Source organism: Lacerta agilis, chromosome 2 (assembly GCF_009819535.1).
Source record: "Lacerta agilis isolate rLacAgi1 chromosome 2, rLacAgi1.pri, whole genome shotgun sequence".
In the NCBI taxonomy this organism is placed as follows: Eukaryota; Metazoa; Chordata; class Lepidosauria; order Squamata; family Lacertidae; genus Lacerta; species Lacerta agilis.
Genome location: NC_046313.1, coordinates 59,909,832 through 60,039,766, shown reverse-complemented (window position 1 = coordinate 60,039,766; position 129,935 = coordinate 59,909,832). Strand labels below are relative to the sequence as shown.

At 44.8% G+C, this 129,935-nt stretch overlaps 4 protein-coding genes across 5 annotated transcripts; 2 read left to right on the top strand and 2 right to left on the bottom strand.

Moving 5' to 3' along the window:
* The first annotated feature begins 12,356 nt into the window (after positions 1-12,356).
* Positions 12,357-48,238, top strand: CCDC69 (coiled-coil domain containing 69). The gene is made up of 9 exons (XM_033140315.1): positions 12,357-12,576; positions 27,950-28,019; positions 31,324-31,487; positions 40,022-40,109; positions 41,720-41,793; positions 42,076-42,177; positions 44,114-44,233; positions 45,533-45,630; positions 46,663-48,238. The coding sequence occupies exons 1-9, from the start codon at positions 12,529-12,531 to the stop codon at positions 46,826-46,828; spliced, it is 930 nt and encodes a 309-aa protein (XP_032996206.1). The 5' UTR covers positions 12,357-12,528; the 3' UTR covers positions 46,829-48,238.
* A 4,478-nt stretch (positions 48,239-52,716) lies between these two features.
* Positions 52,717-57,815, bottom strand: LOC117041469 (platelet-derived growth factor receptor-like protein). The gene is given in 8 exon segments (XM_033140314.1): positions 52,717-53,048; positions 53,478-53,617; positions 54,852-55,017; positions 55,019-55,068; positions 55,071-55,145; positions 55,647-55,798; positions 55,942-56,278; positions 57,759-57,815. Coding segments are annotated over 8 exon segments (1,197 nt in total). The 5' UTR covers positions 57,814-57,815; the 3' UTR covers positions 52,717-52,826.
* Positions 57,816-60,978: 3,163 nt separating this feature from the next.
* LOC117042303 (cationic amino acid transporter 2-like) lies at positions 60,979-79,439 on the bottom strand. The gene is made up of 12 exons (XM_033141850.1): positions 79,382-79,439; positions 72,579-72,954; positions 70,809-70,964; positions 69,723-69,891; positions 69,325-69,455; positions 68,768-68,990; positions 67,745-67,881; positions 65,771-65,873; positions 64,454-64,596; positions 63,668-63,864; positions 63,098-63,206; positions 60,979-62,250 (listed from the first exon to the last, which is right to left on the bottom strand). Exons 2-12 carry the CDS (start codon positions 72,952-72,954, stop codon positions 62,123-62,125), a joined length of 1,872 nt encoding a protein of 623 aa, XP_032997741.1. The 5' UTR covers positions 79,382-79,439; the 3' UTR covers positions 60,979-62,122.
* Positions 79,440-79,602: 163 nt separating this feature from the next.
* ANXA6 (annexin A6) lies at positions 79,603-122,897 on the top strand. 2 transcript variants are annotated; one of them, XM_033140311.1, is made up of 26 exons: positions 79,603-79,765; positions 86,859-86,914; positions 93,774-93,864; positions 94,097-94,191; positions 98,485-98,598; positions 98,812-98,902; positions 99,673-99,752; positions 99,834-99,890; positions 101,609-101,702; positions 103,995-104,090; positions 104,680-104,738; positions 106,398-106,520; positions 107,546-107,604; positions 108,749-108,827; positions 110,014-110,095; positions 111,248-111,342; positions 112,435-112,548; positions 113,652-113,742; positions 114,059-114,138; positions 115,167-115,220; positions 116,684-116,701; positions 118,505-118,598; positions 119,104-119,199; positions 120,937-120,995; positions 121,629-121,751; positions 122,508-122,897. In XM_033140311.1, the coding sequence occupies exons 2-26, from the start codon at positions 86,897-86,899 to the stop codon at positions 122,565-122,567; spliced, it is 2,022 nt and encodes a 673-aa protein (XP_032996202.1). In that variant the 5' UTR covers positions 79,603-79,765; positions 86,859-86,896; the 3' UTR covers positions 122,568-122,897. The 2 variants fall into 2 exon arrangements, with proteins under 2 accessions (XP_032996202.1, XP_032996203.1); XM_033140312.1 differs by lacking the exon at positions 116,684-116,701.
* Positions 122,898-129,935: the final 7,038 nt, after the last annotated feature.

Below are 129,935 nucleotides of genomic sequence, written 5' to 3'. Positions count from 1 at the left end.
CAACACCTGCCCTTTCCCTCCAAAGCTTCACTAACCAGGGCCATAAGGCAGTGGCTTCCGGCAAGTTCTCGCAAGATTTTGCGGGAGTTTGACGAGATCTCACGAGAGTTGCACATGATCTTGCCAGAAGCTGCTGCCATAGCCTTCAAGGCAGGATTCCACCACCAAAAGCGTCTGCTTTAGCCTACCGCATGGGCAGGCTGGCCCTGGCCTTGGGCAGCTGTAAACAATAAACAGCCGAGTTATTAGAATAAATGTTCTATGTGTTGCTGTTCTCACATATTCAACAGAGGGGAGGGCTCTGTACCGATGCCTGAATTGCAGGTGTGGAGGGCGGCTCAGCCCCCTCACCTTTTGCTTCATTCTCCTTTGCTCCTATTTTAGAAGGCTACAGGAGCAGGCATTATTTGGCTAAAACCACAGGCGGCAGGAAGTGGGTGTGCATGGATTTAATTTAGCCCCCAGACAAACACGCATACTTTTTCTCCCACAGCGGCCACCTCAGTCTCATGGGTGGCCCGGCAGGCAAGGATCTCCCATCCCTACCTGCATGCAACTTCTGCGTGCAAAGCAGATGCTGTACCACTGAACTTAATTCACTTTTCTCCTCCCCGCTTTTATCTTCAGCTGGAGAGCCTAGGAAACTGTAGAGGAGACTATGTTGACTTCTCCACTTTCTAGTTATGCTGAATATTCCAATGGAAATGCACCATAGATGTGGGGAACCTTTGGTGCTCCAGATGCAGAACCTCAGTTAAGTATTTCTATTGATTTACTTGATGGGGGGCAGCTGCTCCCCCTGCCCCCCCCTTAGCTATGCCCATGCTGATGGAAGTTGTAGTTCAGCAATATCCGGAGGGTTTCACATGTGCCATAGAGATTATAGAAGCAGAATGGGGGAGAACCAGGTTCAAATCCCAGATCAGTGATGCATTTCAATAGGTGACTTGGACCAAACTGTCACCTCTCACCATATATAGCTGTTGAGAGGATAAATCGAGAGTGGGGCATCATGTACTTGACCTTGAGCTCCTTGGAGGAAAGGTAGAATATAAATTTCACACATTGTTGTTGTTGTTCAGTCGTTCAGTCGTTCAGTCGTGTCCGACTCTTCGTGACCCCATGGACCAGAGCACGCCTCCACCCAAAAAATCCTAAAGAAACCCTCAAAATCTATTTACTGTGCACAAGCCTGGCCCATTACTTTCTCTACTGGGCTGGATGAAATTGCCTACAAGAGTTTCTCCAATGTTGTTGTTATATTCCAGGCACGTCCAACAGGTAGATCGTGATCTACCAGTAGATCACTGAACGTCTGTGGTAGATCACCGGTAGATCACCGGCTCCCCCCAAAGAAGCTCAACAACTGTGGCTCCCCTAAAAATGCTCAGCATTTTTGCCCTGAAACCCAAAAGGCGGGGTTTTCCTCCTCCCTAAAAATAGCTCAACAACACTGACCTGAACCCCCCAAAACAGGGATTTCCTTCCTAAAAGAAGCTCAACAACTTTGACCTGAACCCCCCAAAAGGGGGTAGATCACTGCCAGTTTTTAACTCTGTGAGTAGATCACAGTCTCTTGGGAGTTGGCCACCCCTTCCATACCCACCAGGTCAAAGTCACGGGTCGTTACGGCCCAGTATATAAAGAATGAACAAACGTTAAAAAAAAATATTTAAATCTGTGTCCTGATTTCTCCCACCCCCAAAAGAAAAACTAAAAGTGGCTTGTGTTGTTGTTGTTGTCGTTTAGTCGTGTCCGACTCTTCGTGACCCGATGGACCAGAGCACGCCAGGCACTCCTGTCTTCCACTGCCTCCTGCAGTTTGGTCAGACTCATGATGGTAGTCAAGAACACTGTCCAACCATCTCATCCTCTGTCATCCCCTTCTCCTTGTGCCCTCAATCTTTCCCAACATCAGGGTCTTTTCCAGGGAGTCTTCTCTTCTCATGAGGTGGCCAAAGTATTGGAGCCTCAGCTTCAGGATCTGTCCTTCCAGTGAGCACTCAGGGCTGATTTCCTTCAGAATGGATAGGTTTGATCTCCTTGCAGTCCATGGGACTCTCAAGAGTCTCCTCCAGCATCACGACTCAAAAGCACCAATTCTTCGGGGATCAGAAAAGTGGCTTATAGCAAACCATAAAACCAAATCCACAAAAAGCATTAAACATCAACTATCAGAAAATATTATCTTTCATAAATGAGAGGTGAGCTAGACCAGTGTTTTTCAACCACTGTTCTGCGGCACACTAGTGTGCCGCGAGATGTTGCCTGGTGTGCCGTGGGAAAAATTGTGTTTATTTGATTCCTATTCAAGAGAATTACTTTATATATAGTCAATATAGGCACAGAGTTAAATTTTTTAACCTTTTCTAATGGTGGCGTGCCTCGTGATTTTTTTTCATAAAACAAGTGTGCCCTTGCCCAAAAAAGGTTGTAAAACACTGAGCTAGACCAACGCATCTTCTGAGAAAATGGGAAGCCATTATGCAACTGTGTGGAGCACATGAATCAGGTGTGGAACTTACACATAGCTTTTTTTCCCTCAGGGCACATACATATAACCAAAACATTGGTTGCACTATCTGTACAAGATGTGTTAAGGTTTTATTATGTGTGGAAGTCTCTGGGAAACCAGTGTGAGCTATGGCTTTTGGGTGTGCAGAACACATGACACTGAAGCAATCTTTTGAAGATGTACTTAAAGGAGGGAGGGGGTGGAGATATGATATTTACATGGAAAAGTTCCTGTTTAACCCACACTCTAGGTGTAACTTATTGCTGTTACACCCACTCCACTTACTCAGCCAGCCTCTTATCTAATCTTTGCATTGCCACCGCCACTCTACTCTTATGCTCATCTCACATATTCAACCTCTCAACCATGTTGGGGATCCGGTTTTATTTATTTTCTTTCTGCTTCAGTTTATTTAGTCTAAAGACCATAAACATCAAATGCAGCATACAGTTTTGGAGACAGCCATAGCAGAGAGAGAGAGAGAGAAAAAATATTATATACATGCACACAAATTGTGCCTTTTAGAATATGTGTATTGCAAAATCCATGAGCAATCAGAAGGGAGATACACCAAGGGGATCCACATTCTGTCTCTCAGGCCCAGCACCAAAAAATCAGTCAAAGGGTTGTCCAGATTCCTAGCAAAAATGGTGGAACTCTTATGAATGACAGTGACTCCCCACACCACTGCCCTCCTCACATTCCTACCCATCCTCACCTTAGGATTGCTGCCTTAAAACTTACAATGCACTAAACATTTGCAGCTAAAATTCCACTGTTAGCTTTGTGTATTCGCAGCTAAAATTCCACTGTTAGCTTTGTGTATTAAACTTAAAAGTGTAAGTCTACAGTACTACCCACTTTCCTGAGATTAAGCCCTATTAAGCTTGAGACTTCTGAGAAGTTATGTATGTACCGCCGTACCTTGGTTCTCGAATGCCTTGGTACTCGAATGCCTTGGCTCCCAAACGCCAAAAACATGGAAGTAAGTGTTCTGGTTTTTGAACGTTTTCTGGATGCCAAACGTCCGATGCGGCTTCCGCTTGAGTGCAGGAAGCTTCTGCAGCCAATCAGAAGCCGCGCCTTGGTTTTTGAATGTTTTGGAAGTTGAATGGACTTCCAGAACGGATTACGTTCAAGAACCAAGGTACAACTGTGTATTGGTTGCTTTAGGTTTATTTGTCAATAACATCTGGCGTGCTCCTGCATTAGATAAATCTGGGGTGGCTAACCTGTGGCCCTTCAGATGCTACTGAACAGCAGCTCCCATCATCCCCAACCATTAGCCATGCACTGGCTGGGGCTGATGGGAACTGGAGTCCAACGACAACTGGAGGGCTCCAAAGGTTTCCCCACTCCGAGATGAAGGACAGTCTTGTTGACACCTAATCATGCAGTGCATGAGTTGAAGAGATGTTAGCTTTCCATAGCTTGTTGTCTCTACCAGACGAGTACTAAATCTTGCAACTGTGCTTGAAAGGAGAACGGAGGGAGGGAGCACGTCTCTCCAGGACCTTGGAGGTGCAAAAGTCGCCTGAAGAGCTATTACTCTCCTTCTTTAAACCACATTTGCTGGCTGCACGAGAGAGGGAGCATCTGGAAGGTCAAGGAGGTCGCGAGAACGCTTGGCTATTTTTAGCAGGCCTGGGTTTGCAACAGCCTTATTTAGCAATCGGGCTTAACAAGAGTCGGAGTGTCCATATATCACTGTGTGTGAGAGAAAGTTTGCAGAGGACTGAGACAACGAGATGTATTCACGGAACATATTGCTTCGTTTCACACCAACCAGGCAATGACAACTGCTTCTTCCCTTATCCTCTACAAAGGCTACTGGCCCTTCTCTCCCTCCCTTCTGGGGAGGCACAATCTTTTCATTTTCTTGGTATCAGCAGAGGAGAGAATTCCCCTGCCGTGGGTTGGTCTGCACTGCCAAGCTCTGGTCCCTGCTGGGCCTGAGAAATACCAGGGAAGCAGCGGGCCGGCCAAGCCTAATCCTCAAAGTTATCATAACAGTGTACATACGCCCAGCATCAGCCAATACATTTGCTGACAAATGCCACAGCTGGCTGCCAGATGGAGCCACTGCAGGCTGCCTAGATTGAGCTCCTGGTTACACTGACTCAATAGACAGAAGACTGGGCAGGAAGCCGTGCATCCAAAGCTAGGCTAAAACACAGGGTTGTATTAAGCAAATTGGAATTAATAGGTACAGGTAGGTTGCTGTGTTGGTCTGCCATAGTCGAAACAAAATTTAAAAAAATTCCTTCCAGTAGCACCTTAGAGACCAACTAAGTTTGTTATTGGTATGAGCTTTCGTGTGCATGCACACTTATTCAGATACACTGAAACAGAAGTCACCAGACCCTTATATATAGTGAGAGGGTGGGGAGGGGTATTACTCAGAAGGGTGGTGGGAATGGGTGATTGGCTGATAGGTGTGGTAAACCTGTTGACGACTATTAACGACTGCAATTGGTCTTACAGGAAAAAGCAAGGGGTGAGATGGCTAAAAATAGCTTTGTCATGTATAATGACATAAGAATCCAATGTCTCTATTCAGACCAGGTCTCTCCATGGTTTTAAGTTTGGAATTAATAGGCATGGCTAACTTGAGTGTCAGTGGGTCTGCTCTGAGCAAAAGTGAGTGGGAGAGGGAAACCCATACAGATCTCGTACTATAATAGAAAGCCTTCCTGTTCTATATGATTATCAGAGAGGACTTCTCTTCTACTAGAGAAAATTGCACCAGCTGCTCCAGCCTTCTGCAACCTAGTGCCCTGATGTTTTTGACTAGAACTCCCATCAGCCCTGTGGGTCTACAGATATGGATTTCCCAACTCCCATCTGCCCGACACTGTAACTACTACTGGTCCATATATCTGACATTGCCACGCATTCCTGTATTTGCAGCAGCATCTGCTTGCAAGCTATTTGGGACAGACTCTCTGGGGGAGAGAGTGATGATCTGTTTAACACAGGCATAAGGAGTATGTTATGTACCTCTTTGAGAGTTATACAAATAAGTGGTAAATTTGACTTGCAGCCCTATCAATTGCCCTTTGAGTACTTTCTAGAGATGTGTGACTTGTTTGCATGCTTATTTATACATTTCAGAATTTTATGTTGGCATTAAAAGATAACATGTATGGTCATTAAAAGATAACATATACCTGGAATAATAGTTATCTTCACCTGTATCTTGATTTATTTATTTTTAAAGGAGATCTAAAGGGCACAAACAAAACTGGTGGATAGTATTGTTAAAGAGAAAATAACCAAGCACATAGAAGAACAAATCTGGCTGAAGCAGAGTCATCATGACTTTGACACACACACACACACACACACACACACACACACACACACACACACACATATATATATATATATATATATATATATATATATATATATATATATATATAAATTTGTTATTTTGTATACTTTCTTATACCCATAGATCTCAGGGCAGTTCACAACATAAAGTCAGAATACTGTATTAAAAAACACAAAATACATAAGAAAAACAAACAAACACAACCCCCTGTTTCGTGAACCTATTACATTTCTAAGAGTGTATCAGCAAGCATGGAGATAGTGGTCAGATTGACACAATGTACTTGGACTACAGTTCCCAGAGTGTTTCAACAATCAAGCCCTCTTCCCAGGGAACTCTGGGAAATGTAGCTCTCTGAAGGGAATAAGGGTCTCCTAACAACTCTTAACAACCTTAAAGAACTACGGTCCCCAGGATTCTTTGGCAGAAGGCATGACTGCATAAAGTGGAATGATACTGCTTTAAACATTGAGCACAGATGGGGGCTGAATTCAAGGGTACTTCAGCCTTCAAAGGCAAAGAGAAAAAGGTGAGAACATGTCAGTGGTGGACCTTGGCATCTCAAATTTCAGTGGTGCCCTGTGCGGTGCCAAAATCCGGCACCCTCCCCCACCTCTTGCCTTCCATTGGATGTCATAGTTGTGGCGCCCCAGAAGCTCCGTGCTGGGTGCGACTAGTCGCACTCCCCTGGATCCCACTTTGAACAAGTAGCTGTCTAGAATGCAATTATATATAGCCCCAAAAGAAAACATGAATACTGGACTGTGTCAAGGACATGGAAAGTCAGCTAGAGGAACAAGTAACTAGAAGCTTTTTATATGAGTGATAAGGTTCTCGCGGCAGCAGACCAGTTGCCTAAAGATAAGATTGCGAGAACTGCCCTTTAGTGGAGCCCACGGACATTGGACAAGGACAAAACGCCTTTTGGTATTATCCCTCGCAGTAGTCCAATTCTGCTCAGGTTAAATTGTTGACTAGGATAAGAGCCACTGCATACATTACAGAAAAGCAAGGTTCCGTTTTGTACATTTTCCAGTGAACACTAGTGTGTGGACGACAGGGCCGTGCCTGAAAATAACGAAAATAATAAAGTTGTGGGTTTGAGGGATCAGTCTAGATGATGCCCTTAGTCCCAGTGCTTTTTTCTGGGGGGGGGGTACACAGGGGTACGCATACCCCCTAAACATTTTGTGAATCTAAGTTTGGCCTCATTGAGGGGCAGTATTTCAATATGAGTAGGAAAATGAGAGTACGCCTAAAAAAAATTTTTTTAGGGGGAAAAAAGCACTACTTGGTCCCTTCCAATTCTTGGTGTCCTGTGTACCCAGTGAGCATAAGACTGTAATAGAGGACTCAATTCATTGTCAAGTAAAACTACCTGTTAATGCAGGTGTCTCCCTTTTTAAAAGAAGATTGCAGCTGCTCACTCCGTTTCTACCGCATTCAGTCTCCAACAAAGTCTCCAACAAAGTTGCTTATTGTTTTCCCTACTGTGGACAAAGTGCTACATTTGTTATTGCAGTCCAGTTCAGTTTTACTTGCTGCTGACACTAACAAAACATCCCAGCCTTGACGCTTATTGCATAGGAAGCATGCTTAGGGCTGCAGTTTTCAATGAGCGGCGATGTCCCCATTTGGTGTGGCTGAAAGTGGCTTCCAGTTCTCCTGACCACTCTGCCCCTGAACCTGGCTGTTTGCTTTGTTTTTGTTTTTGTTTTATAAGAATTTATTGGTATTTCCACATAAAGAACAACAGATAAAAACATTCATTCTACATAGAAAAAACAAACAAACACAGCAAACAATACAAGTAAAAATCAAGTAAAAACTAATACATACCTCACACGCTTCAAAAACACAGGAACACACCAATCTATTAATTATAATCTTATTTCAAATCTTATTTGGGGGGACTTCCCCCATTCTCTCTTCTGCATTCAATTCTAATTTACTTTGGTAACTTTGTAACTAGTTTAACAATCATTCACCATTATTCTTAATCTTCAAATAAACATCTTATATCATTCAACTTATTGTTATCAAATAAAACATCATATTCCAAATCTTAACTTCTTATATCCTTTTTTCTCTTAACTCAGTAAAACTATTGCTCTTATTACTTCTAATTCCTACCTTAAAAAAATTATAATCAACACCTTATCATAAAAACCCTAAATATTTCTTCCCTTCTCCAAATCGCTTATTACCCTCTGACGTCGGAGTACCATGGTTAGCCTTCCTAATAAATCTCATAAATCCCTTTAACCCACCCCCCTCCTCACCATCTTCCCTCTTCCCATCTCAATCTCCCACCAGTCTTTCCCCCAACATTTTTCCAGTCCAGATCTTCCTTCTCCCACACCAATACAATTCCCTTCTTCTTTCAGAATGTCACATTTTCCTTGATACCTAGAAGCCAAAACATTATCACCAAGTATCTTTGCTCCAATCTTCAAACCCAATTGTACATTGTCACCAAGTATCTTGATTTGAGGAGTGGAGCAAATATACTGGCTGTTTGCTTTGAATCATTTCCGGGTGGTAAGCAATGGAGAAAGAGCATCACCAAACACATCACACCGCCTGTGTCAGCATGGCCCGCTCGTCCTGTCAAATGCGTCAGCGATGCTTCGTCAGTCCGCGGGGAGCAGTATGACATTGCAATTGCATCCTAAGTCAGAAAAACAACTGCTGCAAGTCACCACTTCTGGAGAAAACACCACACAGCAGGTACAGGAATGCAGCAGCTTGGGAGTGACAGGTGTGTGATTCCAATTCTAGAGGAAACAGCTTCGAAGGAACTTTTCCCAGCCCATATAGAAATGCACTTCCATTTTCTATCCAGCAGGTGGGGCCCCAAATTCCAGAGTGCTCAGGCAGCTGGTTTAACAGCTTCAGGCTGCTCATGCTGTACACATTGCTGAGTAGTTTGATTGACGGATAAGAATCAGGTCCCATGAAGGTTTGCAGTGTCACTACCTGCTCCACCAATGCCTGGCAGCCACATCTGGGTGACTGCAGCACAACTAAATTGCTTGGGGCTGCCAGAGGACTCCTATTTTGAAGGGCATCTATGCTACTTAAAAGTAAAAAGGTAAATGACCCCTGGACAGCTAAGTCCAGTCAAAGGCGACTCTGCTTTAAGCAGTAGCACTCGAAGGCTCGAAGGCTGGTTGTGCAGTTTATATAACAAGTGTCATGCTAGAAGCTGCAGCGGCTTTTCCAGGTCAGGATACTTGCTGTGTGTTTGCTTCCTGCAAATTCAGGGTTGGCACACCAAGGCCAGGCTGAAATTGTGGGGCACTGCTAACAAGACATGCCCTAAGTTTAAATATCTGCTTGTTAAGCTGGGGGGAGTTCAAGAGGCATGCCAATGCCCCTCAGATGCAGGATCCAAGATGGGGTGGAGAGGAAAGGAAAGGAGGAGGCAGCAGCAGCAGCAGCAGGAAGTATCTGTTTCCTCTGTCGGCCACTTACCTTGAGTCTGAAAGAGGCTTCCTCCTTCCGCCTTCCCACAAATCATATATATAAATAATGAAGTCAGATGCTGCAATTTGGTCAATGTGGTGGGACTGATCATTGGCCATTGTTGTTGTTGGCATTTATATACCACCTTTGTCTTCAAGGCTCTCAAGGTGGTGGATATGGTCCTCCTCCCCGTTTCTCCTCCTCCCCTACCCCCCATCCTGAGATAGGTCAGGGTAAGAGATGTTGACTGGCCCAAGGTCGTCCAGTGAACTTCGTGGCTCAGTGGGGATTAGAACTCTGCTCTCCCAGGTCCTAGTCCAACACTCTAACCATTGCACCACACGAAAAGGAATCACACCATGCAATAAGAGTGTCAGGGAAGGTGAATGGAATGGGATATCCTCAAAGAGCGATGCTAACCGGAGCGCTGCAACATTTTGTTGGGAGTCGCACTGCTACTAAGAGCCTGTTATCAAGCCAGGTGAACTTTGCAGGCAAAGGCATGTGTGAAGAGGTAGAATAAAGTGGAGGTCTGTTGCTCTCCCTGGCCCAGACGGGATTTGCACCAGAAGTCTTGGAGAACCTAAGAACTAAGAAAAGCTTGCAGGATCAGGCCAATGGCCCATCTAATCCAGCATCCTGTTCTGACAGTGGCCAGCCAGATGCCTCTTGTGGGAGGAGAAGGAACAGGCTCAGAATATCCCTGAAAAGCAGTGCACTTGCCTCAAGAGCCATATTATGGATGGACACCAAAGCCCCCCCCCCCTTTCCATGTCTTTGGATACAGCCAGCCAGCCAAATGAACAAGCTCTCTGCAGCAAAGACCCTTTGCTGCACACTAGGATATATCCCAGTCACCAGGCACCATGCAAATGTGGATGCCTCTGTAGTTATTTACAGCCAGCTATAGTAGTTTAACAGATTTTTTGGAGGAGGCAACAAACTTGTCCATTTAGCTGGATTCCTCCCAGCCAGGCATTTGCCATTCTTCTTACTGAGGGAAGGGTCTTAAGGGATGTAACCGAATCTCGCCCAGCCCCAGCCCCCCCCATTTAAATGGCAACATTTTAAAAACAAACATGTGCTGTAACTGAAGTCTGTAACCACAACACTCCCTGCCATGCTGCTGCTCAGAAAGCAGGAAGCCCGCCCTATCAACATATCCGAAAAGGTTATCGTATTACAGCTAATACTGGGGCTGCTCTGAGGGAAAGGAGACGGCAGGGCTGAGGAACAGCCAAAACCACAACATGCCACAAAACCCGCTGCAGCGCTGCCCTTAAATCCAGATGGAAAACACCACACAAGTGGGAAAGAGGAATGTATGTACCTTGCAATGTTGCTGGGTTTGAGCAAGGCGGCCAGCCATTATTTGTGTGTGTTTGGGCTGCAGATGCTTGGGATTCTGTAGCTGTAATCCTATAGCTCTTTACCTGGGATTAAGCTCTGTTAAATTCAACAGGACTTCCTTCTGAGCAGACACATGCATAGTATATAGCGTTGTAACTGTACATGCTTTGCAGCTGAGGGCCCAGTTTTTAAAAAGATGCCAGGCATATATTCCACCAACCCACTCATATCTTGTTTAAAATAGGGCCGAAAGCAGAAAGTGCGACATCACCGCCTTGGGCTTTTAAGGAAAGGCAGGATACAGATCTAAGAAGAAGAAACTCCAGTTAGCTCACTCAGTTAGAATGTGGTGCTGATCATGCCAAGGCTGCAGGTGTGATCCCCATATGGGCTACCTGCATATTCCTGCACTGCAGAGAGTTGGACTAGATGACTCTTGGATTGACCATTCCAACTCTGTGAAATCACAGCTAGTGTGGTGTAATGGTTCGAATGTCACAGTAGGTGTGGGGAGACCTGCATCCTAGCCCCTGCCCAGCCACAAAACACATAGGCCTAGTTTACATGCATACATATGGCTTATATTATCTGTGGCTTTTTATGAGTGGGATGTTTTAATTTAGTTTAATTTAATTTCATTTCAAATTGTCTTTTTAGATTGTTCTTTTTATGCTGGTTTTAATGTATCTATGTTTGTGTTTGTATTTTCCTTAAAATATTGTAAGTCTGTTAGAGTTGCCATGACAAAAAAACAACAAATAAAATTAATTAATTAATATCAACTATTTGCCTTTTTGAAGTGGGCAGGGGTGTAGGAAGGGGGGTGCAGGGAGTGCATCCGCCCTGGGTGTCATCCCTGAAGGGGTGACAAAATGGCTCACTGCAGGGGAGGTGGCACTTAATGTGGGGCCTGTCCTGCAGCCCGCCCGAGTCACGCGTCTCTCCTGGGAGTGACGCGGTGGCTCGGGGCCCCGCACTGCCCGAAACGGCAGCGTGGGGCTTGCGTCTGGGTGCCGGAGCAGCTAGCTATGCCCCTGGAAGTGGGTGGGTTTTAATATATCTATGCTGGGGTTGTTGTTGTCTGCCTGTCTGCCTGTTTGGCTGTAAGTTGCTTTGGGTTGCCCCAGGCAAGATAAAGCGACTGGCAAATGTAATTGATATGATATGATATTATATGATATGATTTTAGAGCGTGGTGCTGATAAGGCATGGTTGCAGGTTCCTGCATTGCAGTGGGTTGGACTATAACAGGCACAGGCAAACACGGCCCTCCAGATGTTTTGGGACTACAATTCCCATCATCCTCGACCACTGGTTCTGTTAGCTAGGGATGATGGGAGTTGTAGTCCCAAAACATCTGGAGGGCCGAGTTTGCCTATGCCTGGACTAGAATGATCCTCAGGATCCCTTCTAACTCTGCAATTTTATGATTTTATGATTCGATGATTTAATGATAATTCTTCTTCTTTGGCGATGGAGAAGTGCCTGGGAGGACGAGTAGCCCCCTGCATCTCGGGCTCCCTCTTGCAGCCGCGTATCATCAACAACCGCGATGCATCTCTTAACTCTCCCGCAGCTGGAGTTTTATCTAGTTTCTCTTTCTTTCTTTTTTCTTTTCTTTTTTCTTTTTTTTGGAAGGGAACCATTCAAAGGGGCATCTCTTCGGAGACTTACGGCGCGCGACGGGCTCCGCATGAAGTTCAAGCAGGCTGTTGTCAGGTTCACTTTCGGGGTCTTGTCGTCCGAGGAGGCAGCGCGCGGGATGAGGGAGACCTCCCCGTCCCGCGGCGGCGGCGGCGGCGGCTCTTAACCCCTGGGATTCCGCGGAGAGCTTTCCCCGCGCCGCGCTCCGGGAGGGATGGGCTGCAAAGGGAGCAAACTGGGCTGCTGCGAATCGGGAAGAAAGGTAACGCCGCGGGGGACGGAGACGCGAAGTTTTTTAAGGGGAGGCGAAGTTTTGTCTTTGACAGGCACCCGGAGGGGAACGAAAGGGCAGCGGGTCTGGCGCGCTAGACACCCCGCATCTAATCGGTGAGCGGGTTAGAGCGGGGAGAGAGACTTTTAGCCTGCAACGTCCGGGCGCGAGTGAGAGACAGAGAGGAAGGAGCAGTTAGCAACCGAGCCACTGTGCTCGACGGCCCCGGAGACAAGACTCCTTGCGTGGGAGGAAAAGTTAGAGACACTACCCCCCCCCTCCCCCGCGCGCCAGTCCGCAAAAAAGAAGCAAGTCGAGGAGCAGCCAAGCTGGAGCCCAGCAACGGTCACTAAAGTCCTTCCTTTGGGAAGCGGGGCGGCTGGGGAGGCGCGTTGCCCTCCAGCCGCTTCCAAACAAAGAGATTTCTTCCGAAGTATAATCTGAAAGGGAGGGGAGCGCGGGGCAACTTTGGGGACGCGCGATTGGCTGGAAGGAGTGTGGGGGGATTTTCGTACCTGGGGAGGGGAAGGGGGCTGTGAAATGTCTGTAGACCCGGGTTGCCGCTCTTCGACTGGCGTGTACGCGTGGGGCATGCTCAAACTCGCGTCACGTGTGAACGATCTCGTTCTCTGGCCTTTCCCTGTGGGGTGGAAGGGTGGAGGTTGGGTGTGCAAAGCTGCCACAGAGGAGAGAGGATTTCCCCGGGTGGTGGTCAGTTTTGGTTCTTGTTTTTATTATGAATTTTGTGGTTTTTTATCTTGTATTTCTATGTTGTGATCCCCCTGAGAAGCGCGGTAAATAATAATAATAATAATAATAATAATAATACAACAAAAACAATCAAACAAACAAATAAATAAATAGGTGATGACGCAGGGAAAGTAGTCTGCACGTATTTATGCAGGAATGAATGATCCTGCAGGTTGGCTGACACTAGACCCTGGGGTGGGGTGGGGGTAGTAATTCTGGATCAAGTGATCCGGGGTTAAAACATGGGTCGTGTATCCTAAATCGCTTCTGGTTGCCGAGGTCATATGCTGAGTTTCTGAAAACACGGCAAAAAGTTATGTGTGGTCTTCCCAAAGCATCTGCCTGTAATTCACAAGGGTCGCTCCTGGCAAGTGCTAGATCCCACGTCTTTAAAAGGGAGTGCATTCCATGAAAGGCAGCGGAAATCTCCACTCATATTCTCCTTTGCTATTTTGTTTTTAAGAAAATAAAAGCACTTTCCCAAATATTGTCCTAGAAAGAAGAAAGATGTTTTGGCAATCTTCAGGTTAAGTCAAAGCAAATGTGATGCTTATTTGGGAGATAGGATGGGAGTGTGCAGATTCAGGATGCTGTCTCTGGGTTAGAGATGAAGTTCTATCCAGCATTGTATAAATACAGGTTTCGGGTACCTTTTTCCGTTTCCAGTTATGTGCTGTTAAACTCAAGTGAGAGATCAGGCAGCTACCCTGAAGCTCTGGTGTGCATTTCAAGCTTCTCAAAATCCGAAATCAGGACAATGTCTTCATTCTTGTAAATATCCTCTTGTTCTCATGCTTGTGTGTGTGTGTGTGTGTGTGTGATGGCGAAATGTATGATAAAATGTTGATATTGGCAATTTCCTGTTCAAAAAAAAAAACACCGCCACAAAATAACCCACAGCTTTGCTGGCAGATTCTGATTAATGTTTACATCCTAGTCCTCTGAATTTTAATATATTCTCTGATGTTTGGGGACCTTTTTTTTCTTCCAAGAGCTGCCTTGAGGATAAATTTGGGGGTGCATGCTGGCAGTAAGTGGGCACCCAGCTCAAAGTAGACAGTGCCACCTGCCTTTATATCTGCCACTCCTTACCCCATGGGAATAGCCAGGCTTAATGTTGGGGAGGGGGCAGGCTTCATGTTAGTGGGGGCAGAACCTCAGTTAGTTAAGTATTTTTATTGATTTACTTGCTGGGGGGTGGACAGCTGCCCCTCTGCCCTCCCTTGGCTTTGCTCATGCCTTACCTCTATCCCCACCCCCCACCCCCGGCTATCCACATGAAATTAGGCTGAGGGCCACATACGGCCCTTGCACTACAGGTTCCCAACCCTGGAATAGACCATTAAAGCTGCATAATATACAACAGCATACAGAACACACTTACCTTGGGAGTAAGCCCCATTGAACATACCCCCATGTGCAGGATTGCACAGTTTGTCTATAAAGGTTGCAGAGTAGCTTGAATGAAAAAAGCCGCGCTGCCTTTTCTTTCAGTAGTCAGTTATCTACCACAAAATACAGCATTTCATTTTACATGACCAAGATGAATTCCCTTTTGAATCATGTTGTTTGATTAAGCCTGTCACCGATTGCCACGGTCAGGTGTCACTGTTTCTGCTTCCTGATTCGGACAGATCGCTATAACAACAGATTTCACAATGTGCCGTTGTTAATTTCTAAGAGTAATGTAGGTTCTCAAGCTGCTGATCACAAAACTCTGCCTTCTGTTCCGCAAAAGGCACGGGCCATTGTTACACATTGGCAAAAAACACGCTTTGCCCATGCTCAGAAGTGCCCTTGCTTTCAATATGGCACGATGAGCACATTTTTCTAGGGCTGAAGCCTGGTGAGCTTGGCTCAAATGAAGCCTTGCCAAAATGATGGGGCAAACCCCAGCATATAACTTAATATTTCTGCAAGTAAATATTCATAAGCTTTCACTGTCCATAAGCATTCCTTTCTTGACACACATTTTTGCTCATTTCTCAGGGAAAAAGAGATCTCAGAAGGCAAACATGTTATTCTATATGTTTGAATTCTGTGGGAAGGTTTACTAAAGAACATCTGTGACTGTTGCTCTTTTTTTCCTTTCCTTTTTTTCTTTTTTGTTGTTGTTGCAGCGTGCACCTGTCTCTGCTCAATAAATATGCTTAACTGTATTGCAAAGTACATTAATCCCCTTATGAGCAAAGTCAAACAATTTCCTATCAGACCAGTCAGAGCTCTGACAGCAACTTTTCTCCAGTTTGCATCACATTTTAAAATTGCAGTGAGCAGGAGGGACAGAGTTTGGGAGATTACTTTCAGAGATATGGAAAGAACTAGAATGGGAATTTACCATGCACTTGAATTACTACTATCCATACTTAGGAGAACTTACACCAAGCAAATCTGAGTGACAGCTTCTCACAAATTTCACACCATGAATATCATCTTAAAGTATTCCGTCTCTACGCTAAGCTAGACAAATCTCAGTTTCCCAATTTTTCAATCTTAAAACCAGCTTTCCACATTGGTTTGTGTGTGTTCTTTTAAAAAGTCAGCATGAAAGCCAACACACATTTGTATGTGCATTTTTCCTAATCTACACATTTTTGCTAGGAATTTCCCCCAATTTTTGTATATTATTTTCACAAATATATGCCCACTTCCCCCTAATAGATGTTGTTTGGTTGGAGAACTACATGCCAAAATTTGGAGAAGTCTGAATTGTGCATGCACACGAAAGCTTATACCCAGAACAAACTTAGTTGGTCTCTACTGGACAATTTTTAAATTTATTTCAGCTGCATTTGGGTTTGTGTATTGGTTTGGGAAATATGAATTCACTTACCGGTAAACGGCTCCTTTGAACATAAGCAAGCAACATTCGATACCTATCTGAGGTTTCTTCAGGATAGTATTTTATTTATTTCAAAAATTATAAACCGCGCCGCGTCCAATAATAGATTTCACGGTGGCATGCAAATAAATTGAAAACTACATTATATTATAATACAAACCAAAAATATGATAAAATTAAGAGAGGTGAAACATGAAACCAGCTAAAACTATCACAATCTAAATTGCCTAGTAGCACAAAGAATACAGTGTCCACGCTAAATGTCTCGGGTTCAACAATCCCCAGCATATCCAGGTAGGATTTAGAAAGATGCCTGTCTGTATACAATACTGAGCTCTGTTGACCAATGGTTTGGCTCTGTAGAAGGCAGCTTCCCCGCACATCACAGAAAGAGCTATTCAAAACCTTTGTCTCTGACCATGCAGTAACCTAAATCCTGTGCTTCTTGCACATGTGCAAGAATTGAGGTTGGAAACTTACACCACCACCCCTTGGCACTTACTCAAAAGAAGAGACAAATACCCTCCGAGTGGAGAAGCTTTTGACTGTGGGATCCTAGCCAGCGTTAATCTGCTCAGGTGGAGCTGTTCAGCTGCTGCTTTGCCATTTCAGGCCTGTGAGTTCTGGTAGGCCTCAGCCTTTCCTGTCATTTATTTCTGTTTCTCCCAAGAGTGAGAAGATAAGGAAGCGATTGTCTTGGTGCAGCACACCAGAATCCTGTGGGGATGTGTTCAATAAGAATGTTGCTGTGCGCTGCCAGGACATTGCAGAGACACATTATATCAGGGTGTGGAATTCCTCTGCCTGGCACAGGACGACACACACTCTGTTCTTGCAGTCTGATCTCCGATGGAGAGGAGGGCTGGGAGATACCTTGCCGTCTTGGAAGATCAGGGCTGAGTCCTGGCTTCCCCACCCCAGACCCGGATTGAACGTATTGCACTGTTCGGAGAACAACACTACAACCATCGGGTGACCACATATTCAACTTGAAAGAGGCCATTTCCTCTGCTTGAAGGAGTCCTCTCTTTTAAGGGATGTCTGGTCCAAGTCCGGTTGTCAAGATGAAGAGTCACAGAGTTTAGACCTATGAAACGGACGGGCATGACTTAACTTGGGTCATAAGTCATGTCCATCAGTTTCATGGGTCTACTCTGTGACTCTTCATCTTAATACCAGACCAGGTCACCTTAACCTGAGGGGATACAACCCAAAGGCAGGAGAGCAGGTTACTGGAATGTGGCCAGCAACAGTTGGTGTGGGGACAGGAGACTAAGCAGGCACACAAGCACCATGCTGAGATATACTGTACTTCTATTTACATTATAGTAATGGCTCCTCAGTTTGAATCCTCTTGGGTTTTGTGGTGGAGCATTAAGTGGCCACCCTATGTGACAAGTTATATAAAAAGTAAGGAAGCAGAACCTGATCAGCAGGCTAGAACAATGTACAAGGAAGAGGAAACACTGGACATAATTGTGTGGGAATAAGAGGGCGTTCAGTAGGGGCTTTTCATGCATTCTTGGGTTGCAGTTAACCATCTCTTTGTGCTGTGACCTGTGTGGGTTGGTCATACTTTAAAGTGATGGTACCCTTGATCATCAACTTTACATAGGAAGTCAGACCATTGGTTTGTCTTTCTAGCTCAGCATTGGTGACAGAGCAGTGGCTGTCCAGGGTTTCAGGCAGGAGTCCCCTCTGGCATGACCTGGAGATGCTGGGGATTGAACCTGTGACCTTTTGCAAGCAAATCAGGTGCTTAACCACTGAGCTACAGCCCATCCCCAACAACTTCCCCCATGGAATGATCACCTGTGATCTTCCCAGGCATATATTAAGCAGCAGAAGAAGACAGTCCACAAATTGTCAACAGAAGGTTTTTTTTTCAACAACTGCTGCATGGAAAGCACTTCCAACCAGTTTTCAGAATGGGAAGATGGCTATTGACTTCTTATTTCTTCTTTCCATGTTTTGATTGCTGTGCTCTCTCTCCTTCTGTATTAGTATGGTGGTGTGCCTGAGTGAGAAGTGAATGTCATGAGGCAGGAGTGAGCCTGTGGCGTTTCAGATCTTGCTGAACTACAACTCCCATCATCCCTGATCATTGGCTATGCTGCCTGAGGCTGATGGGAGCTGGAGTTCCATCTGGAGGACGACTCATCAGATGGAAAAGAAGAACCCACAGTCTTTTCCTTAACAGGAAATGCCTCGAATGGGCTGCTTTTGGGGTTGGATTGGTGTGTCCTAGTAAACTGTCCAAGTCCAAGTAATACTTGTATCACACCTGCAGTTAATTTGTACATAAAACCTGTTATATATTACAGTGGTACCTCGGTTTACAAACAGCCCTGTTCACAAACTATTCGGTTTATGAACTCTGCAAAACCGGAAGTCGTTTTCCGGTTTGCGAACTTTACCTCGGTCTACGAATGGAAGCCGAACGGTGGAAGGGCACTGGTGGCAGGAGGCCTCATTAGGGAAAGCGCGCCTTGGTTTAAGAACGGATTTGGTTTAAGAATGGACTTCAGGAATGGATTAAGTTTGTAAACCAAGGTACCATTTGTACAATATTTTATATGCCAGTGGCCATAACAAAACAGTCCAGAGAGCTTTATATATTGGAGAAAGGTCTGAAGGGAAACTACCCTTTAAACCATTTAAATGAGCTGATGCTCATGTAAGATTCATCCTCCAAGTATCCACTGAAGAATATGCATTAACAGGGTTGCATCATAGAAGCAGCAGCAGCACCGGGTAATTTATTTATACCCCACCCGTCTGGCTGGGTTGCCCCAGCAACTTTGGGCAGCTTCCAAAGCATATAAAAACATAACAAAACATCAAACATTAATAACAACGATCTGATCCAATATAAAAAGTCGCAATAACAACGAATCTAATGTTCACCTTTTTTGGCCAAATTATGTTGCAAAAATTAAGGTGCGCATTAGATTCGATGGCACATTTACATTCGCCAGCAAATACTTTTTTTGTTTTGTTTCAAGGTTCTGAAAATTGAGGTGCGCATTAGATTTGATGGTGCATACATAGATTTTCCAGGGAACCTTCAGGGATACATATCATGGAGGAAAAGTATATGAAGCCTACTTTGCAAGCAGCCAGAAATTCAGACAAAGGAATACTTCTTCTACTGTTGTCCCTCCCTTTGGGTCATCTTTCCATCTGCAACTGCGGTTAGGAACACACCCTGTGTCAAAACTAGACACCTGCCCTAAAAGAGGAAATAGTCACTAACAATGCACTATTATGCATCTCTATTCAGAAGTAAGTCCCATTTAGTTCCATGGGGCATGCTCCCAGGGACTGGAGCCCCAGAGGCACGAACAGAGGCCAGGAAATGGAGAATGATTGTTAGCACATGTGGCAGGGTCCGGATGCTCTTCTAAATCTCCATTACCTTCTTGTGTTCTGCAAGAATATTGTAACATTCTCTCAATACAGCTGCATTGCAAAAGCAGTGACTCATTTAAAAAATGCAGCAAACGGGCACAGAGACTCAAGCTGCAAGCGTTGTACTAGAAGCCTTGACTGGACCATTATGGGGTGTGCATGCATGTACAGCAGGTGATTCCCAATTCCTCTAGAGATGTGTGTGTAGGTCACATGCATTGCTCAGGAATTATAAGAAAACCCCCAATCAGTACAGTTTTGAAAAGTTAAGTTACACCATCATGTTTCAAAATGGTTAGGGGTGCCACATGTCCAGATTTCCCCAGACATTACCAGGATTTCAAAGGCGGAATTGGCGGAATTTCTGAAAGGTGGTGTTTTGTCAATCGAAAAAATTGTGGGGTTTTCTGGCGTTTTGTAAAGAAAAGCTTAACAACTTCCAGGGTGGCCTGGTTTTATACTTTTTGAAATATGGCAACCCTAAAAATGGTGTCCAGATGTATCCAAACTTGGACAAAAAACTGCTCATTGATCAGGCACCATCATGCAAAATTTAGTTGCGATGTCTTATGCAGTGTCCAAATGCACAGGGAAGAGACGAAACAACAACTTTTCAAAATATATATGCTATAGGCATGCGCACGCGCACACAGAACCCTATAACGGCAAGCACGCATTTTACACAAAGCCTAAGTTCTCATTCTCAGAAGCAGCACATGAGGACAACTATAATAATGGGTAGTATGGAATTAAACATTTTCTGTAATTATTATGAGTTGGTGCTCCACCCTTTAGCTTGTTATGTGGTTACTTTCATTTTCCCGTCAAGTTGCGTTAACCTGTTAATCCAGAGGTTTTCAACCTTGTTGAGTCCATGGCTCCCTTGACCAACTACCTTCTTTCCGGGGCACCCCTGTAGGGCTCAGGAGCCCAGTTACATCACCCCTTGCTTGCAGAGCATGCCACACCCTTTTTGAAACACCCTCCCTTGTGGAGTGTTCCCTCAGCCTCCTCTCCTCTCCCCTCTCTGTGGAAGTCCTCTGGGCAGCTACCACTACTGCCCCTGGTCCTTGAGCTCCCCACCCCACCCCAAAGAGAGGTGCCTCCTCAAGCTGCCCCACAGGGGCCTAGGAAGAGGATTCCCCCCATTTGCCTGGGGAATTTGTAGCCAGGGCTGCTGCAACAAACAGCCACACAAGCCTTTGGGAGGCAGAGATGCAAGAGGGCATCAGAGGAGGGAGGGAAGAAAAGATGGACAGGGGCCAGGTTTGCCCGTAACACCCCTGACCATCATTCAAGGAACCCCAGGTGCCACGGCACACTGGTTGAAAACCACTGTTAATCGATAAACAGTCCCTCTTTCTGGGTCTGCAAAGTGAATAATCCATTTTATATGAAATAAGAACTTAACAGCATTAAGCCTGTTTCTTGGTGACCCTTCCTGACTGTAGGTGGAGGTTCACATGCTACCTAGATACTTCTACCACATAAATGAAAATGCCCTACACGTTTTTGTTTTTTTTTGTTTTTTTTTTTTTTTTAGAAATAGGGAACCCAGAACGTCAGGGGGAAAGGTTCTAGTCTTCTATGTGTATGAGAACCCATGGGAAAACATTCCCTCATAGGAGCCCCCTCCAGGACTCAAGAGATTGGTATGCCCCTTTTTTTGTTTGGCAGTGCACATAGCAACTCACAGCGTAGTCACAAAATCAGAAAAGTCTATTAGCACAGTTATGAACTCACACAAGACACCCACAATAAACCATATTGTGCAAAATAAATAAAATGGGTTGTATGCAACGTGGCACTAAGTACACAGTTTTGTCAGCACAAAGATTTCTGCTTGCACAATTCCCACCACCACCACTTGCAGGTTTCCAGAGCAGATGTTGGCAGGGCATTGGGTGCCTACAGTGGGAGGCGGAGGAAGCAGTAATCCTTGTTCTGCCAGGACGAGTTACCAGGAAACCACCCAATGGAGTCACATACCCTCCAACATTTCTCCGATGAAAATAGGGATGCCCCATTCCATAATGATAATTTTACTATTTATACCCCACACATCTTCCTGGGTTGCTCCAGCCACTCTGGGCAGCTTCCAACATATATAAAAACTTAAAACATTGAACATTAAAAAAGCTTCCCTATACAGAATTGCCTTCAGATGGCTCAGGAGTTGGGTAATGCCATACCCTCCAACATTTCTCCGATGAAAATAGGGAGGAAAAGTGGGACATTCCGGGATCAAATCAGAAAACAGGACTGCTTCTCTAAATCAGGGATGTTCCAGGAAAACAGGGACACTTGGAGGGTCTGGAGTCACAGCAATAATAAGAGTCACAGTCTAATAAGAGAAGAGATCTGGTCTTAAATGAGGTGGATAAAGTATGGTGCAGGGCAGGACCCCATTCAGCAAAATGGGCAGGGGGGGGGGGCTCAGACACAGCAACAGAGCTGGGTTACTGCATTTTTGAAGTCAGCAGAGTAATTCAGATTTTTTAATGAAAGGGGAATCTTTTCCCTTCTGGTAAAACCATTCATTCCAGAGTCTAAAATTAACTAATTGTACCACTGCCCGAATTTTTGGGGTGTGCTTTGTAGATGAGCTGAACCCTAGTCTTAGTCAAGCACACTTCTAGTGCTGTAGCTGGGATTGAGGAGAAAAAGGAAAACGAGAAGCATAAAGGAACACACAGGTTCCTGCAGACAGGAAGCACATTTTGCAACTCTGTTTGCTCTAAAAATTGGTGCTATATTTTGTTTGAGACAGAGAACTGGGCTTGTGTTTTCACAGGTATACACTGTATAATATAGAAACTGGGATTAGCCATAACTTCCTTCTCCATATTGGGGTGAACATTTACAACACCTCATCCTTAACGAAATGTCAGATAATAGAAATCTAGAGCTTAATTAGGCCAGGACAAGTTAATATGTTAATGTAAGTGCTAAGCCATGATGATAATATGATAAAAGGTGCTGTAACTAAATTTTGTCTACCAGACAAGCTGAAAAGATGAAACTTGGCAGTGGTTTGGGGTTCATGAGGTTGTTAAATGTTCTATCCGCAGAGATTCAGGGCATATGGTTTTACTTAATTTTAATTAAAAGCCATACCATATTGCCAAATAAAATAAAAAAACGGTTTTACTAGTTGCTGCACAGTTCTAAACGTTTCACAAGCTCACACATTTCATAAAGCTGGTCACTAAATTACAGTATAGGGCCTGATTGATCCACAAAGTCCTCAGCATCAGCACATGTTTACACAGCGAAGTACCGGTAAGTAGTCCTTAGAAACTGTAGTTAGGATTACAGCCTAAGTCTAACCCTGCATCATGTCCATTACTGTACATGTACAGTAATTGTTTGGTTATGTGTACATTTACAAAACAACAACAACAGTGTTCTTTCTTCCACCTCTAAATCTAATCAATAGGGCATTCCAAACAAAATATTTAAAAAAATTCTTCCAGTAGCATCTTAGAGACCAACTAAGTTTGTTATTGGTATGAGCTTTCGTGTGCATGCACACTTCTTCAGATATGGTATCTGAAGAATATCTTTAGGTATCTGAAGAAGTGTGCATGCACACAAAAGCTCATACCAATAACAAACTTAGTTGATCTCTAAGGTGCTACTGGAAGGATTTTGTTTGTTTGTTTGTTTCAACTATGGCAGACCAACACAGCTACCTACCTGTAAATAGGGCATTCCAGTTGGCTATTGATTAATTTCCAAGTTTTGGAGTCTGCAGTTCTTGGCTAATTGGAACCATTGGCCTAGAAAGAGTAAGACCGCCAAGTTGGAGGGAAAGGACTTTACATGTGGTGTCTCATGCCTTCTGCCAAGTTTGTGATTAAGTAAAACTTCCATACCACTTCTCAAACCACTGCTGTAAAGCAAAGGAAATGACTGGGGGCATTCCAGCTTTAACAGCACATTGACAGGGGGACAGGCAACTCAAGGAATGAGGCTCTCTCCTTCTCTCTTTGACTTGCCATATGCATTTTAATTTTTTTAATTATGGTGATAGCGCCACAGAAGAAAACCCCTTACGTATGGATGCATGTACTGTAGAAAATCATGGTTTTATAATGCTCCACAAAAGCCATATTAACTCCTTATATGTCTTAATCTTCAACCACATAGTGGCTGGAGCTGGCAGAGATATCCATTTAAACTAAGATAACTTGCTTCAGTTCCAAATAACATTGCAGAGATCACAAATACAGAAGATGGTTATTTTTCCAGGGATTGTGAATGAAACAACCCAAATTTGCACTGTGTGTGTGTGTGTGTGTTTAATTTTCATTTTCAGTCAACTGCATTCCCCCCATTATTTAATTATTCCTGAATGTGATTGAAATTCTTGCCTAATTAATTAAAAATATTTATAAACAACAACAACAACAACAACCTGCATCCTTCCAGGATCCAGAGCACAAACTTGTCTGAAGTGCTGTTTGATGCTTTTAAAACCATCTGTTGACAGCACCCTTTGATTCATGGCAGAGCAGCTGAGGAAGGCATTTTGCTATCAGAAATTAATCTCTCTCTTTTTGTTAGACACTGTAATACACACAACAGATACATGTGCCCTTCTTTCTTACCCAGATATCTATCTTTACACACACTGTATTTTAAAAAAAACCAACATCACCCAGACTCATAGGATTACTGCAGCACTCCCTAACATCTATATCCTATCCCCCAAAACACTCTACTGCTCTCTGAATTTGGATGCTACCTTTGATTATAAGCAGACGCTATGCAGCTATTTTATATCTTGAAACATCTTTCCTCCTCCACCGCATACATAGCATTCTACAAAGAGAAAACCTGGCAGAGATTGGCTCTAGTAGTTAGTGCAGCAAATGTAGGACAGTGTGATCAGTGCCCAAAACATTCTGCTTTGTCTCACTGGGCACTGATGCCCACATCATTATGTTTTTTAAAGTCCTTTTGCAGCCCGTAGCTTCCCCAAAAACATTTTGCATGAAGTTCTTCCTTTAGAGACATAGCAGCGGATAACAAATCCTTCGAAATCCGTTTTGCGAAATAATAGCAGAAAATCCAAGTGCCAGGATGAGTTTTAAAGGAGCTGTAACTAATTTTCCCTCCCCAATTTACCCATGGCTCTTTCTTGCATTCTATTTAGTGGTTGGTGGTGTGAGCGGGGATGAGCTATAACCCCCCCCCCAGATGTTCCTGAACTACAACTCCCATCATCCCCGTGCTGGCTGGGGCTGATGTGAGCTGGAGTCCAACGACACCAAGGTTGCAGGTTTGATTCCTGTATGGGGCAGTTGCATATTCCTGCATCCTCGGGGTCCCTTCCAACCCTACAATAGATAAAGCAACAGATTCACCATTCCTGCTGTATGAAAGCAGAAGAAATGGCGGCCCAGAACGGCAACAGACACCAGTGACTTTGGTAGTCCATGAAGGAAGCAAAAGACCTATTCACTGGCTGTTCTTGCCTCCGCACCCTTACTCTTGGGGGTATTTTCTATTACATATCCCAACTTTCTTCCAAGGTAGCTCTCCCTCACAACCTGTGAGGTAGTTTAGGCTAAGAGGCAGTGACTGGCCCGAGGTCTCCAAATGTACCTCATGGATGAGTGGGGATTTCAATCCAGGTCTCCCAGGTCCTGGTCCAACTACACCACACAAGGGGGGCCAAGGTGACAGGCCTTTCCTGCTCCCTTAAATCTCACAATCACCAGAGACTTGCATTTAATTTGTACCAAAATAGGTTGCATGCCAACCTTGTGAGGATTCCCCCCCCCCAAGAGTACTATTGTAACAATATTTGGGACTCTTAATATGAACAGGTCTGCCTATGCTTGCCCACTTCACCTCCTCAGTCTGCTAGGGAGCAGGTGGCGCTGTGGTCTAAACCACTGAGCCTCTTGAGCTTGCCGATCGGAAGGTTGGCGGTTCGAATCCATGCAGAGGGGTGAGCTCCTGTTGCTCTGTCCCAGCTCCTGCCTACCTAGCAATTCGAAAGCACACCAGTGCAAGTAGATAAATAGGCACTGCTGTGGTGTGTGATCTGGTACTCCTCATGATGTCCCGTTGCGCCAGTAGCAGTTTAGTCATGCTGGCCACATGACCCGGGAAGCTGTCTGTGGACAAACGCCGGCTCCCTCGGCCTGAAAGTGAGATGAGTGCAACAACCCCATAGTCGCCTTTGACTGGATTTAACCATCCAGGGGTCCTTTACCTTTACCTTACCTTTGCTGTTTGGACTAGCATGAAACAAATTGAGACCAGCACAATACTTATATGGATAACACCTGGGAAAATCCTGCCTGTTCTAGTCAACTCTGTCTTTGAGTGTGAGATACGGGATTATATAAACAAATAGTGGGATGCTTGCCCACTATGCAGAGGTGAGCTGAGTGCAGAGATCTCTAAGGATGTAAGGTGACCTCTGAGTGACTAAAAGGATAATATAAAAACCCAGGAATGTCAACCGGTTTTACCACAGATTGACGTTTGCTTCATTTCAGCAGTAAAGAGACTGTTTTCCCGGGGAAAGCGGTGGGGCAAACAAAACCATTTGGACCTGAGGCTAGAAAGCAGAAAACAAGCAGAAAGCCAGCTAGACCCATGCTTTATAATATAATAATAATAATTTATTATTTATACCCCGCCCATCTGGCCGGGTCTCCCCAGCTTTCTAGGCGTGGGGCAAACAAAGTGTGAAGGAGCCCCGTAGGACTCAGCAGGGAGGAAGATGGGGACAAAGCAAGAATCGACTTCCACCTACTGTTGGTCTCTTCGCCTTCCACTCCACCAGCGCTGCTGAGCACCAGCTACAATTGCTGTCCAGCTGCTAAAAGACAGGCCTGGAGTCACAGAAACACAACAGTGATCAAGGAGGGACCCCCCTTGTGGAATGTGTGAAGAGCCCCCTTGCCTGCTGGGGTTAGTGGGGAAGGGAGAAAAACCCATCCTTCTTGGGCCATTTAGAAAGAACTAAATATAATTGTTTTCCTTCTTCCATTGCTATTAATGCAAATAAACTTGACCCGCCTGGGGCTATGAGGAGGACTGCCAAGTCCATATTACCAAGCAAGGTCCTAAATCCCATTTTTATATAAACCCCTATTTAAAACCAAGGCTGGGATGGAAACTCTGACAGGACCAGAGCTCAAGTGGGGATGGTAGCAGCAGTTGATGCTCTAACAAAGCATTCCTTGGGTGATGATGTAACCGCTTGAACGGCAGCCGAAGCGAGTTTTGCTTGTGCCAGATATTTGGAGGAGTTATTAGGACTGGGCTTTATCCTTGTAATTGCCTGTGATTTATTGCCCCTTTTTTAAAAAAAATATGCGCACACAAACCCTTCTCATTCCTGCGCTCGCTCTGCGCCTTGGAACAGGCTATTTCTGGGCTCCAGAGCTGGCTATAAAAAGCATCCTCAGAGCTGTGGATCTGCAGGAGTAGCAAACTAAGCTTCCCCCAGTTGCCTGACGTCGCGATTGACCATCCAGTTGCTCTTGCAGAACGGGGCATCTGCGGTGTGAAGTTCGGGTGAAGGGGAGGTGCATGGCAAGGCCGTTGGAAAGTGTGTTCTGCACACCCCGGCGCTCTGCAGTTTGATGCCAGACACACTCCTTGTTTGTCAGTTCTTTAAGCCTCCTTCATGTTTTCCAGCTGTTCCTTCCCCTTGAGGGAGCGAGGGGCCCAATGTGCTCCTTGCTCTGCGAAGGTGGAGGCGTGGAGTCGGGAACGCCAGCTGCAAGGATGCAAAGCAGAGAGCTAGGTAGAAGGAGGAGGAAGGAGGACCATAAATCTCAAGGGAGTGGGGTGGGTGTTATGATCTATGTGCATTCCGAGACGCGCAGGGATCTTTCTCTTAACTCTCTCTGCTTCATCGTGTGGGTTGGCAGAAAGAAAGAGGAGTGTCTGAGGCCACAGCAAGATCTTCCCTGTTCACACCATCAAACAGCAGCTGGTTCATTAGGGTGAATCGAGGCACTGCCCCGCCAACCGTTTGCCACAGTAGCATGTGTAAAGTTGCCTCATGTTAAGAGAAATTAAGCCTGGCAGACGGATTGTGAAACATCCTTCAATGCAGTAGCAGTTCCTGGCACACTAGAGCAGTCCTCTGGGAGGTGAGGGAGTCACATGTCTGCCTGAGGAGCCGAGATTTTAATTGTGCTGCAGCTCCCGTGTTAAAGGATTGCTGAATTATTTTAGTGTCTCAGGAAACCAGGAGGAAATGTCCCAATACTGGCCAGCATAAAGGATTCTCAGAAATGCATATTTCTTTCCCGGTTTTGGTTCAGCATTCACGAATGGGGGAAAAGAGAGAGAGTTGTGATCCTGTTTGTGTCTTTTCTACAGAAAAAGATCAAAATTCAGCATGAAAGAGGACAGGCATCCTGTGAACTAAAGGCACTGAAGACAGAAAATGGTAAGATACAAACAGACACAAATCATCTTGAAGCTTCTCCATTTTAATGTCCATTCAGTAATGTCCATTTTATTTTTTAAAGGTATATAATATACAGGGCTTTTTCAGGGGGAACTCACAAGAACTCAGTTCCAGCACCCCTCAGATGAGCACCATTTCCATTATAAGGGACCTAGGGTGAGTTCATGGTGAGTTCCAGCCAGTGCTATTTTTCTAGAAAAAGAGGTGCCAGAACTCACTATGAACACCTTCCTCATATATATAAGGGCCTGGTGACTTCTGTTTCAGTGTATCTGAAGAAGTGTGCATGCACACGAAAGCTCATACCAAGAACAAACTCAGTTGGTCTCTAAGGTGCTACTGGAAGGAATTTTTTATTTTTTATTTTATTTTGCTCATTTTCTTAGAATGGCAAATGTGCTCACCTGAGAAGTGCTGGAACTGAGTTCTTGTGAGTTTCCCCTGAAAAAAAGCCTCGGTTCCAGCCCCTCTTTTTCTAGGAAAATAGCACTGGTAATGTGTAAAGAGTCCCAACCATTCCTGGCCATGCACTCACAAGGGCAGGCATTGAACACGTGAAAAGGTAATGATAAGTACATCTCACTGCAGAAACAAAGGTTTCAGAAATGGTTACTTATGAGTCCAGCCTTCAGTGGGTAAGTGCTTCCACTTGCTGTGACAAGCAGCAAACTGAGGTGCTTATTCATGAGTAGATCTTTTCCTGTTGGAACTTCCAGCTTGACTTGATACGTAGTCTGGGGTCTGCTGACGGATGTGTACAGGCTGGACTGTTAACTGGCAAGTAGACTTGTTTTGGGTGGATGTGCCAGCTTGTTGCTTTAAACCATGGGTAGGCAAACTAAGGCCCAGGGGGCCGGATCCAGCCCAATCGCATTCTAAATCTGCCCCACGGACAGTCTGGGAATCAGTGTGTTTTTACATGAGTAGAATGTGTGCTTTTATTTAAAATGCATCTCTGGGTTATTTGTGGGGCATATGAATTCGTTCATCCCCCGCCCCCACAAAAAATATAGTCCGGCCCCCTACAAGGTCTGAGGGACAGTGGACCGGCCCCTGCTGAAAAAGTTTGCTGACCCCTGCTTTAAACAGCCAGAATTCCAGTGATTAAATCCTGGGGAAATAGACGGTGTGGACATGATTTGCTTTTACCAAGCGTTTTACAATCCTGCAAGCTGATTATTTAATATTCTGGCTTTACAAGTGGCAGTGGAGACTCAGTTAGGCTAGCCAACATTTCTTTTCTTGTAATATTTAAAATATATTTAAAAACAAAAACAAAAACAAAATAGCACCCTAAATTTCAACATGGAATAGGGCTTTTAATCCAGGATTTCTGGATCTGGGGCAAATCCAGCACATCAAATCCAGCTCTAGTTTCATTTTAAAATGGTATTTACAAGTATTTACAGAGTATGAATTGGGGATTCACTTTCAAATGTGCGTCTCATTAAAAGCAACGCAGTGTAGACAGGTGGTACCCAGACTCAGGAAATGATGCATGTTTGGGAGGTTGCTTATACATCCAGATCTGCTTAGTTAGACTGGAACAACTGTGCAACACTGGATAACATAGATTCCCCTGTACATATTAAACAGGCTTTAGGCAATATAGGTGCAAGGAACTGAACAGGAGAGGCACGTTTCTCCCTAAACAACAGAGCATTAGTAATGCTAGCAGCATCTGCATAAGCTACTCCCATGTGGAACATAAATAGAATTACTTTCTAAAATTCCTGTGAGAAACTAATTTCATCCATGCAGCGTATAAGTCAACATTCTGTGCGATGCCCATGATACTAGCCTGTCCTGATACTACTTGTCGTAGGCAGGTAGAATTTATTGAGATGAATTATGTATTTGTTGAGTAAGGTGAAAAACTGACCGTGGTCTAAAGTTTTGGCAGCTGCGCTGTCTCACTTAGCCAAGGAATTCCCCCTAAATAAGCAACACCTCCATTTAACGAACAGTGAAGTCCAGTCCAGTCAGGAGGGGGAAGCAGCAATATCTTTAAGGAGAGGGTGGTTCTGGCAGAGGATGTAAAAAGAATCAACATTTATCCATATAACTGCCTTTATAGCTGTTAAATGTGCAGCTATGCTCCTGATATGTTTTAGGGAGAGCATAGCACTATTGGGAGTGGCAAGGTTTACTCCAATTACTTGAGCAAAAGAGTAATCTATATACTTCTCCACTAACTCTGCATTGCTTACAAACCAGCACACACTGGCCTGTGTCACAGTGCAGGTCTTACAAGCAATACAGTTCCAAAACAAACCATGGATTTGGGCGCACCATTCCTGACATGTAGCTGTTGAGCGGTAGGGCAGAATATCTCTTGGGGTCCCTTTCAACTCATTGATTCTTGACTCAGATGGGTGAATGGTTTTTTAGTTTTTGTTTTTTAGAGCTGTGTGTGGAAATGGCCTTTCAAAGTTTACCTACCTTATTTGCGGGCTGACAAATCGGGCTTAACATGTCGCCAGATTTCTCCGGGGGGAGGAGAGGTTTCCCAATAGTTTTAAAGAGATGCACATTAATCCTTACGACAAACCTGTAAACAAAGCAGTTTGCACCTCATGCTCTTAACCCCAGTTCTCTTCTAGAGGGAGTCCAAAAATAGTGCATGCCTACATCCTGGATAGGCCATATCTAGCAGGCTCTGGTGTGTATATCTCAAGAGGAATGCAAGTACATCAGTTGCATTAGTAAAACTGCCCCTTCCAAAGTGTGAAGTGATATTTAGATCAACAAACTGAATGGCAAGTCAGCTGGGTATTGGAACTAATGCACTACACTAATGCAGTATGTTTCCGAGCACAATTCAAAGTGTTGGTGCTGACCTTTAAAACCCTAAATGGCCTCAGTCTTGTATACCTGAAGGAGCGTCTCCACCCCCATCGTTCTACCCGGACACTGAGATCCAGCGCCGAGGGCCTTCTGGTGGTTCCCTCACTGCGAGAAGCAAAGCTACAGGGAACCATCAGAGGTCAAGGAGATAAACAACTACCTGACTTTCAGACAATATCTGAATATTAAAATATTAACGTAGTTTAATATTTGTTGGAAGCCGCCCAGAGTGGCTGGGGAGACCCAGCCAGATGGGCAGGGTACAAATAAATTATTATTATTATTATTATTATTATTATTATTATTATTATTATTATTACTACTACTACTACTACTACTACACAGTGAATGCTTGGGGGGGGGGAGGGAAGTAAACCCATACTACAGAAAGCCACTTATATCCACATGCTTTCTCCTTCTTTCCTCCACATTGAAGAAGCCTGTTTACACGATGAAACAGAGAAAGGGAAGGCAGAGCTTCTGGAGAAGCAGAGAAATGAGATCAAAAGGCTCCAACAACAGCACCAGGAGGAGAAAGTGTGTCTGGAGGAAGCTCACCACGCTGAAACTGAGAAACTTAGCCAAGACATTAAAATCCAGGTTGGAGCTGTCTTATTCTTGCCCTTTTGAAGCAATGATGTCTGACTTGTTGTCAGACCAGACATTTCTCTTTTGCTGAGCATTATTCTGATGGCTCACAGTTACAGAGCCTAAAATGTGGTTTGGAGAAACCACACACTAGCAAAACACTAGCAAGCAGTTATGCAGGTCCAGTGGGTTGAATGTGCCATAAATTCTTCACCAGGTGCACACTGGTAGTTTCTGTTGTGTATACTGAACTAGTGCACAACCACAATGGGAATGAGTGGTAAAGAATTGCTCCATGCTGTTATATTATTCATCTCTAGCATATCTTACAGTCAACTGCCTTTGTGTGATTCATTGCCCACTAAATCATAGTGTTAAGTTGTGGGTGGACACAACAGACGACACAGCGATTTCCAAAACAGCTCTTATTTATTTGCAGGCTGGAACAGAACTGAGCTGGAGGCCTCAGCCACCAGCTTATATAGGGCTCAGCTACAACGTAACAGTAACAACATTCTGCAGCTAACCAATCCCTGAGTGTCAGTTTCTAATCCTTCATTTGCATAAGCTGACCTGAGTGAAAACCGCAGCAGAATAAACTATATACACACACCCCTGGTGGCCAAGGTGAGAACTTCAATACATAACACCCCTCCCCACCGAGATAAGGCATTAGGTTACAAGCATAGTGGTTCCATTATATACAGCAATATTCATTAAAACACATAGCATAACAGTTCAATTTACGATGCAGCATTATGTGTGCAAATTGTGTGTAACATAGTCTTTTAGATACGCTGGGCGTTTGGGAACCCTACCTGACCGCCGTGGGCCAGTATCAGAGCCCGGTTGGCTGCCCGAGTCCCGTTGCGACTGCTGTGCTACCACTGGTGTCGTTGGGCCTGAGGTCTCCGGCTCCGCTGCTGTTGGAAGGCCTGTCACGATCGGACTTGGTGGACACTCAGGCAAGGCGGTGGTCGGCGTCTCAAGGGAGTCAGGCAAAACCCCTGCAGTGGCTCGGCTTGGCCCCATGTCCGCAGTTCGTGAAGGGGGTGTAGATGGAGCCTCGCCTTCCAATGGTGTCGGTTCTAGAGCTGAGGCTGCCGTTGAGGGTACTGCGGTATCGTCCAAAGTTCCACCCCGGCGCCTCAGTTGGTCTATGTGCCGGCGCCACAAACGCCCGTCCTCAAGTGCCACCTGATATGAGCGGGGCCCAGTGACTCCCACTATCGTGGCCGGCACCCAAGGAATGTCCCCCACGTAGTTTCTGGCAAAAACCTTATCCCCGGGAATAAAAGATCTTGGTGCGTTAGCACCGCCCGGGGGCTCGGCTACCCCGAAGTCTGGATGCAACCGGTCGAGCGGAGATCTGAGGCGACGGCCCATAAGCAGTTCAGCTGGACTCCGCCCTGTGGCTGCATGCGGGGTAATGTGTTGCACGAGCAAGTATTCCGTAACTCGCTCATGCCAGTCCTTCTGGTCCAGGCGTGCCAGTGCCTCTTTCGCTGAGCGCACCATTCGTTCTGCCTGTCCGTTGCTGGCCGGGTGGAATGGAGCTGTTAGGGCGTGGCGGATGCCTAGCCCCAAGAGGTACCTTTCGAAAGCGCCTGATGTGAACTGTGGCCCGTTGTCGGAGACGAGGACATCAGGACATCCATGCGTTGCGAATAGGCCCCGCAGCACCCGGACTATGGCTTCGGTAGTGGTGGAGGGCATCAGAGCCACCTCCAGCCATTTCGAATAAGCGTCCACCACTACCATAAAGGTCCGGCCGTGAAAAGGGCCAGCAAGGTCAATGTGCACCCTCGACCAGGGTGCCTTTGGCGTCTCCCAGGTGTTGCCCTTAGCTGCCGGTGGTGCAGGTCTCGATTCTTGACACGCTTGACAGGAGGCAACCCAGGAGGTGATGGCCTCGTCCATGTTAGGCCACCAGACGTAACACCGAGCCAACGCCTTCATTTTAACGATCCCTGGGTGGCCGATGTGCAGAGCCTCAAGGACGCGTTGGCGGAGTCTTTGGGGAACCACGACTCGGTCTCCCCACAGTAGGCAGCCGCGATGAGCCGAGAGCTCATGCTGTCTGGTCGCAAATGGCTGGAACTCAGATGTGAATGGCCCTTCTGGCCACCCCCTCCACACCCAGTTGAGCACACGTCTGATGGTGCGGTCCTGGGAAGATGCGGAGGCCACATCGGTAGCCGACACTGGTGCAGCTGGGAGGTCCTCAAGCAGGAGTACCGATGAAGCAGGAGCTGGATCTTCCACCAACGCCGGAAGGGGGCAACGACTGAGGGCATCAGCATGGCCCAGCGACTTTCCCGGGCGATGAATGAGCCGATAGCTGTATGCTGCCAGAAAAACAGTCCATCGCAGCATGCGTGGCGAGAGGATCGGCGGAGTAGGTCTGTCTCCTGCAAGGAGGCCCAGGAGCGGCTTGTGGTCAGTGATGAGGTCAAAGGTTCTCCCGTAGAGATATTCATGGAACCTCTTCACTCCAGCCACAAGCGCCAGTGCCTCCTTGTCGAGCTGGCTGTAATTCCGTTCCGCCGGAGACAGCGTTCGAGAGAAGTAAGCAAGTGGTGCTTCCCTCCCATCTGGGAACCGGTGACTGAGGACTGCACCGATGCCAAAGGGCGAGGCGTCACAGGCGAGGACCAGTGGTCTGGCTTCACTGTACTGTACCAGCACACTGTCTGAGGAGAGGAGGGACTTGACTGTGTTGAAGGCCGCTGTCTCCCGATGACCCCAGGACCATGGCGCCTTCGTGCTGAGCAGGCGGTGGAGAGGCTCAGCTAGCGTTGCCTTGTGGGGCAGGAACATATTGTAGAAGTTCAGCAGCCCCAGGAACGCCTGCAATTCAGTCTTGTTCTTTGGAATCGGGGCCTCCTGAATGGCCCGGATTTTGGATGCTGTTGGGTGAAGGCCAGAGGCGTTGATGAGGTAGCCCAGGAACTCCACCTGTGGAACGGCAATCAGACACTTTTCCTTCTTCACCTTGAGTCCGGCCTCCTGGAACCTGGTCAGCACAGCGCGGAGGCGCTCGAACAGCTGCTGATTTGAGTCTGCGGATACCAGTACATCATCAAAATATGGTACCACACCTGGCAGTCCCTGCAGAAGGCGCTCCATGAGGCTTTGAAAGATGCCGGGAGCCACGCTCACCCCGAACTGTAGTCGGCGGCATCGGAACGCTCCTCGGTGGGTGACGATCGTCTGAGCTTCAGCGGTGGCGTCGTCAACAGGCAGTTGTTGATAGGCTTGGGCAAGGTCCAGTTTAGCAAAGACCTTGCCTTCGCCCAAAGAATGCAGCAGGTGTTGGACGACAGGAACTGGATACGCGTGCTGCTGAAGCGCCTTGTTGATCGTGCACTTGTAGTCTGCGCATATCCTCACCGACCCATCCGGCTTGACAGGTGTGACGATAGGCGTTTCCCACTTGGCATGGTCGACCGGCTCCAAAACCCCTTGCGCGATTAATTTGTCCAGTTGTTCGTCCACCTTAGCCTTGAGGGCGAACGGAACCCGGCGTGGCTTTAGCTTGATTGGAGCTACTTGTGGATCAAGGCTAAAGGAGATGGGTGTGCCTGTATATTGGCCCAAGGTGCCATCGAAAACCTCGGCAAATTCTTTAGTTAACTTTTCCACTTCCGCGTTGGAGATGCAGTTGATGCCGGTGACTTCCAGGCCGAGGGCGCCAAACCATTCTAGCCCTAGGAGGCTGGGCCGCGGGTCTTCAACTACCACGAGTCGGAGTGGGCCCGAGAAGTTTTTGAACTTGACCTGGAACTGGCCGACGCCCGTCACGGGAATGTCGTTCCCCTGGTAGTCCCTCAGGTGTACACGATGTCGGTCAAGCTGCCTCTTAGACAGCTTGGGCACAAGTCTTTTGATAGTGCTCCAGGACACAACGGACAGGGCAGACCCGGTGTCGATCTCCATGTCACACGGAGCTCCTTCGATGAGCACCGTGATGTGTAGTTTGCGTCGCGTAGGCGAGTCGGTTTGTCCAATCGTGGTTCCGGATGAGCAGCAACAGTTGGTGAGAGCGAAACAGTTACTGTTTGCGGACCGGGTTGACGACTTGGACTTGCGAGATGGTGAAGAGGCTGTGTTTGATGGCGTAGATCGGCAGACCTTGGCGATGTGACCCTTTCTGGAGCACTGCCGGCAGATGGCGTCTCTGAATCGGCATTTGACGCGGGGGTGGTCGCCTCCACAGCCGGCGCATTCTGATTGGCCCTTGGACTTCTGTTTGAACTTCCCGCGTTCCCGCTTCGTCTGGTGCACGTCATCGTCTTCGCTGGTTGATGCCTCGTCGCTGCTAGCCTCTTCATGGTGTACGGCGATTGGCTTTTTTGTAGGTCGTGGGCTGCTGGCCTTGCGGATCTCCTGGGCGGAGAGTTCAGCCGCTTCTGAGGCCGCAGCCTCCTCGATGGCCTTCTGCAGCGTGAGGTCTGGCTTGGCAAGGAGGCGCCGTTGCAGACGGTTGTCCCAGACCCCGCAGACGATCCGATCCATCATGGCATCGTCTAAGTCTCGGAACTCGCAGGTTAATGCGGCCTTTCGGAGAGCGGCGACGTAGTCGTTGATCGACTCCCCCTCTGCCTGGTTCCGGTGGTAAAAGGCGTGGCGGGCCGCAATTTTGGACGGCTTGGGCGCGTAGTGGCCGCGTAGCTTTTCTTGTAGCGCGTCCCACGGTGCTCTGTGAACTGCGAGTGGAGCGACTAAAACTCTGGCCGTCTCAAACACTTCGGGCCCGCAGAGGCTGAGGAAAAGGCCTCGCTTCCGCTCCTCTGATACCTCTGTTAGCTCGTTTGCTTGAAGGTAGCATTCGAACCGAGCGAGATATGAGTCCCATGATTCAGAGGCCGGGGCAAACGGCGGTAGAGGCACTAGTGTAGCCATGATTCCGATGCCGACGTGGTGGGCGATGGATGGAACACAGTGCTCTAGCCAGAACGGGCAGCTCTGAGTTGGTTCTGTTCAGTGATTTCGCTCAGCGTTTCAGCTCAGTGATTCAGCTCAGTGATTCAGCTCAGTGATTTGCCCTTGCGCTGACTGGCTGTGTGCTGTCTGTGTTCTGATGTCCATCATCCCACCTTCGTCGCCAGTGTTAAGTTGTGGGTGGACACAACAGACGACACAGCGATTTCCAAAACAGCTCTTATTTATTTGCAGGCTGGAACAGAACTGAGCTGGAGGCCTCAGCCACCAGCTTATATAGGGCTCAGCTACAACGTAACAGTAACAACATTCTGCAGCTAACCAATCCCTGAGTGTCAGTTTCTAATCCTTCATTTGCATAAGCTGACCTGAGTGAAAACCGCAGCAGAATAAACTATATACACACACCCCTGGTGGCCAAGGTGAGAACTTCAATACATAACACATAGCTTTACTAAATGTCAGCATTAACTGAAACCAGATCTTGAAGTCTTGTTAGCAGGTACAGAATTTTGATAAATTTCTGCACATATGAGTCGATGAGCAATTATTTAGCAACACAATTAAAAATATTATTTTGTTTATGGCCATCCCTGTATTTCCAGGTTGCAGAAAATCAAATAATTGACTGGTTAATAATTGTAAAGTTCCCTGGGAAAGGAATAGATATTACCATTTTAAAAGGGTTGTCATATTTCAAAAGGTTTATGTTGAATCTGTTCTGTTGGTATCTTTGAAAATCCATCTTATCTAACTGAAAATGCAGTGACTTGCTTGTGTGCTGGTTTTGAGCAGATATTTATTTTAAAGCCCTGAATGTAAATTACAAGATTCATGTGCCGGCTTATTCATTGAAATGGTTACCGTAGGTCACCCTGCAATAACCCAAGAAGCAAAAATTAGGAAAGGGTTGAGCTCCCAATTCCAAATATATTGTGGGGAAATGTCGATATCTAAATATCCACAACACATTTTTTGCTATTTAATCTTGAGTGTATTTTGTATTGAATTCAAAATGTAAATTGTGAATTAATGCATATAGCTCAGTCTTTGCTCTCACTGTGTTCAGTTAGGCTTATTTCCCCCAAATACGATTGTAGCTTTAGTAGCTGATTGATTGATCCTTAGGCATCTAAGATTCAACAGGGAGGGGTGCAGATGCTTGAGGGATTCCCTTAGTTTATTTTCCTGTTGCATTGGCTTGATCCATACCTCCTGGGCTGCTGTACAAATCAGAGCATGCTTATCCCTCAGATTTTTGGATTTTTGCAAACCGTAGTGGGGAGCAAACTTATACTATTGCTAGAGGGTCTGCCTTTTATAAATGTTTCCCGGCTTCCTTTGCAGGCAGCAGCTGACCCAAGCAGCCAAAAAGTCCAGTTACTGCTGTGATGGCATTCAAAATGGAACCACAAATGCCTCTGAGACTGCCAGGATGTGGTGATGTGCCAGCCATCCCGGGGACTTTGTATGGGGGGGGGAGGAAGATGGCTGCCCCCATGAGGGCAAACATCCTCCCCACCGCCTACAATATCCCTGGAAGGAGCAGTACAGTCATCACATTCTCTTGAATTTCATTTGCAGCCCCATTAAAATATTTGCATGCTAATTGCAGGGGCAGCTGAGCTGTCTCGAAGAGTCTGTTACAGTCAAACCTCGTATCCCGAACGCCTCCATTTTGGAACGTTTTGGCTCCCGGATGCCGAAACCCCAGAAGTAAATGCTCCGGTTTTCGAACATTTTTTCAGAAGCCGAACATCCAACGCAGCTTCCGCTCGAGTGCAGGAGGCTCCTGCAGCCAATTGGAAGCCACGCCTCGGTTGTCGAATATTTTGGAAGCTGAATGGATTACGTTTGACAACCGGTGTTTGACTGTACCTGTAAAACAAGAAGGGAATTTTTTTTAAAAGGCAGCCCTCAGACCACCCTGTAATAGTGGAAGTACATATTTTAATAAGAATTTCATTAATGCAGAAAATGGGTGGAACAGGCTTAATAATGAACATATGTGAAAGCAACACAAACCAGAATTAGACTGATTTGTCTGTTCCTAGCAAGAGGACTTTATCATATGCACATGTTCTTGGGAGTCCACCACAATGAACACAGTGGGACTTTCTGTTGAGTGAATGTTGCTAGGATCAGGTGTTAGGTGTCGTTTTACACCTGCACTCACAAACAACAGGCACTCACATAGCCAAGTGTGTCACGAATAGGTCAGCAAGTCCTCAGAAGGTGCTAGATTCTTCCTGGAGATTTGACTTGATCCTGGTTACTTGCTTGAAGAACGAACAGCAATGTATACAGCCGGCAGCCAATGTGTATGGAAGATCAGACTGCACAGATTTTTACCCTGACAGATTTCTGGCAGCAAGTCAGCAGCATGGTTGTGGTGATCTCCACACAAGAATTCAGAACCCATTTAAAGAAACAAGGCAATAGTTTTAGAATCTGCATAGTTCAGTGCCTATAGAATGGAATGTACCACTTAGAGAAGGGGGAGGAAACATGTGCTAGAACCTCCTCCCAAATCACATACAGGCCAGCGGTATTCGAACTATGCACCAGAGAACACTGAGGTGATGCATTGAAGACCATTGTGGGTTTGTGAAGAAGAAAACTGGCAAGGTGGACAAGCTTCCCTGGAACACAGCTTGCCACCATTTCTAACGTTCAACAGCAATATGCAGATGTAGGAGAGCATCTATTCCTTTCACTGAATGCTAATTCTTACAGTCCTTGCCATAATATATGTGTGTATTATGACAATTTAAAGTGTCGTACAGTGAATATTCCCTCACTCCACACTTAACTTGGGAATAAATCCCATAGAACTCATTGGTGGTTACTTCTGAGCAGACATGTGTAGGATTGTACCGCAGGGCTGCCATCCTCTGCTCACTTACTTGGGAATAAATATCACTGGAATAAGTAAACATATATAAGATAGGGCTGCATGTGATCACATCCTTGACATCCAGGTCCTTTCCTTTTCTGCCCTATTCCTATATTCCAGTTCTCCAGTTTGATATGGAGGAAAGGAAAAAAATGAAGGTGACACCATCATCACCATCAAATTATTACAGTTTTAACTCCATCTTTTTCTGAGGCATTCATAATTGCAGTCATGAGTGCTCCCCCTCCATCTTTATATTCACACCAAAACCATCCCATAGACTGAGAGATAGTGATTGGCCCAAGGTCACTGGCTGAACAGAGATTTGACTTCTCAATCCAAGACTGATGGTCTACTCACTACACCACTGTGTTTCTTCCCATGAGGTGTAGACACGCCCTGCAATAGTCTCACGTCAAACAGGGTTTTGCCGCTATTGTCATGCTTCAGAGACCTGCCCATCCTCTTTGACTAGAAGCAATAAGGGGATGACTTCACTGTGCGGACACCACAGTCAGTAAACAATGCTTCTTGCTAGCGTTTATCGATCAGGCCCCTTGAACACTGCTGCCTATCTCCAGCCTTAAAATGATGTAAACTCCTCTGTGTGAGATGTGAAGTATCATGCAGAATGCTGGCAGGAAAGTTAACAATATTATTTGTTAACAATTTTGCAATATTGCCTGTGCCTCCCCCCCCCAACCAGGTAGAAAAGGAGAAGGATTTACAATGCAAGCAACAACTCTCTGAGCAGCATGACTTGCTGAAAAAAGAACAGGAAGAGAGACTCCGAGGTGAGAGGCAAAAACCTGCTTGCAAAACATGCAAGCTTTGTTCTGTTTCCATCAAAGCACTTGGGAAACCTGTGGTCCTCCAGATGTCGTTGGACTCCAACTCCTATCAAACAGTCAGAAACAATGGGAGTTCCTACAGTACCTAACATCATATAGAGAGCCACAATTCCAGCCCCCCCCCCGGCACTATGGTATGCAAATCCCATGACAGTGTTGAGTAGGCCACCCCCCACCCTCACCCCTGGTGATGGAGGTCTGATCTGGATACGGACTACTATGTGACAGGCACAGGGCCCCTGGCAGAGTGAGGGAGAAAGGGAGACAATCCTACGTGCTGTCTGGAAACTCATTTCTACAGCAAATATTGGTGAAGTTACTTCTGCTCCCTCCCTTGGTGAGCTTTATGTTGGCATTGTAGCACCACTGGGCCAGGTATGAAAGAACTTGTTCACGGACATAGTTGTTCACAAGCATTCCCAGAACTGTTGTTGCCTCCTCATGGCTTCCTTGCTGTGTCCCACTCGCCACAAACTGCTTCCCCTTAGAAGTGTAGTGTGGGGGGGGGGGCAGGGGGACCATTTTGAAGGGGGTGCAATCAGACTGGCATGGAGCTCTGGCAGCTGAGGTGTGGCAGCAGGCAGGTTGGTCTAGTGGGCAGGTGGGTGGAGGCAGTGGGCAAGAAGCCCGTTGGAGGCGGGCTCCGTTCACCCTCTGCCCTGGGCACCAGCAACCCACGCTATGCCGCTGCAGTAGCAGCAACATGGATGGGGAAAGAAAGTGCCCTCCCTGCAGTATGATGGGAAGCATCTTCAAATCGGGAAGTAGATTGTCAAAAGGAATAAATACAGCAAGTGCCTAGAGGAAAGCAAATGACCAGAGGAGGGATTACAGAAATAATGGCACGCCAAGTGCTCGGCTCCCAGCTACTAAATGTTAGTGTCATTAATGAATTTGTTGCCTCTAGAAATACTTTGGTTATAGATGCATTGCAAGAAAAGGCAACCCCACTGCTAAAATACTGTGTGTCCATGAGACTCTACTTTTTCCATCCTGCCCTTCAGCAATGCCATGTTGTGACATTCCTAAATCAATTTTCCACTGTTCAGCTTCAGTTTTCATATTCATTTTAGGCTCTCCATGCCTTGCTATGTTGCCTATTTAATTTTTCACTTCCTCTCTGCCTAAATGCTGAGCATCTCTGTTAGAAGGAGGGAGAGGGGGAGAGAGAATGCAAGAATCCCCCTAGACCTTCTGCTGCTGTGCTGCTGTAAGGCATGGCCTGGCTTAGTGTCGCATCGTCTGGTTTAGCTCTCTCCAGATAGACCACATGTTGAAACTGTGGTTTTGCCACTTGTAAGTTTGTCTGGGAGAGATCATGCAGGATTTGCTCATTTGGTTTGGCTTAGAATTACTTGCAAATGAAGGAAGAGAGAGAGGACCACAAAGATTTCAAGACTGAGTTCCATTCATGTTCTGTCCTCCTTTTTCTCTGAATATACTCTTGAGACAAACAGTTTGATGTGTATTGAAGAGAACCCCTGGCTAGATTGGAGCAGGGCTTGTGTCTCTCACTGGTTTCTTCTGACTACAGTCTGTTGTTTCTCTTGCAGAACTCCAGAAAGCACATGACAAAGAGAAAGTGCTCCTGACCGAATCCTACCAAAAGTCCCAGTCATCTTTGCAGGTGCTGCCACTCTGTATATGCTCCAAGTCAGAGGCAGCCAACATGGTTTCCTCCAGATTTTGTAGACTTACAATTCCGGGTCATCCTGCCTGGGCCCTGCTGGATTTAATAGCTACCTGGCCATTAGGAGTTATATCTGCTACTGGCTACAGATCCACTAAAATGTGTTGGAACATAATTAATGTTATTGATGCATACAGAATAATACACACGTGCTCAGGGTGGTGGGGTCAGTATGCTTGCTGGAGCACTGATTTATTCTGCCTTTTATTTCTTCTCCAGGAGACAGTAGACAGACTGAGTTCCCAAATGAAGTCCTTCCAAGAGAAAATGAAACGGGTGGAAGAGTCAATCCTGAGCAGAGATTATAAGAAACACATCCAGGTGCCAAAAAAACAAAACCAGCCACGATCAGTTAGATAGGATTTCTCCACCTGCTTATTAACCAAGTCACAGATGTTACCTTCTTCTCTCACTACTGGGAAAACAAAGACAACGATGGGTGGCATAGTTCACATGCAATGCTAAGCCAAACCATGGTTTAACATGAACGTGCGAGTGTGTGAGCTCCTAAAGAGGAGATTGTGGCTGCTTTGGTCCTCCTTGATCATTCTATTGATGTGCTGAGCTAAGCCATGGCTTGGCTTAGTGTGTCCTCTGAACCAGGACTAATTTAGCTCTCTCCAGACTAACCCTAAGTTGGAACCAAAGCATGTACTATGGTTTTTGGCTCGTGGTTTGTCAAGGGGAGCTAAACCATAACCCTGGTTTCAGGAAACCTGCTAAGCCAAGCCATGGCTTAGCTCAGCGTAGTAGCAAAACAAACCAGGGAGGAGCAGAGCAACCATGATAATCCCTGATACCCAGTTGGTAGAACGAGTGCAGGCAGATTTTCACTGTCCCACGCCGTGTACCCTATCCAGCCTTGTGTCTAGAGGGAGGTCAACACAAGATAGAGACTGTTGCCTGGGCGAGATTTCTTCTATGCTGGTTAAACATCTGCCTTACATCAGATAAAGATCCTCTCCTCAGCGAAGTTTTGTTAGACCCCTTTCTTTCCCCAGGGCTACAACAGTTTAACAAGAAGGTACAGCAACTCGGGTTGTCAGTGGAACTTTTGCGATCGATGTCCCTACCATCTGCCAAGGCTATAATAAAAACTAGGTTGTGGGATATTGAACGCCAGGAACTAACAGTAGCAGCAAAGAAAACACATTCCCCTCTCTATTTTCAAATTTCTTGGGCACATGAAACTAACCACAATTACCTCAAATTTCTGCTTAACCCTCAAGAAAGAAGGGCATTTTCGCTGGCCAGGTTTAATTCAGATCTATCAAACCTCCTTTGGGGAAGGTTCTCAGGCAGGGTGAAAGGGGAAAGAACTTGCCCATGTGAAGACCACCTGGTAGAAACCCTTACACATATGATTCTTAATTGTAAACTATATGCACCAGCAATTTCTAGATCAACTCTGCATCCCCAAATGGAAACCAGAGTTGGAGGTCATACATTTTCTATTACACTGGGGAATGATCAGAAGCTCACCAAGTTAGTGGCTGTCGTATAGCGAAAATTTCATCTTGCGAAGCACCAACGGGGGAAGAGCAGTTTGACGAGAGAGAAAAAAATGGAAACTTTTTCGTCTTGCGAGGCAAGCCCATTGAAAAATTCGTCTTGCGAGACAGCCTTCCGCTAGCGAATGCCTTTCGTCTAGCGAGTTTTTCGTCTAGCGAGGCATTTGTCTAGCGGGGCACCACTGTAATCTATTAAACATTAAAAGCCTCCCTTTAATAGATTGTTGCATTTTAATGTTCTGTTGGAAGCTGCCCAGAGTGGCTGGGGAAACCCAGCCAGATGGGCGGGGTATTTATTATTATTATTATTATTATTAGTAGTAGTAGTAGTAGTAGTAGTAGTAGTAGTAGTAGAGAGACGTCCCAGTGAGTTCCATGGAGTTTACTCCCAGGCATAGGACCTAAAATTGTAGGCCTAGTCTCTCACATGACTGGGGCCCCTGGATGTAGTCTTGGTAGTGGCGCCCGCCCTGTGGACTGCCCTCCCACCAGATGTCAAAGAAATAAACAACTATCTGACTTTTAGAAGACATCTGAAAGCAGCCCTGTTTAGGGAAGCTTTTAATATTTGATGAACTATTATATTTTGCTGGAAGCCCCCCAGAGTGGCTGGGGAAACCCAGCCTGATGGGTGGGGTATAAATTATTGTTGTTGTTGTTGTTGTTAATGTGGTTCTCCATGAAGGTCTGATTTGCCAGCTTTCTAGTTAAGGGTGCATTTTGACATTTCTCCTGTTGTTTTCTAGGATTATGGGAGTCCCAGCCAGTTCTGGGAACAGGAACTAGAGAGTCTACATTTTGTCATTGAGATGAAGAATGAACGCATTCACAACTTGGACAAAAAGCTGCTCAACCTGGAAACAGTGGTGGGTTCGATGTACTCATTTTCATAGCTATTCCTAAGACTTGGTGGGGTCTTGCAGGGGGGACCTTGTGCTCTGCCATTCAAAACTAGCTAATTTCTGAGTACCACAAACACTTACTCTTGAGCAGGGATGGAGAACCTGTGACCCTCCAGTTGTTTGGGGATGGCATCTTTCATCATCCCTGACCATTGGCTATACCAGCTGGGGCTGATGGGAGTTGGAGTCCCATCTGGAGGGCCACAGACTCTCCAGAACCTCAATCACCAGACTTCTGTGGCTTCCTGCAGAAGCCAACACATTCCAAGTCCTGCATCCTGGCCTTTAAACTGCCCCTCCACCTAGCAAGACCAGCATCCAAGACTAGGGCCAAATTACACACAGTGCTAAATTTCTTGCTTAAAAGTCACAATTGTGAGTTCAAATGTAGATAGCAGCTATGGAGAATGTTCTTTTGATTGGGATTAGGAGCATAGTGCATGAGAAGAATTGGGGTTCGTTTCATACGCTTCCCCATCCTGTTACTATCCCAACAATATTGGCCACTTTCTTGGAAGCTGTTATCCTGGGAGGGAAACTCCCATCAACACCAGTGTGGAAACATCCCTTCCAGTGCAGCTAGCCACTTCAGGCGGGGAATTTTTGTTGGGACCACAGCAGAAGGGGAAGGATTAAACTGTCCTGATAGCATCATCAGCACAAATCTTCATGGATGAAGGATGTCTGGAGTGGACCAAAGAATATTCTAAAGACAAAACTTGATTATAGGTGTATTAATCCTTTAAGGTCTGTGGGAAGAAACATCTAGGTGAATGGAGCATGGCTGTGTTTGACAGAAGCAATTCCATGTTCAGAAAATGCTCACTGGGCCAAAATGGCCGCCACTGCAGCTCAGTTGCTTGTGAAGTAAGCTGGGCAACTGAAACTCTCTTGAAAAACAAACCGGGTTTCTGCTGTACTACTGAAGTTCTTCTTGGTAGATGGATCATATGGGTAGATAGCTCTGAACTAAAAGAGATACATGAGTCTGAATTGGCAGAGATTACATACAAGCCTACATTGCCACAGCGATCAGAGACAGGGCAGACACCAGGTTTGGTGCCTCTTGCAGACTTTCCTGAGTGACATAACCTCCAACATATTTAATAAGAAGGAGGTTCCATGCGGACACGTTCCCACAAAGTTTAAAATACCTAATTGGGAGATTTCTTGATGTTATTGCATGCGTGGAATACCTGTACCTGGGATGAACTGTGTTGCTATTGCATTTGGTGTTTGATCACACCCTTGGCCTGTTTACAGATGGAGAGAAATTTATTGCTCGAGGAGAAAGTTAAAACCCTTCAACAGGAGAAAGAAGATCTCCAAGTTCGGATGCAGAACCACATGGCAGTGACAAGGTGAGACCTTCAGCTGCAGTAAGCATCTATTTCCCACTTCACCTTGTTGAAGGGCCCTTGGGACAGTGCACCTAAAGAGCGCCCAGGGAAAGCCTATGGGTCAGGACCTAGATTCAGTGTGCTTGTCCTGCATAACCAGATGCAGCCCAGACAATTACATTGTTCTAACTGATGCTAATAATTGTGTTTTTATATTGTTGTAATCTGCCATGGGGCCTTCTAGAGAAGGGTGGGTAAGAAACCTTATAAATCACAATAATAATTATAACAACAGCAATAGGATCAGCACAGACAGCTACCATAGTAGCAAATATTTGTGCTAGAGAGGACCTCTTCTCTGATGCGCTTCCTGCTCAACTTCCTGTGTCAGTGTGCTATTGTGATTGGAAAAGTTGCTATAGAAAGAAAGAAAGGAAGAAAGAAAGAAAGGAAGGAAGGAAGGGAGGGAGGGAGGGAGGGAGGGCTCTATTAAGGGAATCTTTGGTGGTTTACTTATAGAAGCATTTTTCTGAACATTTGTAGTGTGTGCATTTCATGTTCCCTGCACCCCTGATTTCAATACCATTATATTTCCCCACAGTATTACATCTTCCCACTTCATTTGACAGAGGTGAGAAAGTGCTCATGATGAAAACTGAGGGCCACTCACTTAAGATGCGTAGCTGCCTGCTATGTGTTCATTTTTACTTACAGGGGCAAGGGAGCCTGATTCCCATTGTGAAGACAGCCTATGGGAAGCGGGGACTCTATGGAAGGGGAGGCATATCTCTTCACCTCCCAACCTGGGGCCTGAATGGAAAGCTTGGCACCAATATGGACTTTTCCCTCCCCATAGGCCCCACTTGGGGGTGTTGTGATTGTCATTTTGATCTCAGTAGAGGGAGCCTTCCCTCCTGTCTTCATAGCGGCAAACAGTTGGGGACGAAGACGAGGGGAACCGCATGCTACATGTCCAAGTTGGCCCCACAGCCTCCATCTCTCCACCGGTTCTAGGACTCCAAAGTCATTTGACTCTGTGCTTCTGCCCTGCAGGCAACTGTCCGACGAGCTCCTCACTCTCCGCGAGTCCCTGGAGAAGGAGTCACAGCTGCGAGCCCAAGCTCACCGGGAGAAGGAAGAGCTGCTGTACCGAGTGCTGAATGGCGACTCCCCCCACCCCTTCCCTATCTCCACGGAGGCAACACTCATCGCTACGTAGCATTCGGATAGGCCAGAAAGACTGGGGTGGGGCAGGGATGGGAGAGGTGGCTCCTTCCTTTTGTTCTAGGCCTCTCTATTGTCGACTAGACCTAGAACTCTCATGCTGAGGAGTGGCACCCGGGTGCAAGGACGGTTCCGGAGGTTCTGTGTGCTTTGATTTTCTCCCATAGGTGGCCTCATTGTTTTGTGACACTTGAAGAGGTTGAACTGGCCTGCCTTAGGAATAAGGGGGGCTACTCCGCATACCCCCCCCCCCACACACAAAGAGGTCAGCTTTAATGCTAGCCAAGACGTTTCTGTGTATGCCACTAAGCACTGACTAAGGGTCTTGCCCAACCCCAACCCCTCAGGGAGGTAGCAAGATTTGCTACCTCATATATATTAGGGCATGGTGGAAATGGCGGAGATACAGTGGGAATCCATAATTTAAGATTTCAGTAGATAAAGCTGTAGGTGAGAAGAAGCCATAGGATAGAAGAGAGGCAATGGAAATTTGAAGGCATAGGCCCAGATCCGAACATCCTTTCATCTGCCAGGTTTTGGAGGAACCAGAGTTCGCATGCCCACAACTGTTTTGGTCTGAGCTGGAAGAGGCAGACCGGACCACAAACATGCATTTTGATTCCTAAATGCAAAACTTTGGAGAACTCGGGCAAAAATATGGATACAAACTTCTGTGGTTGAGGTGCATTCTAGATGTTCACCCAGTCACAAAGGAGCTACTTATCCACCACAATCAACTCCTGCATTGCTGGGAGAACTTTCTCTCTCTCCAGAAAATGCCTCTGCTGTGTCATTTTCTCTGCTCGATGACCATAATCTTTTTTACATACCCTCCTCCATGATGTGTTCAGTCCCTGCCCATATGGCTTTCATCATTTCCGTGTTGAAAGTGCTGCATCAGATAAGCAGCTGCTGACACGGTTTGGGAGAGAATTGAACAGGCACCTCCTTGCGTTTGGTTCCTTTCAAAAATAATTCTTCCTTTTTTCAATAGAAGGTATTTTTGCCTGCTTTTATGAGTTCTTTATCAGTTTAGAAAACAACAGATTGGAAATGGCCTTAAAATTGCAAGCCTTCGGAAACCAAGGGATTTTTATTTTTATTTTTATAGCAATTTAGCTTCTTGAGAAGCTGAAACAGAAGATGGTGCCCTCCACTGGCTGTGATGAAGCAGTGCTAGTAGTTGCAGAGAAACGAAGTTGCTCCAGGCTGGAGAAATTAGAGGCTAAATACATAGAAGGCACACGTAATGGTTGTTTTATGGGTTTTTGTTTTTAAAAAGAAAAGATGATTTGAATTGAGACAAAGGGCGCGTAAAATGTCTTGATTCTAATCAAGAAGCATTTTATACTTCCCTGCGTGGAAACGGTGGTTTGTACTGTGTATGTGAATGTAGCATGTAGTGCAAAAACAGTGGCTCATCGCAGTAGCGACGCTCATGAAAAGCCAGTGAACCGCTGGTTGTTGCCTTGAGAGAACGTCACACAGATCTCCGCAACGTGTGGGCCACCCAGCCGAACGCAGCCCCACCGGCTGTGCATGGTGGTCAGCCAGGTATTTCCCACAGACACATGCACACACCCATTTTGGAAGTACCCGACAGACAACAAAACTAGGAGACTGTTCACAGCCGGTGGGCTGCGTCACAGTCAGTGGGTTGTGAAATGTGGGGGCCTAGTGCAAAGGCGTGGGTTCTGCTTTTGCAGCATGGCTTGGCGACAGTGACGTTTGTTTGCTAACGTGTTCAGTTCCTGAAATAATAATTCGGGCAACCAACAATTGGATCCCACCCAACCCTGAGTCTTGGCAAACCTTTATTTGTCGTTCCTCACGTATAATGCAGCTCTGTCTGCAGCAGTGAAGTGGTTTTATCTTGGAGAAACACAGCTAGCTTGTAATAACGCTGTATCTAATTGAGGCTTTCCACAAAATTTCGGTATGGTATCAGTTGGAAAATCTGTCCCTACTGTATGACAGGGTGATGATAAGTGGGAGTGAGCAACTCCTAACTAGTGATCACAGTAAATGTATCATATGTGTGTGTTGGTGAAAACCTCTCACCCGCTTATTATTATTTTTTTAAGTGATTTTCTCTCTCTTTTGCATTTATTATGTAAGTTATGAAGCAAATTCTGTGTGGATTTTATGGAATTGGCAGAGGGGGTGGAAATAATCGAAGTGACCGGGTTTCTGGTACTGTAGTTAATGCCAGCAGTTTTCTGATCTGGCCTTAGAGCTGCTAAAGGGATTCTGAGGCATGGGAGGGCTATTGTGTCAGTGGGAAAGCACATGCATGCAGAAGGTCCCAGATTCAATCCCAGCTTCCAGGTAAAGGTAGTCAGAATGGAAAAGATCCTTGCCAGAGAGCTGCTGCCAGTCAGAGTAGGCAATATGGACTAGATGGACCAGTAATCTGACTTGGCATAAAGAGCTTGGGAAGCTGTGTTATAATAAGTCTGACTATTGGTCCATCTAGCTCAGTATTGTCTACACTGACCGGCAGCAGCCCTTGAAGTAGAAATATTCCCAGACCTACCTGGAGATGTTAAGGATTGAACCTGGGACCTACTGCATGTAAAGTAGATGCTTTCAACCACTGATCTATGCTCTTCCTCAGATGCGACTTCATATAGCCCTGCGAATCCAAGGAGGTTGCTCACCCTCTCCCTGAACAACTCACTTCTTCAGAGAGTAAGCACTGCTGAGCATGTTATGTGTCGCTTGTAGTGGCAGCAGGGGCTGGAAAAAGGTAAATATTCTTCTTGTTTCGCTGTTGTAGGCTATTGGGACCACAGAGCCTCACCAATGTCCCCTTTCCCAAAGATGTCCAATATTTGAGATCTATCCACACCATACATTTAAAGCACTCTTAGATGACAGCCATGGTTTTCACCAAAGGATAATGGGAAATGTAGTTTGTTAAGGGTGCTAGCCACACAGACCTATGGTAACCAGCAGCACCCTTAACAAACTACAGTTCCCATGATTCTTCACAAAAACTTGTGTAAGAATTGTTTGAACATAGGGTGTAGATGTGACTGTCAGAGCCATCTTTCCCATAGGGCTTAGTGGTGCATCGCGCCAGGGCACCGGCCTCTCAGGGGCGCCCCAACAAGTGGGGGAGCTGTGCGGCTTTGCTGGCGGCCTCCCCTTTCCCTGCACGCCCGCCAGCTGTGCCCTGCCAACCGTAAGGCTGACGGGCGTGCAGCTTCCCTCCCAAGCCTTTGTGGGGATCACTCTCCCGCAGTGGCATGGGGGAGAGTTGTGCCCCACCAATGGCTGGCAGTGCCCAACACCTATCTGTGGTAATTTGGGAGCGCTGGGCGGATATTTGCTAAAGGCAGCCCTAGTGACTGTAGTGCTGGGTCTGCACTGTATGTCTCAGAGGACTTGTGAGGGGGGAAAGGGCAATAACAACGCTTTTTGAGGGGGGGTTGCCTCTAGCCAGCTGAAAGAATGTAGGGCCAATGACCCATCTAGTCCTGCGTCCTGTTCTCATGTGGTCAGCCAGATGCCTGTGAGAAGTCTCAAGGTGGACATGAACACAACCCCACTCTGGCCAGCTGTGATTTCCAACAACTGGTATTCAGAGGCATAATAATGCCCAGAGCACTTGAAGGCCTGAGACAGCCTGCAGGGGCACCTCTACCAACTCTTCCTGGAAGTGAAGCAGCACATAGCACAGAAGAGGAAGGCTTTTGAGCCGACAGTTCTCAGGAGAGAAACTCCTCAAAGGCTCTGCAGTCCCAGTGAAGGGAGCCAGAGTTGACACCAGATCCAAACGCTGCCTGGTGATACAAATAGCATAGAGTAGCATTAACCAGGTGGCTCTTTCAATCTATTCAGCTGGTTTTCTTGACTCACCCATTGTAGTGGCCACCATCAGGCAAGGGGTTTCTTACCATAAGCCTTCAACTTCCCTGTCCAGAATCAGAGCTGGAAGCAGGGCAAGAAGGGGTGACAGGAATAAAACCTCTCACTTGTTTTTCAGAAGAATACAGGGCCCACTCCATTACTTATGTCAGCTTTCAATACTTTGCAAGGCAGCCAGTGGATAAGCCTAAAAGTGTATACTCAGAAGTAAGCCCCCTCGATTTCACCGGTTATTACACCCAGATAAGTGTGTAGAGGATTGCAGCCTCCATCATAGAATCACACCTTGAAATCACTGGCTAATGAAATACACCTTAGCGAAGGAGACAAAGGGCAGGAGCTCTGTTTACAGTTATTGACAAAGGAGGGTGCTTATTTTGATGAGAGTTTGGGGATCTGATCCAGGCATTGGCTCTCTCATTTCTATGATAGCAAACAGGGAAGGGTGTTTTGTGTTTTTGTTCATTTAATGATAACAGGTTTTATTATTATATTACTCAGCCTGCTGCAATAGCATGAGAAAGTTGTAAAATGGCGGCTGGTGGAAATTTTCCAGTATTGCAAAATGAATGTAATTTCTTGCAGCGTACAAATGACTGAAATGTACTTTCCCTCCCATTTCTGAAATATACTTGTTCTTTATAATGGGGGGGGGGGGTGTTTGGCCTGCTTCTCTGCCATCCTCATAACCTCTTGATTTATTTCTTGGTCCCCTGGTGCATATCCTTCCTTCCTGATAATGGGACTGTAGGGTGTTGTGTGTGTGTGTGTGTGTGTGTGTGTGTGTGTGTTTTGTTTGCTGGAAGTGGGGTGGGGAGGTCATGAGAATTGGGAGGGGGAGACTGAAAGCTGTTCTCTCAGTCGCCTCCCAACATGTAATTGCAAGCTTCCTATGGCTGTGGTCCTACACATATGCAATAGAAGATGGGGCCTTCTGAATTAAGCGGGACATCTTGAGCACATGTTTGGGACCCACACAACTGTGTACACACAGCCCTGACTTCTCCATCTGGCTATTTAGTCTGGGGATATGGTTTATAGGAGCCCACTGCTACACGCATGGAACACTTGGATCCAAGCCAAAGAATTTAAACACCCTTCCCTGATGGGTGATGCTTCTGAAGACTCTGCAGCCTCTAGTAAAAAAAAAACTTTATAGTGAAGAGCATTTCAGTTCAGTGGAAAATCACTGGGCCTGCACCTAAAATTGGCTACTTAGACCTAGAGAGGAAAAACAGGCACCCTGGAACTTGTTACTTAGAACCAGTTAAGAAGTGCAGATGAAAATGGACATCGTAAATAACTGGGTAAAGTCATAAAAATAAAATAAACTGATGTTGCTAAAATGGTCAGTGCCTTCCTGGAAAATCTCTGGTTGTTCTACCTCTAATTTTCACTAAGTTTTCTTCCTACAAAGCAGCATTCAGTGATGCAAATTGCTACCTGATAAAGGTTTTACCATCTCCACAAGGGCCAGAGCAGATGAGATGGCTAGAAATCCCAGCTCTACATTTTTGTCCAATAGGACCTACCAGGTGGGTATGGATGTGGGTAATACAGATTTGGACTGTAGTGCTGGGGCACTTTAAAAAATAATAATCCCCTACTTACTGAAATTCTGCTTATGAGTAGTGTACCTGCCTTTGAAACTGCTGTTGCATGTACATACATATATGCCCTAACAGGGCGTATAGCTGCTGGCAGGGATCTTAATTGGGAAAATTGCAGGGTTAACTCTTCATACCCAGACAAATGGTCCAAGGCTGATATATATAATGTTTAAAGAGAGGTGAGATCTGATCATAGAGCTCAATAATTTCGTTTGGCCCTGTGAATGAAGATGTTCACACAGAGCCAGAATTCCCAAGACAGCATTTTTCTGGCAATAGTCATGAATATCTTGGAGCGTTTTCCTGTCTTTCACAATATCCCTGTGAACAAAAAGGTACTCTCTGCCTTTGCTTCAAAAAGATTCCTCCTACTTTAATGAGTCAAACATGAAAGGATAAAGGACAAAATAAGAGAAGGCAACTGTTGATTCCCTTGGTTTTTGATGGCAGCCTCTAGTCTTTGGATTTCCAGTAGGACCTGGACTTTCAGCAGTGCAGGACCAGAGGCAGTTACCCAGACTTTGCCTTCTTCGGGGCTGGTGAGGCTGGAACCAAGCGAATGCGGGTGGACACTGCAGTGCCTCCTTGCAGATTTTCAGCAGTGCAGGTATACAAACCATCATCCACAGCACGTGCTTCGTCAACGTAAAGGATGCTCTCGGATTCCTGCTGCACCTGCCCACCACGTCGCACCAAATCTGTGCGTTCGCGGATGTAGGGTGGTCTGCCAATCTGAAAGTGAAGAAGGACATTATTTGAGAAACATGGCAGATCACATGGTAGTCAGTGCACAAGAGAGTTTAGCAGTGGCTTTTCCCAGTATGGAAGTCTAGCAACACCCACTCCTGTAACTTGGAAATTATTCAGGTGCAAGCAAACCACATGACAAGGTTGCCTGGTGTTTATCTGCAGAGGAACAATTTATGTTTTCATTCTGCCTCTGGCCTACTCATTTGAGGTCAGGCCAATCATTATTCAGCTTGGCTTTGTACGCTCTTATTGGCTAGGTTTGTGGGTTGGGCTAGCCTTTGTTCAATTTCTAAGGGGGAAATTCCACAGATCAGCAGGAAAGGAGACGGGCTTAAAAGACCTGTACTGTTATAGTACAAGCCACTTTTCTTATCCCACACCCACTCACCCCATCAGCAACCTGTTACCTACTTGCTCTCCTGGATAGTCCCACGTGAAATCAACAGCAATTTCTGGTTCCCCAAAGACAGTGCACGTGACATTGAAATTGTCTCCAGCACGGAAGGAGGCCACTGAAGCTCTGATAGCTGGCTTGGGAACTGAAGAAGGATCTGCAGAGTTGGAAATAAAACACACACACAAAAAATATCAGCATATAGACATCAGTTTCTGCCACTGCCCCATTGCTCCTTGTGGAGTTGTTAGATGGGCATGGCATGGCGAAATTCTACAGTTCTCCCACTTGGAGCATAGGCTGAATGGAAACGAGGCAGTGGATACTGAATCTGAGGCCTCTCCCACACTCTCTCCAGCCTTAGCGATTCTCTGCGACAAGGCCTTGCCTGTGAAGCCTTCTAAATCTGACTAGTAGCCTTTGTGCATGTCCAGCAATGGGCAAAGATTGCATCAAGGTGTCATTGATAGAATAATGACTCCAAATTTTGACAGGTGTCCGCCATTACCGGGATGCCCCCATGTATAAGACGCCCCCTATTTTGGGGAAATCAAATTTAAGAACATGGGAGGAGATGGCACAAAGTTGTTGAGCTGTTTCGGGGGAGGATTATCCAGGGTTGTTTAGCTTTTGGGGGGGGATGCCGAAAATCACCTGCGCAATTGCCACAGTGTCGCCCAATCAACACCACCCATTGACGCAGCAACCAGTAACATGCACAATAGCCGCTGACAGCCATAGCAGCAACAAATGAAACGTCCACCCTATGCACTACCCATATATAAGACTTTTTTGCATGCTTTTTTAGAGGGGGGTAACTAGTCTTAATACACAGAAAAGTACAGTACTTCTTGCCCGGAGAAACAGGCCTCATTCAGTGGACATCGTGGAAAGTGACAATACTTCCCACTCCCTTCTCATAGACTCTCCCAGGCTCTGCCTGGGTCCTGATTGACTGGGAGTTGTATATAAAACATTCTAAATTAGGTTAGAATCAGTTTTGGGCTTTCCTTCGCAACCTGTGGTCAGCAAACCAAGGCTCCTTTTCCTTGATCGGCATGACTGAATCTCCCTGATCATAAGCACATCCCTTGGATAGAATTAACACACCTGCATTCTCATAAGTCACATTCCCTTTTGCAAAAGAATGGAACTGTTTGATGAGATTAACTTATTTTATCTCTAAAGCAGCCACATACCCTTTTGGGACAGTTTGGGCTGAATTAATTTGAATTTGACAACCTGAGTTTTAAAAAAACATTAAAATGAAAAAAGGCAAGCAGATTGGTGGACTTTTCTTTCTCCCCCACCCCCCTCTCTCTTATACACATATACACACTTGGGAGATAAAGAGATGGAGAGATAGATGATTAATTGTTAAGGCAACTTACAGTTCACATAAATCAGCATGTATTTTGTGGAGATCTGCCTCACCCCATCCACATTGGCCATGCAGAAGAGGGAGCCAGCATGGGAAGGTTGTGGGCGGTGGATGATGAAGCCCCTCTTCACATCATGCGAGATGTCTAGTCCATCCACAAGCACTTTCTCGGGGGGGGAACTCCCTGTGCAGCGTCACTTTGGCTGCTGGATTTGTCACCTGGCATGCAGGAGGGTGGGGTGGTTTGTACGCAGCTGAATCACTTCATAGTAATCTTCTGTGGGCACAAATAGCTCCTGAGGGTCTGAGGGGAAAACAGAAAAGGGGCGCTTGGATGTGCAGAGACAGCGTCTTCTCCTGGGCAGGGCCATCGATTATTGTCATCTATAGCCCTCTCTATAAAAAGCCACGTGCAATCATTTGTCAAAAAAGATGCTGCCCTCTCAACGAAAAGGGTTCCCAGCTTTTGAAATGGCGCTTTTGGACTAATCCCCAGGCCATACCCACCCCCCTCCACAGCCATTTCATTTACCAGCCCTCCTCTCACCCTCCTGAGAGTTTTGCCTAGATGGACCGAGGAAGGCTGGTGGTGTTGTGTGTTTAAAAGTAGCCAACTGCACAGAAGCAATATTCACATTTGCAGCTCCACCCAGTTTTCTTCTGGCCCCGCCCAGTATTGTCAAGAGACCCTCAAAAGTGTGTGGGGGTATCTTAGGAAATAATGGCTAGGAAAGGGGAGACCAGAAGCAGGGAGGAAGAGGTCCACCCCACCCCCCGGCACCTTAAACCAAGGAAAAAGCCTGGCCTGTGAAGAAGATGAATGTTTTGCCCATCTTGTCCTCTCCATCACGACACTCGCTGTCGCGGCACTGGAAGGACCAGCAGCTGTACTCGCCCGTGTCTGCCGCGGTCGAATTGGCGACGGTCAGCTGACTGTGCCTCTCAAAGTGTTTGATTCTGAAAGAGAGAAGGGCAAAGATGAGGCAAGGAAGCGCTTTCCCCTCCAGACCTGGGACGTTCCATCCACAAGCACGTTCACCACGGAATGCAGGACCACGTCACATCTATCCGACACAAACCGTTGCCGTCAATATGCTCACCGCAGTCGCCTCTCCACGTCGTCATCCTCCAAGTAGGGAGGGTATCTCCATTTGACAGCCTTTCCTTTGCAGCGCAAGTCGAGGGCTTCGCCTGCTTTTAGCACCAGCGTGTTGGACACCTTCTGGAACTGTCCCTTTGCCACTGCCCTGTTCAGAATGGTCGGCTTGCCTTCCCTGGGAACAGTCATGGCTTTAACTTGGCTTTTCTTTAGAAACTTTGGAGTCCCCTGTTTAAGTTTTTTACTTGGCACTTTGGGAAATTTGGAGCCACTGGCTTTCAGCTCCTTCGTGGCTGCCTTCTCCGTAGCTTTGGAAGGCTTTTCTTTTTGGCATTCAGCTACGAAGAGAAACATTTCTATGAAACATCACAGTAGTGGCCTTGACCTTCACTTCATATATACATGATATAGGACTGGTGTCATCGGTCTCTTGCACCAGTCCTATTTTTCAAAACTTTCTATTTATGAACGTCATCTTGCCACACCTATCAGGACTATTGCCAGTTGAATTCAAAGAGTTATCTCGGAAGTCGAATGCCTTGCGAGTCAAATGTTTAGGCTCCCAAACACTGCAAACTCGGAAGTGAGTGTTCCGGTTTGCGAACGTTCTTTGGAACCCAAATGTCCAACATGACCTTCCATGCTTCCGGTTGGCAGGAGCTTCCTGCAGCCAATCAGAAGCTGTGCCTTGGTTTCCGAATGTTTTGGAAGTCAAACGGACTTCCAGAACGGATTCCGTTCGACTTCCGAGGTACCACTGTACACAATACACTAACAGATATTAAGCTTTCCCAAGTGCATGACTTCCAACTGCTTTGGACTACAACTCCCATCAGCCCTTGTCAGTGCTGCTGTGCTGGCCGGGACTGATGGGAGTTGTAGTCCAAAACTGCCAGAGGGCACCGGTTGGTGGTGGCATGGTGCACATGCATGGACAAGAGCCCCCAGTTGGCTCCACTGGTACATTTGCACCCCCACAGACCTTGCTGCCACCTTTACTCCTCCTGGCAAGCAGCAAGCAGCGACTCACCTGACAGTTTTTGCAAAATGCATGTATCCACAAGTGTAGTCCAGCCAAACCATGACATTCTCAAACGATTTTTGATATACCCTATTCAGCAAATCTTCCAGAGAATGTGATTCTGCAAGTTTGCTGAGCAGCTTTGTTCTTATCTGCCCTTCACCAGAGGTTTACCTAGGGGTTGTTTCGGGGCAGGGGCAGATACTCAAAAATGACCTATCATACTATGGAGTCTATGAAATATTTGTGTGTGACAACACAGTGATGCTGCGATGATAAGATCAAATGCGGGAGAAGCTTCCTATCCTTGCACCATGACACAAAGGCGTTTAGGGTTGTTTTGTCCTTCCTCCTCACATTGCCCTCACTCTGGACTCTTCGAGTATTTGGGTCATGTAAAATGTGGTCATTTCTAATGTGATTATTATGGTAAAGTGGGTATTTTCTGTAGGAGGGTGCCAATACAGCTCCTTGCCAAGGATGCAAAGGAGCCTAGGTACGCCTCTGCCCTTCCCATATTTATAGTAGTGTTCCCAATTGTTTGGACGTGTAGGAATTCTACACTTGCAATCTAGTCCAAGGCCAGGTCAAAGCTCAGGAGCTGATCTCTACCACAGATTGGCTCCCGATGTACAGCAGCAATGAGAGGCTGTGGGTGTTCATGCTCCCCACAAGAAATTCCTTGTGTGGGAAATGGAGAAATGCACTGAGCATTTTAACATTTATTTTTCTGCTAGAGAAGGGAGAGGAATCGTGGGAACACAGAGGGGAAAAGGACAAAGGGAAACATGACTTACCCCAAACAAAGAGGAGGATGAAGCAGCTCAAAACAGCCAGCACTTTGAAATTCATCCTGGGACCATGACACAAAGGCGTTTAGGGACGAACCAGACACAAGAAAATATGTCTCTGCACAGCCAATTTACAAGTGGTGAAGTTGCTACGTGCTGCTGCAACTTTCACAGCTTAGAAGAAATCTCACACCAAAGTGTTCTCCTTGGTGGGCGGGGAAGGCGAGGGGGTGGGTAGTACAGGGAAGGCAGGAGATTTCAAAGCAAAGCAAACTCATGGCTTGACCCTTTCAACAAAATCCCTTTCACACATGAATGCCGCAAGGGTTCAGGATCCTACAGAGGAGGTGAATAGGCCCATTCAGTGCAGCACTCTGTCAGACGCGCTCCAGGCTTAAAACCAACAATTTCCAATTACAAAATATTATGGCTGATCCCTTTTCAGATGCATTCCACAGAAAGCAGTGGGGGGTAGGCAGAGAAAGTAGTTGATGTTTCTTAGATTTAATGAAAGTAGCTCAGGCGAGGACCAGTGCCTCTCTCCATTAGAGATGGAAGAGTCTCTTCATTTCTGTTTTCTCAGTTCTTCATTTCTCTAATATTCAGTTGTCCACATTTCCACATCATTATGAGATTGTTTATTTTTAAAAGTCCTTATAGAGATTTCTCAGCGTTTTAGTTTGGATTTCCCATAGTGATACACATTTTGTATATTTTGCCCATATACTATTCCCCCAAGCAATGTGTTTTTCTATGTTACTTTCACTAATGTATTTTCTATGTTACTTTCACTAGGGTACATACTGTTCCAGGAACTCTGAACCAGATAGGAATTGAACCCAAATTCTCCCACCCTCCTCCTCCAAGTACAGCTCCAGAGATGATGTAAGCTGCAAGTATTCATCAGATCCTCTGAATACTAAGATGAGATCCTTTAATAAAGGACAGTATACAAATGTAACAAAGAAATTAAAATATGAATGCTTTACAGCATCTTTAAAATGAATGTCTTACATCAGATCTTTTGATATACTGGACATATTATGCACATATAACTGGTAATCTGTCTTAAACTCTGCTTAAATTGGAGTTACACTGGCACACTGGCCCTGCAGCTTACCGTATTTTTTGCTCCATAAGACGCACTTTTTTCCTCCTAAAAAAGTAAGGGGAAATACCTGTGCGTCTTATGGAGCGAATGGTGGTCCCTGGAGCTGAATTGCCCAGGGGCCAAAGCAGATTGTGCTTTTTATTTTACAAAGAGAAAAGGGAGTGTTGAAGGACCCGCTCAGCAGCTGATCAGCAAGAGATCGGGAGAGAGATAAGAGTCCCCGGCTCCCTTTCCAGCCCCGCCCTCCTTTGTTGAATGTGCTGCAGAGGGAGGTTGTGTGTTTCCCCAGGACATGTGACTGGCTGATTAGATTATCTGTCTGGAACAGTAGAAATGGCTCCCTTTCCTCCAAGATTTTTCAGAAATGTGAGTTAAACCCCATAAAAATGGGCTTTCCTCTTTGCTTTTCCCCCTTTGCAAAAGGAGCTTTGCTTTTCCCCCTTTGCAAAAAAAGCTGCAAACCTTTAGCTGATCCTCAAAAAGGCCTGTGCCTTTGCAAAAACAGCAGCAAAACCTTTAGCTGATCTCCAAAAAAAAACCCCCAAACCCCAGGGCTTTGCCTTTGCAAAAAAAAGCTGCAAAACCTTTAGCTGATCCTCAAAAAAGGCCTTTGCCTTTGCAAAAACAGCAGCAAACCCTTAGCTGATCCTCCAAAAAAAAAAAAAAACCCCAAACCCCAGGGCTTTTCCCTTTGCAAAAAAAGCTGCAAAACTTTTAGCTGATTCTCAAAAAAGGCCTTTTGCCTTTGCAAAAACAGCAGCAAAACCTTTAGCTGATCCTCCAAAAAAAAAAAACCCAAACCCCAGGGCTTTTCCCTTTGCAAAAAAGCTGCAAAACTTTTAGCTGATCCTCAAAACAAAACACAAAACAAAACAAAACAGGGCTTTTAGAGGAGGAAAACCAGAAAAATATTTATTTCTTGTTTCCTCCTCTAAAAATGAGGTGCGCCCTATGGTCCGGAGCGTCCTATGGAGCGAAAAATACGGTATATTGCTGTGACTATACAACTGGGACATAAATATCTAAGGATAAATTAAACGTCACACTATGGTGAACAACTCGTTGTTGCAAGCATTGCAGCTGGCCAGATGGAACGATCCCCCCTCTCCTTCCCTCGCACTCCGGACCATCCAGAGCCAATCTGGGGTACAGAAGGGGTACAGGGGAGGCAGGGAAATTCCTTTTTAGCAAGTGAAGCAGGGCTTACTCTGACGGGACTCAATGAAGTGAATCCCTCCCCTATTTCTTATCTGGATTTCCACTTGACCTGATCAAAAAAAGAGCCTTCAAACATATATATATTTTTCAGAATTTAAAAAACTGATTTGTTATAAACACACACACTCTCACTCTCTCTATACATATATATATATATATAGGTTTTCTGTGTTGCTGGTCTTCATGCACCTACATGAGAAACCACACATACAGATTCTGATGGTCTAAAACATGGGTCGGCAACTAAGGCCCGGGGACCGGATCCGGCCCAATCGCCTTCTAAATCTGCCCCACGACGGACTGGGAATCAGCGTGTTTTTAACATGAGTAGAATGTGTGCTTTTATTTAAAATGCATCTCTGGTGTATTTATGGGCATAGGAATTTGTTCATATTTCCCCCCTCAAAATATAGTCCACCCCCCCCCCAAGTTCTGAGGGGCAGTGGACCGGCCCACTGCTGAAAAGTTTGCTGACCCCTGGTCTGACTCTAAAACAAACCATTAAGATTGTCAAAATTTGGCAAGTGTTGTAGAATGACACCTGGACGCACCCAAAGTCAGTATTTGTAATGGTAATGAGCATGAATAGAACAGAGGGTTAAATGGTAGCAATATATTGCTCATTAATTGATGGGGAAATGGTTTTTTAAAATACAGGACACATCACAAGCAACAGACTGAAGTAAATAATGGCATGGTGCACCACCATCGGCGAGTAACTTCAGGGAACCTGTGATACTTAAGCGCGTGCAGCAACCTGCTTTGAGCAAATTAGCTGGTGCACATGCCTGATTCAATCAATAAGCTGCGACTTTAATCAATTAATAGTAAGACAATAATGATAACAATACTAAACAGTCCTTTTATTAGTTTTAGATGAGGTGAAAATGGGGGATTGTAACAGATAATGGTCTAAACAAACTTTGTCGCAACTTTAGCATTGTTTGCTCCCAAACCCAAAGGAACAGACAACTACAGACACTTCTGCGGATAAAGCGCATTTCAAATTTCAGCAAGCGAAACTGGATGAGCAGTAGAAGAGAGAGGTCTGTTGTGCATAAACTTGGGATAAACTACAGTGCCCAGCTTTGCCCTCTCTGGAAACATGAGGAAGAGCAGGTCCTCCTCTTTTTCAGCCAGGTTTTTGCTCCGCCTCATTGGAAAGTGGTAGCCCTAGAAAGACCCGTTGCCAAGTATGGCCAGGTCTGCCATCCATTTGATTGCCTTATGAAGTGCGTGTATTTGGTGCCGGGCTCTAGATGGAGTTCCCTTTGGGTATTTAGCTTCCCCCATGTGATTAGAATCACATGAGGTGAGTGAGGGGATGTGACCCATCAAAGGTTGTCTCTGCTGCCAGCTCAGCTACCCTCCATACCTTGGAAGGCCAATTGCCAACTGGGCAGCAGGGAAACTTCCTGAATGGCTTATAAACCTGCACAACCAGATGTGCCACTGTTGTTGCCATTATCCCCCACATTGCAGATTTGGGGAGGCGAGGAGCAAAGCTGTGGGAACTGTAGCTTGTCTAACAAAACCATGCTAAATGGGGCACAGAACAAGATCCATTTGTGCAATGGGACTTCTCCCCTGCCCCATGTAACCCCTAAACCTGTTCTGTGGCTTCCCCAAACCCTGCAGAGCAGATTTAGGGGGTGGAGAAAAGTCCTGTTGAACCAGTGGACCTTTTTTCCATGCATCCAATAACTTAGCTTGTTGGTGAACTCAGCCACGATGCTACACCAGCTCAGCCAATGGATATGGATTGCATGCATTACTTAACTGTGAATATCCAACTATTTGTTTCGCTCAAGAGTAGCCTTCCTCAACCTCGTACCTTCCAGGTGTTTTGGACTACAACTCCCATCAATCCCGGCAAGTATAGCTGCGCTGGCCAGAGCTGATAGTTGTTGCCCAAAACATCTGGAGAGCACCAGGTTGGAGTGCTACAAATAGACACATCTATAGATAGCTAAGGGGAGGGTGAAATCCCATTCTTATGAAGTCCTTTCACCAGGGAAGATAGTTGCTCCACACCAAAGAGTTATTTTTCCGAGGTGACAGCTGGATCCATGTCACTTGTTGCCTGCTTTGTCTTCTCTGGGGATGGATCTTTGTGGCTGGATCTCTCTGCACTGTGATGGATCCCGTAGCCAAAGTAAATTAGGAATCCTACAGCACATAAGAGGACAAGGTGAATCAACAATGCCCCAAATAGGCCCTCCCCCTCATAAATATATCCGTATTAGAGAAAGCTCCTTCATCTGAAATCACATCAGGACATTTAGCTTAGGTTATCCAACTTGGTGCCCTACAGATGTTTTGGAATACAACTCCCACCAGCCCCACTAGCATGGGCAATGCCAGGGGATTATGGAAGTTGTAGTCCACAAAGTCTGGAGGGCACCCTGTTGGCCACCCGATTTAGCCTATAGATGAAATGCTCTTCTGGAACTGTCATTTTCTAGGCACAAATTCCTTCACCAACTCATTCACACATACATGGATTTAATTTGATTTCTCTTAGTTACTCAGCGCTTGCTGACTGGCTTGCCTTTTGAACATCTGAACTGTCTCTGTTGAAAGCACTGTATTTGATGCAATGCAGTGTGATGAGAAAGCTCTGTCTCTGGAATTAGATCAATGGTGGACCATTTAAACACATCGGTTTTATTTAATTTACATACCCTGCTGCCTGGCTCCACCTAGTCCTCAGGTGGGCAACAGTGCTGGTACTGCAGTCATCAAGTGACCACCAGGTATGCATGAACCAATTCCATGAGAAGGTGCAAAATATTAGAAAATGCAATGGTTGGCTCAGCAGCTAGACCAGCATCTTTGCTGCTGTCTGCCTAATCCTGGCAAAAGAAGGAAAGGCAGGGGGTCCAAACACACCCACTATGGTGGTCAGTGCACTGCCAAACCTGATGCCCATCTTGTATTAGTCCTGGACACTACTTTCCAATCATTATTATTTCCTGCAGTTCCCTGAATTGTGGCACATTTCTTAAAGGCTTACCAATAGCCATCCACACCATGTACCGAAGCCAGGTGTCACCGCTGAGTTGGACCATTAGGTAGCTATTGACCAGAACACTGAGGATGGGCAAGAATGGCTGACAGGGAACCTAAGCAAGTGCAGAGATATTTTGAATTTAGGCATGAACAGAACAAAAAGAATATTATTTCCTATTATGGCCCATGCAGGGAGAAAAGTACTCCCATACCTGGAGTACTGGGCCCAGTTCTGGGTCCCACAATTTAAGGAGGATATTGGCAAGCTGGTGTGTGCACGCACAAACACACACACACACACACACACACACAATACACAGGCTGCATTGGGAAGAGGAGGACAACGAAGAGCAGACAAACAGCCCTCAGATCAGAAGCAAAGGTGGTAAGAAGTGGATCTCACCCCACAGAGAAAAACCCCTGTTGACATGTATTTCTCTACACACCCTTATAGTGCAATCCTATGTGCTGGGTTACTCCCAGGTAGATGCATGCTTCCCGTGAACATTCACAACACGTCAAACATAGTCGTGAGGCTTGCTAGGCTGTGTCAATGATGATGTCTCTTCCTTACCGTGAAGTCTGCTGTCTTCTGGCTGTGTGGCTGCCTCCAGATGATTAGGGACACCACCAGAATCCCCAGGAAGAGGAGAACAAGGCAGGTGACACACCAGGCACCTCCAGATAACAAACACGGCAGTCCTGCTATGCTCAGCACACACGTGGTGCAGACTAGGACAGCTGGAGAGAAAATGGACTCTGAAAACCATGCTGTGAGGACGGGGGGGGGCATCTTCATGGAACAAAAGACCACCCCATGCACCACAACACGTGCACTAATCAAAAAGGCAAGGCTCAGTTGACTGGATAATGTTATGAACCGGTTATTTTTTGCTTGTTTCAAGTGAGGCCTGTAATAACTAAGCAGGGCGATTCTTTATACTTAACACTGCCTTGCTTGGTTTCATCCAGCTCCCTTAACTTAAAGACCTCATTTCTTATTTTTCCAATCTGAAGTTCAATTTCCACATCAGTTTGTGACTTCTTTCTTTACACCCTCATGAAAGTTCACCAGCATTTCAGTGAGAATTTTCTTCTAATATGTTCCTTTTTATATGAAGAGTTGCCTCATACACACATTTTTTTACAAAGCACATTTTCCCTAATGTTTATATTTTCCATTACCTAATGCATCGATGTATACATTACTCGGTCACTGCATAACTTGTATACACTGCAAAATTCAAAGAAGTGCAAATTTCTACAGCGGCCGGGTGACATTTCCCAAAGCCTGAATCAGGCAAGTGTGCCTGTAAATGCAAACTGCATTCCCCCCTCCAATTGATGCTCCAATACTCACCAATGACAAGCACAGAAAGGGACACTAGTGTGGAGGAGCTCTGGTTCGGGATCATCTGAGGGTGGATGAGGAGGTCCACCCAAGGTATTCTGCTTGGACCTTTCTTTTCTGCTGGGCCAAGGGAGCTGGGATCAGGTTGGTACCTACAAAGCAAGTTAAACATCAATGAACACATCAGTTAGTATCTGCCTTTTGTCCAGATTGCTTTGTCAGTGGAATCTGCAGCATCCCTGGCTGAAGGTAGAAGTGGTCTTGGCAGTGCAAGGTTTCCAAGAATGTCCAGCTCAAAGAAAGCCTCAGAGAAGGTAAAGATGACATTCACTCACATGCAACAAGATTCTGAACAAAGAGATGCCAAGGGAGACCTTGCAGACTGCTTTGCGATTGAATAATCTCTTTTATGATGAATTGTTCTTTCTTTATCCTTTAGCGTAGGGTTTGGCCTGTTTGTCCAATATAGAGAGCTGAAGGGCACTGATGACAGTGGATGTTTCCGGTTATATGGACTCTGTTCTGAAACCATATGCCATCAGTTCTCCCAGCTACATACGTGACACCACAGATTTTCTGAGGAAAATACAATCTTTGAATAATCTTCTGTTTCAGTGTAGCTGAAGAAGTGTGCATGCACACGAAAGCTCATACCAATAACAAAACTTAGTTGGTCTCTAAAGTGCTACTGGAAGAATTTTTTATTTTTTTATTTTGTTTCGACTATGGCAGACCAACACGGCTACCTACCTGTAACTGTTCTTTCTTCTTTATCATTTACTTGTATGTGTGATTAAGAAATCCAAAGGCTGTTCCCACTGCTACCTTACTAGTTTCAAGGAGATAATTGCTATGAAGCAGACTAAACAGCTGTTATACAAATGATAAATAATTGCATCACTGTCAGTATGGCAAGGGCCTGCCCTGAATTAATGCCATGGTTGTTTAAAATGTGTAAAATAGAAGCTAGTCTAGTATGGTTTGAAATTCCACCCAGCCGATTTTGATTGCCCCTGCATTTCATCAGGAGATCTCATGCCAGTGGTGAGTGCAAACAGTGTTGATAATGGAAAGAGCCACAGACATGTATTCTAGATTAACTAATCTGGAATAAAGACTGCCCTGCTTCCATTTTCACCACAGCTACCTCAGAAGCCAGCTCCAGAAGGTGTTTTATTTATCCTACAATAGGTGGAGGATCTTTTTAAAGTAAAACAGACCAAATGAAGCAACTGCTCTGGATTGACATTATATTACATGGGATGTTGTCATGATGAGCACTCCATATCTGCATCAGAGAGAAATAAATAACGAACAACTCATTACCTGAGGAGAAGAACACAGACAGCTACTAGTGTGTAGGCCAGCAATGTCCCAATGGACATCATATCAATCAAGGCCCTCAGATCAAAAAGGAAAGCCATTAAACCTGTGAGAAGAAGGAAGAAGGCCTGTAGAAAACACCACCGAATATTTTCTGCTAATTCTTGTAGCCTTGTAGATGAAGATATGGTCTCCTGCAGAAACCATTTCCCAGTGAGCTTCCCTCCCATCAAGGTCTGGGTACCTCCTTTCAACGAGGGTGTCAGGAACTGGGCAGAGGAGGAATGGTGGAGACCGCCTCCACAACCTGACCCTCCCAGGGAGGAAGAAGTGGAAGACAGTATAGATTTACAACAGTGGTTTCTGGGAGGTTACAGCTCAGAGGCAGATGAGGGGTAAAGTTGGGAAATAATGGGAGAGGAGGAGGAGGAGGCGGCACAATCAGAGCAGCTGGCTGACACGGTGTCATTAGAAAGCATCCCAGACCCTCCATCTCCCAGAACCCGGCAAGCCTTAAAAGTAGGAGAGCAAAGAGCTCAAAGACAGAGGGCACGTAGCAGCACCCGTAGAAGTGACGAATGAGGAAGTGGGAGATATGGTGTGTGGACAATGCCATTATCCAAGAGACTGGATTCTACAGCCTCTCTCTGTAAATACTGAATAAAAAAGGACGGTAAGAAACTTTTCCTTGTCTTTATACTTCCTGGGCAACCAGCCGGGAGCCACTGACAGCAACCCGACAGAGGGACAATTTATCTAATCTTGTTCAGAGAAAAAGAGAAAAAGAAAAGAAATCCATCCATAGTGACTTTTTTGTCAGCTATAGCATTTCATCAAGCTAAATGTGCAAGGTACATCTAAATGGTCTCTCATGTGCCCAGTTTGGCAATCCACTGCAATCTCATTGAAACTGAGATATGAGGTTATAACATGGAGCATTTAAATGATTGCTTTAATTTGTCCACATTCAATCCAAGACAATATTAGAAAGGAACAACAAAAATGGCTTGATGGATTCACTCTTCATGAGGAGAAGGTGTTAGAGTATTGGCTGGAGTCTCTTTCTGTTTCTCTCTAATATATAAAATTATAAGGAAGTCACAGACAAGTGGCACTGTGAACTTCAGTGTGATGAGCTGCCAGACCATCAGGCAGGTAGGTGGCACAAGTGAGGAGAAGAGAGGAGGAGGGATCCAGAGGACAGAGATGCAGGGCAAGAAGAGAAGGAAGGAACCAGAGGATGGCGATGCAGGCAAGTGAGCAGGAGGCAGCCAAGGCAAGGTGAGGAAGAGGGACCCAGAGGATGGAGATATGATCAAGGAGAGGCGATGAAGTATGCCTAGGGTGGATGGGAGTTGTTTAGGTATAGCAGCAGGAGAGGTTGGGCAGGTGTGACGAGAGGAAGAAGGGGTTGAGGTGGGAGGGTTGGTGGGTGTGGGAATAGCTAAGGCTGGGGAGCAAAGCAAGCAGGGGCACAGCCCCTAGTCACTAATGAAAAGCTTGCATTTTACAAGCATACAGAGATACACCCTGGAATCCACCTGCAGCTAAGACTGATTCTGGCATGGGGAAGGCCAAGGAACTCTTGTGGTCTAACATCCAGTCTTACAGGCTGACTTCCTCTGTGTTGAAATGCTAGCCTAATGTCCTGTTTCCAGGCATTTTTAAAAAGCAGCTAGTATTGCTTTCAACCAGGGAAAACCAACATGGTGCCTTCCAGATGTTTATTGACTCCAAATCCCATCATCCCTGACAATTGACCATGGTGAATGGTGCTGATGGGAATTGGAGTCCAACAACATCTGGAGGACACAACATTGACCATACTTGCTTTGGACTATGTGTGTACCCAAATATGACCCAGCAGGGGTCTTCTTAGATTCCTTATTTCATATTTAAACTAGATCAAGTCCAAAGTAGGATTCTTAGTCCATTGTCTACTGGCAGGTTCATTCTGAGGTCTTTTTCCATGCATACCTGCAACAGCTCCAGACACCAGAGTTGCAGTCACTGGGCTCTGTCGGCTGCTCACTTTGGCCAAAGATTGGAAGAGGAGTCCATCCCTGGCCATAGCAAATAAAATCCGTGGCATCGGGAACATAGAACCTAGCAAGCTACACAAGAAGGCCAAGAACATGAAGAAAATTCTCAAGATCATAGCCCCTTCTTTCTTTTCTTTACCCAACTCTTGTACAACAAGATGTACAAGAGACCTTGCATTACACACAACAAAGCAGACCTTTATAAAGCATAGAGAACAAATTTCCAGGATCTACCTAGTGCTTCAGTCGAAATGAGTCTTAAAACTATTAATTGCTATTATCAGAGTGGTGTAGAGTTCTGTAGAGTTCATTGTACCCCAAAGCTCCATCTCTGCTCATGAGTGAAATCACGTTTGCACCTTGGTAGCTGGTGCACAAAACATGCTGGACACACAAAGAGATGTTATGATTATCATCATCATAAAATGGAAATCTTTATGACCCAGAAGACCAGAGCTTTGTAGAAAGAGGATCCAAGGGCAGACATGAGAGTAGAGTTTTATAAAATTATGAATTATATATAGAGAGGAAAAGAGAGAGGGGGAAGATTACTGTGCTTTCCCCTTATAATACTAGAGTGTGGGGTCAGCTACCGGTAATTACATTGATCCAAAAGGTACAAAAGGTACCATTAATTTATAAAACTTACTGCTGCAGGATACAGTGACAGCCCTGGAAGTGAATTACCGGTAGATGACTTCATAGAGCACAAGTCTATCAAGGTCAATTAGTCATCATGTTAGATAAACAGAACCTCTAAATGTCACTAATTGGGGAGCAAACAGTGGGGAAGAGGGGTGTTGCTTCTATGCTCTGTATGTGGGCTTCCTGGAAGTATCTCTCTGGCCTCTGCTGGAAACAGACTGCTGGGCTAGATGGACCCTTGGTCTGATCCAGCAATGCTCTTCTTATATCCTTAAAATGCATGCATGGGGGAAATTGCACATCCTGTCCTTACCTGGTGGTCAGAGCACAGAGAGACCCCACAGCCACAGCATATTTGGCCATGCTCCATCCATTGTATTCAAAAGCCACTGGCAGAGGGCTCATGGTGTCCAAAAGGTGGTAAGGCATCATCAGGGTCAAGGCAGCTGAAACACCGGAATAAGCCAAGAAGCAGATGAGCAGAGAGAGAACAATCCCCATTGGGATGGCTTTTGTGGGGTTCTTTACTTCTTCCCCTGGTAAACATAAACACAAGAAGTCACACCACTCTGAAATCCACACGAGTTGTCTCACACAAGTATGGTTAACCTGTCACTGTGGAGATGAAGCAAAGAATTACGTGGGGCTCCGGTTATTCCAAAAGGATTGCCTATGGGTTTCTGTTCCAACAACAGCAATGCCTAAGTCACAACACATTCCACTCCTCTTAGGAGGGGAATTGGACACAGGAGAGCTTTAATAACAACTGGCTGCCTTGTGAGGTGAATAGATATTTTCTCCTTTCTTTATTAGCTGCCGGGTGGGGTTATCAATCATGGACATTTTGTAATTGTCTCCTTTCTTGCTTACCTGTAGTCGCAATGCAGTCAAACCCAATGAAAGCATAGAAGCAGGTAGCAGCTCCAGCTAAGGTCCCACTGAAGCCATAGGGCATGAAACCTCCAGCCCCAAAGTCCCAAGTTCCATTGCCAGATTGGTTCCTGTCAAGGCAAGTGACATAAAGGAAGTCAATGTGTCAGAAGGATCTGATTGGATATAGTTGGTAGACAGGTACAGCAAAGGAGGCAGGAAAATGGTAGGTGGGCATGGATCTGTCCTACCATTAGGCAAAGTCAGGTAGATGTTTGGGGATTTCATGAAAGGACAGCAAATAAATATTTAAATAATTTGTGGCCTTCTCTGTAGAAATATAACCTGCGTGGCCTGTGTTAACTGCAGCCCAAGAGCTTGAGTAGCCATTCTCTTACCTAAATCTGAGGGTAGCAGTCATTAACAGATCATTCTTGCTCATCTTCCAATTCTTCAGGTCCCCTTTGATGAATCCACTGATTATAATGAATAGAAGGACAAGCACATTGACAGCTGTGAAGACTTTATTCACTGTGGTGGATTCTTTTACCCCAACTGAGAGGAGACCTAAGGAGTCAATGGATACAAGACATTTGTTATGCAAATGTCTCATTGCTTGGGCCTCACAGCTATTACGGATGGAGGCCTGAGGCAGTGTCCTTTGCAAAGAACAGTAGATGTGAGCAATTGCTGGTACCATATGGAAAATCTGAGAGCAGGGGTGTTTCCCAGCCTTACCTGAACTTGCCAAGAATTGAATATTGGACTTTGTGCATGCAAAGCATGTCCCCTAGTCCTTTACTACTGGACTTTGCATGCAGAAGGTCCCATGTTCAATTCTTGGCAAGTTCAGGTAAGGCTGGGAAAGACCCCAGCTTGAAACCATGGAGAACTGTTAAAGAACAAGTGGCAAGTCTAGCAGAAACAAGAAAGACAGCAACAGAGTAAATGCAAAAGACCTGTCGGTAGGGATGGGTGAATAGGCTAGTTTCTGCGAGAATTTTTCCTACTATAAACATTTTTATATGCAATTTTACCTTTTTGCAAGGCAATTTCTCCATATATAATGCATCTTGGATGCTATTGTCATTCATGCGTATGCATTTATACACACACCTTGTGTGTATTTGGATAAGTGTGAATTTCAAAGGATTGCTGTGCTCATGAATGGTTTCAGAAAGTGCAAATTGGTTATTGTTTCAGAATTGGGCTTATTGTTTCTGAAAATGTGAATTAGGTAAGCTAAATGCAAACCGAAGTTAATTTCTCCCCCAACCCTACCATGGGTGACAATTACAGGGTTTGGAAACTATACTGAGATGCTGGTATTATTCAAAACCCATTTGTCAGAGTTGCATTAAGCCCATGATGGGAAGGGAAAAACTCCTTGCGTGTATGAAATTAAATGGGTAATCTCCAATAAAATTGGTGCAGGGTGGGTTTCAAGGATCCTTACAATAGTGTGTGTGTGTGTACAAACATACCTGTCAGTAGGACAATGAGGCAAACAGCAAAGATATCAGGGTATTCAGCTAGTCCCGGAGAGGTCATGGCCATATGGGTGCTGAAAAATGTGCCAATCCGTTTGCTCAGGAGCTCATCAAAAGTAGCACTCCATGCTCTGGCCACACTGGAGGTACCTGTAGAGAATCAGCCAGTTTAAAAATGGCACTGCCAGATGTGGGTACAGTACATCAAGCCTTAAAAATGAGGGATATTGCAGGGCCCTGTGTGCTGTTCTATGTACACAGGTATAAAGTATCAGCTTTTCAAGGCTTATGGACCTCTAGTGGTCCATGCGAAACAGCAGCATTCTCAGGTATAAGATGTCCATTGTGTACTATGAAGCTGTGCCCTTTTAGCATTCTCTTTCAAAGGAATATGGGCAGCACATACATTATCTACCACACTACAAAGGCAGACAGAGCATGTCTTTCTTCTTGCCTCCGTGCTCATCCATTTCACCCCTTTGCTGCATAATTCTCCCCCCCCCCATTCTGTCTTTTCATCTCAGTTTATTGTGTGGGGGGCAGTTTTTACACTCATCCTGGTTTTATAGGGAACACAGAATTTTGACAGTCCAGACGACACATTACCTATGTTATGTCAAATAAAAAGTACAAAATAAAAAGCTGAATAAAAACCCACTTTTTTGCAAACCGGGAATGATGCACCCACCATGATTTAAACTTGCAGTGGAAGTCACATAAGATTCCCATGCACAGATCCCTCAGAAGCCAAATGAGCAGCAACTTTTAGCTATTAGACATTGATAGGGTTTTATTTTATCATTTACAACATTTCTATACTGACCTTCATTGGATGAGGGCAGGGTACAAAATGTGCCAGATAAATATGTGTCTTGAATGACCACAATATTTGCAGTAAAAACAACAACAACAACCCTCTGCATGAGATATGTCCTGTCACTGTATCACATTGGAGGGTGGTCATTTCAAATAAGTGTACACTGACCTATTCTCCTCTATTGACATTTTGTATTCACATATGGATTCTTCATGGTTTTGTGCTAATCATTATTTCAAATGAATAAATGATTGGCTGCCAGCGATTGGTAGTGGAAGTTCTTGTGCCCATCACATCGCTGGAAAATTGCAGACTAAATACACTGAGGCCCAAAAGAAAGAGGGGATCATTTCTTAACAGGAGATGCAGCATTTGTTTCCATCCACACTGTGTGTAGTCTAGGGGTTGCGTTCAACACTGTGCTTAGGTGAACAGTCCATCAGTGCAAGGATTTCTCCTTCTGCAGCAGAACGTTCTCTGGTTCTCTTCCTTGAATTTGATTTTGCGGGTTCTCCCAAGCCTCCAGAGAAGATATGGGGATAGTGTGGGGCACACATCCCCTTGCCCTAGCACTAATCTTTGCGCTAACAGAAAAGGTTAGTTGAATGCCAGCCAAGTTTTCCAATGATGAAATGGGCATGAGTGGATGTGGTTGTCAGAACCATTCACATGAAGCTACCTTATATTGAGTCAGTTCTACTGAACAGACCCTTCTCTGACTGTCAACAGTGCTCCAAGGATTCATAATGGGACCTTTCGCAGTCCTACTGGAAATACCAGCGTCTGAACCTGGAACCTTTTGCATGCAGAACACGTGCTACAAATTCAACTCACGTCAACTTAAAAAAAAAGTTCTGCCTGCCTAGTTATTCTTTCATAGGTCCATCTCTTATCAATGAAACCACGTGGTAGATGTCAAAACACAGAAGCCCAAAACTTGTTTATACCAATTATATAGGAGAGCAGCAGGTTCCAACCGGTGACGAATGCCCACAGCTCTCCAACTGTTATGTAGCTGTAGAGATAAGCTGATCCGGTCAAAGGCACCCGGACTCCAAACTCAGCATAACACAGTCCTGCCAGGATGGACACCAGAGCAGCAATCAGAAAGGAAATGACGATACTGGGGCCCGCGCTGGTCTTGGCTACTTCCCCCGCCAAGAGATACACCCCGGCACCCAAAGTACTGCCCACACCCAGAGCCACTAAGTCCGAAGTGGAAAGGCAGCGACGCAAGTTCGATTCTCTACAGGCATCGGCTGTTATTCTTTTTCTACGGGAAACCATTTGATAGAAGGAGAGCACAGAAGCCGAGACTGACATCTGAAAAAGAAAGAATCCAGAGAGATCATAAACACTGGTGCGACTATAAAAACAGTAACAACACCAGCAAACCTTCCTGACAATCTGCCTCGGCTGTGGTTTGGACTGGATGACCTTTGAGGTCCGTGAGAATGAAATAGCAAGCATAATATCCCTCCAGCAAGCATATTCTTCACTGTCTAAAATGCAACACTCTCCAATGGTTCAAACTCTCTATTCAGAGAAATGGCATTATCATGAGATAACGGCATTATCATCAGGGGTTCAGTTCAGATGGCCATCGCAGGCTGACTTTTCCCCAATGATATTAACTAACATGCAACCAGTTCAAGGACCAGCCTGTCACCCATAGTCTTCAATAGCAAAATTGTTTTGATTCATGATCTATACAGGCACTGAAACATTACTTTGCTTGTGGTAGAAAGAAAAGGAGGAGGAAAAAATTACTCTGAACACCACTCTACTTATCCGCTCTACTTCCAGCTCCCCAAAACTGTAGGTAATCCTTCATACAGTTCAGAGTCCAATGGGACAAACTTCATGGGAATTAAGTTTTCTTAAGTACAATCAAAACGTATTTCAGCTTTTGGATATCCCTGGCTATGGCTTCCAGACTAAAGCTCTTCCCACAACACTTGCCACCTTAATATCCTTTCACATTAGCTGTGAAAAATGTGCTACATTCCTTTCTTCTTCATGTTACTTCTAGGACCTCCCTGCAACTTTGGATCCAAGAGGCTGTTCCTCTGCAAATCTGATAATCTGCTGCTTATAGCCTTTCTGTGAGTCTGGAGGCTGACAACAAAGCAATCCACTATGAAATTATTTGCAGTCATATGAAAAGGTTAGTTGTTCACAAGGCTTGCATATTCCTTAAGGTTTAGAGTAGGGGCAACTGATCCTGTGCCCTCCAGATGTTGGACTCCAGCTTGCACCATCCATGGCATTGGTCATATCATCTAGGGCTGATGGGAGTTTTAGCTCAAAAATATTTGGAGGACACCACATTGGCTACCACTGAATTAAAATCGCTGGGTGACCCAGTGGAATCTTGACCTGTTGCTTCACACATCTTAGAAATACAATGACTACTACACTCCAGTTCATATGTGCTGAGAAAAGGCTATCAAATAACCCAACCCTCCACCCATCTTTGGAGCTGCATCATCACCACCACTACCAACATAAACGGGTACTTTTCAATTTGGAGCCGGTATTATTACGGCAGTTTGAATCTCCACGACGGGGTGAACTCCCATTGTTCAGTTCAATATTCTCCATCATCTTACAAGTGTTTTTAAAATCCTGCTCATGTATTAACTTCCTTACAATGCTTTTGTACATATGCAATAAACATTTTCCATTATTTTTTATATTTGTTATTGTCTTGATTTCTAAGTTTCCCAGTTAATTTGGCCGTTTCAGCATACTCCATTAGTTTGATTAGGGCAGCTCATATCTCTATGTTGTTCTTCCTGCCTCCTCTGTCAGATATAAGTCTGGCTGTCCACGGAATGTCCATTGGCTCTTGCCCCATGGGGTGGCTGTGCACTGCATCCTAACCTTCCTGGGATTCCAGTTTAATTTGGAAACTGTCTAAAATCATTTTGTAGCTGGCCCTTGCAGTTTACTATCATTTTCCGTTCATGCATTCCTTTCTTTAGCCCCACCCCATCCCAATTTTGATGTGCATTATTATTATTCAGCTAACAGGTGTAATAAGTAAGATAGGTGTGAAAGATAGGCATGCCTGGCGTGCTCTGGTCCATGGGGGTCACGAAGAGTCGGACAAGACTGAACCACTGAACAACAACAAAAAACAGGTGTAACTGGCAAATCGGTTAGACAATGCACAAACTGCCTCTTAGTCTGTGAAACTAAAATGACAAGAAAGCATTTTCACCATAGATTATAACACGGCACCAACCAGGTGTTGCTTTTAAATCAACAAAATCATGCACTTACACTCAGGTCATTCATTTACATTATCATTCACTTACCCTTCTCAGGATTTCCCTTTTCAAAACGTGCTTCTTCAGTACTCACTGTCGCATGTTTTGGCTCTCAATGAATTGCTCTCCTCTCTTGGAGGACACCTCGGTCCTACTCCAGCCCTTTTCCCGGTTCCTATGTTCAGTTTTTTTCTCCTCACATTTGTCACACTTTTGAAAATTGTGCTTTTGCACACTTTTTGCACTTTTGCAGGGCAAAATTGAATTGTAAAAGCATGACTTGCCTCTTGGCCCCCACCCAGGCCCCAGTTTGTAAACTAATCTACTTACTTTTGCTCTTTTTCAAGGCACTTACAGCAGCTCCATGCTGACAGAGTCAGAAATGCAGGGAGGGAGGCAAATCCAGGGTCACTGTGTAGGTTTGCTTCTGCCTCATTTGAATGCATTTCATAAGATGTGTAGCCCAACCCTCTTTCTCTCTGACCACCCACCTCTGCCCTCCTCCCCCCACTTTGGTCATGGGGAACCTATGCAGATTTCCACCCCATCCCCAACAGTTTCCAAATCACTCCTGTGGCATGCAAATTCAAAGCGGCTCAGTGCTCTGTTGGAAAGCTTTAATTGACATTTGAGGATTGCCCAGGCTGGCGGGACATAGGGGCTCCTATCCCTTTTGCAGAAACTTGTCCTCTCTGCACCTTCTTTTCTCCCCGCCTCAGTTCCCCTTGGCATATAGAGTGTGAGGCCTTTGAGAATGTGAATAGAAGCATTTGGCAAGATACATGCAAGGAGTGGAGTTGAGGCATTAAGCAAAATAGGATCAAGTACATTTTAAAAAGGAGGAAAGAGCATTGGGGTAGGGATGGGCCAATCTGTCATTTTTATTTTTCCAGTTTCTTGTTTTCCTAATCTTTTTTGTATCAGTTCGATGTTGTTGTTGTTGTTGTTGTTTTTAAACACCCTTATCTGGCACTTCAAAGTTCATTTCACTCATAGTAACAACAATTCTGGTATTTCAAAATTTGCCCACTTGGTAGGTGAAGAACTGCATGTTATTTTTGTTGCAGTTACTCTGAAGTTTCCTATTTTGCTTTCCACAAAATGAAAGGCTGCCTGCCTTGGAAATATATACCAGATAATGACCCCTGCTGGCACCTACCCATGTAAAATGAGCAAACATGTCTCATCACATGATTGGATACACCTGATGACTGTCTGTCCATATGATTGTACAATGTGTGCATCCCCCATATGAAGGGCAGTATGTGGCTGAAGGATCAGACGTGTTCAATGGGGCTCCTCACTAATACATTTTAGGATTGTAGCCTTAATTGGTCTTTCATCAGGCTCCCAGGGCTCTTGAATCAAACTCTATCATATACTATTTTAAACTGAAAGGTGTTCGTTTGGGAGTATAGCTGTAATTGCTGTAGCATAACAGTTGTTCTGACTTTCAGCATGTTATGTTTGGCGTCCAAGCTGTGGTAGAATGCTGTTAATAAGGCACAGCTTTGAGGCCAATATTTTGTTTTGCTTTCTAGAGGGCAGTCTGAAACGTGCACAGTTATTCACAAAGCACGGATTGTCTTGCACATTCATCTCACGCAAGTCCCCCCATCACACAGCAGATTATGTCAACAAATATGAGTATCACCCCAGCCAACATTATAATGAAAGGGTGTAAATTGCAAGCAAAAAGAAAATGTGCAATGCCTTGTGAAACTGCATCAGAGTTAACCAACGGGTTGGCCTCGCAAAAGGGGGAGACAATGCTTTGCTTATTTTACAAGTGATGATATCTTAATCAACGTTACGTTTTAATTTGGGTTGAGATGACATCAGTTGTTAGAAACAGGTAACCATGATGAAAATGGTTGCAGAAAATGGTCCCCAAAGCCAAAAAGAAATGACATGTATAAAGAAGCCCTACAGTCTCCCAAACAGATACAGTGGTACCTTGGTTCCTGAACAGCTTAGCTGTCAAACAAATCAGCTCCCGAATGATTGAAACCTGGAAGTGAGCATTCCGGTTTGCGAATGTTTTTCGGAAGCCGAATGTCTGACGCAGCTTCCACAGCTTCCAATTGAGTGCAGGATGCTCCTGCAGTCTATCAGAACCCATGCATTGGTTTTCGAACGGTTTTGGGAGTCAAATGGACTCCCAGAACAGGCTAAGTTCGAGAACCAAGGTACCACTGTATCGACTGGAAAATATGGGTCATTTGCTCTTCCCGCCTCGACCAGCAGGTTGCAGAGTTGTCTTACCTAATAATCTACAGAAAGGGTTCATTTGTAGTTTTCATTGAAAAAGCACTTTGGGGCTTTCTGAAAACTGCAGTCCTGGAGAGAGTCCAAAAATGCATGCACACACATTTTTGTTATTTCATTGCTTGTTATGTAAGTCACTTTAAGACACTTCAGTGTAAAACAACAATCATGTAAATATAATAAATAATAATAAACTGTCTTGTGCTGTCTGCTTTGACACTATAAACAATATCACCATTATATGAAAGTCTTTCATGTTGTTCTGTTAGAATAACTAGAAGGACAATGTGAACCTTGGTCAAGAAGGCTACATTACAATTTACTTGGGAATGATCACATCTGAATCCCCTGGAATCCATTGGTGCTTATTCACTGAGTAATCATGCCTAAAATCAGGCTGCGTGACTCCTGGACCCTGCTGCCAAAATGCACTTGCAAAAATAGTGTGAAGTAAAAAAAAGAATACTGATATTCAGGCCTTTTTGAGAGACTTTTTGGAAATGTCTAGAGCGATGGCAAGGGAATCGTGTCTCTGGACCCCATTGGAGCAAGTCTGGGCAGCTGTTTAGGGGCTAGTGAGCATGCCTGGGTGTCTCTGGCAACAGCTTGTGTTGCAGCTGCTATGAAAAGTGAAGCGAAGGCAAGCAGTGCCTGCAATATGTCATCTTGACAGAGATCTGCTTGAGTTTCCTGTTCCAGGGTTTGGTGCTTGGACTAAGACATTCATCGTGATGAATAAGGTTATCACCTGCGCCAGCACTCGTGTTCAACTGGTTTAACAAAAGCCACCCTGAAAAGCACAGAGGGGAGCTTTTCCCATTTAGTAGGGTATAAGCATGAAATGGCTGCCTTTCGCACTGAAAAGGGCCTTGAAGTTTGCAGATCCCAATGTTCAGAAAACAGAGTACAAGCATATGCTATATGAGACACACACACACAGACACACACATATATGTAACGCTTTGTAACACTTTTTTTCAGGCAAAGCTGCTTGAGAAAACTGCTGAGAGATCATATCTCACCGAGCAAGAAGCTGTTCCAAGTAGGATAAAAAAGAAAAGAAAAAGTCAATCTCTATTTTTGCCATATATGGCCTGATGGTTATGTTTCATGGCAGCTGTTCTGGATGTGAGCCACATAACTCCCTTGTGTTCTTCTTCTGCTCCTTTCTTCGTTTGTTCCTAGGATCTGCTTCCACCTCTGCTATTATCATGGCCCAGTTTTGAGAGGCACTCTGAGCAAACTAAAAAAGCAGTGGGAGCACTAAGCAGCCAAGTCTGGCCACCTCCTAGGCACCAGAGAGACACTACACTGGAAACATTGTGGAAATTAAAATGGTGACTAGACTCGGCTGCCCAAGGCTGCCAGGTGCGGATGCCAGCCCCAATTACAATTACTGGATGCATTTAAATGGTGAGATTTCCTAAGGTTACTTTTTGTGTAGGTCTAGCTCAACTTTCAACAGCAAAAGTTACTAATGCCATGACTAAAACAGCATTATGGTTTGCACTTCCCTAGCGTACAAAATGCGACTTGCTGGACAAGGGAGGACAAGCATAAGATCAGGTTGCATATCCCACTAAAAACAATCTAGGATGATTTAACACGTGGCTTTTTTTAGGTGCACAACTATGATGTTTTAGGATGCAACCATATACACTCACCTGGGGGCTCAGTGGCATAGCATGTGAGGGGCGGGGCACGCGCGGGGGGGGGGAATTGTGCCTCTTAGCCTCTGGGAAGATCGCCCGGAGTGTGAAGTGGGGATAGAGCCGTCAAGGGGTTGGGGACAGGGCAGGGGCACTGATACAGCTCCTTTCCTCTGCCTAAGGGCCAAATAAAGGGAGAAACGTGCTAAGAGGAAGGCAGGTTTAGCAAATCCACACCGTGATCAACTCCCGCCCGGAAACCAATGTCCCCACTGTGGAAGGACGTGTGGATCCAGAATTGGCCTCCACAGTCACTTACGGAATCATTGTTAAAACCGTGTTCATGGAAGACAATCCTACTCGGCTATCGCCAAAGAAGCAGCAGCGCCTGCTGCTGCGCAATCGCATCCTATGCAAATTTACTCAGGAGTAAATCTGAGCGTGCGCCAGAATATATTCCATTTCCTACGTAAGTGCGCATAAACCTGATCCTTAAGTAACTCCCTCTCCTCTGCCTTCCTTTGCTAAACACCCAAGCCAAGGTGATCCAGCCGCTACCTTTTTGCAGGAGAAAGATGCAAGCTGAAACGACGCCCCATTTAGGGAGTCCCCCCTTCCCACCTCCCTGCAGCGCCTGAGTCAGCCAAGGCCCTCCTCTGCAGCGGGTGTCGCTCCGTCGCCCACCTGAGGAGGCGGCCAGGGCGGGCGTGTGGCTGGGTGGGTGGGTGGGTGGGAGGGAGGGAGGCAGCCCGGGACTGGGCGGCTCCGGAGCGCGTGACGTTGCTACTCGAGCGGAGCCGAGGCGAAGGAAAGGAAACAGCTGCGGCCCTTCGAGGTCATCCTTTCCTCCGGCGTCTCGAGTGCCCCGCGGCCTGGCTGCGCACCGACGGAGGCGCTTCTTCCTAACGGCTCTAGCGGAGTAGGCCTCCTGGTGCTCGTGAAGTAAGTTGATAACGGGGGGCAAGAAACGGGGGCAGCGCTGGCTTTCTGGGAAAGGGGAGCGGGGTGGGGTGAGGTGGCGGAGCATCCTTCTAAGATCCCGTCAGAATGGTGTGGTGCTGCGTTTTCGTTGCCCGTTTATTTATTTATTTAATATATTTTTTATTAGTTTTCCATTTAATAACACACAATCGCATCGTTATTATTATTCACTTTACCTCTCATCGACTTCCTTCCCTCCCGCCTCGTGGCTTTCAAAATTAACCTTTATGTCATTGCATTTTCTACGTTTTCCAATTCTAGTTGCACTCATTGCAAAATACCTCAAGAGTTTAAATAAATATAAAAAGGGAGAATATTTCTCATGACAAGTCTTCAGTCAGCCCTGCTAGTGATGAGAATTGCTTACAGTAATCTTTCAAATATCGTATAAATTTGCACCAGTCCTTTTGGAATACTTGATCGTGCTGGTTTCGGATTTTTCCTGTCAATTTGGCTAGTTCTGCAAAGTTCATCATTTTCAACTGCTATCCTTTTTTCGTTGGTCCTTCTTCTTGTTTCCATTTTTGGGCTAAAAGAGTTCTTGGCACTGTTGTTGCATGCATAAACAGGCGTTTATCTTCCCTTGGTATCTCTTCACTCACTTTCGTTGCCCGTTTAAAGCCAGACTTTCTCTCTCTTAAGAAGAACGGCTTTCTGCTTTGCAATGCAAGCCGCATAATACAAGCTCCTCACTAGCTAGGACAGTGTTTTTCAACCTTTTTTGGGCAAAGGCACACTTGTTTCATGAAAAAAATCACGAGGCACACCACCATTAGAAAATGTTAAAAAAATTAACTCTGTGCCTATATTGACTATATATAAAGTAATTCTCTTGAATAGGAATCAAATAAACACAAAGAAAGTATTTTATAATTACTTTATTATGAAATAGTAAGTAAACAGAAATATGAAAAATTATAAAATACTTTATTCAGTGCGCAACCAGGGCCTGTTTGGCTGAACACAAAGCTGATATTCTGGCTGGAATTTTTCCCACGGCACACCAGGCAACATCTCGCGGCACACTAGTGTGCCACGGAACAGTGGTTGAAAAACACTGAGCTAGGAAACTTGCCTTGAGTTTTCAATGACTTGGCTCTTTGTAGAAGCCGGTGGGTGTGGCCCGGGCAGATCCAGTTTTGGCAAACTGCCTGCTCTATTTGAGTCAAAGTCTCAAAGAGGTTCGGTTTCTACTTTTGCTAGGGTGAAACTGCAGCCCCATTTCTTTAGGCCGCTTTAGCACTCGATGGTGTCTTTGTTCTACAAGGACTTCTCTTTTGTGCACAACGTTTGTTCCACTTTTAGCTAAATTCCCCATCTTGTCTTCATTTGCTTTGCAGTCGTGGAGAAGAAAAAAAATGTGCCTAGACATATGGTTGTGGCCACTGAAAACCTAGTGCCTTTTCTCTCCTAGGTTTTCTATCTCAGTTTCTAGCACCGCCCCAAATACCAGTCTTGGATTGAGCTGCAGTGGTGGTTCTGTCTGTCTTGTCTGTCTACATACATGGGCGTAGCCAGGTTTTTTTTGGGGGGGGGACAGGCTTTTGTTGGGGGGGGCAGAACCTCAGATTTGTATTGATTATGATGGATTTAGAGGGGCAGATGCCCCCCCCCGGCTACACCCATGTCTGTCTGTCTATCTGAAGAAGTGTGCATGCACACGAAAGCTCATACCAAGAACAAACTCAGTTGGTCTCTAAGGTGCTACTGGAAAGAATTTTCTATTTTGTTTTGACTATGGCAGACCAGCACGGCTACCCTCCTGTCTGTCTACAGTCTTTGCACACCAGTAGATGCAGTGCAGGAGCAGAAGAAGTTGAGCATCACGCCAAAGCTGTATTCACAACGCTAATCCATATTTGTAAGGCGAAATGCTATTAGGAATGTTGGCGCTATGGACCTAGACAGTGAAAATGGTAGCAAATCAATAATGTAAGAATCTTTTTTTCAAAGTAACCCACATGTAGGCATGTGTTTAAACTGTTATCAATTTTCCAGTGGGAGGGAGGTATTTATGCTTTTCTTAATCCATAAAAAATGACTGGTGGTGGTGGTGGTTGCTGCTGCTGCTGCTGCTTAGTAAAGTTTTATATGTGATTCTTGCCTCGATGGGAAGTTGCAGGAGGCTAGAAGACTGCTATTTTGATGCTCTGTTCACTTAATTTGAAAATCATGTCCTTATGATTCTGGACAGGCAGGGCTGGGTCCAAGCACATAGAAATGATTGGGGCTTTTTCTTTTTTAGGAGTGGGCAGTGACCATTTTCGTGGCTTCTGATCTAATTTTAATATAATGTTTGTGTTATCCTGAACAAAAATAGGATTGGAGAGCTGGTAAGGCTTAAATAGTCACGAGTCGTTCCTCAAAAATCATGTGAGCACAAACGGTAGCATTTAAAATATTTTGCTTTTAGTCTGTTTCATGTATTGATTTTAAGTCTTCTTCAACATTGAAGGCAATTGCACAATGGAGTAAGCCCCCCTGTGGATCTTACTTCTGCATAAAAATGCATGGGGTTGTGTTGTTTTTGAGAACCTAAGTATTTTTATTATGTTGGCAACTGGGGTCTTAAAGGAAGGCCCTTGACACATGTAAGATGTGTGCTACAGCTATGAGATCTACCCAGCCTTGTAAAAGCCCTGATTTCCTTTGGACTGGGTGGGACTTGCCTGTGCCATATTGTTTCTGGAATGACTTTTAGGCTGCTGTTCTATGCTCCTATCTGGGAATAAACCCCATTGAACTCAATGAGGCTTGCTTCTGAATAGATGTTTTTGGATTCTGCTATAGGCTACTATTGGTTTAAATTGGGAATGAAATGCTTCTGGTGCAGGCTACAATGCGAGTGTTAGTGCTTAACAACTGTCTTCACAGCATACTGCCCACACTGTTTAAAAATAGCCCTCAGCTCATGCTGTTTTGGATTCATGGAGCAGGAAAATATATACCTGAAAATGCAGGTTTCTAGCTGTTGTGAGGAAAGGTTTATGGCTAACTCAGTCACCATCGCTTTCAAGAGTGGAGAAGGCAATGCAGTTTTTAGGAAGCCACTAAAGAAGAGAACAGGCTATCTTGCAGCTTCTGCAAGAGATTCTAACTTCTCAAAATGCTAACAGGCTGTTTGTTCATTCTGTTTTCCATTCAGAGACATGGATGCATTGCAATCACATTCATTCGCTCTAATAAATCATTTGTCATGGGGTGTTTTCAAAATGCTTTTCTTTTAAGCTCCTACAAAATAAAGGCCTTCTGTAACCTTTTACCAGATTCAGTTGGTTTGCCAGTGATGACCATTCCTGGGCAGAGGGACCCATGCATTGGCAACCTTAATATTAGGTTACTGTAATGCTCTCTTCCTGGAGTTGCCCTTACACCTGGTCCAGAAGCTTCATCTACTACAGAATGCTGTAGTGCTGAGATGCTAGGCTTGCAGAGCAGTTTTCAGGGATGGCATATAGACCCCATTTTTAGGGCAGTCTAAGAGTATTTGCACGAATGGAATTTCTTCTTACCCACCACCCTTAGATGTGTTGCAGATCTAAACATTTGCTGCTTGTTGTACTCTCTTTCACCACCTTTCCATTCAATAGCGTGTGTTTGCTTTTAGGCAACTGACCTCCGCTGGTTGTAAATGCCTTTGTCTGTTTGTTCTTTGAAAGCTATTGTCATGGAGATAAAATGACACCATCATCAGAGATTGGGGGGGAGGGGGAACCCTTGCAGTTCTTTGGAAACCTAGCACTGCACAAACTTGGGGGGTTGGTACTGGTGTGCCCTTCTTATTTTGAGTCGGTACAAAATGTCTGGGCTAAGAACTGTGTACCCATCAGTTGTATTTTCCAGAGTCAAATGAAGTAGAGTTATTAGTCATCAAAGTATGTTTGCCACCCTTCACTCCTGTCATTATTCTGTGCATTTTTGTCTGAATGTATGTGATCTCCCCCTGCCCCCTTGGCCCCAGGATGGAGGGGGGAAATCTCATTTTCATGGCAAGCAAACTTTCAATCTGGAGACTTTATACACGGTGCACCCATCATTTTGCATATACCGGAAGTGAACTCTTTGGGTACTGGGACAGGAAATGGGGCAGGCTGCATGTACACCACAATATTAAGATTTTTTTTTTAAAGCAATCCATCAGCGTATAAATTTTGCCAAATAAGCATTACTAACGTTCTAAGATTCTACTAAGAGCAATAGGACTGTGTCCTCTTAACTCTTAGAAACACTGAGGCAAAGAATGGCTATTTATCCAGGCTAAAGTATTGCATTGATATGCACCCCCCCCCGCCGCCGCCCCGGGCACTTTTCCTTAGCCATGGATGTGTGTGTCAGTTGCTGTCTTTCATGATCTTGTCTTGGTTGCTTTCTGTTCGTCTACCCTGGGCCCCTCCCCAGACCACATCCTCTTTGAGTACTTTTGTGTGGCTGCAGTGTGTCCTTGAACTGTGACACAGTGCCTCTTGCCTGCCTGAAGCAAGGATGGAAAGAAGTGTGGTATGTGTGCTTGTGTAGAAACCTCTGCCTTTCTGCATTGCTGCTGGGATGTAACCTGCGATAAAAAGTGAGGGTTGCATCCATTTGTTCCCTCAGGTTGAAAAGCTTCCCCACCTCATATCTAGCCTCAGAATCGATCAGCATTCCCCAATGTGTTCCCTTTCACACAGATTTTTGTTCAATATATTCCAGCTTTCGTAGGGTCTGCGAGGACAAATGATGAAGTGTTAGTACGTACCGCTGATCATGTACAAATCTCTATGTATGCAGCCTTCAACTAGGGATAAGTTGAAACAGCTTTGCGGCTATGTTTCCAAAGCTGCAAAGAGGCAGGTTACCTTTTCGTAACAGTCCTTCCTAGTGGGGCCTGTGAGCAAGGCAGATGATTTGTTCAACTTACTGTAAGCAGAGACCACACTCTTGCTTGGCACTATTCTCCTGCCCCAGCCCCTTCCCCTCCAGCTTTGTGATGCAGCAGCAAAGAGAAGGCAGGTTGTATTGCCCTCGCTCTGATTTGGCTTCCTGCTAATGCTAGATGGCCAATCCAAACTTATTTTTCAAGTTGGAATATTTTACTTTGCAACAGGAATGGGGAGCTTGTGGCTGCCCAGATGTTATTGGGAATCCAGCCCCCCTTCACCCCAGTCAGCACAACCAGTAGGCAGGGATGATGACGACTTATTATATCTTTCTAACCTATTTATTCCCTAACTGTAACCCTAAAACTGTAAGACATAACAATCCATTATAATCATATTCAGCATAAACTCTTTAAATAGTCTGCACCAGCAAATGTCACAGGCAGGTCAAATACTAAACTGCCCTCGGCATGGCCCAAGAGCCCGAGTTAAAAAAGTAGGTTTTAATTTGGTGCAAAATATACCCAATGTTAGTGTTATCTGGGCTTTCAAGGGAGGGCCATTCTGTAACAGGCGTGTCACTTGGCTCTTTCCCATGTCTCCAATTTATGTGGAGATGGGATGCAGAGGGGGAACAAACTCCCCACCCCCCAGCACATCAGAATTCCCAGGCAGGGGTTCTGTATGAGACTATTGGCAGCTGCCACATTCTACACTAGCTGCAACTGCTGTGCCATCTTCTAGGGCAGCTTCACGGAGAGCCCACTGCAGGAATCTAACCAGGCAGTTACTGCTGTGGCCAGGTGGTCTTGGCACCATACCAGTCCCCCCACCCCCCACCCTGCCCCTCTCCTTCCTTGTAAGCAGCTGGGAAATGAGTGCAGCGGCTCCGCCCCATGCAGCAAACTGCTTCTGAGGACATGGAGAAACAGAGCTTGGTGTCACCACCCAGAGCCCATATATAATGGCAGGTGTCCTTCCCATTATATATGCAAGTCAGAGATCTGTGACCGATCTCGGTCTCCTTGTTATGTACTTGTACAGTTTACATAATGGGTAGGCAAACTAAGGCCCGGGGGCTGGATCCGGCCCAATCACCTTCTAAATCCAGCCCGCTGACAGTCTGGGAATCAGTGTGTTTTTACATGAGTAGAATGTGTCCTTTTATTTAAAATGCATCTCTGGGTTATTTGTGGGGCATAGGAATTTGTTCATTTAAAAAAAAAAAAAGTCTCCCCACCCCCCCATCTGAGGGACAGTGAACCGGCCCCCTGCTGAAAAAGTTTGCTGACCCCTGTTTTACGCTGTGTGGTGTGTGCATATCTTACTGCATGCCCAAATTATGTGTTTGTATGTAATAAATATTTTGAAATCACATATTAAAACGCAGCCCTGGGCTCCTTTGTCTTGCTGTAGGTACTCAGTAGCATGCTTCCCGAATACTAAAGGGTTACTCTCTTATTGGAACTCAGCCCAGTAGACAGACCGCAGTGCAGAGATGAGCTGTCTGCAAGGAGGTCGCGAATTTTTTACTAGCTGGAATGCCTCCACTCATTGGCGATCTGGACTGCGCTTGCAACCTTTTTGATGTGGGCCTCCCTCCCTCTCTCCTCCGTCAAAGTAGTGGCTGAGAGCTATGATGTACACCAAGCCCAGCCCAAGGTTAATCTTGCAAGGAAACTGGTGGGTGGTGCTGTAGGGGCCAGTTTCTAATAAACCATAAAGTTCAATCTATCTCCCTCCCAAAAAGGGTGAGTTTTACATAGGAGCACCCCCTGAAGATGGTTCAGTGGTAGAGCACACCTTTTGCATGTAGAAGCCCCAGGTTCAACCCCTGACAACTTCAGGTGCGGCACATTTAAGTGAAAGCACATTTAAGTGAGTTTTGACTTTTCCTTGAAGATGTACTGTCATTTTATGTTAATATATATATGTTTTTAATTGTATTATAGAGCAATTAGAATATTTATTTTGGATCACAGTTTTGTTCATCGTGGTTTATTGTTAATACTGGGAGGCAGAAATGTATTCCTAAAGACCTGCTCTCAGTATAGTTGGAGTTGGGTGGACCAAGCAGCTTCTTGTGTTTCCTGTGCGGAGTATGCTGAAGTTTAGGTCCATCAGAGTAATAAAACAAAAGGATTTTTTTTGTTGGCATCCACATGGTTAATATATCTTCTTTTTCTTCTGTTATGCAGCATCCGCCACCTCTTCTGTTAATACTGATCCAGAAGTCATGTCAAGCAGCGGAAAGGTAAGGCATTTTCAGTTCCTGCTAACTTAAGATACTTTGGGTTGGTGACAACCACCATACTGACAATTTTGCCTTGGGGTGATAACCTATGTGGGGATCTCTTGTTTCTAATCTTGCAATGAGGGAAGGTCACTCAGGCTTTTGATATCAGGAGTGAAGGAACGAATCTTTCCTCTTGCAGCTGTGGTTTGTTTCTGAGACTACGATCTTGAGCACAGTTTACATTCTTTTTCCTCCTGCAGCCAGCGCTGGAGCTAAACAAAAAGCAGATGTATGCTAAACTCCAAAAGTGAAATCTCTACAGTGCAGAGTAGGATGAGTGAGCTGGGGGGAATAGAAAATGAAGCAGAAAAGGGGCGGCGGGGAAAGGAGCTCTGTTTGTTCAGTCACTAAAAGTAGATGTAGTTCAGATTTCCAGAGGCTTCCATAGCATATCTGGCTGCAAGGGCATCTTAATTGAGGGGCTGAGTTGAGGCCTTGTTCTGAGTGCACCACTTTAGGTGTTTGCTGTGTTTAGGGGTTTGCTGTGGGGGCAGCTGAGAGAGGCGGGGGGGGGGGCTGCAAAAAGGAGGAGCAGAGAGGGAGTTCAAATAAGGGGCTGGGAACCACCTTCAGCAATGTGAACAGAGTCAGTACAAAATTGATTCTTTTTTCTTTTTGAAAAAGGAGAGGGGGTTGCCACGTTAAATAAATCTGAAGTGAAATCTTCCTTTAAACATTGCCTGAGATGTGTGGGAGCTGCTTTTGCCTGGGTGGCTCCTGGAGTAATGATCAAACAACTTGGACAGAGGAGTGAGGCTGCCAATGACCTGACTGGGGGGCACATGATTGGGTCACTTAAATATTATGCAAGCAACAAGGATGCTGCTTCCAGGAAGCTGGCACCTGCATGGCTAGGATGGCATTGGAAGATCTCCTGAGTTGTGAAATCAGTAAGTGCCAGGCATCTGTGTGTGAAATCAGTCTAAATGTAATACTAATTAATTGACTTTCTTTTGGTACCGTATTTAATAATAATAATTATTTTTTGTCATGCAGAGGATATTGGTCAGGGTAGATGTGCCAGTGGGTATTGCTGGATGATGTGGCCAGGCTCTTTTTCACACATGCTTTGGTTCTGAGTCTAAATGAACACTCTCACCATAAAAAGGATGCCAGCAGTTGTGAATTTCTCTTCTTTTTGTGTGGGCATAATTTGAAAGACCCAAATGGTTTAATGTGTTCGGAGACAGTTCATTCTATGTTGCATCATCATAGTGGCATGCATGCCTTCTGTGGGGAAATAGAAGAACAAGTGCTTTGTACCATTTGTACACGTGGAACAGTTGAGGGTTGAATGTCTCTTAATGTGATGGATTATTACAGTTTATTAAATGTATTTAACTGGGCTACACCAACAGCAATATGTAGCCTACCAGTTGGCAGTTGGCAGTAGTGAACTGGGCAGGGTGAGTGAGGACACTATATGGATTCTGCACCTTGGAAAGTATGTCTTGGGCTGAACCTGGCATTGGCAAGGGAAAGAAGGCTTCAGCTGTACCACCCATCATCTAAACCAGGGGTCCCCAAGCCAAGGCCCAGGGGCCGGATGCGGCCCAATCGCCTTCTCAATCTGGCCCGTGGACGGTCCGGGAATCAGCATGTTTTTACATGAGTAGAATCTGTCCTTTTATTTAAAATGCATCTCTGGGTTATTTGTGGGGCCTGCCTGGTGTTTTTACATGAGTAGAATGTGTGCTTTAAAAAAATGCATCTCTGTGTTATTTGTGGGGCATAGGAATTCGTTCATTTCCCCCCCCCCAAAATATAGTCCGGCCCCCCACAAGGTCTGAGGGACAGTGGACCGGCCCCCTGCTGAAAAAGTTTGCTGACCCCTGATCTGAAGGGCTGTACAGCGTAAGCCTACTAGATTGGGTCACTGGGCTGATGGTAGTTGTAGTCCAAAGCATCTGGAGAGCATCAGGTTGTCAAAGGCTGGCCCATGCTTTAAAAGGGGGCTGTGAGATGTAGGTTTTAGAAACAGCAAAACCTTGCATAAACCTACTTTCTAGAGATGAAAGTGATATTAGTGTACACGCCACTAGCACTTCATTTATGTCTCTGGAAAAAACTGCAGCCTAAGCTTAGTCAGTGTAGTCTGAGATAATCTAATGGACCTTCTTTCTGGTACTCTGCAACAATGGGTTCCTGCACATTTCCATCTCCGGCCCATTGTCATATGTTTCTTGATGGCATTTTTTTAAATGATAAAAAAATACCATTTTGCTTCATTCTAGGGATGGTCCTGTTTCTGCTATGTTAGTTAATTGCCACACAGGGTGACAAGCTGCAAAAAAAAGCACCCTGGCACTTCATATGTTTAGAACCCAGAAGCTGCCATGCAGGAGAAACTCCCCAAAGGCAGAAAATTCATTCTGACAGCACACAGTGGGCATCCCCCCCAACTTTGCTTTAATGCACTTTGAATAGCTCTGGGGCCCTGATAAATATTTCAGGGAGTCTTAGAGGAAATCCCCCAGGGCAGGTGTCAATGGAAGCCTTACACAGCTGCTGCTTTTGGCACACCTTCCAGATGGCAATTCTTGTCATGCAGTCTTTTTTGTTGCCTAACGCTCTTTTCCAAAGATGGAAACAAAAAGACATTTTAAAGATCTATGGCAATTTCAGAAACGGGGAATGCTTAAAGTTGATGGAATAGTGGGCATTGGCTCCGTATGTTTGTCTGGTGTTCTTTGGTTAAGTAACTTACAACCAAAACATAACTTTCAAGAGGCCTTGCTTTAGATACTGTCTGCTTTTGTAGATAGTACTATCTTCTCCCTCCGCCCCTGTATGTGAGCATGAGGGTTGATTAAGTTTCATAAATGCACATGCTAGTTTTCATTGTGAGATCTGAGTGCATGGCAAGGGAGATGCTGCATAGGAATACAGTTTATATCCTTGGAAATCAGTTCTTGGGGCATGCTGCTGCTGAAACATGAAAATAGGCAATGGAACTCCCAAAGATGCATACCAACTTTTATTCCAATACAGTACCTCAAACTTGTATCTGGAGGTATTTTTCTTTTTTCCTCCCCATACCAAGCTGGTATTATAACATAACTGGGTTCTGAATGTGTGGGGTTTGGGGTTTGTGTTGCTGTTTTTTTTGTAATTCTGTTGAATGATGAAAAGAAATTTGTTAAAGCACAGCTGAATGCTAAACAAAAGGCCTAACTTTGTTGCCAAAAAAGACGGGGCATCTGTCAGCAGTAGAATAATAGTGCCTAAGAACTTAACACAGTCTCTTTTCTGCGGCAGGTGATGTTTAAAAAAACCCCACCATACGAATGGCACAAAGAGGACATTCTGTACTCAAGTTACAGGAATCTGCGTTGATCTTGTGACAAGCACAGATGCACTTTGGGGAGTCTTATCCATTTCTAAAAGTGCACGAAAATGGAACGCCAAAACTATAAGACTTGGAAGCTGCTGCTTAGGTCATGCAGATTCTGTTTCCTGAGAATCTGTTTATTCCAGATGCTTTCCCAATCAATTTCTAGTGCAACAAATGTTACTGTTACACATTTGTTGTCACATGCCTTTTCTTAAAGCTTGGCTATTAGGCATGTTGTGCTTCCCTAGCAGCTGGGAAAACGTGTCTTATCCCATCTCAACCCTGAGCAGGAGCAAAAAATGCCTTTTTTGTATATTTATTACATTTACAGGTGAAACTCGAAAAATTAGAACATCGTGGAAAAGTCCATTTATGTAAGCAATTGTTTTCATTAGCTACTGGAGTTTAATATATGAGATAGACTCATGACATGCAAAGCGAGATATATCAAGCCTTTATTTGTTATAATTGTGATGATTATGGCATGCAGCTGATGAAAACCCCCAAAGTTGAAATTGTTAATTTGGGGTTCTCATCAGCTGTATGCCATAATCATCACAATTATAACAAATAAAGGCTTGACGGACTCATGACATGCAAAGCAAGATATATCTCATATATTAGTTTCACCTTTTAAGTTGAATTACTGAAAGAAATGAACCTCTCCACGATAGTCTAATTTTTCGAGTTTCACCTGTATATACCTGCTTTATCTCCCAAGGATACATGTGGTTCTCCTCTCCATTTCATTCTCACAACAACCCTGTGAGGTAGGTTAGGCTAAGAGATGGTGACTGGCCCAAGGTCACCAAATGAGCTTCATGGCTGAGTGGGGGTTTGAACCCTGCTCTCCCAGGCCCTAGTTCAACAGTCTCCCCTTGGAGTTGCAACTGTCCCCTTTATTGTGGAAGACATTTCTATTTACCCAGATCTTTTCAATTTGATACGGCAGTATTTTAGCTTCGTATTGGTTTTTATTTATTGATGCAGTTTAGCTGTTATGCTTTGTAAACAGGCTCTGGGCTCAGTTGGAGGAAGCGGGATCCACTTATCATAGGCTTATGCGGTTTCCCTACACGCAAGTGACTTTTGCGGAAGAATGCTGGGATGTATCAACGCGACCTTCACTTTTTGTACAGCCAGTCCAGAAATCTGGTACAGTTCACAGAGCTAGTGTAACATAATTAAGGCTGTGTGTTGCACTCGGGGACAAGATTTCCAATTCCCAGTTTGAGGGCGAGGCAGTTATTTACGGATTTGTTCAGGGACATATCGCATAACGCATGTGACTCTGGAAACTCTCGAGGGTGGGTTTTCCTTTTCCTTTTGCACTTCCTGGTGATCCCTACATGATTGAAATCCTCTAGGTCCATGTTTGTCAAACAGTGTGCCAGGACCTACCAGAACCACTTATTGCCCAGTGCCTCCTCACTTGCCTGCCATGCCAGCACCAGCGACTCCTTGCAGTGGTGTTCAGGATCAGAGAAGTAATGGGGGGTGAGGGCAGAGAGTCAGAGGTGGGTATTAAAGGAAATTAATGTGTGGGGAAAGTTGGTGGTTAAATAATAAACAGGGAATAGAAAGGAAGTACCATAGATAAGCAAGGGACACTGCTGTGGAATGAAGTGAGTGTACAGGGTGAAGGAAAGTGGTGGTTGCAGGGGAAATAAGGTACCAGTTCAGCGTGAAAAGAGAATGGGAAATGAGTTAAAATAGCTTGGAAAGATGTGGAGCTGGGAAGCTTTCTTCACTTAGCACTTCCGGATCAGCAAAATCTGCCTAAATGAAGAGGGTGATTCACAATATCTGCACAGCAAATGTCTGTACTTTGCTTGAGGAAAGCTGAGCCGTGCAACTCCTTGCCTCAAGGAAAGCCCAGTGGCAAATAATTTAGCCTTTTCCAAAGATGGATTAGCTATCAGTAGAAATTGATGTTGGTAATTGTGCGTGGATTATGCCAAACTGCCTCCCTCTGCCGCCATTTTGTCACTGGGGGTCCTCAGTAATTTCCAGCTGTTTCTAGTGGGTCGGGGGTGTGTGTGTGGAAACTCTGAGAATCTCTGAGCTAAATGTAAATAGAGTTGGCAAAGGTTGTTCCCTCTGAACAACCATTTGGGTATGTGTGTGGGAGATGCTGGGAAGATGACATCTATCATTCTCACATCTTGTTACATGGGAGCATTCTCCCAACCCTCTCCAGAAAGAGGAATACTGTAATTGTGAAGTGATGTGTCATAAGTCCTGGAATCTCAGGACAGATATTTCAGAAGGCTATTCCAGAGAGATTAGTGTGGGATGGGCAGCAGTGCCTCAACTCCTTGTGCATTGATACTTCTAGAGGGGTGGATGTGCAAGTAGGGAACTGTCATTGTGAGACCAAGTTGGCAATATGAATAGAAGAGCAGAATTCTGGGCAGAGCAGCGCCTCTATTAATAACTTCAGGGGCTCTGGCCATGTGTCAGGAAGCCAGACTGACTCATCAGTGTGGGGGAAGGGATAAGGAGAAAGTGATTTCAAGAATTGCCTGTGCAGTTAGGGTATTCAGATCTCTTAAGCTTTCTTCAAAATCTAGGGGCCCGTTTTCCACCATTATTTTCTTCCCCGCATGAGAAGCTCTGAACCTGTGACACAAAGAAGTGTGGTAATTCCCATGGATGTGGTAGTTGCAGCCAGGGAAACCAGTGCCAGGTCCGTAAACCTTTTTTTTACAGGCTTCCCCATATGATTCCATACATATATGAGGCCAAACACTGACCACAGCACCACATGTGGAAAGGAAAGGAACTATATTGTATTCAGCCAAAATACCGGTAGTTCTGTAGGAAGGATTTTAAGTGACGTCTTGTCTTGATGGTGATGCACAACTTCTGACCATGGGAGGCGATAGTCTTCTCCCAAAACAACCTGAGCAGCATGATCAGGGATAGGGAAGGCTTGTTTGGCCTTGAGCTTCTGGCATCCTTCTTTTCAGTCCTTGTGATGGAACGCCAAAATGTTCAAGGGCAGTGCTCTACCACCGACTTCCATTGTGGTTTCATTTATGCGCTGAACAGTCTAAATACCTCTGCCTCAATATCAGATCTACTTTGCAAAGATCAACCCTGACAGGTGTTACCAGATGTAGTCTTTCCATACATTTTGGTTCCCAGATTTCCAAAAGTGTGGAGGCAAACACCGTAGTTCCAGAATGCCTACCTAGGTCTGGCCTTGGCAGCTTAAAGAATACCTGTTGGCTCACGCCAGCTAAGCCACCTTGGCTGACCTGTGCTCTGATGCAACTTGAAACCTGGCTGCTTTGGAGTCTGTATTGTTCTGGGCTGTGGTGAAATCCATCAGGGCAAAGAACTCCACAAGTGTGGAGCAACTGCTGGACATGCCCTACCACGTGCCACCATTGTATACATTCTGCACATGGCATATTGTTTCCTTATCGGGCCGGCTGATTGGTAACAGCCTCATTGTCTTTTTCTCTTTGTTTCTAGGCTGGGAGATACAGGGGTTCAGTGAAGGATTATCCGGATTTTGATGCCAACCAGGATGCTGAGGCCCTCTATAATGCTATGAAGGGATTTGGTATGTGTCCTGCAACAGTTGTCTTCTGCGCACTTGAATTTAAAATTACTGTGACATTAACAGGATTTTGGCTTCGTTTTTCCTATATATTCTGTGGTCCCTATTTTTATCTGGAGTCGCGTCGGGGGGGGGGGGGGAAAGGTCAGGGTTTAAATAAATATATAATAGTTTCTAATAGGAACTGTATGGCTTTACTGTTTTAGGCATGACTCACCCTCTTTGTCTTCTGCAGGCAGTGACAAGGAAGCCATACTTGAACTAATAACATCCAGAAGCAATAAGCAAAGACATGAAATCTGCCAGGCATACAAGGCTCTTTATGGCAAGGTAAGTTTGAGAAGGGATTGTTCTGTTTTGCAAGCAACTACCACATGCAAGTTTCATCTCGGCTGGGGAGAATAATGAAAAATCTCTACCTTTTGGGGAATGCAGTTAGTGGAAACCTTTCAGATGTGATCCATAGATTCTAAAATTGGACACAGCATGGGGCAATTCAAAGGAAGCAGCCTGAGGGACATGGAGGGGAGAATTTGTGCCAGGCTCCTAATTCTATATCTCTTTATTGGGATGTGAATGGCGTCTCTCCCTTGCAACACAGAACCCCTCCTATACAACACTGGAAGACATAAGTGGCGGTGTCAGAGGACAGACTAGATTTCATCCTACCTGAGCATCCTGTTCGGGATTCTTGAATTCCAGTGCCCTATTCTAGGCATAAGATACGCTGCTGGTTATGTTGATTGCCTAAAACCCACCACACACACACACACACACACACACACAGAGAGAGAGAGAGAGAGAGAGAGAGTGTGTGTGTGTGTGTGTGTTTCAGAAGCCTGTATTCTGTAGCACAGATGAGTTTGATCAACAGGGACCAAGAAGGACATTCATAGAAATGAATTTCTTTTTGTTTTGTTTTTTTATAAAAATTTTATTATTTTCTGCAGTAAACAACAAATAAACGAACAAAAAATAAAAAACACTTAACAATAAACAAAAACCACATCAAACACATTAAAACAACATTAGAAATAACAAAAGAAAAATACATACCTAACAGGAACATAAAATAAATCCTTATTTACTTCTACTTTCAAATCTTCTTTGAGGGGGACTTCCCCCGCTCTCTCGACTGCGTTCAATACTAATATACGTCGGTAACTTTGTAACTATTTTCTAAACATTCACCATTATTCTTAATATACTTTAACATACTGGCTAATCATATATAATTCATTACTTAACCTTAAACATTTCTAAACATTCCTAAGCCATTTATAACATCTCTTCTTATATACTGTTTTATTTAACATCATCTAGCTAAAGCCAATTAAACAAACTGGTTCTGCTTCAAATATCTAATTTTTCACGATTTTTTAAATAATCCTTAAATTTCTTCCAATCTTGTTGCACCTTCTCCTCCCTCTGGTCTCGGAGTCTCGCGAGGATGCCAAATTTGCCAGTGGTACTCATATCCTTCATTTTGATAACTTTACCTTTCACACCCAGCAGAGAGAGAGAGAGATAAAGGCACCCTTCCCTTGTCTACATTTTCCACACATCTTAAGCCCGATTCACAAAACAAATGTATGTAAGGCATTTGTGCTTTGAAGGAGAGGGGCAGCAGTACAGCCCCACTCCCTTAGTTCATTAGTTCCCTACATGTTTGTAATGTGTGAATAGGGACGCAGAGAACCCCAGTTGCGAGAAGTTTCTTTCTTGGCTCTGTCATGATAGACAGTGCTCACCCCTGAATCTACAGTGGGTGGGGAGGAACTCCAAGAAAGAGGTTGGATCTAGCATCAGTTTGTGCTGGACTTTAAAGAGAGGCAGAGAGAAGAAAGTTTGCCGTGCCTCTGTCTAGAGCAAAGTGAAAGGCAATATTATTTCCCACTGCTGAGTCCCCTGGGACATGCTGAGAGTGGGGTGGGGAGGGGCAAGGAGGAGTTGGTGTCAACCACAAATAATGAGTGCCTGCTAAGCCAGAATTTGTGAACTGCTACAAAGATACTGTCAGTACACCCAGTCCTGCCCACACCTGGGCTGGGCTAGGCGACTGGAGCACCTTCACCGACCTTCCGATCCTGGATAACAGGACCCGGTGCAGTGGACTCACAACTGTGTATTGTGAGCACCAGAAACTTTTAGCAGCCTTTTGCAGAGTACAAATGCGGAAAACTAGCTGTGGAGATTTGATGCATGCCTTATTTTTATTTCTAAGAGATACTACATACTACATCTACTGACTTGCATGAGTGTTACAGTTCTCACTCAGCCATCTAATCACTACAAAGATAAGAGTCTCTCATACTGAGTCAGGCAGGCAGGGACGGAAGAACAGAAGAGTAGTTTCCGCCCCCTCCTCTCTCATAACAAAAGACCACCAGATTCTTGCAATGGGAGGGGTGAAAATATCAACAGATATGTGTACATCAGCCTAGAGTGAGATAGCTTCTTTAGCATTGTAGGAATGGGATGTTGGAAAATATTTCAGAATTACGAGAGTCTTTGCATAGCGAAGCACATTCAGCCAAGATGTTCCATTTCTCTGTCTCCACCCCCCCACTACCACCTTAATCTCTCAAAGTGGCACTTTGCTAGATAAAAACATGCCTTTAGTAAGCAAATTTGTGCTTTCAAATAATTTCATTGAGAACCACTGTAATCCAGTAGCAAGAAAGGCAGTCTTTGAGTTAGGTGACCATTACTCAGCACGGGGATTCTGCCTTTGTCATGGAGACATTAGGTAGCCTTGGGTAAGTGTATCCAATCTGCAAAATGAGAATAATACCTCATTGGGTAGTTTGAACATTCAAACAAGTGTTGCAATTTGTAATCTGAATTTGCAAAGTGGTTATATTGATTACAGTATTAGTAGTGTATATCTGAAGAAGTGTGCATGCACACGAAAGCTCATACCAAGAACAAACTCAGTTGGTCTCTAAGGTGCTACTGGAAAGAATTTTCTATTTTCTATTTTGTTTCGAGTGTTAGTAGTAACAGTGGTATTTACTTCAGTTTCATTGCAGAAATTCAGCCTAAAATATATCATTGGCTACAACCCTGTATACATAAGGACAATGTCAGGTATAGTTGGAGCAGAACCATTGAAATTTATGGATTTAACTAACTTAGGTCCATTAGTTTCAGTGGGTCTTCTCTGAGTACAACTTGGTTGGCTACAAGCCATAGTTTCCTGTCACCGTTCTGTCCACATGTGATTGTTGTTGTTGTTGTTCAGTCGTTCAGTCGTGTCCGACTCTTCGTGACCCCATGGACCAGAGCACGCCAGGCACGCCTATCCTTCACTGCCTCTCGCAGTTTGGCCAAACTCATGTTAGTAGCTTCAAGAACACTGTCCAACCATCTCATCCTCTGTCGTCCCCTTCTCCTTGTGCCCTCCATCTTTCCCAACATCAGGGTCTTTTCTAGGGATTCTTCTCTTCTCATGAGGTGGCCAAAGTACTGGAGCCTCAACTTCAGGATCTGTCCTTCTAGTGAGTACTCAGGGCTGATTTCTTTGAGAATGGATAGGTTTGATCTTCTTGCAGTCCACGGGACTCTCAAGAGTCTCCTCCAGCACCATAATTCAAAAGCATCAATTCTACGGCGATCAGCCTTCTTTATGGTCCAGCTCTCACTTCCGTACATTACTACTGGGAAAACCATAGCTTTAACTATACGGACTTTTGTCGGCAAGGTGATGTCTTTGCTTTTTAAGATGCTGTCTAGGTTTGTCATTGCTTTTCTCCCAAGAAGCAGGCGTCTTCTGATTTCGTGACTGCTGTCACCATCTGCAGTGATCATGGAACCCAAGAAAGTGAAATCTCTCACTGCCTCCATTTCTTCCCCTTCTATTTGCCAGGAGGTGATGGGACCAGTGGCCATGATCTTAGTTTTTTTGATGTTGAGCTTCAGACCATATTTTGCGCTCTCTTCTTTCACCCTCATTAAAAGGTTCTTCAATTCTTCCTCACTTTCTGCCATCAAGGTAGTATCATCAGCATATCTGAGGTTGTTGATATTTTTTCCGGCAATCTTAATTCCGGTTGGGGATTCATCCAGTCCAGCCTTTCGCATGATGTATTCTGCATATAAGTTAAATAAGCAGGGAGACAATATACAGCCTTGTCGTACTCCTTTCCCAATTTTGAACCAATCAGTTGTTCCATATCCAGTTCTAACTGTAGCTTCTTGTCCCACATAGAGATTTCTCAGGAGGCAAATGAGGTGATCCGGCACTCCCATTTCTTTAAGAACTTGCCATAGTTTGCTGTGGTCGACACAGTCAAATGCTTTTGCATAATCAATGAAGCAGAAGTAGATGTTTTTCTGGAACTCTCTGGCTTTCTCCATAATCCAGCGCATGTTTGCAATTTGGTCTCTGGTTCCTCTGCCCCTTCGAAATCCAGCTTGCACTTCTGGGAGTTCTCGGTCAAGGGTGTTAATCTAGCAAAATAAGTAGACCTGGCTCTGACAATAACCTTGAACTCTGAACCTTGAAATTGCTTGTTAGACCACAGGACCATTCTGACCAATGAGACATCTTCTAACTAAGTGAACCCAGGAAGCAATCTCATTTTCTCTCTTTTCCTCCTGTCTTTTCTGCCATTTTATTAGGACCTGATTGCAGACCTGAAGTATGAACTCACTGGGAAATTTGAAAGGCTGATTGTGGGCCTAATGAGGCCCTTGGAATACTTTGATGCCAAGGAAATCAAAGATGCTCTCAAGGTAAAGGGGGAGTGAGGGTTAGGGTTTGTCATTGCTTTAGGGGGCACATGACAACAGTGGCCTTCTTTTCACTGTGCCTTTCGATATCATTTTTCCATTGGCGAGTGCATTCAGCTCATACTGATCTGCAGAGGTGGTTATTTGGGTTATTTCATTTTCTTGGGCTGCAGTGTGCTGCATTTCATACAGCTGACTTGTTTTCCTTACTCACAGGGTATTGGGACTGATGAGAAGTGCCTCATTGAGATCCTGGCTTCTCGGACCAATCAGCAGATACGTGCTCTAGTGGAGGCCTACAAGGATGGTGAGTATAGAGGGTAGGGGCTGTGACACTTCCCTGGATTTTGAGCAGACTCCGGCTAATATTAAAGATATCCGTAATGAAGCAGAGAGCAAACTATTGAACACCGTGGGATTTGCTTCTGAGCAAGCATGCATAGGATTGTGAATGTATCATATAATTTGCACATAAAATAAAATGAGTTTCTTCCCCCATCTCCACACCGTTTTTTTGTTTGTTTCAGTTACAGGTGGGTAGCCGTGTTGGTCTGCCATAGTCAAAACAAAATAAAAAAAATTCTTTCCATGCACACGAAAGCTTATACCAAGAACAAACTCAGTTGGTCTCTAAGGTGCTACTGGAAAGAATTTTTTTTTATTTTCTTTTTGTTTGTTTGTTTGTGTATAAGGATTTATACCTTTTAAGGTATAAATATACCTTATAACTCAATGCACTCAAAACATTTTCCTGCTTTGGGCAAGTCCTGCTTGGGGCTGCTTACCTGCTTATCTCTTCTGCCCTAAGTCTCCTTACAACTTAGGATAATTTTGTTTTAAAAATCCCAATAGAGTTAAAAAATGTAAATGCTCAAACTCCCAGCCACATGAACATATGAGTCTCATTTCAACCCTGCATCCAAATTCCATTGCCTTGCCTTATTCTCCTTAATATATCCCACTTCTCCAGACCCTTATTTTTTGACCCCCCTTTCCCCCTCTAGTCCTACTGCTGATGAATGCCTTTCCGCCATGGGTTTTGATAACTCATCTCTCTCTCTTTTAACATTCCCATAGCATATGAGAGGGACCTGGAAGAAGATGTTGTAGCAGACACCTCGGGACACTTCAAGAAGATGCTTATCGTCCTCCTCCAGGTATGTTGGCCCCTGCCCTCAGTATTGTCCCTTCAAATGTTTTGCAGTACTAATGGGTTCAATTCCTTGTCCTTTCTACAGGGCACCCGAGAAGAAGATGATGTTGTAAGTGAAGACTTAGTGCAGCAAGATGCCCAGGTTGGTGCAATTTACATGGTACCTTGCCCAATTAATGATGATCCAAAGCATGAACTTTGCTTCATCTTGGTACAACTCTAGATCTAAGGGATATAGGCATACTTGAAAATCTGGCCAATATCTTGCCCAGGTGATTCTTGCAGGTTTTGATATGAGTTCACTCTGCGTGCACAGACCCAATGCATCTGAACAGTGTATTTTCTCCACCTATCTGGTATCTGCAGTCGAGGATTTCATGCTTTTCTGAGCCAGTTGAAGAACTCAGCATTTCCTGGATGTTTTGTTTATGAATCCAAAGTAGAGTCTCTGGTTCTAAAGTACTGCATCTATTGAAATCAAACTGTTGAACCACTGAAAGCAGTCAGCTCTGCTTTCAAATACTTTGTAAGACTTCTGCACATACTTGTTGGGATGCAGGTATTATGAAAGGTCAAGTTTAGAAATTACTGGTGTTTACGGTACTTTTATATAAAAGCTACTGCATTTTTCCGTGTACAACATGCCCCCATGTATAAGATGACGCCTATTTTTTGGGACTGCTAGAAAAAAAGATTGAGGGCAAGATTGCCCAGTGTTGTTGATCACCACAGAAACCGATAACATGCCCAATCTCCTGCTGGCTGCTGCCACCAATCACCCCTTTGCTTTCCCTGTATAAGACAATCTGCAATTTTTGCCTATTATTCCTATGGAAAAAATATTGTCACACAGTAAATATTCCCAGCAACTTGAACCGCAGAGTGATGGTTTTCTTGTAAGTATTGTAAGATATGTGATCGGGACTAAGATTGCAATCTCCTGCTGAACATATTTCTCAAGTCTTTAGCAGTAAATAATACAATTTGATTTTTGTTTTGTTAAAGACTGAATAGCTTCCCAGTATGTCCAAATGCTGTGGGTTAAACTACAGAGCCTAGGGCTTGCCAATCAGAAGGTCGGCGGTTCAAATCCCTGCGACGGGGTGAGCTCCCATTGCTCGGTCCCAGCTCCTGCCAATCTAGCAGTTCAAAAGCACATCAAAGTGCAAGTAGATAAATAGGTACCACTCCAGCGGGAAGGTAAACGGCATTTCCGTGCGCTGCTCTGGTTCACCAGAAGCGGCTTAGTCATGCTGGCCACATGACCCGGAAGCTGTACGCCAGCTCCCTCGGCCAGTAACGCGAGATGAGCGCCACAACCCCAGAGTTGGACACGACTGGACCTAATGGTCAGGGGTCCCTTTACTTTTATGTCTTAATGCATCTAGTTGAAAGTAAGACCCAGTGATGACATCCTATTACAGTGGTACCTCTGGTTACGAACTTAATTCATTCTGGAGGTCCGTACTTAAGCTGAAACCGTTCTTCTCTTGAGGTGCGCTTTCACTAATGGGGCCTCCCGTTGCGCACGTGCCTCCGGCGCACAATTTTTGTTCACATCCTGGGGCAAAGTTCGCAACCAGGAGCAGCTACTTACGGGTTAGCGGAGTTCATAACCCAAAGCGTGCGTAACCAGAGATGCCAGTGTACGTGGTTTGCTGATTGCATAAGTCTGATAGATTTTGCTTATGGTTTTTGAGAATTCAATAGTTTCCTCTTGAGTTGCATGCATCATTGTTCTAAGACAAATTATTGTAGAGTTTCGATGTGAACTGGACTTCTTAATACTTGTCTCTTCATGTTGATCCCTGTTTTTAAACTGCTGCTGTTGTGTTTGTGTGTGTTTGTGCTTTCTAAAAGAATCTGTTGGATGCTGGGGAAGCGAAATGGGGCACAGATGAAGCCGAATTCATTTACATTCTTGGAAGCCGAAGCAAGCAACATCTTCGGCTGGGTGAGCTTGAGCACTACATTCAAATACAGTGGTACCTCAGTTTACCCGAACACTGAGGTCCAGCGCCAAGGGCCTTCTGGCAGTTCCCTCACTGCGAGAAGCAAAGCTACAGGGAATCAGGCAGAGGGCCTTCTCAGTAGTGGCGCCCACCCTGTGGAATGCCCTCCCATCAGATCTCAAAGAGATAAACAACTACCTTACATTTAGAAGACATCTGAAGGCAGCCCTGTTTAGGGAAGTTTTTAATGTGTGACATTTTAATGTATTTTTAATCGTTGTTGGAAGCCGCCCAGAGTGGCCGGGGTACAAATCATTTATTTATTTATTTATTTATTTATTTATTTATTTATTTATTTATTACTAGCTGTAAGGTTTTCAGTGGCTGCTCATGAGTAACCAGGCTGACTTCGAGGTTTCTGGAACTAAGTTTCTTTATTGTGCAAATATGTACAGTGCAGCTATAGAAAAGACGTCCAGCTCATCCTTCGTCAGAGTCCGGGAATGACCCCTTCCCATTCTTTGCCCAGCATAAAAGCCGCGGGATGCGGAACCCCCGCCTACCCCCTCTGCATCCTTCCCCCCAGCGCAAGTGGGGAGACGGAAGAGGCGCCTCCCCTCCAGCCTCTGCTTAGTGCGAGGGCTCTCTTCCCCTGTCAGAGCACTGACTCCTACTTCCCAGTCCCATCTCTCCCTCCCCACTAGAGGGATCACTGCCTTCCTCACTGGAGGAAGATGGATTATTCAGCAGTTGAGGTGGGCAGCCCCCTGACACTATTATTACTATTAATGAACTTAATCCATTCCGAAAGTCCGTTCTTAAACCAAAACCATTATTAAACCGAGGCGCGCTTTCCCTAATGAGGCCTCCCACTGCTGGTGCCCTTCCACCATTCAGATTCCGTTCTTAGACCGAAGTAAAGTTCTCAAACCAGGACACTATTTCCGGTTTTGCGGAGTTTGTAAACCGAATCATTCTTGAACCGGGCTGTTCTTAAACCGAGGTACCACTGTATTAGGTTACAAACCACATCTTACACCTCTTTTTAGCCAAACATCACATGTCTTCGCAGAGTGCATACCCGTTAAGACCCACCCACACTTCTGCTTGTCCCGTGCCCAGGCCCGAGTGATTTTCCGCTTGTCTCACTTTCTAGGCATGAGTCTGAGCAGTTTTGCCCTTGCTCCTCCCCTTTCCCTGGGAAAACCCATTATTTAGTGATAAACTGACACAGACATTAATCCAGAGAAAACCCGATTGACATTTGCTTTGATTGAGAGCTAAAGAGTGGATTTCCCCATGTGGGGGAGCGGTGGAGCAAGGGCAAGTCTGGATGAGCCCTTAGTTACTACCGGTATATACAGAAGGAGTCCTTAAACTTGCCCTCTAGTGGCTAAATTATATAACTGACAGGGCCTTATAGGTGTTCTGCCTGAGTTGTTCTTTGCCATTTGGTTATAATGCTACCTTGGCTCCTAAGAACACTTTTTTTTCTGTTGGATGAATTATTTGATTAGGGGAGAAGTTCAGTGCTGAGCAGAAAACTCAATAGTGCGACCCCTAAGTGACCATCTTCGCAGGTAACAATGAGATAGGAACCTTGACATAATGAACCATAATGAGCTCAAGCTGCATGCAGCTCAGTCAATCCCCTCTTCATGCAAGTGGGTAAACATATCAGGAAAAGAGCTTAAGAGTTACATCTGAACCTAAATTTGTGACTTGTTTCTGCCTAACAAACCAGGATTTGTAAACAAACAACAAACCTCGTTTTAAGGCTGGTTGTTGATCATGGCTTCTTGGCGGGGGAAACATGTTAAAGGACAACAAACCACAGCTCCCGCTTCAGATGCAACTTTAAGCTAACTACAAACCATAATCTTAAATTCTGACATCATGCTAAGCCTGTCCTCTTCCTGACTTGTTTTCCTGCTTACACAAATGGGGTGGGCGAGGGAGCAACTAGGCTGCATGCACCAGCACAGTATGATTTAGTAAGCCACCCCAAGGCAAGCCCTGCTGGATCAGTCCAGCTATCTGTTCTCGCAGTGGCCAACCAGATGTCTGTGGGAAGCCAAGGTTCTTGGATTATTATTTTCTACAAATGCAGCCATTGTGGTTTTGATGCCACATTCAAACAAATCCAAAGTTAAATCTGAAAACTGTTGTCATTGGAATGTTCAGTTCAGTGGCATTGACTGTCGATTGACCTAGAGTGCAGCCTTCTTTGCGCACAGCAGTGAACCAGAGGCTGGCGTGTGTGAGACTATCCTTCTTCTATGCTTTCTTTTCAGTCTTTGATGAGTATCTGACGATCGCTGGCAAGCCCATTGAAGTAAGCATCCGGGGAGAGCTGTCTGGAGACTTTGAAAAACTGATGCTAGCTGTAGGTAAGTGGGTCAGATTTTGTATTTTGAAGTGGTATAACAGACTTGAAGTGGTGTAGCAGACTCCGAAGGTCAGACCCTTTCAGCCCTAAACCTGTGGGTCAATTCAAAATTAAAGATGTCAAGATCTTTGCTAACCCAGTTGATTTTGGTTGTGCTTTAACAAGAGGGAGACACCTAAATTTTCTTTAGCTCTGAACTCCAGCTCTGGATTAGGCACATGACTTGATTTAAGGGATGGGACTTTTCAGTATCATAAGGTGTGCGGGAAGGATGAGAGGCAGAACTGATCTTGTCATCGTGGAATTGCAAAGAGTGTTGGGGGAACAGAACAGAGAACTAGAGATAGGGATGGAACGGAGTTTCCAGTAGGAGGGTCTGGCTGACTCGCTGGAACCCGGAACAGGAGCAATATGCACAGCATAATTTTCTTACAAGTCTCATTTGTGTTCTCTGAATATTCCAAAGCATTTTCACTTTTGTGTCTCGGCTCAGGTTTTGAAGGGCTATGGAAGCGATCACATTTTGCTAACCAGCAGGCAGGGAACATAAGCCTCTAGTTAACACCCTCTCCTGATTCTTCTTTCCACAGTGAAGAATATCCGGAGTACAGCAGAGTATTTTGCAGACAGGCTCTTCAAAGCCATGAAGGTGAGAGGTATTCCAGGTGCCTTGGACAGTGGATTTATCCCCCTCTTGAATGCTTTGTGATCATCTACAGGTGAAACTCAAAAAATTAGAATATTGTGGAAAGGTTAATTTCTTTCAGTAATTCAACTTAAAAGGTGAAAGTAATACATGCGATAGACTCATGACATGCAAAGTGAGATACTTCAAGCCTTTATTTGTTATAATTGTGATGATTATGGTGTACAGCTGATGAGAACCCCAAATTAACAATTTCAACTTTGGGGTTTTCATCAGCTGCATGCCATAATTATCACAATTATAACAAACAAAGGCTTGACATATCTTGCTTTGCATGTCATGAGTCTATCTCATATATTAAACTCCAGTAGCTAATGAAAACAATTGCTTACATAAATGGACTTTTCCATGATATTCTAATTTTTCGAGTTTCACCTGTACATGTTGCACTGTACATGTTATAGATGTTCTGTTAAATAAATTACTGCATTTAACTGGTCCTGTTGTTTTTGTTCTAAAAGCAGCTTGTCAGTATTGAGGCTCTGGAGGGCAGGGGTTTAGTCCTTTCTCTGCCACTTTGGTCCTGGCTTAAATTCCCACCTATCTATCTTGCCACTAGCCTCTGGAGATAACTGTCCATTGATAGTAGTCCCGCCCCGCGTCCCGCCCCCAATTTCCCCTCTATTCTAATGATATTTGAGGAATATCGATTTCCGAGAGCTTTCAGTACAAACATAACAGCATTTCTAGAATTAGCCTTTCAGCACCAGTGTCTTTGATAGTGGGGAGCACTTTTTGGTGATTCATGCTTTCTTAGCACTCTGTGTAAAACCCTTATAGAGGCATAAGGGGTAGAATCAACCCACTTCCTGCAAAACGGCTGGGAGAGAGAAAGCTCACTCCCCACCATGGACCATTGGAGCAACAGCTGTTCTGATACCCACCTGCATTACCAGTGATTGTTCTCAGCCTATCAAAGGGCAGCCATCAAAGTCCAAAGGGTCCAGAACTGCAGGATAGCTTCACTTCAGGGAAGATGTAGCTTACCTCAAAAGAGGTCCAAGCAGTGGCAGAGGAACCCTCTCCGGCACCCGGGGTGGGACACCAAGGGACAGGGTGAACTGCCCGGTGGCGCATGTGCGACGTCTGTACGGACTGCGTATGGGATGCCACTTGCACGGCGTCCGTATGGGGTGCCGCTCACACGCACCATCTGTATGGGCATCCGTACGGGCAGCATCCTGTACACAGTGTGCATGTGTGGCAGCCCATATGGATGGCATGTGAGAGCTGCCCATATTGACTGTGCACGCCCTCAGCTGCTCTACACCTGGGGGGGAGGAAGAGGCCATCTTGTCACCCACCCACCCACCCCCGAGTGGCGCCCGGGGAGGCCCACCCCCTCTGCCCCCCACTTCGTACGCCCCTGAGTCCAAGTACCTTCAAAGTGCTTAGGCCTCTGCATTTGGGCTTTGTTCAAAGCAGGTTCATTCATTCATTTGATCACATTCCTCAAAAAAGAGCCCAGGGTAATGTACATCAGGCATATAAACAAAAGGCAGTGAAACAGTACTTGTGTTCATTAATGTTTTTAAGCAAACCCTGATTTCCACCCACCCCCACTTCGGGATATTTTGTGTGACCCTTGTTGATCTATTTCAGGGCTTAGGAACGAGGGACAACACGTTGATTCGGATCATGGTGTCACGCAGTGAGATTGATATGTTGGACATCCGGGAGATATTCCGGACTAAATACGAGAAGTCACTGCATCACATGATTGAGGTAAATGCTGATTTGCAGATGGTCTACAATGGAGAAATGAGGGGGGGATTCTTCCTTCTGCTCCATAATGGAACTGCCCCGCTCCATCTCTCATACCTCGCATTATGCTTGGGAAAGATCATCGCCGGAGAAAGGCTTGGATAGCCTTAGAGCATGTAGGGACAGACTTCAGAATTGTGGGATCTGCTTTGTTTTTTTCGCTGGAATCTTGAGACCCACCAGTGGAGTCAGGTGTAGAAATAGTGGCTTAGAAGGGAGGGTGGAATGGAAACTCTGAGAAAAGGGCAGGAACTCCCTGGAGAAAAGGTGGGATATAAATGTAATAATAAATAAAATAAAATTCAGGAACAGGGTGCCTCAATGTAAGTACATGATCAAGCCAGGATTTTGTTTTCTGTACTAGGGTTGACCTTGCAATCATTCACACAAAAGTTCATTCCTAGTTTTTCCCCAAGTAGCCCTTAAAAAAGGGTGGGGGTTGTTAACAAATTTTGGGAGTGAGAAACACTTGCCAATCTACTGCAAATCACTCAGCAATGAAGTACTGCCTCCTGCCCACCCATACCTTAGAGAGCTGCTTGAGCTAAGCTTTACTTTCTGAGAAACTTATTTGGTGTTTTTGGCATTCATTTGCCCTTTTCTATAAGAATCCACCTCGTGTGACTAAAGGATTTGGGGTTTTTGTTTCATTTTCTAAACAAAATTCTAGTTCAAGAAACCCTGAAATGGAAGAAAACTTGGGTCCTGTTTCCAGGCTTCCCACAGCCATCTAGTAGGCCTTTGGTCTGCGTGTTGTGACGTATTTGCTTCTGGGGGCAGAACAAAGAGTTCCCATAACCCTCTGTTTTAAGCTGCAGTTTTGAATCTCGTGCTCTCTGCTGTGGGTATGGGAGAATTACCAAATCCTTTAGGCCACCTTAACTTGGGAGTTTTTGTCTTGTGGGTGGCTTGTCCATAACAGTTGATGCTTTGAGTGCTTGTGTGTATGTGCATTTCAAACCTGCCATCTTTTATTGCCTTTGCAGAGTGACACATCTGGTGAATACAAAAAAGCGCTTCTGAAGCTGTGTGGGGGAGATGATGAGTAAGCTCTACTACTAGTTAAACATTGCTCTGTTACTTTTATTTCTCTTATCAAGGCTAGTCAGTAGCTGTTTTACTGTCTGAGTCGGGTACCAGCCCCTGATGAGTTAAAATCATAGTCTTGGAAATCCACCCTAGTTTGTCATGCTGCTAAACTTTAGGTTTACCACAGACCTGCAAAGACAGTGGGAAATTTTCCATTGGCAAAGATGCTAAGGTTCTGTTTTTGAAAATACTACTCATTTATTAGTTAAAAAATGTGTGGACACTAGAATAATTTCCTCTTTAATTTCGGGATGGGGGGCATGCCTTTTTTAGTGGCCTTTAGTTGCTGGAAGCATTTTAAAAACCAGACTGCTGTCAGTGCACCATGCGGATTCCTTTGAATGCAAGTAAAGCTCTTTAAGAAAAAACTTAGGGAGAGAAGGTGTATATATTTATTTGACAGTGACCTTCTGACAATGTTGAAAGGCATATTTTCAAACTGGGATAGGAAAGAACCTTTTCATCCTACACTAAGTTTGTCATACAGCAGGGCTCCCAAGGGTTTTCAAGTCTAGTTTTGGTAAGCCTATAAGAGTCTGTGTCTGGGATGGGCAACTTCAGCATCCCTGGGGATCATTCTTTCCTTTTCTTCCTGGTCAAAGTGTACTGATGGTCATTGTTAAATGTGCCCCTCCTCCATCTATAGAATCATGGAATTGTAGAGTTGGAAGGGACCCTGGGGGTTATCTAGTCCAACCCCCTGCAATGCAGGAATCTCAACTAAATCCCATAAGACAGATGGCCATCCAACCTCTGCCTAAAAGCCTTCGAGGAAGGAGAGTCCACCACCTCTCTTGGGAGTCTGTGCCACTGTCAAACAGCTCTTACTGTCCAAAGGTTCTTCTGATGTTCCCACACTAGTGGCCCAGCACCACAATAAAACTGGTACCATCCTGTGTAGGGATATGGCAATGGACGCAATTGGGTATTGCCAGGGCATTCCATTTAAAATGCAAAGAAGTGTAACCACGCCTTTTCTTCTGTCCCAGTGGGGTGAGTGGGTGAGAATGGCACCAGCTGACTAATTCAAGGCCTACATAGTATGTTCATGTGTCTCCATGAAGTTCATAGACCTTGTGTCCTATCCCCTCCCTTTTCAGTGCTGCAGGTGAGTTCTTCCCTGAAGCTGCACAGGTGGCGTATCAGATGTGGGAGCTTAGTGCAAGGGCCAAAATAGAGGTCAGAACCTGCTCCTCCCCTCTTCTGCCTGCCCTTTGCTGGCTTGAAACCACAGCTGCTTTACTCTGCGTGCTGCTGACCCCTTTCTGCTAGGCCTCTTGGTTAACCTTCCTGTTCAGTGCGCTGCCACTGTAACCAAACACCTCCTTAAAACATGCATTTTAACAGATACGGCTTCATGGCAACTTTCCTCCTTACTCCTGGTCTTGTGAATGTCTATGAATTGACTCCCTTGAGATTCTGGTTGCTTCCCAATACACACTAGCATGAAATAGCTCTCTACTAATATACTGATATGATTAAAGGGAAGGGGGGTAGCCTGATGAGGTTGCATTGTCTTAAGTGCCCACTGCAGTGAATTACCCTGACCCTGCATCAGTGCAGTCTCAGGAATGCAAGTACAATGCTAGAAGGTAGTAGAAACATCCCTTATGCATCCTTGCAATTACCTTAAACTAATGGAGCTGAACGTGAAGGAATCAATCCACTTTGCCTCTTAACAACATCTTGCTATAAGTAGACTCTGCTTTTTTATGGAGTATTCAAGATACTGAGTTACCTACTAATCTCTTTCAAAGGGTGAATTTGCACACCACATGTTTCATGTGATAGTTCCAGATATCACTTTATTAACTAACCCTGTAGCCATCGCAGATTATTTTCCCATCATGGTATACAGTTGCTTAATGCCAGGAAGCAACTCAAGAGGTAGTGATAACCTGTGGCAATTGCCATAACTGGAACAGACTGTATGAACTGACCTTACTTCCCCTGCATGTGAAAGAGGGAACCATGTTCTCAGTTCATAGAAAAGCCACCAGGCTGTCCTACTAGGAAATGGGGACCTGAATGAGGACATCCTCTCCCACCCCCACCCCCCAACTTTGGAAGGTGCATGGGGATAAAAAGTGTCTAGATGCTCTCTGATTTCTTTTTTATTATTCACACTTTCTTTCTCTGGAAAGCAATAGCACTTTTTAGGATATTATTTTTTGCCATTACTTGGAGACTTTCCCCCTGGCTTGGCTATTTTTCTTTTAATAAGCAAGAGGAATGTTAACTTCCCAGCTTGCTCTATCCCTGATAGCTGCTTTGCCCTTAACTTTCTGCTGGTTTCCCCTTTTCTCTCCCTTTCCCTTCAGTAGGCATGGTTTTAATCAAAACTTCTGTTTCTGTTTTTCTGTAGCTGAAAGGTACCATTTATCCAGCTGCAAATTTCAATGCTGATGGTGATGCAAAAGTACTAAGGAAAGCCATGAAAGGTCTTGGTATGTAAGGCTTTGCAAAGGAGTTATGCCATTCATGCAGTGTGGGAAAATAGTCAGTCTCCTGTATCCTGTGCAAAATATATAGGCTTGCAGGATGGGGGAAAATTCAGAGGGTCTTAAAAGTCCAATTTTCTTCACTGAAATCTATCCTACCTGAAACACTTTTTAAGTGCATTATCCTACACCAAACTTTTCCAACAAAGTACCCTCCAGATGTTGTTGGACTACAACTCCCATCAGTCCAAGCCAACATTGTCAAGAGGGATGATGGGCATTATAGTCCGAAACCTCTGAAAGGCACCAAGTTGGGAAAGGCTGTTCTACAAGATATGTCTCCAGAGCAACTCCTTTCAAGACTGGGGAGGAGACTTCTTACCTCCTTTTCCTCATTGCTCTGTTTGCTCATTACTTTAAGCATCCTCCACATGGTATCTAGGAGCCAGGTCACAGGATGTAGTGTGGAGGCTGTTAAGAAGAAATCTCTGTGCTCTTGTGAGAGCCAGTGTGGTATAGTGATTAAGAGTGGTGGACTTGTAATCTGGTGAACCGGGTTCGCGTCCCCGCTCCTCCACATGCAGCTGCTGGGTGACCTTGGGCTAGTCACACTTCTCTGAAGTCTCTCAGCCCCACTCACCTCACAGAGTGTTTGTTGTGGGGGAGGAAGGGAAAGGAGATTGTTAGCCACTTTGAGACTCCTTAGGGTAGTGATAAAGCAGGATATCAAATCCAAACTCTTCTTCCTCTTCTTCTTGTGTATCTTGGTTCAGCCTAAACAGAGAGAGACCCAAGTTTACTGCCTATAGTTCCTTTGGTTTGTTGTACAGGGTCATTGGGGCATGCAAATTTTTACGATTTGCAAAATGGCAGAGGGAATGGCACAAGTAGATTCACATATTTGTAGAAAGCTGGAAAATATTGGCCTGCCCCCCCCCCCCGAAATGACTTTTGCTCTTGCCAATGAATGAATAGCAAAGTCTCAACTTGGTGTATGCTCATTTGAACAGTTTCCCTACCCTTGATTGGTATCAGTGGGACTGTGTCAGTTGTTTGTTCCCCAGGATAAAATGTAGGAGTAAAGTATAAATACTTTTTCTGAACTTTTTGAGTTGTCAAAAACCGGATCAGTCATAGTTTATTTACATTGGGTTTCAGGCACTGATGAAGGTGCTATCATTGAGGTTGTCACACAGCGGAGTAACACTCAGAGGCAAGAAATCATACAAGCATACAAGTCTCATTATGGCCGGGTAATTAGAGCATTATCTCTATTTTTCTATTGTTCTTCCCAGTATGTCTTTCCACCACCACCATTTATTTGTACTTTCCTTTCATCTGCTGCTGTTTCCTCCAATGCCCATAGATGTGTCCTTAAAAAAATAAATAAATCCCTTTTTAAAAGCAGGAATTTAGCATTATTATTATAATCTATGGAAGAAATTCAACTCTTCTAATCATTGCATCTGCACATGCATATTGGCTTGCCAGATAAAATGATTCCCCTCTCTTCACCCTTGTGCTGTTCTAGGGGTTCTTCTAACCCCCCCCCCAAGAACCAATTGAGGGGGGCATATGGGGCAAAGAGAGGAAGGAAAGCCCATTGCACAAGCAGAAGTCCTTTCAGAAGCTTTCCATTAATAGGATTCGTTAGGTGAATCTCGCCCATTATTTTATTTCTGAACCACCCTTCTTCCCATAGGATTCCAGCAAATTAAAGCACATCACAAAAATGGATTGAGTGGTATTTAGCTAAGTTTTTCGCAGAGTAAACTCATTGGAATTAATGGACCTAACACGGTCATGTTAATTTCAGCAGGTCTGCTCTGACCAAAACTTAGTTCAATATCACCCACCATCTTTCCGCTGCTTGCTTATATTTCACTTTTAAGTCAAAAGCCCCACCCCAAGCAGCTGACTGTTTTAATTACTTGTAACTGGACAAGATGGTAGAAAATCTAGGAACTGCTTGCTTGTTTAAAAAAGAAAAAGCAATGGATAGAATAACTGTGTGTGTGTTTATGGGGCTGTGGATCAAGGCCAAAGTACTTGGAGAGGGTGGAGGGTTTTTTATCCTTTCCAGCCTTTGCTGTTTTCCCAGTGAAAATCCCTCTGAACCTTATCTTTGCCCTGTGTAGAGCAAAACATAGAATTATCTGTCTACGTAGGACAAGTTAGACTATTAGCTTGGGAAAACAGTGCAGGGGGAGAGTGGTTAAACCCATTCTCCTTTCCCATTGTCATGGGTGAATGTTAAATCAAAACTACTGATCCATTTAGCTCAGTATTGCCTGCCTGATGGGCAGCAGTCCTTCAGGGTTTCAGATCTGTGTTTCCCATGATAGGACCTGATAGCTGACCTGAAATCTGAAGTATCGGGGCCCTTGGCGAAGGTTATCCTGGGACTGATGATGACACCAGCGCAGTATGATGCTAAGCAACTGAAGAAAGCTATGGAGGTATTGTAGCTTTGAACACATACACCCACCCACCCACCCAAATGTGACTTTATTGCTTAACGTTATATAACAGCAGGCCCTGGGTGCATGGAAGGCCCCCCTCTTTCTAAATTAGGTTCTGTGAATGGAAGCTCGCCTAACTGATACAGTGGTACCTCGGGTTACATACGCTTCAGGTTACATACTCCGCTAACCCAGAAATAACACTTCAGGTTAAGAACTTTGCTTCAGGATAAGAACAGAAATCGTGCTCTGGCAGCGCAGCAGCAGCGGGAGGTCCCATTAGCTAAAGTGGTGCTTCAGGTTAAGAACAGTTTCAGGTTAAGAACGGACCTCCGGAACGAATTAAGTACGTAACCAGAGGTACCACTGTACTTTTTAAGCATCAGTGAGATGAAAAGGAAACTTTCCCATTGCTTTGGTACTCAAAGGACATAATGATGCGTAAGGAACAGGACAAGCTGAAACTCTCCCAAGTGTTTCTATATAGATCCAGAACAAGCAGGCTTGTTTGACAGGAGGAAACTGGAAGTCCACTTGTTGCCCTGGGGGCTACAAATCATAGAGGCTCAGAGTTACATAGCCCTGGTTTGTAGTAAGATTCCCCAATTCCCCATGCCACCTTTAGGAACTAAAACTGGGAATTCCTTTTTTGTACTCAACCTTATCAAACAGTATGGAATCTACCCCCACCCCCAAAAGATAGTTCCAGGATTCAGATAGTTCCAGGATTCAGATCTCTCAAAGGAGAAAGGGGAGGTAGGGAACCCCCCACTCGGCTTTCCCCTCAATGAGATTCTTCAGCCCTTGTGAGAATGTTAGGGATATTTCATCTGGCCTAGCATAACCCTCTGTTCCTGATTCCAGTTCTAGCTGACTAATCCGTGAACCACCCTCCTTTTATTGAGGAGTTGCAGGGGGTTTCTGGAGGTCCCTGTGAGCTCAAGGGCTGGTATTCCCTAGCTGTGAGATGCCTCGCATCCAGAAATGTAGCCACTTGCAGACAGTGCTCCCCCCCTAAAATAAAATAAAATAGGTGCTCTGCTTGTAGATACTCTGAAATATATTCTAACAACCGTCATGTGTCCTTATAATCCTTTTAGGGGGCTGGAACTGATGAAAGTGTTCTCATTGAAATTTTGGCCACTCGGAACAACCAGGAGATCCAAGCAATTAACGCAGCATATAAAGATGGTAAAGTTCTCTAAAGCGCAGGACCCCTCTTTAAGGAATTGGTGGACTTATAAACACACATTCTGTCTGTGTATGTGTGTGTGTGTGTGTGTGTGAGAGAGAGAGAGAGAGAGAGAGAGAGAGTTGCCCCCATGTTTCCCGTGAAAATAAGGCCATTGTGCATCCATATGCCAATATGTGAGTATGCAATGATCACAATTAGGAAAGACAAAATGCACAAAATCAATCTTCAGGTGGGAAGTAGGATGAGGATCAGTCCTCTGCGCTATGTTTCTAATACCCCCATCGTGATGTCTTCCCCCCGCTCTTTTTTCAGCCTACAGTAAGTCTTTGGAAGATGCACTGAGTTCTGACACTTCGGGGCATTTCAAAAGGATCCTCATCTCTCTGGCTCTGGTAAGGACTCTCTCCTGCATGCCTCCCAAATAGCAGGACAAGTAGAAACCACTGAACTGTTTCCTGACCCAAAGGTGGATAGAGGTGGTTGAAGGAGTTGGCTGTGCTTAGCCTGGAGAAGAGATGATTAAGGGGCGATATGACAGCCAGGTAGTTGCTTCTTTGATGGAGTGAATTGGTTTTCTGTTACTACAGAGGACACGATCTGGAACCATTGGGTTCAAATTGCAAGGTGGTGGTGGTGGTCTGGAAGAGCAGTTCTGACTATGAGCTGCTCCAGCTGCCTTGAAAGGTGGCGAACTCTCCTTTTTGAGTATTTTTGAACAGAAGCTGAATTGCCACCTGTCAGGGATGCTTTATTAGTGGTGGTGGTGGTGGGGGTTTGACCAGATGGCAATGGGAGCCCCTTCCAACACTATGATAGGGGAGCCTGTGATGATTTCTGCCTGTTCTGCATGCGTTAAAAGTCACAGCTGAATGAAAAACCTGGCAACCTACTTGGAAACCAAAGGCTGGTTTACGTTGTTCTGCCTGTCTCTGCACCACCTCCTCCTTTTTGTAAAGCTAGGTTATTTTTTGCTGCCCCACCGCAATATGCATCACATTTTGCAAAGCGCTAGCCACGATGTTGTGGTCACCTTGTGTCTAGAATTAAAGCAGCATGCCAGTGTCCACTCCTCAGCTGTGAGACCCCCACGTGTTGAATGGTAGGCAGCACCCATCTTCCTCCTGCCATTAGTTATTTCCACAGGACAAGAGTGGTCGGTGGATGGGGCATACTAGAGATGGATGGTGGCAGCGGTGATAGCTCTGTCAGCATCAGCTAGATGCCATTGTGGTTGTCCATAAGGCATGGAGCAACATAACATTCTGTGCATTCTGGCCCAATTGTTACAGCATCCGGTCAGAGCATCCTCAGGATCCCCAGTTGCCTGAGGATATTGCCTGCTGGTGTCAGACTTGCTTCTAGTCATTTTTTACAGACGTTTTTTGCACCTTTATTCACTACTTTCAATGTTTGGACACAGGGGGCCCGTGATGAAGGAGGAGAGGACCTTGCTAAAGCTCAGGCGGATGCCCAGGTGAGAAATGCACACTTTAAAATATATATTCTTGAAATAAAACCACACGTGCAAGGGCAGTTATTTATTTCTACCTTTCCCCCACAAGGCTGGGAATTGAAAATGCTGAAATGATACTCCCTGATCTTTGCCTCTGCGTAAACTGATCTCCTGCACTCCATGCTAAATCATGTTTCTGTGACTCCAGATACATTGGAAATAAGATACCAGAGACTCCCCGCCCCAAAATAGTTTTCTGGTGTTTTTAAATGCCATCATATTAATGACAGTGTTGCAAGTCCTAGAATAAAGAGTTGTACCATCCAGAGATTTTCAATTAATATAAAGAGGTGGTTTCTAGTTTGGGAGTTTATATGTTTTGTTGCACACCATGGCTGTAGTTTTGTAATCCATAATAAGGACAGCTGTATTAAAAATGGAAAGTGATTAGGTAATCCATTTTATATGCACATAGTTTGTTTATGTGCCCCCAGCTACGTTCTGATTTATGTGGAACGATGCAGTTAGCATTGTTACCATGTGGGGGAGTGCTGATACTTCTGCATGCTTGTGCATGTTTTTAAACCGACTGTGCTTTGTTGCTGCTGAGTCTACTTAGGCAGGAGAAAGAGAGAGATACAGAGGCTGGTGGCTAAAATGCTGTATTTTAGGCAGGTCATGGCAAAACTAAACGTGTGTCAATTAGTGCCGAGCAGGGTGAGGATGCATAATGGGACGTTCAGAATACACCTAAATTGTACTTGTTAGCGAGACCACACAATACAACCCACCTCTCCCTTCACAGCATCTAATTCTAGCATAGATGTCACATCGGCAGACTGAAACTGCAAGCACAATTATTTTGGCATGTCACTTTCCTTCCCCTCCACCTCACCCCAATCAACCAGAACTATTATTATTTCCTGCCATATACAGAATCAAGCCCCTCTCATCTTCCATGTCGATTTTGCCTTAGATTTTTAATTTCTGCTCCAGTGCAGAATGTTCTCTTTCCCCACAATTCTTGGTCCGTCTTTGGCTTGTCTCCTCTTTCTGGAAGCTCCTTGGGGCACAGACCTTGTGTTCTTGAAGTCTTGCGAAACTCGGCGTATGTGTGCATGCATGTGATTAGAACATTCTTTACCCCAGGCCAAAGGAAGCTCCTTTGCAGATATGTTTCCCTTTCCTTTTCCATTCTCTTTTTGGCCATCTTCCATATCTGAGCATTGACAGATACACTTTTTCTGAACAAAGGGATATATTTTTCGTTTAGGCATTTAATTGGACACATAAAAAAATATCTGAAGGGCTGCACATGGTCTGAGAAATGAATCTGCTGCGACTTTTTGGGAGCCTGCAGATCTTGGCTTGAGAGATTAGAATGACCCTGTTTTTAATCTATGAAATCCTAAGAAAGTGCTGCACAGGCCTATCTCTGACCCTGTTGCCTTCCTCTCTCTCTCCCTCTTTCTCTCTGTTGTCAGGTTGTTGCTGAAACCCTGGTGAGTGCCTGCCATTTTTGTTGTTTGACACTTTATTCAGGACTCAAGGGGTGGACTCACACAGCAGTGCCTTCCAAACCACAGGGAGGTTTTTTAGAGTGACCACTTGTGCACTGTCAAAAATGAGGACGTGACTTCGCACAAAATGTGCATTTGGTAATTTATATGTACATATAGATGCAAAATCGCTGAAGTTTTAAATAGAAGTGCAATACATCTTGCCATAGTGGGAAGACTGTGGCCAGGTGAGTTATGTGCAGACACCCATTGCTGTCCAGCTGCTAACGGCTAATGGGCAGCTTCAAGGCTCCTCCTGCTTTCCTTTTTGGGGCTCTTTACCTTTTAAACTAGGCTTGCATTGGACAGCTCTTAAAACAGCAAACTGTCCTTTGACAGCCCTTCAAAGGGAGGAATGTCTTCTGCTTAGAGTTGGGCACATGGCCACTCAGAGGTGTGCCAAACCCATCTTAGCCCATATCTCACTGGCTGTTGGGCCTGCCCTACTGCCTGTATTCATCTGGCTCTCCCAACCAATGATAACCTGAAAACATCCCCTTACAGTAGTGGGAAAGGATAAATTATAAAAATCTACTGTTGGCTTGTTTAGGCCTCACTTCTCTCCTGCAAAACTGGGAAGGCAAGGGAGGGGGGAATGCTGCTTAAAGTACTGGGAGAGGAGCAGAGAATGTCAAAAGTTTGCATAAAGACCAATTAACTGCACAGGGAGGACAATTAAAAGCAATTGGGGGAATTGTTAGTGACCTGCTAAGTGATCCAAAACATAAGAGTGCCATTAGGTGTGCTGTACATTTCTCACTACATATGAAGCACATGGGAAGATGAATTGTCGTTGCATGTATTTATTGTCAAAGGGCAGTTTCACGCAACCTTTTTTGGTGTTTGGGAAGAAATGGTTGCTATTTCTGTGTGTTAATGTCCCACAGGTGACGATGCAAAATGTGACCTCCTTTTTTACCTGTTGTGGCAAAAAAATTAAAAACCAGCTGAGTTGTCCGTTTAGGGGTAGGAAGAGTTACATATAGCCTTGAGGTGTTCGTAAGCTACTTGAGGGTGAGGGGTGTCTTCTGTTATAGACCCATTAGGCCAGGAGTGGGGAACTGGATCTGGCTGGCTTGCCACATCTCCCCCCCCACCACCACAGGCCATGTTTGACAAGTCAGTCACCTGACATCATGTGGGCAAAGGCACATTGCTTTGCAAACCCCCAACAATAAGTGGATTGTCAAAGCTTGCAAAGTGCCCTGCATGGGACTTTTCAGGTATCCCGATCAACTACAGTCCCCCTTTTAGCCCACCTGCATCTTTTTACCTGCCCCATACTTGATCTTCTATATGCCTTCCTGTGTAGGGCCAATATGTGGCTTAAACAAAAGAACCTTGCAGGCCAAATGGAGAGGCCTGTCAGAACCAGAAGTTACACACCACTGCATTAGACCCTAATGATTAGGGAGTGTCTCTCAGTTATAGTCACATGGGACCTTTTGGAGCCTGGTGGTGATCTCTCACTGGATCATCTCAAATGGCAATATGTTTAGTACACATGGAGAGAGAATCCTACTTGGGCAGACTTCCACTTGTTGCCAGACTTCTCATAATAGTCACGGAAGCTTTTGCTGAGCTGCTTTCACAATCTTTGCTGCCATATTAATGCAGGAATACATAGCTACCATCTTACAGGAATGCACTAGTATATAGGCTCTGAGTAATCGAAAGGAAAATATTTCACTAGCCTGTATCCTTTGCTGTTCTTCCCCATCCCTTCAATCTTCTTTGGTTTCACAGAAATTGTCCGATGTTTCTGGTGATGATTCGACATCTCTGGAGACACGCTTCATGACCGTCTTGTGTACGCAGAGCTACCCCCAGCTCCGGAGAGGTAAATACGGAGGGAGTGGTGTGTTTGTTGAATGTTGTGGAGCCCGTGCCTAGATGCAGACTCACTGACCTGACCTTTCTCAGGCCGTGTTATTGTAGTTTGGAAAAGGGCAAGTATTACCCCCTCAGGGACTTTGAAGGAAAGAAGCTGCTGATGCAATTGTTGTGCTACAAAAAAGAAAGAAAGAAATTCTCCTTTAGCTCAAGAACACCTGCTCCTCTGATGGAATTCAGGGTTAGGAGGTTCGTTTCACCAACTGTACTTTTCTGTAGAACACCTTGATATTTGATACTTCCCTGTGGCAGCACCTAATCGCCCTTGGACATACTTGACCTTGCCTAACACACTGTAGAAGTGAACCAAGGGTATAGCAGTTTTATGACCCTGCTGTTGCCAGTCCCATGGCTCACTGAGGACAGTTGGCTTGTTCCCTACCTTAGCTTTTAGGTCAGTCCAAAGCTGTAGGGGGTTCTGATTTCTTATTCTCTACCCTCAATCCTTGTAGTCTTCCAGGAGTTCGTTAAGATGACAAACCATGACGTGGCACATGCCATCAACAAGCGGATGTCTGGAGATGTGCGCGACGCCTTTTTAGCCATTGGTGAGTGTCTCTTGCACGGGCATTAAAAAAAGAGGCTTGTGCTTTCCTTGCACATTGAGTGTGGACTTCAGCAAACCTTGCCCTGCCGAACTTGCTCTTGCAACTAGTCCACCTCAACAGTCAACCAAATTTTTAAAATATTCCTGAGATGAAGCAAGCTGGCCTTAGTTAAATTTCCTGTTGTGTTCCACTTGCAAAAAATGTGTGGAGTGGTAATTGTAATTTTATGTTGTGAACTGCCCTGAGGTCTGTGGGTATAGGGCAGTATACAAATTTAATAAATAAAAATAATAAAAATAAAGTATTTCACAGAATTCAGCTATTCCGGTGAATGGTATTACAGTGGTACCTCAGGTTACATACACTTCAGGTTACATGCTCCACTAACCCAGAAATAACGCTTCAGGTTAAGAACTTTGCTTCAGGATAAGAACAGAAATCATGCTCTGGCGGCGCAGCGGCAGCGGGAGGTCCCATTAGCTAAAGTGGTGCTTCAGGTTAAGAACAGTTTCAGGTTAAGAACGGACCTCTGGAACGAATTAAGTACGTAACCAGAGGTACCACTGTAATGTCTAAGGGAGGCTATATAGGTGACTTGTTATGTAACCGGTGGGGACTTAGCTATTGGCCTGTTGGGGAAGGAGTGGTAGGTGGGATGCCTCCTAACCAGCTGAAATCTTACATTGGCGCATGATGCACCTTTCCCAACATTGGTCTACATGTTTTCAGTCTTTATTGGTACAGCTTTGAGAGTTAGAAACTTGCTCTTGGTGATTTTGCAGATTTCAAACACCTGCGGCTTAGACTTGGCTGTCAGTGAATAGAATCTCACTGACATCATAACCCTTGGCATGGCTCAGCAGTATGTCATATAATTCGTAGACTAGAGGCTTCAAGCACTCTCTCTCTTTATCAGTGACTTTCTGCTTGGTTGCAGTATGTTGATTCCCTCAGGCTGGCTGACCTGCTTGCAATCTTGTTGTCCCGAACAGACTTTTTAAAATGCACCTTCACCAAGACTAACAGGAAATGGCCGCCCCCACCCCCTGCGAGCTTTGCCACCACTGAGCTCAAATGTGGCTTCTTCAATGGCTGCTTCTCTAGTCGTCTTGTAGCATGTCGGTGGGCCTGTTGAATTCACTGCAGACCCAGAGATCCCCTCCAGTGGTGTCCAGAGAAGGACGCTGGATAGACAAGAAGCCCGGAGAACAGTCATGAGAGAAGCAACACCTGCTGGATGCATTGCCCCTTGCTGCATAGTTAAAACATTTTGCAACATCCTTGCACACTTAAATTTTGCAATTCCCTCACAGAGCAGGAAGTGGCTACCCAACCATCCATATGGCTTTCCTCCTACTGCAAACAACAGAATCATGTGCAGTTAAAAAAAATCTATGGGATTTTTTTCTTTAATGGAGATGAGGCAACCACACTATATATTTATAGCCCTCTGCTTGCAAACCTGGGCTCTAGAAACCTACATCCATCTGTGACTGACCCAGATAGCAAACGTGAACCATTTCCCCCACCCTGTCAACCAAATTTGGACATTCAATACAGTAGTTTGGGGAGGGTGCTTTACAAGAGCTGTCTTTTCCTCTCCACTCCTTTCTTTCTGCACACAAACGAAAAATGCAACCTAAGACACCGTAGCTCTTTAAAAACATGGGTGTGGGGGTTGACTGAGATGGGGCTTCCTGTTCAATATTTTCATGTTGCACTGCTCTTTCTTTCAAGTGCGGAGTGTCAAGAACAAGCAAGCTTTCTTTGCTGACAAGCTGTACAAGTCCATGAAGGTAAAAACTACACTCCCTTTGCTGTTTTGGCTCTCACCAGGGAAGGAAAGGCTAGATCAGTAGCTTTTTAATTATTATGATAATAATCATCTGATTGCAAAGTAGGAGCTTGGGGTGGTTTCCTGAACAGGCCTGCTTTTGAAAAGGCCAGGGATGGCTAATTCCTGCTTGTGATTCACTGAAACAATCAAGAGGTCCCTTCAGCAAATAGTGTGTTGCTTGTGTGAAGGGAGTCAATTTGGAGAATTTGTCAGTGAAACAGATGCGGCAATGAGAGTCACGGTGCTCAACCCCAAGGCTTGCATCGTTCTCCCATTTCAAATAAAGAGATTGGGTGTGTGTGTGTGGCAGCAACAACAACTGAGTGAACGCGCTACCTGGGGCAGCACTGGTATGTGCCCAGCACCAGCTCATCTCTCAATGCTGATGTGCATTAGCAGAACGGAGCATGAAGCTTCTACCATCTGCCAAGTATCACTGTAAACAAAAGCACTCCACCTCTGGTTGATAGAGCTTGTTGCTATCTTTTCAAAGTATTTTGCTGATAGCAATGTGCGGGAAAGTCCCCTCACTTCCTGCCCTTGCTCTCTCTTTTTAAAAAACAAATTCTTACTGGTTTTTCTATCTCCCAAGGGTGCTGGCACAGACGACCGAACTCTTATCAGGATTATTGTCTCAAGGAGTGAAATTGATCTGCTCAACATCCGACGGGAATTTTGGGATATCTATGACAAATCTCTCTATCACATGATCGAGGTAATGAGAGGTTCTGGCTTTTGCCAGCACAAATGTGCCTGTTTGTGTGCAGTGAGCTGTGCTGACCTTTATTTGTTTCATGTACATCTTCGACTGGTTGTACTCATAGCAGCCTGTTCATACCAGGTGAATGTTCCACCCAAGCATATACAAACTGTCTGCATAGGTGGCAAAAAGAATGTGCAGTCATAGTAAGACTGCTTCACACCATTAGAATTTCCTCCATAGAGATATGTCTTCCTGTAAGAACAACCATAGACTAAAATTTGACGCGTATGAACATAGGTGCTTTACCACAACAGCATCTAATCAGATAGCTGCTATGAGTAGCAGGTGCCTGATCAATGTGCTTGTACACTTCCAAAATTATCTGGGCTTTTTCCTAGACAGAGAATGAGCAAAACTGTAACCTTCAAAAGCAGCCCTTCAGGTTTCTTTGAAGAGTAACTCATCAGCAAACAACATTAAGGAGATGCTAAAGGAAATGTAACATCCACATTAAGAAATGATACCATTTTATGTTATCTTAATAGTTATGGCTTATGCTAAAGAATCCTAGTAGTTTGAGGCTTCTCTGGCACAAAGTAATGATAGTTAAATCCATTTAAAGGCTGCAGTGTAGATTCATCAAAAGACACATGTTGGAATTGCCTTAAAAAGATTATTTTTAAGTTTCTATATCCTCCAATTTGCCAGTGAGGCTGATCACTTGTAGGCACTTCTGGTTTTCATTTTGTCTTCCTTTCTTTTTTGCAGAAGGACACCTCTGGAGATTACTGCAAAGCCTTGCTAGCCATTTGTGGGGAAGAAAAGTAACCAGCAGGTGATTCTTGTGGAAGCTTGTCCTTGTGTCTGTGCCGGCGTCACTCACATATGTGTAGCCTAGATATATCACTGTTGCTTTTAGAAGCATCAGGGGGTGTTTCGGATCCACTGAGAAGATTCACATTGGCTGGGAGGGGGGGAAGATATTGCAGAAGAGCTTAACACTGCAAACAACAAAGACCACGGGGATTGCTCAGTCCAGTGGGTGGGGGAGTTGTCCAAACTGGTGCAAAACTTAAGTATTGTACACAAGTCCAATGAAGTAGCACTGTTATAGGTATTTTAAACCAAAGAAATAAAATGTTACACGTTGCTGGCCACCGGAAGGCTCTGGTCTGCTTTTTCCCTCTTCTGTTGTAAGAAGAGAACATGTAAACAAGAGACACTAATTCTCAGTAAGATGCTGGGCGTGCAAAAAGCTCTCACATAGTTCCTATGTAGCAGTTCACAACTGTGTAGTCACAAGTGGTGACCCTCTCTTGAGTTGGGCAACTGCCTGACACAACACAAAATAAATGAATGATATTTGGGGCCTAGTTTCCTTACACTGGACTTCAGAGAAACTTGAAGGCAATATGGCTCTTCTCTGCTTTTGAGTCTCCAAAGCTTATTGTGGCAGAGATGAGACCTGACCTGTCTCCCAAGCCTGGAGAAGAGAAGAGCTCTGCCCCCATCAGCTTGCAGTGGGCCAATTGGTATGTTTCAGTTTCTCATTTTTTCATTCTTTCTCCACATTTCCACATCACTTAAAAAAAAATCACAAGGTCCTCATGAAAATTCATCAGCATCTTTGTGAGAATTAAGAAGACTTATTATTATTATTATTATTATTATTATTATTATTATTATTACCTCTCCAGTTAGATTCTGTATGTCAGGGAGGGCCAGGGAATAATAGTGACAGACCCTCACAGAATTGTCATCATAAATAAGAACTGTACATTTTACATATTCACATTTAAACGGTTACTTTTAATGAGGCCGTTCTAAGCACCAGTAATCATATTTTGCTTGCGTGAGTTCAGTTCCCTCAAGCAGGTAGCTGGCAGGGCTCTCATTTAGCAACAAGATAAGCATGATATTCAAGTTACTCGATAAAGCAGCAAATGTACAGGAGCTTTCTAAAGCTAGGAAGAGTCAACAAAGAGGCTTGTAAGTGGCTTGCTGATTATTTTATTTGTTCTGGCCTGAGGCCCAGCCGTAGAATCTCTCACAAGATGGTGCTTCTACCTCAGCTTCCTAGACTGAGGTGGTCCAGAAAGGGGACCATACACCGACACACTCCCTCCCCCATTTTATCCTCACAGCAACTCTTTGAGGTGGGTTAGGCTGAAAGACCATGACTGGCTCACAGTCAACAACTTAGCTCCGTGGCAGTGTGGAGATTTGAACCTGGGTCTCCCTAGCCCAAGTCTAACGCACCTAATTTAAGAGACACATGGTGCCAAATTTGTGGGGAGTTAAAAATGTTGTCATTTTGATACATCCATCTTGATCGTATCATGCTTTCAAATAAAAGGTTTGTTCCAATTGTCTGTTCCTCACACAGCTTCTCTCCCTCAGCTAAGCTCTGATATGAGAAGGGTCTTGCCTAGGAGAAAAATAACAGTGAGGGGCTACAGAGGGAAGATAACGATGGGGAAAGGGTCTGCATTCCTCACCCACATGCCTCTTTTGTTGCTAAAATGTGACCACCTCTAAGCCCCTCACCTCTATAATTGGGCCCTTTCTATATTATTTCACATGGATCTGCTGCCCTTTGCTCTCATTGGAAGCACTTGTCGTTGACGTCAAATGTGACAATTGGGGTTGTCGCTAATGTCTTCCCCAAATTGTGATCATGGCTTTCTCAACAGTGGCCCTGTTGCTTTGGAGGTGCAGTCTCCATCCCTTGGAATGTTGAAGAGGACTTTTAAGACTTCCTCCTTTCAGTGCCTGGGTTTTCAGGTTGCTCTGTTGCCTTATTAATTAGATTAATCTATGCAATGGTTTTTTTAAAAAAAAAAATGTAATTTTTTTTGTTACAGCAGTATTTTTTGTGCAGAATATTTCTCGGGAAGCGGAGTATACATTTATTAAATAAACTTTTCAAATCCTTTGTTCTCAGAATGGACCGTTTCCTGCAACAAAGGGGCTCGACAGTGGTCCATGAGGAATAAAGGCCTCTCCCACTCACTCAGTCACAGCACATTTGAATCCAAACATGTTTAAATATGGAAACTTATTTCTTACAACATACTGGGAAGGACCACCTAACAGCTGCATATATAACTGATTTAGGGACCACATCTGAGCTGTAGGCTGCCAGCTGGCCGTCTCTGAGTTAGAAATGGAGCAATATTTTTTTCTGCCCCCACCCCCAGCCCTATCAAATATGAATTGAGGCGTGGTGAAAACATGTTGCTCCTAAGGAATGTTTTGGAAAGGGTTGTGTGTGCAAGAAAGGCAAAGCTGACAGTCCACATTTTAACATTCAAAGGGCCCTGCCCTGAAAAAAATATCAATGTTCCGCTATGTTGAGGTGCCAGTTCCTCTTTCCTGGTTGTGTATCTAGTCCCTTCTGTTCCCCAGCTCCTGCCTCCGCTAAGGGCTGTGCTGGGTCGAAGCAATGCAACAGGAAAGAAACGTGTTAGTGTTTAGGTGAAATGAGGACAGCAAATAATATATTTTAAGGAAGGCAAGGGAAAATGGAAGTCATGAGAAAAACAATACCCTAGATAGTTCCCACAGGAAAAACCACTGTTGCTAAAGGTTACAGGTTCACAGTTGCATCCAGCTGCGTTGCATGTCCTCATCTCAAATTGGGCAGCCCAGATAAATCTTCCAGGAAAAGCTAATTATTTGTGTGTTGCAACGTTTAAAACAAAACAAAAACCCCACCAACTATAATTCTTCTCTTCATGCTGCATCCAGATGTCTGGAGCATATCCTCCCTGAGTCAGCGGGCAACAATATTTCACATCAGTTTTGCCACTAGCAGACTCTAGAAGGAATGTTTGCTATGGGGCAGGAATGGGGAAACTGCCGCCCTCCATATGGACAACAACTCCACCCCCCCATAGGCCAAGCTTGCTGGGATTGGAAACTGATTTACCAGAGGAAGAAATAGCTGGAACCAGTGCTCCCCACCCCTAAACAAAATGTTTAGGGGTACTCTCATTTTCCTACTCATGTTGAAATACTGCCCCTCAATGAGGCCAAACTTAGATTCACAAAATGTTTAGGGGTATGAGTCCCCCCAGAAAATAGCACTGGGCCAGGAACATAAGTAAACCAGTGACACTCTTGGAACTTGGGTGTTGCAAAAGTACTTCCAACGTTGCAGGATACGGCATATCCTTTTAAGTATATGCTAGTTATGTCTTCTGGTTTCTCTTCCTCCTCACCTGTCTCAAGTTCTGCCATCATCTGTATCAAGCTACAGATTGTGTAAATATCAGCTCTGATTAGAAAAACTTGGGAGTTATCTTAGCATCTTATTATTTGATGAGAGCAAAGGAAACGTATAATCCTCACAAGATAACGTCATCTTTGCACAGGAGCCGAAACATAGCAAAGAGCTGCTGGGTAACATGCATTGTTTTGGAATCTTACTACAAGAGTTGACACCTAGTCATGCCGGGGGTGGGAGCGGGGGGGGGGGTTCAATTGCTATTTTTAAGGTGTTCAAGACACATATCTTGCCTGTAGGGTTTTACTATGTATGAACCTGCTCACCCTGGCAAATGCATTCCAGCCACTGAATATACCTGCTCAGCCCAGAGGGTTTCACCTTTCATGCCTTGATGATACCAAGCATTAGGTCATAAATAAGCCAGATTCTGAAGGTGTGCGCGTTGAGCCATGTTAGCGAGTTGAATTCGATTAGAAAGAAAGAGATTGTCAGAGGGGCGGCATGTTCTAGCTAATAAGCATTTAGGCAGCGTGGGGGAGAAGATAGGGCTCCTGTGTCTTTAATGCTTGTGTAGAAGAAATGGGAACTTCATCCAGTGTTGCTCCCATGACAAACAGCACTGGCTGAAATTCCCTCTCCTGTACAGCTATTCGAGGTCCTCTCCATTCCCTTTACCTGGCCCCTCTAATAATAGGTGCTGCATGAACACCCTACATTTAAAGTATTGTGATTCCTCCAAAGAAGCATGAGATTCACACCCTAAGGTACAAATAAAAATTATTTTTAAAATCCTTCAGAAAATTTACTTTGGATGCTAAAAATTACTTTTAATTTATGTACAGGGTGGTGCAATACCCAAGCCAATAGACTTTTCGTTACATGGATTAATTTAAGAAGTCCAGAACACACTTTTTTAAAAGAAGAAGATCTGCATTGGCCCAAACCCTTTCTGGTTAATTTGAATTCTGTCATGTCATGAACCACATCCCAAGATTCCTATGTGCATCAGGAAGCACCCATCGAGTCATAGAATAGTTGAGCTGCTAGAGACCACAAGGATCATCTAGTCCAGGGTTCAGCCATGGGCCGGTCCACCATCCCTCAGACCATGTGGTGGACCAGACTATATGGGGGGGGGGGGATGAACGAATTCCTATGCCCCACAAATAACCCAGAGATGCATTTTAAATAAAAGCACACATTCTACTCATGCAAAAACACCAGGCAGGCCCCATAACCAGAAATGCATTTTTAATAAAAGGACACATTCTACTCATGTAAAAACACACTGATTCCCGGACCGTCTGTGGGCCGGATTGAGAAGGCGATCGGGCCGCATCTGGCCCACGGGCCTTAGGTTGCCTACCCCTGATCTAGTCCAAACCTCTGCATCGCAGGAATCTTTCACCCATTTTGCATATGAAACAGGTGTGCTCAGTTGGCTTGCCATGCACTGCTTGTGGGTCATCATCCATCTGCAAGCCTTTCAGGCCTATACCATGCAGATTGTTAAACATTTTAATAGGCCCTAAATCAGGGGCGTAGAACCTCCCCACATCCTGTCCTAATAAATACAGTAAAAGAAGTTGAGATGCAAAGCCAGTGAGGGGTGGGGCCTGAGGACAGAAGGCATGGCTGGGGGAAGTCATGGGTCAAATCTGACCCCCATCCATTAAGTTCCATGCCCGTTCCTTAAGTTGAGGATGGGGTGTCCTAATCAGTAACTAAACCTGTGCAATTAAAAAAAACACAGCATGATGCTATAGGGAGACATTGCAATAGAGAGCTGGCTTATACTGAATCAAGCTATTCCTATTTGCTCCAGTTGACAATAATTTCATGAGATATTTGGCAGGTCCAGTTCTGCTGCCTGAAACACTTTTACCTGGAAATGTCAGTGGTTGAAATGGGGACCATTTTCTGCCACCCAGCTATGTCCTCACAATGTCATGATGGCAACATAAGTGACTATGCCTGTGCAAATATTGAGGGTTTGGGATCTGATGAATTTTCTCAAGGCCTATGTTTCTCAATAAAACATGAGTAAGGTTTCTTGCAGAAATGTCCAAATGGAATGGTTACTCTGTGGTAGCCATAAGCTTTTGCATAGATGGTTCCTCTCAAGTGGGTCTGTTAGTGATGTTGCCTTTAGTGCTTTAGGTTCTGATTTCCCCATTCTTCTCCTTCCTTGGACTTCTAATACTGCTTTCTCCTACCCCAGTGGTACTCTTCATTCCCCTGGGCCACTAGACCACCTTCTATAAGTTCACAAGAATCAGTTGTATTGGGCCTGTTCAGGATGCATTCGGATTAACCCAAGTACATGATTTGCATATCTCTGTGTTCTGGAAATCCCCTTCTCTTGACCAAAACTTCCTCCCTAGGCTCAGAAGGCGTCATCATTTTGTTTCACTGCTTCCTTTCAGACCAGAGCAACCAAACAGAGCAAACTGAAGGGGTAAACAAAACCCACTCCTGATGTGAACTGGCAGGCAGTGCAAACAGCTTTCTTCTTGACTTTGTGGGTTCAGCCCCTTCTTCCTTTTTAGATACCTAACATCCATCCTGTTGTGCAGAAGACAGCTTTTCTTTCCAAAATCAAACTGATTACGAAGGATATTAATGCGTCATTCCATGGTGGTGGTGGTGGTAGCATTATGGCAAATTTGTGCCACCTTTTGAGTTGTGAATTTCTCCCTATATATAATAAAAATGTAAGAATGTCATCACGCAAGCCCCATTGGAGGATTTCTAGTGCCACATCACAATCCTGGATTTGCATGAGGTCAGGGCGGGATTAGGGAGAAAATGCGAAGGCAAGTTATACTACAGCAGTGCCCGTGGCTTGAGAGTAAGAAGGGAGAAACACTGAGAGGAAGAAAGTAGTGGTTATAAAAGTTTGAGTAAAGTAGGAATGGACAAAACTGAGAAGAAAATGGCAATTGTAAGCAAAGACATAGGTTTGACAATATATTTACACACCACACAATGGATTGGTAAAAGGGCTGGGTGTTGTGAGTGGTATCCTGTAAACATTGCACTGTATAGACCATTGCCCTGGTAAAAGTATATGTAAGTAAGGTAGGGCCTAAGGACATTTTTCTATATGATGCTAAAACCACCTTTAGGTCTCCCTTGTGCTATTTATGTTCCTGTCTGACCTTTCTTAATCTGGGAGAGAAAGCTGAAAAAGAAGACAGGAGAAGGCACCTTTTATCATATGTGGTGGAAATGTAAGGCAGGAAAAGAATTTTGGGAAATGATATATAATGAATTGAAAAACATGTTTAAAATAACATTTTCTTAAAAAAAAACAACACCTGGAGCTTTCCTTTTAGGAATTCTAGGTGCCAAAATTCCAAGAGAGCAGAAAAGACCACAGCTGCCCAGATGTTATTGGCCCAGAGGTGGAAAGAAGATAAATACCCTACCAGAGAAGAATGGCAGAACAAATTGATGGATTATGCTGAAACGGCTAAAATGACTGGAAGAATCAGAAATCAGGAAGACCAAAATTTTAATAGGGAATGGGAAAAATTATAACTTAGCTTAAAGACCATTGTAAACAGTTAAAATTGTTAGTAGGATTGGAATACCACTTGTAGTTTAATGGAGATTTTTGGATACAATGGAGAGATTAAAGATTTGGATTATTATGAAAGATGCGGGAGGAAATTATTAATAACAGGACAAAGGGGAGAGAGAAAGTCCAAGAGATTCCTTAGGATCTTGTTTTAATGTTGTATGTTGGACATGTCACTGTAAAATTTTAATCTGAAAAACCAAATAACAAAAAATTTTAAAAGAGAAAAAGAAAGACAGGCATTTGTGGGTAAATCTGTCCAGCTAATAATTTCTCAGAGGCTGGAAGCATCTGTAGCAATGTAGTATACCCACACTTGCCACTTTTGAGGAACTGACTGCATTTTGGTAATTCAATCTGGCGCTGCCATGTGCACATGTGT

Excerpts from the sequence above, each read along its gene's own strand:
- CCDC69 (XM_033140315.1), top strand. The coding sequence starts at position 12,529 with ATGGGCTGCAAAGGGAGCAAACTGGGCTGCTGCGAATCGGGAAGAAAG. Across the intron at positions 12,577-27,949 it reads GCTGCGAATCGGGAAGAAAG|AAAAAGATCAAAATTCAGCA; the intron begins GTAACGCCGCGG and ends TCTTTTCTACAG. Across the intron at positions 41,794-42,075 it reads AGTCCCAGTCATCTTTGCAG|GAGACAGTAGACAGACTGAG; the intron begins GTGCTGCCACTC and ends TTTCTTCTCCAG.
- LOC117042303 (XM_033141850.1), bottom strand. The coding sequence starts at position 72,954 with ATGTCAGTCTCGGCTTCTGTGCTCTCCTTCTATCAAATGGTTTCCCGT. Across the intron at positions 67,882-68,767 it reads CTCTGTGCTCTGACCACCAG|CTTGCTAGGTTCTATGTTCC; the intron begins GTAAGGACAGGA and ends CTTCTTGTGTAG. Across the intron at positions 64,597-65,770 it reads GTCTGTGTTCTTCTCCTCAG|GTACCAACCTGATCCCAGCT; the intron begins GTAATGAGTTGT and ends CTTGCTTTGTAG.
- ANXA6 (XM_033140311.1), top strand. Across the intron at positions 99,891-101,608 it reads TAGTGCAGCAAGATGCCCAG|AATCTGTTGGATGCTGGGGA; the intron begins GTTGGTGCAATT and ends GCTTTCTAAAAG. Across the intron at positions 112,549-113,651 it reads AACTGAAGAAAGCTATGGAG|GGGGCTGGAACTGATGAAAG; the intron begins GTATTGTAGCTT and ends TAATCCTTTTAG.